This window comes from Prionailurus bengalensis, chromosome C2, assembly GCF_016509475.1.
Source record: "Prionailurus bengalensis isolate Pbe53 chromosome C2, Fcat_Pben_1.1_paternal_pri, whole genome shotgun sequence".
Taxonomy (NCBI): Eukaryota; Metazoa; Chordata; class Mammalia; order Carnivora; family Felidae; genus Prionailurus; species Prionailurus bengalensis.
In genome coordinates, this window is record NC_057350.1 from 154,752,832 (window position 1) to 154,895,519 (window position 142,688).

At 48.8% G+C, this 142,688-nt stretch overlaps 1 protein-coding gene across 2 annotated transcripts; it reads left to right on the forward strand.

The window, feature by feature from the left end:
* The first annotated feature begins 891 nt into the window (after positions 1 to 891).
* On the forward strand, positions 892 to 84,498 carry TRANK1 (tetratricopeptide repeat and ankyrin repeat containing 1). 2 transcript variants are annotated; one of them, XM_043595803.1, is made up of 24 exons: positions 892 to 1,170; positions 4,486 to 4,612; positions 7,162 to 7,312; positions 10,136 to 10,254; positions 13,167 to 13,250; positions 13,498 to 13,636; positions 16,118 to 16,252; positions 27,602 to 27,772; positions 36,791 to 36,952; positions 39,063 to 39,317; positions 41,243 to 41,419; positions 42,318 to 45,251; positions 48,934 to 49,133; positions 49,449 to 49,586; positions 54,207 to 54,353; positions 56,277 to 56,433; positions 59,617 to 59,705; positions 63,662 to 63,765; positions 63,877 to 64,009; positions 69,147 to 69,292; positions 72,514 to 74,919; positions 82,700 to 82,707; positions 84,258 to 84,260; positions 84,486 to 84,498. In XM_043595803.1, coding segments are annotated over exons 1-24 (8,211 nt in total). In that variant the 5' UTR covers positions 892 to 946; the 3' UTR covers positions 84,488 to 84,498. The 2 variants fall into 2 exon arrangements, with proteins under 2 accessions (XP_043451738.1, XP_043451737.1); XM_043595802.1 differs by lacking the exons at positions 82,700 to 82,707; positions 84,258 to 84,260; positions 84,486 to 84,498 and adding exons at positions 76,632 to 76,730; positions 77,801 to 78,799 and having other exon boundaries at positions 895 to 1,170; positions 72,514 to 75,563.
* The last annotated feature ends 58,190 nt before the right edge of the window (positions 84,499 to 142,688 follow it).

Genomic DNA, 142,688 nt, shown 5'->3' on the forward strand with positions numbered 1-142,688 from the left:
GGACGCTTAACTGACTGAGGCACTCGGGTGCCCCGGGGAGTTATTTCTAAAAGAGGCATGTTGGGACACCTGGCTGGCTTAGTCAGTAGAACATGCAACTCTTGATCTTGGGGTTATGGGTTCGAGCTCCTCTCTACTACCTTTGCTCAGCAAACACTCCTGGGGTCCACGGGCAGGTGAGGCTCTGGATGCTTGTCTCCGACTACACATCAGAGAGAATCAGTAACAGGCAACCTTCTGGGTTTGGCATTCCAATCTGTTACACCATGAATATTTAAATGGCCCTCATATGCTAGTCTGTAGGGCGACAAAGACGAGTAAGACAGAAGGTACGACCTGCAAGAAGTAATCTCGGGGACAAATACTCTGGGGATTATATTAGAGTGTTTGAGAAAGGGGAGAGGGCGGAAGAGGCAGTGGCTGTGGCCCTGTGTCCTAACCCCTCGTATATGGAGGCCTCTAGACCTTTCCCCCCTTCCAAGAGGATGGGAGGGCTATCCACTGAGTTTCGCTGCTGCCAATAGTCGATGCGGTGCAGTGGTCAGGAGCAGAAGCTTGGCCATCAGGTCGGAACCGGGGGCAGGTGACTTGAACTTCCAGGAGCCTCAGTTTCCGCCTCTGCACAGCGGGGACGGCGCCTCCTTGCGGGCCGTGGTGGGTGGGTAAACAAGAAGGTAACAACAGTGCCAGTTTCGGGAACAGCCGCCGCTTCTCGGGCACACACGGCCTGCCAGGTGTCAGTCGTCTTGCGGGCAGAAGCAGCCTCGCCACTCAGTGCCCGGCCGGCCATTAGCACAGAATAAATGGAATCCCCCACCCCTCCCCGGCTGCTGCCACTGAGGTCAGAAAAGAACTGGGGAAGAAACGGTCTCCTCAGGAGCCCCGTGTGGTCCCCTGGTGGTGAGGGGTGTTGTCAGGATGTGCTCGGCAGGTGGGTGGGGCCAGAATGAACCGAGTGCCTCTCCACACAGTCAGCAATGCAGACGTGAAGGGAGAGCGGCCGGGCCGCCAGCCTTTCCCCCGTCTCTCTGCTCGCAGGATGGACCCCACCGCTTACGCTGAGCTGTTGAAAGAATCTGGCAACCAAATTCTTAAGAACGGGAACTTCTCTCTGGCCATCAGAAAGTATGATGAGGCCATCCACATTCTCCTGCAGTTATATCCGTGGGGGTAAGTGCTGGGATTTACTCCTCACCTTTCGTTTGCTTGTTTGTTTGTGGGTTTTTTTTTTTTTTGTAGCAAATGGAAGGAAACTCACTCTGCCGCTTATGTGTTCACTTCTTATCACGCCGCCTAGTTTCTGTTTTCTTTCTCGCCCACTTCCTATTTATCCGCTCTGTGCTGTGAGCTCAGAAACTGCACAGAGAATACCAAGTACTGGAGAAATAGAAAGTGAAACATAGGACCCTGTTGGTAAGCATTGCACAATTTCCCCTTCTGTCTGGTTATGGGAATCTGAGTTCCTGGGACGATCCCAGCCCCCAGCCTCTCTCAATGGCCATCTCTCTCACTTTCTTGATCATCTGGGATGTTTACCCCCAGGCTACAGTGTGTACCCCAGGGGGACTCAGGTCCACCCCTTCCTCTGCCCCCTCGGCTTTCAGGAGACCTGTTCCCAAACATTTTTATTATCACAGCACGCTTAACAGCTAAGAGCTGTTGTCTGTGGAGGGTGTAGCTTTCAGTAGAGTCTGTATTTGAATTTAAAACGGAGGTAAGCTTAAAATACGTTTTTAAGCATCTATTGAAAAGATCAGTAATAAGCCCATTATATGTTAACGTAAGTAACACATTCTAATGCAAAATAAGTATGTTTTCCAAAGCTGAAAATTTAGTGAGAAGGGTGGCTGGCCCAGTTTTCATTTTTGCAGACCTCTTTAATGCATTTTTTTTTTTCAACGTTTATTTATTTTTTTGGGACAGAGAGAGACAGAGCATGAACGGGGGAGGGGCAGAGAGAGAGGGAGACACAGAATCGGAAACAGGCTCCAGGCTCCGAGCCATCAGCCCAGAGCCTGACGCGGGGCTCGAACTCACGGACCGCGAGATCGTGACCTGGCTGAAGTCGGACGCTTAACCGACTGCGCCACCCAGGCGCCCCTTTGCAGACCTCTTTAATGTCCGTCCCCACAGAAGGCATCCGACTTCTCGTATCTGCTTCTGCGTTCAATCCACTGATACCACGTGTCGTGTAGCCTCTGGAAGATTCCCCGCACACATGGGAGAGAATGTGTGAAAAAGACACACGCGTGGTCCCCTGTTACCGCTGTGACTAATGACCACAATTTAGCGGCAGAAAACACCGTTTATTATCCTATAGTTCTGGCGGTCAGAAGCTGAGATGAGTCTCCCGAAGCTAAAATCGGGGTGCTGGTGGGGCTGGTCTTTTGCAGAGGAGAACCCATTTCTTGCCTCTTTCGGCTCTGGGTGGCTGCCTGCACGGCTTGGCTTGTGGTCCCTTCCTTCATCCTCAAAGCATCTCTTCCCAGTGTGCCGCCACGTCGTGTCACTCTCTCCTCTGCTACAGCCACGTCTCCCTCTGTCCCTCTCCCATAAGGACTCTTGTGGTTGTATCCTGATCCAGGACAATCTCCCCCCAAGATCTGTAAATTAATCCCATCTGCAAAGTTTCTTTGGCCAACAAGTGGTACCATTATTGGAGGACTATTAATCAGCCTGCTATCGTTGCGAAAATATTTTGACCTTGTGGGCCACCTGAGATGGTTTTGGGGCACACCAGACACTCCCAGACCACACTTGGGGACCGCTGCAGTAGAGGAGGCCGAGATTGGCATTTGTGGGGTGCCTGCGGCCTAAATGTGTACTGGGAAATGCCCCGGGGTGAAATTACTGAATCCCGGCTCCCACCTCCTGCCTTCTGTCACCTTGGTGTCTCCCCAGTAGCTGGATGTGGGTTGAGTGTCATTGATTTGGGCCTGTAATTCCGCCCCTCCCGGCTCAGATCAGAGCGGTGTCAGAGCTGGGCCTCGAGCACAAAGCATTTGACTTTCTTAAACACGCAGTCGGGTGTAGCGGTTATGGCTGTAGACTGACCCCTCACCGTGGGGCCGCTAACGGGACCCCTGCCCGGACCCTCCCCTATTATCTCTCATAACCTTCCTGCCACTCTTCCCCCCTGCCGCTGCCGGCTGACATAGGGATTTAGGTGCCTTTGGTTTGCTGAGCAAGTGCTCTCAGGCGAAGGGGACTGAGGGAAGGAGGATGGGGCAGGGGCAGGGGCTCCGAGCAGGGATGGTGCGGCCTCTGGAGGCAGCTTCAGCCTGATCCCCTGGGGAGCTCTGGCGCATGAGCTGGACTGCAGAGCCCGTCCCACTTTGGGGCCAGGGAGCTGACCTTCTGGTTCCCATGCCAGCCAACCCTCGGTTGTAGGCTGTCTGGCCCCGGGGAGTTGTCCTCAGGAGTGGGGCTTGGGCTGCCAAAACAACATGCCGTTGACCGGGCGGAGTCACAACAGGAACTTACTCCTCACCGTTCTGAGGCTGGTAAGTCTGAGATCAAGGTGCTGGCCAGCTCAGTTCCCGGTGAAAGCCCTCTTCCCCAAATAGCATCACACGGGGGGCCAGGGCTTCGACATATGGACGGAGAGGCACAATTTAGTCCGCAGCAGGGACACAACTTCCCGGGGAGAGGGCAGCTCCCGTTAGGTCGAGGGCGAATCTGGAGAACAGGGCCATGGGAGCCCCTAGTGGCAGCCAGTGCTCACTGCAGCTGTGGATGGCTGCTCGGCCCAGGTTATGTGGGCGGGACACCTGCAGTCAGCCCCTGCTGATCGATCACCCACTGACCGCCCCACTGCCTCTTCTGTGCACCTCTGGGGTCTCATCCCTTCAACTTAAGGGAACAGAAGCCGGAAACAAAGCACTGACGATGGGGCAGTTGTAGAGGTGATGTTTACTTTGCTTTTTATTTGTGCTTATCTGCATCACCTAACTTAAAAAAAAATTTTTTTTTAACATTTATTTTTGAGAGACAGAGAGAGAGAGAGACAGAGCATGATCAGGGGAGGGGCAGAGAGAGAGGGAGACACAGAATCCAAAGCAGGCTCCGAGCTGTCGGCACAGAGCCTGATGTGGGGCTCAAACCCATGACTTGTGAGAGTATAACCTGAGCTGAAGTCGGACACTTAACTGAGCCACCCCAGCGCCCCAGGACCAGTCACCATTTTCACAGAAGCATCACCAACGGTCTCTAAAAAATGAAAAGATGCGTGGAGATCAGTCGGAGGTAGAACCAAGGTGTTGAGAACGTCTGTCATGAAAAGGAGCAGAGGATTTGGGAGTGGTTGCACTTTGCCAATGCCCCGGGGTTTCTGGGGGCTGGAGGGTCAGATGTGATCGGTGTAATTGGGACCTTAGCTGGTGATGGTGGCAGTCAGCCCCAGAATTGTGACCTCGAAGGTGGTTTTCTGCATTTGCAGAAAGATGGCTTGGGCTCTCCTGACCTCCGGTTGGTTCTTTCTGACAGGGTTCCCCCCAGGGAGCTGGCCGTCCTGCTGTGCAACAAATCCAGTGCATTTTACAGCCTCGGGAAATGGAATGAGGCCTTTGTGGCGGCCAAGGAATGTCTCCAGTGGGATCCAACCTACGTGAAGGTACGGGGACAGCTGGGGGGCCCTGCCTCCTTCCTCCCTTCTTTTTAAAACGGAAATGTGAGGAGTGCATCTCATTCAATCCTTTGCACTTTACACAGGTGCCCGTAGGGCGTGTGAGCCTGTCTGGAGAAGACTGGGAACACTGAGGGCCAGGTGTGGCAATGTCCTTGCAGGTGGAGCTCGTTGTGCTCTGATGTAGTTTCACCACTACTCGTAGTCTGAAGAGTACTTTGATGTTTCCGAGTTTCATTTGAGCTAAGCTGTGTTGCAGGTGCAAGCTGGGTGGACCCACATGGCACCGATTACTTCTTCCGATTACTTCTTACTTCGAAATCAGCTCCCTTGGAGGGATGGGGGTGGGGGGAGGTTCGAATGGCCAGCAATCCACCCCCACCCCCAACCCCCCACCAGGGGTTAACAAAGATTGGTAAATGAGTATTTAAATGAGTATTTGATTGTTTTCCGCAGCTAAAATGCTGTCAGAGTTCTTCCTGCCTCAGGGTGAACAAAAGGCCAGGGAGACACCAGCCCAGCTGTTGAGTAACTCTCGGTCAAGTTGGGGAGAGGACAAAAAGCAAAATCGGAGGAGACCGTAAAGGAGTTGCCATTCTGGAGCCATCTGAGGCACAGATGATTAAGTGTCACGTGAGTGATACGGACCATTTATGGCGAGGCTCCAAGGTCAGAAACGCACAGGCCTTTCTCCCCGCTGCTCTGCTGTGCGGCAGACTGGTTTCAGCATGGGAGGAAATGCGTTTCCTTCCTTAAGCCTTCCTTTCCCCGACTGTGTAGGGAGTGGCTGCTTAGGTCTCAGAGTCGCTTCAAGGATTAAGGAGACCTTGGTTCGAGTCATTGGCACTCAGGACATAGGAGTTTGTATGGTCTTCTCAGTGATCTGCATTTCGTGTACGGAACAGTGGGTAGGGGCGAGGGGTTTTGACCTGCATGTTCTCCATCCTCGAGGGAGGGATTTGCCTATTTTACCTTCAGCCTTTCCTTAAAAAAACTTTTTTTAAACATCTGTTCATTTTTGAGACTGAGAGAGACGGAGTGGGAGCGGGGGAGGGGCAGAGAGAGGCAGACACAGAATCCGAAGCAGTCTCCAGGCTCTGAGCTGTCAGCAGAGCCCGATGCGGGGCTCGAACTCATGAAGTGCGAGGTTATGACCTGAGCTGAAATCGGATGCTTAACCGACTGAGCCACCCAGACGCCCCTATACATTTTTAACAGAGTGGTAAAGTGTGGAGGCGGGACAGACAAAGGAGAGGGGTTTAGACTTCGGGGGCTGCAGACTGTGGGAACGCACATGCACACACGTGGGGAAACTCATGCGAGGGGAGATAAGGGCGATCTTAGTAATGTTTAGCAGCGCTGGGCCGGCTCAGTGCCAATGTCCGTCTTCTTCTTCATGGCCATAAAAATTCCCTGGGAGAGAAAATTTATGGCAGCCCTCATTTTGTAGACTTTCTGCTTTTACTCAGATCAGGGGAGCTCCAGGAAGGTTTCCTTCCACATCTTTTGAATCTCAAATGCCTTGGGCTCAAGATAATCCTTAGGCCCAAGTGCCATATTTTGGGCTGGCATATTCTGAACCCCTTTCCTCTCCCCACCAAAATAAAAGATGAAAGAAACTAACATCTGAGGAAGGGAAAGAAGCGGAGAATTCTGTATCCAGCTTACTGGGTTGGGCGAAAAAAAACCCAGACATTCTCCCAACCCTTTTTTTTCTCGTTGTCATCTAATGACGTTTCAAATGAAGGTGAAAACAAATCGATAGTCAGAGATTTGGTGTTGAGTGGAATTTTTAAGTGCTTGCTTTTTGTGTGAACCCGGTTGGTGGACACCTTTCATTGTCTTAGAATGTTGTCATGATAGATCCTGGTGTGGATTCCTTTAGAGAATCAAAGAGGGGGAAGGCACTGCCATTTTGTTCCTACTCAAGGCACACCATTTTATATAGGCCAAAGTCCTCCATTTCCCTCTGACAATCATTGTAACTTTCCTCTCCACAGAAATAAAAAATTTTTGCCTCCGGTATACAATGCCTGTAACGTGGAGCTCGATATACCTCAACGCTTGTCATGACAACTTTTTTTCCAGCTGTGTACCCGTGGAAGTCGTGTTGACTTTGATTGAAAGGAGCAGGGAACAAGTTCTGTGTTTACATGACAATCTCATTCTTTTCTGGAACACTGTCGTCGGAGGATTTTTTTTCATTCTCTTCTTGCCAGGGCTGTGATTTGTTGCGTGAATAAGCCACACATGCACTTGGACGCGGGCCCGCTTCCTTCGCTCTGTCCTACGTTAGATGCAGTAGAAGTCATGCATTTGGAAATGATTGTTTTCTTGGCAGTTAAAAAATGACAGGAAAACTGTGGCACAGAACGTAACGTGGAAATCCTGTAGCCAGTGCTTGTTAGAAATCCGTGTTGACACAGAAGTGAAACCTCTCCAGCTCATTTCCCCATGTCATCAATCTTGCCTTTCCTTTTAGCAGCTGGTTAGAGGGATGATGGGTGAGTTATGGGTTTGCTTTTCTTCTGTCCCAGGGATACTACCGGGCTGGTTACTCCTTGCTGAGGTTGCTTCAGCCTTACGAAGCTGCTCGAATGTTTTTCGAGGGTCTGCGACTTCTCCAGGGCAGCCCGGACCAGATCCAGATTGCTGATTTCCTTGTGGGAGTCTTTACCACTATGGGCAGTAAGTTGGAACCGCGGGAAATCTGCCTTTCTTCCTTCCTTCCCCTCCCTTCCTTCCTTCTTTCCTTCCTTTCTTCCTCCCCTTTTCCCTTCCTTCCTTCCTCCCTCCCTCCCTCCCTTCCTCCCTTCCTTCCTTCCTTCTGTCTTTCTCTCTTTCTTTCTTTCTCTCTCCCCCCTCTCTTTTTCTTTCTTTCTTTCTTTCTTTCTTTCTTTCTTCTTTCTTTCTTTCTTTCTTTCTTTCTTTCTTTCTTTCTTTCTTTCTTTCCATGTCCTTGTTATTTTATTTGAATGGCTCCTGGAAGAGATAATTCCAGGGGGTTTCTTTGTGGCTGATGTATGCAGTTTGAATGAAACTGATTTTCACATTAGAAACCATTTTGGAAGTTGGGGTGGCTCAGGTTCTTGTAAAAACACCGAAATCGTTTTGCAGAAGAAATCACTTAGAGCTCCGCCACTCTTGTTGCAGACTTCAGTTTTCTGTGTTGCTACTGAGAGATCTTTCCCTATTCATACTGCCCTTTTTACGTGAGTTGTGCTCTTTCCTATGATTTTTGCATGGATTTATCCCATACGTGGAGGCAATATTTTTGTTCGCTGTCAGAATAGCCTGGAAGGGCTGATGGAGGGTCCCGCGGAAGCTGCCGCGGTGCCCGGCGTCTCGGCCGCTACGGTCAGTGACGCACGGGGGCTTTCCGCGTCACTGCCTTGAGTTATTACTCTAATGACCTGGCCCGTGAGCCGGCTTTGTCAGTGGCCTGGATTAGACAAAGACAGAAAGCCGTAACACAATGTAATGGACTCCCTGCCAGTGACCACGGAACTCTTTCTGTGTTTATCTTGGCGCAGTCTAAACGTTCTGCCAATGACCAGCCCATTGTTTTCAAATATTGTGTTTGATCACATTTAAGATTGTACCCATTAAGATGTGCCACTGAAACAAATGCTTTGCCACTAAGAGACAAACTCAATCGTCACACGCGTCCCGATTCTAGAGATGTTAGGATGTGAAACATGGCACCTGTTAGAACTGTGGGCAAATGGTCTTTGGCTTTCAGAGGCGGGGAAATAAATTCAACTGTGACAGAGCCACCTGTTCCCACTGGGAGTGTGGGAAGGCAACTTGTGTGGTCTGTGGCCAGCATGCCACAGATTTTGGCAAGTTTGGCACAGATGGGGGGTGAGAGCCGCATCAGGCAGTGAGTGGGGGGTGGTTGGAGGTAGACACAGCCACGTCCCCCCAGCAGAGAAATGGAAGATGCCCAGATGAGTGCTGATGGGTCACAGCTTTCCGGGCACCCTTTCACTGCCGTGACGGAGCCTGTGTCCCATTCCTCTGAACCTGATGGCTTGGCCATTCCCCTTCGATCCCTCGTGTCTTCTGCATCTTTGTGAAGTCACCGTTCGTTCTTGGCGACGGCTCCCCTAAGAAATCTGGACGGTTTCCATTCTGCTCCCATCCTGAGAGCGGCACGTCGTAGGACTCCGTAGGGCAACTCATCCCAGACTTTTATACCAAACGACTCCTGTTTGGAGGGTGAATGGATGCCCACGGCCCGACTTCTAAAATTTGAAAAATATGCTTATGGAAATTTTGTATCGTCTTGTGCAACATCTATTTATTTTGATAGTTCCCTATCTGTGGAAATTGATAATCCCGGAGGAGGTGCCATGCTATTCTGGCACCTGCCTCGTCCCCTTGGATGATCTCACCCATGGGTTTGAGAAATGTGGCTTTTGGAGGATCATGAGATGCATTGGGCCACTAGGTTAGAAGAATGTGTGTTGCATAAGAGAGTTGGTGGATCTGGGTTCCCATCTCTGTGTTTGTCGTTAACTGGTTGCGTGATATGCCATGAAGACTGGCCTCGTTTGTCTCCGTTTCTCATTGGTTGGGTGAGGATAATATTTGTCACATCTTTCTTTCTTCTTCTTCTTTTTTTTTTATAATTTCTTTATTTGTTTTAATTTACATCCAAGTTAGTTAGCATCTAGTCAACAATGATTTCGGGAGTATATTCCTTAACGCCCCTGACGCATTGAGCCCATTCCCCCTCCCACCACCCCTCCAGCAACCCTCTGTTTGTTCTCCATATTGAAGAGTCGCTTATGTTTTGTCCCCCTCCCTGTTATATTAGTTTTGCTTCCCTTCCCTTATGTTCATCTGTTTTGTATCTTAACATGCCTCATATGATGTCACATCTTAAGGGAAGTGAGGTTTTTTTTTTTTTAACTTTTTTGAGCTTCTATTTCTTCCTCTCTAAGTGGAGATAATAGGCAGTGCCTTGTCGGTATGTTTGAGGGATTAAATATTAGCACATATCACTGGGCTTCACATATAGAAGAGCTAAGTGAGTATTAGCTCACATTATACCGCTTAACCCTTGGGGCATTGAGTTTATAGGTGAACTTAAAATGACTGCTGCTTCAGTCAATTATATAGGACTTTTACTTTGAAAGTGGCTCTCTTTCTTTTTTCTTTTTTAAAAAGTTTATTTATTTTGAAAGTGTGTGTGTGTGTGTGTGTGTGTGTGTGTGTGTATGTGTGAGCAGGGGAGGGGCAGAGAGAGAGGGGAGAGAGAATCCCAGGTAGGCTCTTCACTGTCAGAGTGGGGCTCTAACCCACAAACCATGAGCTCATGACTTGAGCCTAAGTCCAGAGTCAGAGGCTCAACTGACCAAGCCACCCTGGTGCCCGAGAATGCCTCTCGTTCTGATATCTTTAATTTGCCATTTGTTTATGTGTGGTCCTAAATGGAGGACCTTTTCCCAAATGTTCTAGACTCTGCCTGGGTTAAAATTTCTAAACTATGGAACTTTCTTTCAGGCGACCCCATTGTTTTGCAAAGTTTCTTGCCCTGTTTCGATCATATTTTTACTACTGGATTCTCAACCGAAGTGTGGCAATCTGTAATAGAAAAGTTGGCAAAGAAAGGATTATGGCACGTAAGTAAAAGCAGATGACTCTCTTGTGGGAAAAGCACATTCTCGATCAAACAGAGTCTTTCTGCTGGCACTGGGGAGGGGGGTTGTAATTTATTATTTGTTTATCTTTTTTTTTTTTTTTAAATTTTTTTTTTCAACGTTTATTTATTTTTGGGACAGAGAGAGACAGAGCATGAACAGGGGAGGGTCAGAGAGAGAGGGAGACAAGAATCGGAACAGGAAACAGGCTCCAGGCTCTGAGCCATCAGCCCAGAGCCCGACGCGGGGCTCGAACTCACGGACCGCGAGATCGCGACCTGGCTGAAGTCGGACGCTTAACCGACTGCGCCACCCAGGCGCCCCATTATTTGTTTATCTTGATGCCAAAATAACTTTTTAACGGACACATCATTAAAAATGGAAAGTCACTGAGGTATATCAATTAGCCAGTTTTTTTTAAAGGTAGGAAACGTATTCAGAACACCTATAATAATATTAGCTAACGTGTATCACCCTCTCTCCTTGCCCTATGTCTCCATGGTCATCCCAGAAGTGTAAAGTCCAGATGCCAATGGTAATATGGAATGAGGAAAATAAATTTTGGAATGTTCATCTTCATATAATCTTTTTTTAATGTTTACTTATTCATTTTGAGAGAGAGAGAGAGAGGGAGAGCACGCGAGCAGGGGAAGGGCAGCAAAGGAGGGAGAGAGAGAATCGCACACAGACTGCACGCTATGACTCCCTCCTGATGTGGGGCTCGAACTCGCAAACCGTGAGCTCATGACCTGGGCCAGAATCAAGCATCGGACACTTAAGCAACCGAGCCACCCAGGCGCCCTCATGCAATCTCTTCTATATTGCATTTGCTAGTGTGGGCTCAGGAGACCTGCCTGTGCTGCCCCCAGCGCTTCCGTGTAGGCTTAAGGGACCGCTGCCCGCAGGTAGCAGTGAGGTTGTAGGAGCCGGCCCGAGGCGGGGAATCCGTGGAAGGGATTCCCGGTGCCCAGTGCACCGCAGCCTGGGCTTTGGTGTGACACAGATGCCTCCTCGCATCATCATCTTCCACTTTCTGTTTTGGACCAATTATTTCCCCTCTGGGTCTCATTTCCGCATTTGTAAGTTTCAGGCTATAAACTTACTCTCTCGGGGCTTTGGTGAAGTTTAGAAATACTGGAGCAAGAACGCCTAATAATAATATTAGCTAATGCTTGTCAGGGGCTTACGATGTGCCAGGCATTGAGCTAATGGAGCTTCATGGTAGCTGGCTGTGCTACGTGCCCAGTGCATAGTTGTCATCGATGGTGGCCTCTCCGTGCTCGTGAAAAGAGCCGGCCGAGGATGGGAGTTAGGTCAGGAAGGGCCTGCTGGGCTTTCTAAAGCCTGGCAGTCCAGAAAAGTCACTAAAAGCCAGGGCAAGCCGTAAGGACTCTAGAGCCAGGCAGGGCGAATGACTTTAGAAGACAGAATTCTTCAATTTTTAGAAAGCTCATGGATTCCACTGGAAATCCAATGAAATCTATGGGGTTCTCTTTGTATACATAGTTTCAGGGGGTTCATGGGACATCCCCTAAAATCCAGCCACGATTTCCCTGAAACTCAGTCCCATATTCCAAGGTCTTGAGAAAGCAGGTAGGTAGGGAAGGGAAGGCCCAAGAAGGCAGCCCAGGGGGCAGGTGCACATGGTCCAATACTCCAGCAGTGGGGCCCAGGTCATTTTCACATATTGGAAACAGAGACCAAAAAAAAAAAAAAAAAAAGCCGGGCCAGCAATCAGGATTGTTAGAACCCTGAGTATGTCATCTGAGATTGGGGCCTGTGTGTTCACGGTGAGCAGTAAAGAGAGGGCAGCAGGCTGAAGGAATCTGCAAACAAGATGTGGCCATAGGCTCAGTCGCTGTGGTCCCCATGTCCACTGGGCATACACGAGGGAGACTGATGCGGAGCCCGGGCCCCAGTCACGGCCACACCAGAACCTGGAGCCCTCAGACCTGTTGGCACACCTGGATGATCTCAGGAGGGACCTCTCTGTGTGTGACCTAGGACAAATTGCTTAACCTTTCTGAGGGATTCAGTTTCTTCATTGACTCTAGTTTGGGTCAGTGGTTCAACAACTGGCTCTCTGCGAGAAAAAGGCCTGATTTGTAGTGTTTGCCAATCTTTGTAGCATCAGTACTCCAGCCATGGCCAACCTGAAGCCACGAACAGGGCTACCGGGTGTGGAATTGGGGAGAGATGGGCAGCCAGCTATCACTCGCTGATAAGGACCTTTCCAGCACACTCTGCTGGCCGGGCTTATGAAACACCCGTGTGCTACAGAATTAATTGGGATGAGATGCTTGTAAAGGATGGGATTCCTCTGCTTGCTCGGCTTTAAGAATTTTGCAGAGAATCACTTTTTTACCCACTCTGCCCTCGGCAATGCTGCTTAACGTCAGCTGCTCCCGTCTGCAGCGGGCTTCGAGGAAATGCGGAGAGAGCTTAGCTGTCAGCAGGAGCAGGACATCGGCCGGACGGAAGGACTTCGATTATCATGGCTCAGGCTGTAAAGCTTGGCACGTAACTTAAAAAGAGCGATGGGGTTGGGGCGCCTGGGTGGCTCAGCTGGTTAAGCATCTGACTTCAGCTCAGGTCATGATCTCACAGTTCGTGAGTTCGAGCCTCGCATCAGGCTGTCTGCTGTCATCACAGAGCGCGCTTCATATCCTCTGTCCCCATCTCTCTCTGCCCCTCCCCCGGCTTGTGCTCGCTCTGTCTCTCTCTCAAAAACAAATAAACATTTAAAAAAAAGAGAGAGAGAGAGAGATAGGGCTGGAGGGTATTTTGTTTTGGTTTTTGCTTGTTTGTTTTCACCCCGAAGGTAACGTTTGTTCCAATAACCTACGTGGAGAGCATTATTATTCCAGGTTTTTCTCTTTCTCCCTTCTCACCAGTCATTCCTACTTCTGTCAGCAAGAAAGGACCGGCTACCCCGAAATATCCATGTCCCAGAGTTATCACTGAAGAGTCTCTTTGAGGTGAGGTGGCTTCTTGAAACATACGGTTTTAAGTCAGGCCACTTGGGGCTTGTATTTGGGACCTCTGCTTGCATAAGGGGACTTCAGCTGCCTCACTGCATATCGGTCGTTTATAATGATCTCAGGCGTGGGCCACAGCGAATCTAGGTTTTGCTGATCCCAAATTTTATGAGTGAAGGGGTTTGACGTTTAATATTGATGCGGTGACTTCCATGATTCTTCCTTTGTGTTTTTCTTCCCCCCCCAGAAATATGTCTTCATTGGGCTTTACGAGAATATGGAACAGGTGCCCAAGCTAGTGCAGTGGCTCGTCTCCATTGGTGCGAGTATTGAGACAATAGGACCATACCCTCTTCACGCCCTCATGCGGCTCTGTATCCAAGCAAGTGAGTGTTCTTCTGGTTCACCCCGCCCAAGCCGCCCTCCCGGCTCTGAGCTCCGAGCTCTGCTGAATTTGGCCACCAGAATTTAGCCACTTGAAGGTGGAATGTTCAAACCATTTGAATACTCAAATGGTTTGATTATTCAGATGAATAAAGGCAGCAGGGAGATAGCATTGTTTGGTTTTGGTTTTGGTTTTAAAACGTTTTATTTTTTTATTTTACAGAGAGAGAGGGTGCGAGCGGGGGGAGAGGGGCAGAGGGAGAGACAGAGAGAGGGAGAGAGAGAATGCCAAGCAAGCTCTAGGCTGTGAGTGCAGAGTCCGATGCAGGGGCCGAACTCACAAGCCGTGAGATCATGACCTGAGTCAAAGTCAAACGCTCAACTGACTGAGCCACCCGGGCTCCCCAGACAGCCTTGTTTTTATTTCGCCCGGGACCTAGTAGCTACAGGGGCCCAAGCTGAAAAGATTCTGTGTTCCTAGACAGATCCTGGCAGCACAGGGGCACTGAGACCCGAGGAGGGACCTTGGGACAGACAGCCTTTGCTGGGCGGAGCTCCCCGAGCCGCGGAAGGCGCGTGTGGTCTTTCCCCTTTTTCGGGTTCATTTTCTCTCTAGCCGGAGAGTCGACTGCTTCAACACTCTTCAACACTGGCTGTTGTTGATAGTGCCTGCTGTGGTTCCTTTAAAGGACTCCGATTTTCATAGAATTCTTTTTTTTTTTTTAAGTCTTCACCACTTGGCTATAGGAGTTCAATTCAAAAATATTTAAATTTTATCATTCATACACACACGCACACACGCACGCACACACAAGATAAAAGCTTGTTTTTCTTTTCCAAGCATGTATGGCACCAGAGTTAGACATTTACCCGTACTGTTTTAGAGCCAGAAGAGGCAAGAGAATTGTCCAGACAGTCTTCCTCTTCCTCTGTCCAGACAGAAGGCTGGATTGCCTTCCTGGGAATGAAGGAGTGAGGGGGGTGGGCAGGGCCTTCAAGACCTGGGCCCCCACTTTCCTTTAACCAGATTTCCATTTCATGTACTGTGGAGCCCATGAAATGTTTTATTCTTGCGGAGGGACTGGTGGATCAAACATTTAAAAGTAAAGTCTGACTAAAAGCAATTTGGTCCAATCCTCCCAGTTTTTTTAATTTTTAGTTTTGATTTTTGAAGGGCAGAGCAGGAGAGAGAGAGAATCTTGAGCAGGTTCCACGCTCCGTGTGGAGTACAGTTCTGGGCTCGATCCCACGACCGTGGGATCACGACCTGAGCTGAAATCAAGCGTCGGACGCTTGACCGACGGAGCCAACCGGGCGCCCCCAATCCTCCCAGTTTTAAACTAGGAATCTGGAACCCAGAGAAGTGTGCCTCTGGTTGTGAAAGTCATGATTCCCCGCTGTGTCTGCTCTTTACGTTAGCTCCCATGGGTACAGGCACGTGTCAATACCATCAAGCGTTCAAGGTTATCCCTGATTTGTTTCTCAGAGGAAAACTCTGACATGGTGACAGACCGTGTTCAAAGAGTTGGCGGAAGTGTGTGGCTTTCCTTGATCCCAGGAGCTCCAAGGAAGGAACGTGGGAAAATAACTTTTAACTATATGTCCTATCGGGGCTCCTGGGTGGCTCAGTCAGTTGAGCGTCCGACTCTTGACTTCAGCTCAGGTTATGATCTCACAGTCATGGGATCAAGCCCCGCACCGGGCGCCCAGCTGAGCGCGGAGCCTGCTTGAGATTCTCTCCCTCTCTTTCTGCCCCTCCCCTGCTTGCGTGTGTGCTCACGCACATGCGCTCTCTCTCGAAATAAATAAACATTAAAAAATATTACCAGTCTTGATTAACAGTCTTATTAACAGTATTGAATAGGGTAACCTTTTCGGATACTGACCTGCTTTCTGACACGGGCACTGTTGCCCTGCCTGGAGCCTCTTTACGACTAGTGCCCCCATCCCCACCTGCTGTTCCACAGCTGCCTCCTTGGCCAGAGAGCTGCTCTTGGCCAATCAGCCCCCCATTCTCTGGAGGCGCTCCCCCCCCACCACACCCCCTCCCTAGAGGTGCTCTGGAGCTCTTGACTGACACAAAGGTTAGCCCCTGCCTCCTCGTGGGTCAACACCGTGGTGCAGCTGACGCTGCAGAGCTCCCTGTGGGGTCAGGCTGAGGCCGACTCAGGGGAGACCACATCTCTGCTTGCCTCCTTCCCCTGCCCCGCCCTGCGTCCCTCACGCTGTTTCTCCTGAGCTCCCCGTCAACAACTCACACGAACAAGAACCCCGGTCTCGGGCTCTGCTGCTCGGAAATCTGGCTGAAGTTAGAGCTCATCCTTTTAGTCTACACGCTCTGTGTCTCCCATTCTCGTGGTGAGTGGCACACATGTGTCGGAGTCCCCATTCGGCTCCCTCAGGACGGGACGTGTTGCTGTGCTTTCAGATTGATTTTCTGTGTGTGGAAAATAACATCAGGAACTCATTTTAATTCCCTTCAGAGGAAAACCATCTTTTCAGGTGGTTGATGGACCACAAGCCCGAGTGGAAAGGCCGCATCAACCAGAAGGACGAGGGTGGTTGCACCCTTCTCCACATCGTTGCCGCGGCTCGCTACCCAGGATACCTCATCAAACGTAAGTGGCGACACCAGGCTGGAGGGGGTGCTGTGGGCTGGGTGACCTCAGGCATTAGAGAGCCTGACCGCACGTTTTAACCCTTTTCCTCCTGGGCCGGGCTCCAGAGGGCTAAACCTTATGTCGACCTAAGCATGACCGGGAGGGCAGGCTATATGCAGGAAAGATGCGGGTCGAGGGAAGGAAGATTGGCTGGGGTCCCCATGCTCTTTCGGCTTCGATGGCTTCTGTGGGGTTGAATGTCTCCGGGATATGGGCTTCTGGCTGCCCTGCTCCTTCCCTCATCACACAGTTACTATAAGCGCTTTATTTTATGCCAAATCTACGCTAACGAGCCAGACCACAGAAGTGGTCCTGCTTCCTGGCCACTCAGAATCGAACGCGGGGATCGCATCCTCCATACCTGCCAAGGCCGGACAGGCCACGAGGAAGAGTGAGGCTGGTTCTTTTTTTTTTTTCATGTACTTTTTTAATGTTTATTTATTTTTGAGACAGAGAGAGACAGAGCACGGGCGAGGGAGGGCGGGGCAGAGAGAGACACACACACAGAATCCGAAACAGGCTCCAGGCTCTGAGCTGTCAGCACAGAGCCCAATGCGGGGCTCGAACCCATGAACAGTGAGATCATGACCTGAGCCGAAGTCGGACGCTCAACCGACGGAGCCACCCAGGTGCCCCCTGGAAAGATGGATTTTTAAAAAATAAGACGCCTCAAGATTATAAAATGTCCGCTCAAAATTAAACATGCCTGTGGACTAGACGCAGCCTGGAGGGCTCTGGTTGGGGACGTCCCGGGCACTTGTAGTCTTTTTTCCTCAACGTGTCCCAGGGAAGCCCAGCGAGGATTGTTTCTCTAATGTCATCCCCACGGAACTGCGTCCCAGGAACCCACATCTGGGGAAATGGAGAAAGGGTGTGCTACAGATACTGTTTGGAGCTTTATCGAAATATAATTCAGATGCCATATTCACCTGTTTCAAGAGTCCGATTCCCTGTTTTTAGCACATTCACGGTGTTATGCAACCATCACCACGATCAGTTATAAAACATTCTCATCGTCTCCAGAAGAAACCACGGATCCATCAGCAATCATTTCCCATTTCTCCCTACCTCTCCAGCCCTAAGCAACCACTAACCTACTTTCTGTGCCCGTGGACTTCCCTCTTCTGGACATCTCATACAAATGGAATCATACGGTCTCGTGACTGGCTTCTGTCACTGAGCATGCTCTCGACGTTCACCTTGTAGCATGTATCAGGACCTCATTCCTTATTATTGCCAAATAATATCCCGTTGTGTAGGTAAACCACATCTTATTTACCCATTCATCAGTGGATGGGCCCGTGTCTTGTCTCCACCCTTCGGCTATTACGAATAATGCTGCTCTGAACGTTTGTGTATGTGTTTTTGTGTTGGGATATATTTCCATTTTTCTTAGGTAGATACCTAGGAGTGGTATTGCCAGATCATACGGTAACCACATGGAATCCCTTCAGGAACTGCCAGACTGGTTTCCAAAGTGGCTACACCATTTTATACTTCCCACCAGTGACGCACAAAAGTTCTCATTTTTCTGAATCCTTTGCCGGCACTTGTTACTGTCTTTTTTGGTGTCCTGTGTATTTTACTACCTTCTTCTCTTGTCCAGATACAGTCCTACGCTTCCCCAGCCTCCCTTTCTCTTCTCTTTGTCTCTCTGCAGAAGGGGATCCCTCCCCTCTGTTCCTCTGCCGCCCATCGTATCTCTCCCAGTTTGCAGTCACGCACCTACGGCCCACCAGTTTGTCCTGGTAGGTCCCTGGAGGCATCTCTGTCACGTTGCCGCCCGGGGTCTTGCAGTTCAAAGTCCTCTGGACTCAACACTGCTGTGTTCGAGAGACGAGGGAACTTCGGATCCCCCTACTTCTCCGCCATGTAGGATCGCTTCCTATTTTAGTACCTTCTTAAAGGCAATGGTATCCTGGCAAATGTTTGACAAATGGGCTCTTCAGAAGGAAAAGCCCTGAATTGTGGTGTTTGCCAATTTGCTTGGTGTAAACACACCAAGACTTGGTGCCCCGAGTTTTGTTTTTAATGTAACCTATTTATCGTAAGTTTAAATGGCTATGTTGATCAACCATCTTGTAGCATTTCTAGACATTCGACTACTGGCCCTCGTGGACTAGGGTGATCTGGTTCCAGCTAATGATAATTACCCTGGTCATTTATGGGTAACGTCTGTGTCTCCAATCACTGTGCTCTCCTTACACATCCCTACTCTGAAAATGCCCCCCCCTCAAAAAGTATTTCCAGACAGGACTTTTCAGTTTGCAAAGAAACGCAGCTCCAAGTCTCCTGAAATCCAGGTGGTTTTGCGCGGTGTGGGGTATTTTACATGCATGGAGCGCCTCGGGTGCCAACTCTCTGCATTGATAACTTGGCAAGCATTTCCTTTCCTGGGGCTTATACAAGGACTGTCCAGTACAAGCATAATGAGAGCCACGTATAATTTAAAATTTTCTGGTAGTCATATGAAAAAGTAAAGGCAAAATAAGTGAAACTAATTTTCGTCATGTATGTTATTTAACCCATCCAACCAATGTGCGTTATCCAATAGATGTTATTTAGCCCATCCAATATATGTTTATATATATTTAGCCTATGTATTTAGCCAATATATATAGCCTATATATATATATAAGCCAGAATATTTAGCCTATCCAATAGATGTTATTTAGCCCATCCAATATATGTTTATGTATATTTAGCCTATGTATTTAGCCAATATATATAGCCTATATATATATATAAGCCAGTATATTTAGCCTATCCAATATATGTTATTTAGCCCATCTATCCAGCATATGATCGCTCACATCTCAGTGCAGACTAGCCACATCTCAAGTGCTCAGTAGCCATCTGTGCCTCACGGCTGCCATATGGAACGGCACAACTTTATACTGTTTCTTATAAAGGCAGAAACCTTCCGGACTTTCTGCAACATGGGAGAATAAGCACGTGACGTAAAGAGAGGCTCCTTTCTCCATGCAGGTGTAAACATGGACTGTCCCCCGGGCATTGCCAAATGAGGCTTCACTACTTTTGCAGGATGCTTCTCTTTTTCATCAAAGAAGCTTTTTTTTTTTTTAATCTTCAATTTCAACTAATTTTAGACATACAGAAAAGAGGCAAAAATAGTTCCGGGAGTTTCTGTATACCCTCCCCCAGCTTCCCTTAATCTTAGCATGTTACGTGTCAGAGTTAGATTATCAAAATCAAGAAGTTAATTTTGACAGAATGCTATCAACATACACAGACCTCATGCGAATTTCACCCCTGTTTTCATGAATGACCTTTTTCCGTTCGGAGACCTGTACCTCACTTCCTTGTCGGGGCTCCCCAGTCCTCCAGTCTTTGCAGTTCCTCGGGCTTCTGTTACCTTGACCCTTTTGAGGAGTACTGGTCAGTCGTTTTGTAGATGGTCTATCAGTTTGAGTTTGTTTGATGCTTTCTCATCATTGGAATAAAGTCAGGCATTTTTGGTAAGAATTCTACAGAAATAATTTTGCGTTCTTCTCGGCATTATATCTAGGAGTTCGTGATGGCGATATGTCCTGTGACGTTAGCCTTGATTGGCTGGTTAAGTTGTGATCTGTGGGGACTTCTCCATTGTGAAGTTACCATCTTTCCTTTCATAGTTGTTGAATACCTTGTAGGAGATAATGTGAACTCTCCAAATACCATCTATGCAAATACTGTTGCCCTTTAAACTTTTGCACACTAATTTTAGTATCCATGGGTGGATCTTATCAGCATCAACTATTACTGTGACCTTTGGTTAATGTTGATTTTTAATTTTCTTCTTTTCTTCTACATTTGTTATTTGGGATTGTGTTGTAATGAAGAGCTATCCCTTCGATGTATGTATGTATGTATGTATGTGTATTTTAATATGGACTCATGGATATTTATTCCATGGGATAAAATCTAATACTATCATTATTTATTTTGTTGCCCAAGTTGTTCCAGCTGTGGCCATGAGGCACTCTTTCCTTCGGATTGGCTTCTGTGTTCCTTTGACGAGCCCATCATACCTCTGATTGCAGACCAACACCATGGTCATTTAGCCTTTTAAAATTTGTGACCTCTCTCTTCTACAATATATTTACTTATGTGCTCACTTTTATGAGTTTCAGACCTGCTATCCCATGCCTCTTTGAGAAACACATCCACTAACTAGATTTATGTTTGTTTTATGTTCATTTTATGTTCGTCTGTGTTCAGTTCTTTTTGTCTTCAACTTTACGGCATCCAGTCAAGATAGTAGGTTCTTTTCCTCCCCACCCTATTCACTGTAGGTATGCTGCTCATTTGTAGTACCCCGAGGATTATTTTTTCAGTGTTTGCATTTCATTTTAGGGTTCTTCTCATGTCCTGATTGGTTTTGTTTACGTTTTGGTACGTGAAAGCCACATATGTGAAACATTATTATGGTTCTAGGAGTCTGAACTTTACAAAAAGATATACTCAGAGAAGGGTCATTTCCTCCTCCTCTCAACACCCTCAGTTCCCAATTCCCCCCTTCTTTCTGCCCCTCTCCTATCCGCTCCCTGTAAGCGATCAGTTTCTTTATATCAGGCCTATTTTTTCTGGGTTCCCTTTGCAGTGATGGGCAGATACACGTGTATTTTCTTACGTCTCCTTTTTTACATGGAGGGTCCCCTTCTACAGATACTGTTTGGCACCTGGCTTTTTTTTTTCCATGAACAGCTATGTCCTGCAGGTCACCCCATATCATAAGTGCACATTTAGTTCTGTTAGATATCGTCAGATTTCCATCTGGAAGGACTGTGTCAGTTTGCACAACTACCTGCCATGTATGCGTCTTTCCCCACAGATTCACCAACAGAATTTGTTGTTGGATTTCTAAATTTCTTCTGGTCTGAGAGGTAAAAATCGGTATCTCAAGGTTGTTTACCTTCTAATTATGTATGAGTTTGGATGTTGAAAAATACATTTGAGAACCATTTATACACACACACACACACACACACACACACACATACTTTTTTTTTTTGGTGAGTTATATGTTCATGTTTGTTTCCCCTTTTTCCATAGAATTTTTGGTCTTTTGCCCTCAATTTTTAAGAATTCTTTGTTCATTAGCTCTTTGTCTATGGTATAAGTTATGAATTTTTTCTCCCAGTTTTTCAGTTGTCTTCTGCCTTCTTTTTTGTCATGCAAATTTGATTCTTTTTATGTAGGCAAACTTATTGATCTATTAATTTCTTGCTTCTGTATTTGGCGTCAGAGTTAGAAAATCTTTACCTGCATCAAAGTTAAAGACTTCTGTTTTTTTCTAGTACCTGTATGGTTTCTTTCTTTCTTTTTTTTTTTTTTTAAGTTTTTTTTCTATTTATTTGAGAGAGAGATAGAGCATGAGCAGGGGAAGGTCAGAATGAGAGGGAGAGAGAATCCACACTCTTAGCATGGAGCACAACGCGAGGCTCAGTCCCACGACCATGAAATCGTGACCTGAGCTGAAATCAAGAGTCAGATGCTTAACTGACTGAGCCAGCCAGGTGCCTGGTTTCCTTTTTGACATTTAGATCCTTGGTCCATTGGAGTTTCATGCAAAGATCTAGTTTTACCATTTTCCAGATGTCCACTTATTTGTCTCAGCATTATTTATTTATTTTTCAGCATCATTTATTTTTAAAGTGTGCAAGACCTCAGGGATTTGAGATGCCACTAATTCTGAACTTTCTCTCCTGGTCTACTAGTCTCCTTGCCTGTTCATAGAGGCTTCTTTGAATCACCTTTCAAAAACTGGTTTAAAAATTAAAAGTACACTTCACACCAAGATGGCTGAGATACAAAAAGATGACAGGAACTTATTGACGAGGATGTGGAAAAATTGGGAATAAAAACTGGCGTGCACCTGCTTTGCAAAAAAGTCTGGCAGTACTCACATCACCATATGATCTGGCAATGTTACCCCTAGGTGTATGCCTCATGGAAATGAAAACGTATTCCAACAAAAACTTGCCCGTGAAGGTTTATAGCAGCCTTATGGGATAAGAGCCAAAATAGTGCAGGCAACCAAAATCTCCATCAGTTGCTGAATGGACAAAAAAAGGCAGCACATCCATACAGTGCAATATTATTCAGCCATAAAAAAGAAGGAAATATTGATACATGCTACAACGTGGATGAACCTTGAAACATTATGCTGAGTTCGAGCCCCGCGTCGGGCTCTGGGCTGACAGCTCAGAGCCTGGAGCCTGTTTCAGATGCTGTGTCTCACTCTCTCTCTGCCCCTCCCCCTCTCATGCTCTGTCTCTCTCTGTCTCAGAAATAAACAAACATTAAAAAAAAAAAAAGAAACATTATGCTGAGTAAAAGAAACCAGACACAAAAGACCACATACTGCACGATCGCATTTATATGAAATGTCCGGAATAAGGAAATCCCTAGGGACAGAATCAGATTCCACGTTGCCCCTGGGGGTGGGACAGGGGAACTATGGAGTGACTGCTAATGCATATAAGGTTTCTTTTTGGGGGGATGAAATGTTTTGGAACCGGATAGTGGTGATGGTTACACAGCTTCATAAATACACAGAAACCCACTAAATTGTACACTTTAAAAAGGATGAATTTTATGGTATGTTCAATCAAAAAATATTTTAAGGGGCACATGGGTGGCTCAGTCAGTTAAACGTCCGACTTCGGCTCAGGTCATGATCTCTCGGTTCGTGAGTTCGAGCCCTGCACCGCGCTCTGTGCTGACAGCTCAGAGCCTGGAGTCTGCTTCGGATTCTGTGTCTCTCTGCCTCTCTCCCACTCACACTCTGTCTCTCTTTCAAGAATAAATAAACATTTAAAAAAAATTTTTAAATATTTTAAAAGCAAAAAAGAAAATTGAAAGGCATGCTCTTGGTTAAAAAGAAATCCACACATTTAAAAAAAGATATGTGATCAAAAGTAAATTCTCTTTCACAAAGTCAGCTACCAAGCATTTTTTCGTGAGTCTTGCCGGGATATATACATGTGTGTACCTGTGTGTGCATGTGTGCGTGTGTGTGTGTGTATCCAATTTTTATTTTCCTGCTTTAAATATGAATGTGGGCATACTCTACATTTTATTGAGTAACTTGCTTTTTCCCTGAACAATAATCTTGGCCATTTCCCCCTAATAGTAACTGCATAGCTATTTCATTTTTTTTTTTTAACAGCTCACAGTTTTTTCTGACATGGCTATACGTCACTGATGGGTGTGTAAATGGTTTTCAGTTATTTCGCTACTGAAAATAAAGCCCAGAGAATATCTTCCTACACACGTCTTTGTGCACTGGTGGGAACGTATCTGTAGGATTATCTCCTAGTTGAGGGATTGTTTGTTCAGAGAATTGGACATTTTGTTTATTTGGATGACTCTCATTTTATTTAAATTTTAAATAGATTACATTCACAGCTCAAAAGATACAGAAAGTATTGAGAGTCTTTGTCCTTTAGCCTTAGAGACCCATGTTACCAATATCTTATGATTTTTTCCTACAAATACTCTATGAATGTATAAATAAAAACATATGTGCAACTTTAGGATGTTAGCATATTGGTATGCATCTGGCTTTTGAAAGCTATTGCTAATTTGAACCCCAGAAAGGTTGCCCCAACAGTGTATGAGTTATCTCCACTTTTAATACTTTTTTGACACATGGAGACTCAGGAGCTCTCCAGCGACTTTAACGTGGCCTGAATTCCAAATTCACCATTTAAAATAATTGCAGCCTCATCGAGCCTCTGAAGTCATCAGGTCTGTCGGCATTTTGGTGGGTGGCGGTTGTTACTACGGTCTTCTTGGCTCTGGATCAATGTGGTTTGGGAGGCCCAGGAGTACGGTCTCAGGGAATTACCAGAGCCCGGCAGCAGCAGGACCCAAAGCCTAGAAACGGTCATCTCCTACAACTGACATCAAGCCAGGCCAGGAGTAGTTGCACTGGACTTGGTTATAAGCTGCAGACGCTCCAACTGGCTTTGGCAAGAAAGGGGATTTATTGGCTCATGTGACTCAAGAGTCCAGAGTTGGGTCCAGGTACTCCAAAGGTGTTTTCAAGAATCTTTCTACCTCTCAGCTCTGCTTTCTTCTGTGTTAGGTTCCTTCTTAGGCAGGCTCTCTTTCAGGTGAAGCCGCCTGATATTAAGTTTATCTTATGCCTATTTGTCAATCGCAGGCAGAGAGGATACCTCCACTCAGTATTTCAGCTCAAGTCCTAGGAGGGAGTCTTGGTGACTTGACGTTGGTCACATGCCCTCCATGAACCAATCAGTAGAGCCAGAAGGATGGGATGATCTTACTGGCTAGTTCTTGGTGAGGCATTTTCCCCGGAGCTGGGGCTGGGGCAGAGCTCCGGGATGGAATGATCTGATTGTCCAGATCCCGATCAGGCGTTTGCCCCTGGGTCTGGGGCTGGGGCTGGGGTTGGTTGGGGTCGGAGCTGGGGCCCCGGCCGACGCTGGGGCTGCGGCCGTTGTGGAGGATGTCATGGTGGTGGAATGTGTGTCTGTCTGGTGTTCACTCACATCAAGTCAGGTAGGCTGGAAAAGGTGCTTCTCAAAGGAGAACTGGGCTCTTGTTATCAGGAAAAAGGGTAATGGGTGCTAGTCAAGTAAAAAAAAAAAAAAAGCCTAGTGTGTCTTCAAATTTTGCCTCTTTATCTCCTTCAAGCCTTGAAAACCTGTGCACTTTACATGTTTTCAAGTTGACATCTAGAATTTTTTATCTGTGAGTCAAAAATGTGTAAGAAAAGGTACTTTTCAGAATTGTGTACACAGATATTTTAAAATACACCCATTCTCTCTCTCTTTCATTTGCATATACTAGAATATAAATGCTACAGCAATTTTGATGTCCTCTAACATCTGTGTGAAAAATTATGGACCAGCTCTTTAGTAGCCAAAAATATCAACTTGTTCATTCATTTTTTGGGGGGATCATATCTCTCGTTTACTTTTCAGAGAGAAGTTTACCCTAATATAATTTATGCCTGAAAGTCTCATCAGCTGTCCAGTGATCTTCTGGAACAAAAATACTTATATGGCTTTAGATTAAAAAAAAACAAACTTTTTTTCCTGTGATTTAAAACTCTAGAGTTAGTCTCTTTTCTAGATTTAATTATTACAAAATTGCTACTCCAGATATCATCAAAGCCACAGCACTCTATTAAAATCTTCTGTAACTAATTATTACAGAGAAAAATAATAATTTCGGAGGACAGTAAGAGGGGGTAGACTGTAGTTCCTTCGAAAAGAGTCACCTGGCGGTCACCTGCTTCTCCCTTCTGTTGATACTCTGCGGGCCAGGAATTTTCACCTCCTTGGGGCAGTACATGAATTCGCGGTTAGTTCTCTAGGCTGTGTAGCAAATGCCTGTAAATGTAGTGGCTCAAAACAGCTCAGTTCTGCAGGACAGTTGTCTGATATGACGTGACTGAGTTTTCTACTCGGTGTCCCCTGAGGCTGGTGTCAAGGTACTGATGGGGCTCTGTTCTCATCTGGAATTCCGGGCCCTCTTTCGGGCTCACACGGTGGTGGCAGAAGCCGGTGCCCTGCGGTTGTAGGACTGAGGTTCTCGTTCCCTTGCTGGCTGGCAGCCAGAGGCTGCGTCAGCGTCTACAGGCCCCACACATTCTTTGTCATGTGCCCCCCGCCCCCTTCAAAGCCAGCAGGGGAGAATTTCTTTTGTGCATCACACCCCTCTCGTATTTTAATTCTTTACCCTCTTCCTGACCTGTATACCTTTGACCTGTATGTAGTTCAGGCAGTTAGGTCAGGATAATCTCCATATCTTCAGGTCAAGTGCTTTGGGGCCTTGATTACCTGTGTGAAGTCTCATCACATTTTGACGTTTAAAAATTTTTTAAATGTTTGTTTATTTTCAAGAGAGAGACAGAGACAGAGAGCAAGCAGGGGAGGGGCAGAGAGGGAGACACAGAATCCGAAGCAGGCTCCAGGCTCCGAGCTGTCAGCACAGAGCCTGATGCCGGGCTCGAACTCCCGGACCGTGAGATCATGACCTGAGCTGAAGTCGGATGCTCAACCGACTGAGCCACCCAGGCACCCCTGATGTTTGTTTATTTTTGAGAGAGAGAGAGACAGAGAGCAAGCAGGGGAGGGGCAGAGAGGGAGACACAGAATCCGAAGCAGGCTCCAGGCTCTGAGCTGTCAGTACAGAGCCCGACACGGGGCTCGAACTCCCAGACTGCGAGATCATGACCTGAGCCGAAGTCGGACGCTTAATCCACTGAGTCACCCAGGCGCCCCATTACATTTATTCATTTTTGAGAGAGAGACAGAGCACAAGCGGAGGAGGGGCAGAGAGAGAGGGAGACCCAGAACCCGAAGCAGGCTCCAGGCTCCAAGCTGTCAGCACAGAGCCCGACGCGGGGCTCGAACCCACAAACTGTGTGCTGATCGATTGTGCCAGTGCAGCTGGGCAGTTGGGGGCTATCTTAGAATTCTGCCTGCCCCAGTGAGATCCTTGATGGGTAAGACGTTTGACTTTGTAATTTTGTCTCATTTTTGTCAATGGGAGAAGGGCACTTGTGACTGGGGACATGGGAAAAGGGGGCTCCGTGAACAGGACGATGCCTGGATAGGTGCCTTGTCAAGGCGGTGAATTTTAGGAAAACATGGGCTTGGAAGTTGGGGATCAGGCGTTGATTCGCTTAACTCTCTGTGCCCACATAAGTCTTTGTACCCCCAGGGCTACACCCGTTCCACTCGGAAACCTGTTGCATCTGTGATCACAGAGGCACCTTGGTGCTCGGCAAATAGATATGTCAAAGCAGCGAATGGAGCTGGCAGCCAGAGGGTTGGGACTGGGAGGGTGGAAACAGTGACAACAAAAAGACCCTGATGCGAAAGCAATTGCCACTTTCTTCTATCCCCAGACAGGCTTTTTTTTTTTTTTTTCCTTTTTTTTTCTGGAAGAAGATTCTGTTTCCCCTCTAAGGAATAAAGAAATCTGAAGTCACAGCTTGCTGTTATCCTTACAGCTGTAACTGTTGCCTAGTAACCAGATCCCCCTCTCCTTGCGTGTTGCCAAGGAGAGGGGAGAAAGGTAGAGAGGAGAGCACTTCTGAACCTCTTAAAAGCTATTGTCCTACCCACTCCACACAGGACTTCTCGCTTCTGGGAGTTGGGTGGATTGCCCAAGGCCCGCAGTTAAGATTCTAGAAGCAGAGGGACCTTGGTCTCCTTGCCCCAGGCTGCTTGGGCAGGGAACTGGGAGGAAGAGCCTTCATGGGGACGTCTCCTTATAGAAGGAACCTCGACAATCCCCTGTTGTCGTTTTGGCCTGCTCTAGCACAAACAGAGGACGTACAGATGCTCCTGAGCTTTGGGGCAGACCCCACCTTGCTGGATCGACAGTCCCGGTCTGCCATGGATGTCCTGAAGAGGAATAAGAACTTCAAAGCCATCGAGAAAATCAACAGTCACTTGGCAAAGCTGGCCACATGTTCCAAGGACCTATCAGGTACAGCTTCCGGTGAAATAACTTTTTTTTGGGGGGGGGGGGGGGAGGTGCTAAAACTGGGTCTGTGATAGTAGATGCAAATCACTTTATATTTTCTTAGTATATGATGATGGAGGTGAGACCCCTCAACTTTGGAAAACTTGTTTGCCTGTTTGGAAAGATACAGTAAGACAACTCTTCCTTACAGAGTGTCTGTGACATTCTGGTAACGTTGCTAGGTCCGCCTTTGGGCGGTATAGGTGACTTTTTTTTTCCATGCATGCACACAGTAAAAAAAAAAAAATTCATACAAAACAGGAGATAACAAAAATGAAGCCTACTCCCCAGAAGCAACTACAGCCAACAGTTTAAAATACGTTCGTATCTCTTAAACACATATGGTTTACCAGTATGGGACAGCATCTATTGACTGGCTGCTGTATCCAACGAAATGCAACAAGTTAGCTCTAATTGTTGTATTTTGCCTAGTAATGTTATGTGTGTCGTTTACATTCTGCTCCTTACCTCTGAGTTTTCTGTGCTTCATCCACAGATGAATTCTAGAAATGGAATTCTAGTAAATGGCATTTACATGGTAGTGTGATTATGTAAATGATTATGTAAATTATGTTCTGCAACTGGTAGCCTAGCTGAAGCCATAGAAAAGAATCACCAAATGTCCCGAAAACTTTGCTCTTTAATTGTGATACTATTTAAGCATCCCGGTTTAACAAAACATATACATTATTGTGTGGATGTGTGTATTTTTCCTAGAGGAGAGACATGGACAGTAGACTCATGGAGTTTTTTGAAAATGTCTTTATGTTGTCCTTACATTGGTTGAGTATAGGCAGTGTTTTCTTGAACATGGGTTTTGTGTTTTGTCGATTCTAAATTGCAGTTTCCCCCCACATTTTAACGTCTTTAAAATCGGAGTGTGTTTCACATGTGGCGTGTCGATTTGAGGGCAGCTGTTTCTGGTGTGTCCGTCAGTGCGTGGGGTCTTAGATTGATAGACTATTCTGTAAAACCTTGTTCCTCCCAACTTTGGGGAAACTGTCATTGTCTTCTAGCCTCCATTTGCTACTGATTAGAAATCTGATGTCCGTCTCGTTTACTTTCCCGTCTAGGACTTTCTCTGTCCTTCGAGTTTTGAAATGCCCCTGGGATATTTCTAGGTGTGGGTCCTTTTTCGTTCTTTCCGCTTGGCTCTTGTTGGCCCCTTTCAATCTAGCTTTTTTTAGCACAGGGAAATTTATCTTTTATCATTTTGTTCCCCTCCGATGCCTTTTTGGTGCTACCATTAAATGGCTGTGCTTCCAGAATTTATAACACGTCTCTCTATTTTTCCCAAATGTTTTCTAGGTGCTTTTTCTTCCCAGATCTTTAACTTGGTCTCCAGCGTTTCTTTTATAACTCAGCTAGCTCGCTCTTTGCATGTTTTGATTTGGAAACTCAGTTTTAATTTCTAGCAACTCTTGTTCTCTGATTCTTTCTTATCTATGGCAGCTCGTGCTTGTTCCGCATTCGCGCCTGTTCTTGAATGGCATTTGAGAATATTGCAAATTTCAGGGCGTCTGTGTGGCTCAGTTGGTGAAGCATCTGACTTTGGCTCAGGTTATGATCTTGCAGTTCGTGAGTTCGAGCCTCGTGTCGGGCTCTCTGCTGTCATTGCAGAGCCCGCTTTGGATCCTCTGTCTCTCTCTCTCTCTCTCTCTCTCTCTCTCTCTCTCTCCCCCCCTCCCCACTGCCCCTCTTAAAAGCAAATAAACATTAAAAAAAAAAAGAATATCAAGAATTTCTTTCCTAAAAGAACGTCCTCCTCTCTTCTCTGAATTATTTGTTTCTTTGGCGGTTAGTAGATTCATTTTCTTATTTCTCTTTTGCGCTATTGCTCTTCCTTTTTTTTTTAAATAACAAAAAAATTTTTTAATGTTTATTTTTGAGAGAGAAAGACAGTGTGCAAACAGGGGAGGGGCAGAGAGAGAGGGAGACACAGAATCCAAAGCGGGCTCCAGCCTGTCAGCGCAGAGCCCGACGCGGGGCTCAAACTCACGAACCTCTGAGATTGTGACCTGAGCCGAAGTCGGAAACTCAACCAACCGAGCCCCGCTGCCCCACCCCCGGTGCCCCACCATTGTTCTTCCTTAATTATCTTCTGATCTTTGGATGGTTTTTGTGCATGAATGAAGAACTAGACTGACTAATCCTCAATAGATGGTTAGTGTGTGTTTCCTGAAGTTATCTGGACGTGTTTCCCCTGGAAACAGTGCCCCCCCCTGAAGTGGGTAAGTAGGTGACAAGGTGAAGGAAGCCCATTGGGTATGTGTGTTGGAACCAAAGGCAGTGGGACAGACGAGGTCATCGCAATTGCCAGGGTCCAGAAGGTTTTATTTGGGGGAGAAACTGCTTTTCATTTAATATCCCTGTGCCCCTCATTGCCCTATGTTTTTATTTTCATGTAATTGTTTAAAATATCTTCTGTTGTTTCCATGAGATCGTGGGAATGAGGGGACTGAAGTGTATTTGCAGAGTCCTCTGTTTCTCATAAATGATCTTTTAAAGCTGTGACATATCATGTTTAGTTTTTATTTATTTTTTATTTATTATTATTTTTAAATATAATTTATTGTCAAATTGGCTTACATACAGCACCCCGTGCTCATCCCCACAAGTGCCCTGCTCAATGCCCATCACCCATTTTCCCCTCTCTCCTACCTGCCCCCCCCACCCCCCATCCACCCTCAGTTTGTTCATGTTTGGTTTTTAAATGGTTTTGTGATTTCTTCTGTAAGGTAGTGTAATTAACAAATCATTGTGAATTCTTTCCTGAGAGGTTTATGTCTGTAATCTCAGCTTCGGGATGGTTTCTACTGTTTGAGAAATTGACACTAACCAAACGGATTTCTTTGCCAGTGAATTTCCAGGTTTTAAAATAACAACAAAAAAGGACCACCTGTTGATGGTAGAAAATGGCTGATTTGTTTGCAGATTTTTCACTTATGTTTAATTTTGTGTTTGCGATTAATTCTAACCCTAATTCTTAGAATACTGTATATGTGTGTATGTATGCTATATTTAGGGCTACAGACGTTAGCATTAAGTCATTCATTTTTGTTTAGTTTTGAAAGTTTTGATTTTTTCAAGTTTTTTTTTTTTTTTTTGTAGACTAGAATCTTTGAATATCTGCTAATCCTAAAAGCATCTCAGTTTCTGAGACAGGGTCTTGTTCTCCTTTCCTCTCTCTCCACCTTCACCAACTAAATTTGTGGCCTAGGTTTGGAACTGAGAGAAGAGATTCAGTAGAATAGCAGCCAGTTCCCTTTTTACCTATTAGAATTCAATTATACTCTCATGGGAAGAAAAGCACATTCAAGAGGAATGTGCCTTGTTCCAAGCCTGCCATTTGTCTCACTGAGTAGTTTGTGATGACAGTGGATGCCGTGAAATCTACAGCCTGCGTTGGTAAGCTTATTGGATATTACTTTAAAGTTTTCTGGACCGTCAACCACGAATTTTTTCTTGCCGTGTAGAAGAGAGAAAGACCATAGGGAAACCCTGAGTCAAAAAAGGCAAAAGAAACTGATAGATAGAAATTGGAGAAGAGGAGGATGACAGTTGTCATGACGAGCTAGCGAGTTGGAGTCTTCTGGTAGTGTATTTCCCAAAGACCCCGAGCAGTAGAACCCTTGTAGAAGTCGTTGGAATATGATGTCTGTATTGAACATCATTGAGCATCGATACGGCTGTATAGAGCGGTGTGCGTAAATTTCATTCCTAAGATTTTTGCCAGTTGCACAAACTTTAAAATCTAAGGTGGGGTCCGGGAATCTTTGTAGACGAGTACCATGCAATATAATTTTCTGTAGTGATGTAAATGTTCTATATCTGCTCTGTCTCATGTGATAGCCTCTGGTCACATACGGCTAGTGAGCACTTGAAATGTGTGACCCATGCAACAGAGGAACTGGAAATTTCATTTTATTTAATGCATTTTAATTCTACTTAATTAAGTTAGTGGCCATCGTGGTGGACAGTGTAGTTTTAGACTTCAGCCCCAGCGTGGTCTTTCTCACCAGCGTAGTAGTTGAGAAGACAGGCAGAGGGAGGGCCCAGGGCTATGGGCATAAAGGTAGCTCTCTAGTCATAAAGATTAGGGTTTTATGGACTTTAATCCTTCCCCATCCTCACACATTAAGGAGCTGGATGGAAACACACTATCTTTGGGAAGAGTGCTGCCAGAGGGTTGGGGACCCTTGCTCCTGACCTGAGTCCACGAACTTAATCGTTTGTTTTTGACATCTGGGCTCCCAAGTAAAGCGCCTTCAAGACCCTAGCTTTTCGTACCCGGACGGACAATATTCTAATGTACAGAGTAGGGTAAAAGAAGCTCTCGCCCTCGGCTCATCCTGGGTGTCTCTGCCCCCGTTTTGATGATTATGGTGACAACGTCTTTGGAGAGGATGGCTTTTGCGCCTAGGTGAGAAGTAAAGGGTCTTCCTGAAGACTTCGGCTGTTCTCTAAACCAGAGCTTCTGATGTTAATGGGAGCCATTTGGGACGCTGTTAAAATGCAGATTTTGATTCAGCAGGTTCTGGGCAGGACCTGAGGTTTTGCAGTTCTTGCAAACTACCAGCGGAAGCTAGAGCCCATTTGGAGGAGCAAAGCTTTAGTCCTAGAGTCAGGGTTACATACAGCAGTCCCCCGCCCCATCTGCAGGGGACACGTCCCGAGACTCCCCGTGGACGCCCGCAACCGTGGACGGTACTGAACCCCGGATGTCCTATGTTTTTTCCTATTCATACATCCCTATGATAGAGTTTAATCAGGGCCCAGCAGGAGATTGAAAACAATAACTCCTATTAAATAGAACCGTTATAACAATCTAGACTGTAAGAAGAGCTAGGTGAATGTGGTCTCTCTCAAAGCACTTTATTTGTACTCTTCTGGCCCTTCTTGTGATGATGTGCGACGATAAAATGCCTGCCTGATGAGGCGACGTGAGTCTGAGGTGGGCACTGCGGCAGAGCCTTAGGGTACTACGGACCTTCTGACGGTTTGTGAGCAGGAGCACCGTCTGTTTCTGGACTGCAGTCGACCGTCGACCGTGTAACTGAAACCTTGGCGAGGGACACGCTTAACTGCCTTTCCCTGCCTCTCACGGCCACCACCAGGTGGCGCCAGGCCCCCCGCTCCGGCCGCCGTCGCTCTTCTCTCCTCCGGACCGGAGCGCTCATTTTCCTCATTTTGTACTATCTGGTTCACTCAGAATGAAGACCATTCCAGGCCTCTGAGGCCCTCCCTCCAGGGCTCCAGGGGGAGCCAGCTGCGTCGTGCTGTGCACAGCACTCGGAGGACACGAGAAGCTTCTCTGTGTGCGTGTGGGCTTCCCCCGTAGACGGACCTTGGGGCTCAGAGGCCCTGGTTTGTCATCTTACCAGCCCTCAGCACCGAGATGGTGCCCCATTTTCATACATACAGGAATCGACCTAAAAGATGTTACTGATATGGTTTCCTTATTAAAAAAGCAATGTATTCTTTTTAAAAATTTCACAAAGTATAGAAAAGGAAAACCAGAAAATATTAATTTTCCATAAACTCACCTCCCTCCCCCCCCCCCCCAATTAATATGTTTGTGATTTGGTCATTTCGTCTTATTCCATGCTTTTAAGGTTATGCATTTTTCTTTTCTTTTGTAAAACTGAAACGAGTACATAAATTTAAATTGATAAAATGTGTGTACTAAAATTTAACCAGTTGTGCCTTTTTTAGCTTGAAAGAAGAATTTCAGGCAAAAACGAAATCTCTTTCTGAAATGGTTTGTTTCTGTGTTCTAACACTTCTGAGCACGATTGCAACTCCACAAGATCTCTTTTCGTTCTAAGTTTTGATTTACTTTAATTTTTTCCAGAAATTTTTAAACGTTTATTTATTTTTAAGAGACAGAGAGAAACAGAGCACGAGTGGGGGAAGGACAGAGAGAGAGGGAGACACAGAATCCTAAGTAGGCTCCAGGCTCTGAGCTGTCCTCACAGAGCCCGATGTGGGGCCCGTGAGATCGTGACCTGAGCCGAAGTCGGACGCTTAACCGACCGAGCCACCCAGGCGCCCCCCAACTTTTAATTTAAAAAAAAAAATTTTTTTTTTCAACGTTTATTTATTTTTGGGACAGAGAGAGACAGAGCATGAACGGGGGAGGGGCAGAGAGAGAGGGAGACACAGAATCGGAAACAGGCTCCAGGCTGTGAGCCATCAGCCCAGAGCTCGACACGGGGCTCGAACTCCCGGACCGCGAGATAGTGACCTGGCTGAAGTCGGACGCTTAACCGACTGCGCCACCCAGGCGCCCCCCCCAACTTTTAATTTTATATATGCTTATATATATATCTAGTAAACCTGATCATTGTAGAAAATTTGTAAAAACAGAGTTTTATGTAACAACAGACATTTATTGTAATTATACTTTGGCATATTTTATCCAGTCTTTTTGTTGTTATTCAGCACTTACATAATCATCTTAAAAAAAAAATCTGTGATTATAATGTATAAGCAACTTTATATTCTGATGTTTCTCTTGTCTCTTATTAAGCTTATGGAGAATTTAGAACAAAACAGATTCAGAGTAATAAGCAAGTCGCCTGTGTCTGCCCAGAAATACCATCATCAGTGTGTTAGCATCTTTCCTTTTATGTGTCTTTTTAAACAGTTTTTTAAGTTTACTTATTTAGTTTTGAGAGGGAAAGAGAGAGAGGGAGCACAAGCTGACAGGCAGAGAGAGTCCCAAGCAGGTTCCACACTGTCAGCGCGGAGCCAGATGTGGGGCTCAAACTCACAGACCACGAGATCACGACCTGAGCGAAACCAAGAGTCGGACGCTTAGTCGACTGAACTGCCCAGGCGCCCCCTTTTATGCACCTTTACATTGTTGATGTCATTCTCTGGTTTCTTTCCTGACATGTGGAATTTTCTCTGACCCACTGCTTGACTATTCAGAACCACACAACCATGCGTTTATTATACAACCGCATCTAATTGCCTGTATTGTCAAGCTTAGTATATTTCTGTTCAGTTTCAAGAAGACTTTTATACTAATTTCCCTAGTGGAAGAATGATGTTCTAGAAAAGCTGTTGATGGCGTGAGGTCGGGCACACGAGACTGATGGAAGCTGCTCCTTTTCCAAGGGTCCTGTTGTTCTGTGAATTTCACTGTTGTGAAACACTGTTGTGTTGTTCTATGAATTTTCACTGTTTTCTGTGTGTTCGTTGGCATCTTAGGATGAACTTGGGAGGGCCGATCTGGGGGTGCTAGTCGGTCAGTGTTACACCACATACACGTTTCCTGGGTCTCTGGCTGAGGTGATGTAGCTCTTCCTTTGCCACGTGGTTTCCATTTCTTTTTCTGTGGAGGATGGTGCTAAAATGGGTCTTGCTTCTGTCTGGCACCTGGAGGTCTCTCGAGTAGAGGTCAAAGTGCGTTTGGCCCCGATGTCAGTAAGCATTGCTGTGTGTGTGTATGTGTGTGTGTTTCTGGCGCTCTGACTTGATATGTTGAAAGGGGATCCAGGTGTGTATCAGAAGGCACAGCAGGTAATGTTGGAACGGTGCTTGGATCCTGGGTCCCTTTCACCATTGTTGTGTGCTCCCTGACACGCGGTGCCTTCAGTTTGGGAAGCCAACACCCAAGGCTTGCTCTCAAGGAGACCGGCTTATGGAGCCAGTTTTGCTTGTGTTCCTTCAAACCAGGAGTGCTAGGGAATTTACACGCTCTCAGGGCAGCCTGTAGCCACTGACACACTGAAGTGAGCATTTGAAAGCCCGTCTCCCTGACTTCTCATGGGGACACCTGTTTGGAGTACTCACGTTGGAGCTCCCCTGTGGGTTCAGGCAAGGCCACCTGGCTTCCTCCCTGACCCCTAATCTGCTTCCCGCTGCATTTCTCCGCTGGTCGCCTCCTTCATGAACAGCTTGCACACAAATCCTTGACTCGGGGCCTGCTGCTGGGGAAGCTGATGGAGACAGGATGCTTTCAATCTTTTTCTCATTTTCAACTAGTTCATCTCTTTTAAAGCGTCCCTGCTCTATTAGAACATGACGTTGAATATTCGTTCGTCTCTGCACGATGTGATGGCACTTGACGCCGTGGGCCAGGCCCTTTCCACTGGGTGTGAAAACACACATCCTATGTGCTCAGTAAGATTCCGTTGTAAGCACGAGCGCTTTCTGAGTGTATCACCTGATAGCAAAATAAAACAATTGCCCTTTTCAACATTGTCTCCGCGGAGGTTTTCTAATCATGGCGACTTTCTCAAGTAAATGGAACCAAGGGGGTATTGTCTTCCATTCTCTGGCCAGAGAGGTGGCTCCTTCCTCTTGGCTTTTTCCTGCTTGCCAGTAAGACTCACGGGTGGCTGGGGTATGGTTGGATGTTACTGTGGTGCTAAGCCCTCCTCTTGCTGTCTTAGTTCCCTGAACTGTTGTTATGTCAGTTATCTATAGCCATGTAACACATCGCTCCCCGAATGTAGCCTCTTGACGCAACCAGCATTTATTTCGCTCACGATCCTGCAGGTCAGTAGTTCAGGCTGGGCTGTTCTCGTAGCTTTAACTGAATTCCTCCAAGCATCTGTGGACGTGCCGGTCTTGGCCAGGCCCTTTCACGTCTATGGAGCCTCAGTTTGGACAGCTGGACTGATTCCTCTTTGTTCTATGCTGTCTCTTGTCCCCCCCAAGGACGAGACTGGACCTATTCCCATGGCAGAGGCCTGGGTCTCAAGAGAGCAAATAGAACTCAGCCAGGCCTCTTGAGACCCCGCCTCAGAACGAGCATCAAAATCACACCCACTGCATTCTAGAAGGTCCAGAAGCCAGGCCAGAAGCCAGGGTGGGGAGGAGAAAAGGCTCCACCTCGTGACGGAAGGTGATGCGAAGCCACCTGGCAAAGCACGGGCGTACACGGAGGGGTGGAGAACTGGGGTGGTTTTTGCAACCTGCCACGGCTGTGGTCCCTGTATTCAGAAGCATCGTCTGCTTGTTTTGTAGGACTGACCAACGGTGATGGACCCGCTAGTGAGACCGACACTTTCCGGAAGGCCGCTGAGCAGCTGGTCAAGTACATGAACTCAGGAAACCAGCTGCTGCATAAAAACTTTCTGAAGCAAGAAGTAGTTCAAAGGTTCTTACGCCTCCTTTCTTCTCTGCAAGGTAATTTCGCTCGCAACATTCAGTTGTGCCAAAGATGATTTATGCTCACTAAAACTCTTTTCTAGTATCCTTAAATTTTTTTAAACATTTATTTATTTTTGAGAGACAGAGAGAGACACAGCATAAGCAGGGGAGGGGCCGAGAGAGAAGGAGACACAGAATCTGAACCAGGCTCCAGGCTCTGAGCTGTCAGCACAGAGCCCGACAGGGGGCTCGAACCCACAAACCGAGAGATCGTGACCTGAGCCGAGGTCAGATGCTTAACTGACTGAGCCACCCAGGCTCCCCCTGTTTCCTAATATCTTTAAAAAATTAATTAAAAAAAATAAAAGTGATGAGCTACATGTAAAACATTCCAACAGCACAGAACATTATTCAGGGGAAAGTCTAGATCATGCACCTTGAACTTGAGTCCCTAAATCCCATCCCCAGCATTAGCCTCTGTTTCTGGTTTGTCATGTATCCTGCAACAGTTACTTTTGCATATATGATCGTTTTTTAAATACCACAGATGTTTCTCTTTTCTATAGATAGTGGCTAATGTTGGGATATAAAGTTATTGTAGAATTGAATGTAATTTTTTTTCATTAGGGGGAAATCAGGAAAGTTCTAGAAAAGAACTTCGGAGACACATTCTAGATAACTAGGGAAGATTCTAGAAACCCTAAGTAGGTGACAGTTAGTACTTTGAAAATTGGCAGTCAGTAGGGGCTGTAACACATTCACTTGGACCATCCAAAGGGCTGAGATTTCTTACTTTTCCAGAGAATGCAGGAAGGAGTAGCCAGTGGAAGGAAAACGCTCTTCAGGGTATGCAGCAGATCTTTGTGTTTCAGGCTTGGAGTTTTGCATTTGAATCTTAACCTCTACCACTTACCGGATCTGTGGCCTTGGACCAATTATTTAACCTCAGGACCTTCGGTTTCCTCAACCCTGCGTTAGCTAGGGTCCCTACCTGCTGAGATGATGGGCGTCGAGCACCTCGTCCAGGGTCCTGTTTTTTGCGTTTTCAAATGACTATTTTCAATATTAAAGTGAGTGTTTGTTTTAGAAATCTTCGAGAAAGGTGGGAAGCAAAAACCAGCAATGCACATTAAATTGCTCTTATTTAGGGGACTCCTGATTTCTTCCCTTCTTCTCTTCCTCCCTGCTTTCTTACTGCCAGGATTGCCAAACAGCAGAATGCCAGTTGAATTGTAATTAAAATTTTTTTTTAATGTTTTATTTTATATTAGAGAGAGAGAGAGAGCGCGCACAAGCAGGGGAAGGGCAGAGAGATGGAGACAGTCTGAGCTGTCAGCCCAGAGCCCGACACGGGGCTCGAAACTCACGAACTAACTGTGAGATCATGACCTGAGCAGAAGTTGGACGCTTAACCTACCGAGTCACCCAGGCACCTCGAATTATAATTTTAGATAAACAATGAATATAGCTGAAGTGTGTCCCAAATAGTACGTGAAAGATTTAACTGGCATCCTATGTTTTTATTTGCTGAATCTGGCAATTTACTTATTGAGGACCTCTTTTAGAAGTTTCCCGTCCGTGGGCTATACCAGCGTCATGAACTGGGATAACATTATCTTGTCTCTGATGGAATACATCAGAGATCAGATGGAAACACTTGGCATCTCGTGATGTGAAATTAGGAACTGAGGGTTAAACCATCCTCTCGCTCCCAGCCGGCAACTGTTGATGTTGTAATTATTCTTCAGTGCCTCGTTGCATTTCAGTGTTCCTTAAGCAGAAGACACTCTTAATATTATGCAAGACTTAAGGCAGGCTCTTGCCCTTCTAACCTCTGAAGAGTGGCCTGACTTACGTCTTCTTCTAAGACACAGTCATCTTTCTGCCCTCCTTCGGGGCCAGGCTCTACTCTCCTTCGAGTGTTTCTAACCCTCCCAAGAGGGTCACGTGGCCGGTGCTGCCACTGATGTTTATGAGTGGCTGAGTTGTGTGCTCAAAGGAATGGCTTGTTTCTGTTTTCCCCAGTGCTTACAAACACTGACCGGTAAATTCCTGTTAATTATGCCTAAATGTGTTGAGCGGTATTTGCGTTCAGAAATCATATGCACCTTTTTTGGGGCGTGTGGTGTATTCTTATTTTTCGAAGAAATTCCTCCTGACCTGGTCTGTGACATTAACCGTGACTGCGCCAACACCTTCATCAAGTTTTTGCTGGAGAAGCAGAAGTGGCCTGAAGTGCTTCTGCTGCTGACCCGCAAGGTAAATGGGGAGCCGCCCCTGGGCGACTGCCTCCTCAAGGGCTGCAACTTCTCCGACCTTGACCTCTGCGCCCTCATCCCCCGCCTCAGCGCTTGGGACCCTCGGAGGATGCAGCTCCTGGGCTGCCTCATCGACAGTGGAGGTGAGAAGGCCCGTGATGAGCACTGGAGGCTTGTCCCCTGGGATGTCAGGCCACCACTGGCCGCGGGGCTTTCACTTGGTTTTGGAGATTCCCCTAAATGTTGCCCCATTCTCTTCTTGGGGAGCGTCTCATTTTGCAACAGTGGCCCGGTTAATGCCCTGTCGGTTGGTGCTGGCCTGTAGGAACTCTCTGCGTCTTCGTGAATTCCACTTACCTTTCTTGTCTTGTTCTCTGCCTTGTGTGAGGAACCTCAGGTGCGTGGAGGGGCCCTTGGCCCTGGGTGTGGCCCACGGCAGTCTTTTCCTTCCGATGGCCGGCCGGACTCTTCCCTCCGCTCAGGATGCTGTGTGCATCCCTGTCAAACTCTGGCATTCTTTTCTAGTCAGTGGACTGGGATTTGGTGCTTGTTTTTAAAGAAAGGGCCAAGCAATTGCTGGGTGGAAACATCTGCCGTTGTAATCAGCACAATAACATATGGCTCATCAGTGCATGTCTGGAGTGAGCCGTCGAGTTGGTCTCCCTTCCTTCCTTCCTTCCTTCCTCTCTATTTCTTTCTTCCTTCCAACTTTATTTATTTATTTTTGAGAGAGAGAGAGAGAGAGAGAGAGAGAGAGAGAGAGAGAGACAGAGCATGCGTGCAAGCGGGGGAAGGGCCAGAGAGGGAGGGAGACACAGAATCCGAAGCAGGCCCCAGGCTCCGAGCTGTCAGCACAGAGTCTGATGCGGGGCTCGAACCCATGAACCGCGAGATCATGACCGGAGCCGAAGTCGGACGCTCAACCGACTGAGCCACCCAGGTGGCCCGGATTGGGTTTATTTTAAAACCAATTTGGGAGCACCAGCCTCCTCCCACTTCCCTCCCTTCCCCCCCCCCCCCCCCCCCCCCCCCCCCCCCCCCCCCCCCCCCCCCCCCCCCCCCCCCCCCACCCCGCAACTAATGCCACCACTGATTGTGTGGCTTGGGGCATGCTATTTCTGCCTTCATGTCCTTCTTTATAAAATGAGAATGATAACAGCCCCCCATTCTTAGGTTGTTTTGGATATAAAATGAGTTCACGCATGCAGGTTCTTGGAAGAGCACCGTGGCTGTGTGGTTTTCTGCTTGCTTGGCTGTTTCAGGGGGAAGGCCGTTCATTGGTCCTCAGCTCTCAAAGTGCCACACAAAGCCTGCAGGCGTGGGCTGTACCCACATTTTCCGGGAGGTAGATAGAATGCCTCCCGTAGTTTAATGTCTTTAAACCCTTTCCTCGAGCAGAGCGTTACTGCTACCTTTGCCTGGACCCTGGCCGTCATGGGATTTCTCTTTTGTGCCCGAGTCAGCGAGCACTTAGGAAGCGCCTCCCTGGAATCGGGCTCTGGGGGGGGGGGGGGGGGCAGGGACGGAGTGAACGTGTGGCTGCCGGGGGGCGTGTGCGGAGTGTAGGGGTGGAGGTCGGCAGCCTGCGGTGCAGAGGGGGTGTGGACGGGGCTAGAAGGAAGCCGACGTTGGGGGTGGAGGGGTGTCACGGAAGATGGCATTTGAGGGTAGAAGGGCGTCCTCAAGAAGCAGCTTGGGAGACGCAAAAGACGCGGGCAAGCCGTGCTCGCATCACCTGGTCACCGACGGTGTGTCGGGTAGGGCGGCAGGCAGGCCCCGGATTTGCGTTGTTCACGGGCCCTGTGCCCGCTCCCGGGCAGTGCCGAAGACGTGAGGGGGGGCAGACGAGTGGGGAGCGGCTCGGCCCGCGGGCTTGGGCTTTCACCCGGAGGGCCCTGGGAAGCCTTCGCCTCCCAGAAGGGATGGTGGTAAGAGGGGCTCAGAAGCCGGGTCGGCCTCCGCTCTCGGAGTACGTGGCACAAGGGGGCCCCCCCCTCCTCCGGCGAGCCGGGCCGCGCCCCGTCACAGGGATGCAGCTCACGGGTGTCCTTCTCTTCTGCCTCCTCAGCCTTGCCCGAGGGTCTCCAGGACAGGCAGGAGACGCCGCTTGTGTTGTGCCTGAAACACGAGGACTTTGAGCTGGCTTTTCTTCTCTTGACCAAGGGTGCGGACCCCCGCGGTATCACCCTCACGGAAGGTGACACCCCTCTGCATGCGGCGCTCCACATCTTTTTAGATATCAGAGGTAGGCCTTTCTTTCTTTCTTTTTTTTTAAATTTTTTTTTCAACGTTTTTAATTTATTTTGGGGACAGAGAGAGACAGAGCATGAACGGGGGAGGGGCAGAGAGAGAGGGAGACACAGAATCGGAAACAGGCTCCAGGCTCTGAGCCATCGGCCCAGAGCCCGACGCGGGGCTCGAACTCGCGGACCGCGAGATCGTGACCTGGCTGAAGTCGGACGCTTAACTGACTGCGCCACCCAGGCGCCCCTCGGCCTTTATTTTTTAAGCAGTCTTCTCCTCGGAGGGGCAGCTGGGCATTAGAACTGATGCCGTGCCTTTTTGTCTTTCCTGTGGGGAAAGCCAGCGCTCTGAAAAAGGCCCATTTCTTGGTGAGGCCCACCTGTTGTCTCCCGGCCCCTCGCCCATAGCTTGATGAGAAGGGGCAACCATCACGGTGAATGGTCGGCGCGGGTTGATTCTTCACCTGGCTGTCCGTAGCCGACAAATACTTCCCGGTTATCGACACCATTTTCGGGGGCCCTGACAAAAATCTTATGTCAGGAATGCTATGAAGCTATTTTAGGGTTTCTCAACCTTGACCCTATTGACATCGGGACCAGGCGATTCCTTGCTGTGGGGGCTGTCTCGTGCAATGTAGGATGTCTAGCAGCATCCTGGGCCTCTACCCATTAGATGCCCATCCCGCCTCCCAAAGTGTGACAACCAACGGTGTCTCCAGACGAGGCCAGGTGTCCCTCGGGGAGCAGACCGTCCCTGCTTGTGAACCCCTGGGCTGTCAAGTACTTGGGGGAAGTTTCGTGCTCTGAGATGCCCCTGGCTGGCGTCTCTCCCAATCCCGGGGTCTCCGTGCCCTGGGGAGAGCGACGGAGCACTCACAGGGTTTGGTTTGTGTCTTTCAGCTGACATCGGTTTTAACTTCCTCAGCCACCTGCTGGATCTCTTCTGGTCCAACCCCGCTGAATTTTGCTACCTCAACCCCAACACCCAGGACAGCAACGGCAACACGCTGATGCACATCCTCTTCCAGAAGGGCATGCTGAAGCGCATGAAGAAGCTAATAGACCTGCTGGTGAAGTTTGACATCAACTTCAACCTGAAGAACAAAGAAGGCAAAGACGTGCGGCACCGGATCAAGAAGAACGATGCCCTGCTCTTGGCCTGGAACAAAGCTCTGGCGGAGTCCAGGCACAGGAGCCGGCAGGACTCTGCCGCCCACCCGGGGAGGCTCCCGAGGCCCGCCGCCCCCGGTCACACGTCTCAGCTCAGGTCCCAGGGTTCATCCAAGTCTCTGTCGTGCAGCATCAACGCCAGGACCCTGCCCAAAGGAGCTGTGGTCCCCGACAGCTGGGAGACTCTCCCGGATGCACAGGCAACGAGGCAGGAGCGGGGGGCCGTCAGGCCCTGCTCTCTGAGAGACCGGCTGGTGCGGGACATCACGGGTTTAATTCAGCAGCTTGAACCGAATCCGTCCCTCCCAGAGGACTGTTCTCAGGGCTCTGAGCCTCTGGAGACAGGAGCTGGTAGGGAGGTAAAGAAGGACGAGCTCCAGCGAGCCCTGGGGGCGCGAGGCTCTGACTCCAGTGGGAACAGCCACACCATCCTCGAGGCAGGGGGTGGAGTCGCTCAGGCGGGCCTCGGGGCCTCGCGGCTCGTTCCCGCTGGCCACAGAGGGAGAGAAGGCAGTGACGATCTGGACAGCTGGAGCACGCAGGAGATCGAGGCCTGCCTCCAGGACTTCGAGAACATGACATGGGAGATCGAGTGCACTTCGGAAATGCTGAAGAAGCTGTCCAGTAAGGTAATGACTAAGGTCATGAAGAAGAAAGTCATCCTAGCCATCCAGCAGCTGGGGAACGGCGAGTGGACCCAAGGCCTCCAGAAGCGGCTGAAACATCTGAAAGGAAGCATCCGGCTCTTCGAGGCCAAGCTGGACAAGGGGGCCCGGATGCTCTGGGAGCTGGCCATCGACTTCTCCCCTCGATGCAGCGAGAACCCGGAGAAGGTCATCACCACGGAGCGGACCCTGCACTGCCCGGAGAAGTCGGGTCGGGTCTACACAGAAATCATCCGGATCTGGGACATCGTCTTGGACCACTGCAAGCTGTCGGACTCCATCAGGGCCATCTGCAGCGCCTATAACCGGGGCCAGTCCTGCGTCCTGCGGAAGAAGCTGAAGGGCATCCACCAAGGCCAGGTGTCGGCCAACGTGAAGGTCCTCAAGCGCATACCCCGCTGCTACGTGGAAGACACGGAGGCCGAGAAGAGCCGGGGGCACGCGGACCCCGAGTACTTCCCGCCTGCCAGCGCGGTGGAGACCGAGTACAACATCATGAAGTTCCACAGCTTCAGCACCAGCATGGCCTTCAACATCCTCAACGACACGACGGCCACGGTGGAGTACCCCTTCCGGGTGGGCGAACTCGAGCATGCCGTGATCGGCCTCAACCCCAGGCCGCTGGAGCCCATCATCCTCATCGGCCGCAGCGGCACCGGGAAGACAACTTGCTGCCTGTACCGGCTGTGGAAGAATTTCCACGGTTACTGGGAAAAGGCTGGGCAGGCGGGAAGCCCGCTGCTGACCAGACAGATGTGGCTGAAGAGAAGGCTGGAAGTAGACCCCGGAAAGGAGGGTCCAGGTCCGGAGGAAGAGGAAGAGGAGGAGGAGGAAGGGGAGGAGGAGGAAGAGGAGGAGGAGGAGGAAGCGGAGGGCTCCCGGGAGGTGGAAGCCGTGGACGGCACAGACGAGGAGCAGGACCCTGAAGCCCGTGCGGGGGGGCCCGGCGGGGAGCCGGGGGGGCCTGGCCGGGGGGCCGAAGCGCACACCCCGGAGCATCTCCGCCAGCTGGAGCATTTACATCAGATCTTCGTGACCAAGAACCACGTCCTGTGCCGGGAGGTACAGCGGAATTTCATCGAGCTTTCCAAGTCTACCAAGGCCACCAGTCACTACAGACCCCCGGAACCCAACGTCCACAAACTCCAGGACCTGAGGGACGAGAACTTTCCTCTGTTTGTCACTTCTAAGCAGCTGCTCCTCCTGCTGGATGCCTCTCTGCCCAAACCATTTTTTCTGAGAAACGAAGACGGCAGCTTGAAAAGAAGCATCGTGGGATGGTCCACACAGGAGGAGGTGACCATCCCCAACTGGCAGGAGGAGGAGGAGGAGGCCGAGGCAGACGGCGACAATGGTGAGGAGGAGAGGGCGGCGGAAACGCGTCCGTGCGACAGTGACCCCCGGGTGTATGTGACATTTGAGGTGTTCGCCAATGAAATATGGCCCAAAATGATCAAAGGGAAAACCTCCTACAACCCTGCACTGATTTGGAAAGAGATCAAATCTTTTCTGAAGGGGTCCTTTGAGGCCCTCAGCTGCCCGCAGGGGAGACTCACGGAAGAAGCATATAAGAAATTAGGGAGGAAGCGGTGCCCCAATTTCCAGGAAGACCGGAGCGAGATCTACGGTCTCTTCTGCCTGTACCAGCAGATCAGGTCTCAGAAAGGTTATTTCGACGAAGAAGACGTTCTGTACAACCTGTCCCGGAGGCTGTCGAAGGTCAAGGTGCTCCCGTGGTCCATCCACGAGCTCTATGGAGATGAGATTCAGGACTTCACTCAAGCCGAGCTGGCGCTGCTGATGAAATGCATCAATGACCCCAACGCCATGTTCCTCACGGGGGACACGGCCCAGAGCATCATGAAGGGGGTGGCCTTCCGCTTCAGCGACCTGCGCTCTCTGTTTCACTACGCCAGCAAAAGCACCACGGACAAGCAGTGTGCCGTCCGGAAGCCCAAGAGGCTCCACCAGCTGTACCAGAATTACAGGTCCCATTCGGGTATGTCCGGGCTTCGTGCCTGCGCGCAGGGGAGGTGCCTGGGCGCTGGCCTGGCACTGCTGGGCTTTGGTAGCTGGAGTGAGGGGAATATCTTGGAGTCTGTGAGGAAATGGGCCTGTGAACGAGAGATCCTGTGGTTTCGGCTGCCGCTCATCCTTGGGCTGATAATTCAAGCTGCGACCGAGTGGAAGGTGCATCCTAGGGACCTTGCCATGACGTGAGAACATTCCAGGGGAGCACTGAAAGTGCTTGAGAACGTCTGCTAAAACGCTTGGCAAGCAGGAGCTCGTGCCATATACGGCAATATGCCGATGGCCAGTTACTAATCCCCAAAGCGGCACTTCTCTCCAGGAGAAGCCAAAAGAGAGGGCTAGGAGGCAGTCGGAATAGCACACACTCAGGTGCTTTTTTTTTTATTTTTATTTTTTTTTTCCAACGTTTATTTATTTTTGGGACAGAGAGAGACAGAGCATGAACGGGGGAGGGGCAGAGAGAGAGGGAGACACAGAATCGGAAACAGGCTCCAGGCTCCGAGCCATCAGCCCAGAGCCCGATGTGGGGCTCAAACTCACGGACCGCGAGATCGTGACCTGGCTGAAGTCGGACGCTTAACTGACTGCACCACCCAGGCGCCCCTACGTCTGATGTTTCTTGTAGGATTTGATAGATGCTCTTTTTCTAGATGTATCTCAGATTGGCTTTGGTTTGGTGGAAAGAGAAAATACATACATACCACACATACGCATAGACATGTGCATTGACACACACACACACACACTGTGAAATTAGATTGACATTCTGATTTGTTCAGCCAAGGAGTCAGAAAATGATCGGAGGGCAGGTGGCCTCCCAGAGTGCAGGGGACGCCACAGAACTCAGCCCAGCTTCCCGGGCTCCAGAAGACCTCACAGATGTTGTATTTGAATTGTGGGACCTGGCTGGGCCTGAGCAGTTCAACTTCTTGTTCTTCTGGGGTCTTATCCCTGAGACTTGGGTTGTGTAGGAAGAGCTGGCACAAAGTAGTTTACGCTCTTCGTAGGAAAGAGAGCGCTGACCCTTTTTCATCCGTTCAGGAATCATTTACAGAGCTCCTACCCTGCCTGGCACTGTGTGCGGACTGGCTGACTCCCTCCTTTCGTCCCCAGGGAGTGGCTCCAGTGGCAGGATCTGGCACGAGTAGTTGAATGAGCTCCTCATTCTGGTCGACCCCCTGGTTCGGCGCTGCTGGTCTGGGGCCAACAGCCTTTATGGTTGGCATGGTAGAGCCTGGCAGGGGGAGTTGTTCCTGGGACCAGTTCTGGTTACTCTGGCTAAGTAACCCGTGAGGACAGCGACTACATAGACCCCACCTCCCACCTCCTCTCTTGGGATGGAGGGAAGACTGTGTGTATACGTTTCTGGTTATAGAACCAGGAAAAGCCCAGAAAAGATGTACTAGATATAGAGACTTTGTGAAACACAGAAAATGTTAACAAAAAAATTACAAGCTCCCTGTAGGGCCGCTCACTGCTAATATTTTGTTTCATTTCCTTTGGATCTTTTAAAAATATACATTAGGGGCACCTGGGTGGCTCAGTCGGTTGGGCGTCCGACTTCAGCTCAGGTCACTGCCTCGCGGTCAGTGGGTTCGAGCCCCGCGTCAGGCTCTGTGCTGACAGCTCAGAGCCTGGAGCCTGCTTCCGATTCTGTGTCTCCCTCTCTCTCTGCCCCTCCCCTGTTCATGCTGTGTCTCTCTCTGTCCCAAAAATAAATAAACGTTAAAAAAAATTGAAAATATACATGATATGCATTTATCATGCACATGTATGTATTGATTATGTGGTGAATATACACTGTGTTTAGTGAATATTTTCCCTTATGCTGTACTCTTTTTTAAAATTGAGATTCATGCAGTGCAGCATTCACCTGTTCATTTGTTTTTTTATTAAAAAATTTGTTTAATGTTTACTTATTTTTGAGAGAGAGGGAGAGAGACAGAGTGTGAGAGGGGGAGGGCAGAGAGAGAGGGAGACACAGAATCCGAAGCAGGCTCCAGGGTCTGAGCTGTCAGCACAGAGCCCGACGTGGGGCTCGAACCCACGAACTGTGAGATCACGCCCTGAGCCGGAGTCACATGCTTAACCGACTGAGCCACCCAGGTGCTCCCACATTCACTTGTTAAAAATACGGAAGTTAGTCGTTTTAATATATACACGAGGTTGTGCAACCGTCACCAACATCTAATTCCAGAACATTGTCGCTCATCACCCCAGAAAGAAAGCCTGTACCATTAGCAGTGACTCCCCGTTCCCCTCACCCTCCCTCCTCTGGAAACCACTAATCTATTTTCTATCTCTGGATTTGCCTGTTCTGGACATTTCATGTCATAGGAATCGTCCAGTATGTGGCCTTGGCTACGTGATTAGCATAGCGTTTTCCAGGGTCCTCCGTGTTGGAGGATGTGCCAGAATTTCATTCCTTTTTACGGTGGAACCATCTTTTATTCTTTGGGTGTGCTCGCTTAAGTTTCTCTAGAAGGCATTGAAGTGGGTGCCCATTTATCACTGCAGTGAACACTTCCCTGCCCTTTTCTGCTGCTCACATGAGTATGGATCTCTGGCCTTTGCTAGCTCTTAAGGGGGAGGGAGCCTCAGTAGCGGCTGATTTGCTTTGACTCAGTAGTTTCCACTTGTGGTCTCACCGTATACATCTAGTAATATTACTATTGGATAGTGAAAGTTCTCCTTATTATTTGGTGATGATAGCAATTGGGACACGTATGCCCATTTCGTGGCGTTTTACCAAGGACATAGTATTCTATCTGGTGTTAGGCAAAGGACACGTGGCCCCTGTGAACAGCGGAGAGACCCAAGATGATCTGTGTTCAATTCAGCTTCAAATCCTGTCACTTGGAGGGGTTTGCTAACTTCTTGGACCTGGGAGTCTCTGCTCATAAAGGTGGGATTGTCTGGTCTATCTCACTGGGCAGTCCTGAGGATTAAATGAGATAATTTTATGAAGGTGTTTGTTGTGCGGTAGTGTTCAGCCAGCTGACCGGCTAAGATAGGACAAGACAAGACAGGACAAGACATGACAGGAGCTTAGTGAGAAATGGGTCCCAGGGAGAAAGCTCTTCACAAAACCCTCTCTCCAGCTTAGTCCTATCTCGGCTGGGTATAAATGTGGTGGAAAGGTGATGGAGGCCTTGGCTGCTGCCCCCAGCTAACATCCAGCACTGCAGTTACCATGGCAACATTTCCAGTGCTCCAAGCTCCAAGGGTCAGAATCATTGTTGTTTCCTCACCATCTATATCAGCCCCTTATATTAGCATCCTAACAACACTGATTGTTCAAATTGCATTTCTGCCTCGACATTTCTTTATGAGGTGTTTTTCTCTAATATGAATGTAGGTCGAGGATGAGATCCCACAACACCTTAGCAGCGCGTCTCTGCCTTCATCCCCTGTCCCCAGAGTGATTCCGCACAGGGCCAAAGTGGTAACCTAATGGGAACCGGAAATTGGCTTGCAGTGATCCATACTCTCAGGGCCAATGCTGCTTCTCAGGACAAAACCACACACACACACACACACACACACACACACACACGCACACACACACACACACACACAAAAACAGAAAAAACCCCAGTCATGTTGTTGTGTTGTTCATTATGTGACATGTGTTTTCTCTTTTATGTCAGGAATCCTTAATCTGGCATCTGGAGTGGTGGATTTACTTCAGTTCTATTTCCCAGAATCTTTTGATCGCCTCCCCAGGGACTCTGGCCTCTTTGATGGGCCCAAACCAACTGTCCTGGAGTCTTGCAGTGTAAGCGACTTGGCAATTTTGCTCCGAGGGAACAAAAGGAAAACCCAGCCCATTGAATTTGGGGCCCACCAGGTGAGCTTCTGGGGAATGTGTGTCGTGAAATAAAAAGCAGTGTGCAGTTGAGAAAAGGTTCGGGAGGCCGAATTATTCCACAGTGTAGAATTCAATAGCCCCTCTTCCTGAATGGGTGAGTGTCAGAGATGGGCGAGTGAACGGCTATAAATATTTCAGCTAGCCTGGTTGGCCAATCCCTTGGCGGCCACTTCTTGTTTAAAGACGTTACTTGCCTCCCACAGAAATAGAGTGAGCTTTTACCAGATTTCTCTTTGTAGAATTTGATGGTGTTTTCCTTTCCTACCTTCTTCTTCTCCTCCCCTCCCTCCCCAGGTAATCCTTGTAGCTAATGAAGTGGCAAAGGAGAAAATTCCAGAAGAGCTGGGGTTAGCACTTGTGCTCACCATTTATGAAGCCAAAGGCTTGGAATTTGACGATGTGCTCCTTTACAACTTTTTTACTGATTCTGAGGTATGTCATAGTGAATTCTGTTCACGCTGTGCATGCGTATGTATGAGCTGGGCTTCCGCTCCGGGAGACGCAACTTGGAGCTGAGTAGAAGTGAGTCTGTCACAGGTACTGGTTTCCGTTTTAGAGCATCATCCATTTGGTGGCGGGGGGTGCTTGTTGTGTTTGGATACGGGTTTTGTCAATGGCTGCGGGTGGTTTTCTAGTGTGTCGTCGGCTGGTTCGCCCTGCCCTACTCTCTTGTATTCATCTTCTTCTGAGTGCCTGGTACCCAAGCGCCAGCTTCCAGTTTTCACTAGCTCTGTTATCCTTGACTCCCAAGGATGCTCCAGTTGGAGTGAGCTCTAAGGAGAGCCTTACAAAGGAAGGCAAGGTTAGCAGTGTCCACCCTATGAGGACAGAACTGGGCAAGTTCAGTTCATAGAAAGAGAAAACTCCGGGAAGACAAATGAGGCTTGGTTCCTGCCCACTGCATCAGGTAATGTGGGGGATGAGGACAGCTGCCCCGCCTGGGAGCTCCCTTCTGGCATGGCTTCACCACTGCTTGCGGCCCGTGTAGACGATGGCGGTGAAAGAGTCCCTGGGTTGACCCCCAGTGACCTCCGTGCCAGCCCGCTGCTTTGACTTGGCTCCCGAGTCCTTGGGAGGGTCTTTCTTCCCAAGCTCAGTACACTGTGGGTAGAGTCACCAACTCGAGCCGCTGGTTTCTCCTCCCCACTCTTTTTTGATGGGGGCTCAGACTGGATGCCGACTGTGCTGTGGGGTCTCCTCTGGGGACGTAGCTGGCTGTGTCCTTGTCCCTGGCGCAGACTTCCCACTACACACGTGCATGCTTGAAGGGGCTGTTTTTCGTACTTGATTTAGGAGCACTGTTAGCCTTGACACCTTAAAATCTGTCCCGGAACTGACCGTTCACATGGGGTCCTTCGTGTTTTCTTTCCGGTCTTTTAAAAAATATGATTGCCTTGATGGTACCTAGGACTAATATTGCTATGGGTACTTTACGGCTTATGAAGTACTTTTTGAAGGCCTTGTTTCCCGGTATCCTCCTCCAACCCTCTGAGGTTGTGTGTATTTTCATCACCCTCATTTTACAGGTAGAGCTGAGGGTTGTGGGAAAATAGTCATGATGTAGGTGCCAGAGCTCGGAGACCAACTCAGATGCTTTCAGTTCTGAGTCTCGAGATCTTTCCTCTGTACTCCTTTCCTTTTAAAGCCCCGCATGCAAATGGGCTTCCAGAATCTTCCACGATGAGTATGACATTGCCAGACCTTAAGTGCATTCTTTTTCTATTGACTTTTGCTAAGGCAATCAGATGCACTCTCATTGACCCTGGAACCATTTTTAATCTCTGAGGACTAACTTTTCTTCTCATAATACGTCCATTGGTCATGGTTGGACCGAGGCTCTGCTGAAAGAGGAAGGGGTAAGACTTTGTTGTTCCTGTCCTTTATTAAGTGCCGGCTGTACGCTTGTGCCAGTAAGAAGCCTGAGGAGCTGTGGGCTTACGGATCTGTAACTTGTGGTCGGTTCTACTTGTGAGAGAAAAATCCAGTTATCCTGTCTCACCTTGATCCTGGAAATGACAAAGGCAAAGACATCTTGGCCCTGTGCTCCCACCAGTGGCTCCGTTTGTCGCATGAAATGAAAATAATCCCAAATGGAATCTTTTGGTAACCGCCACTTCATCTGTGCATGCGATAAGATTTCTAAAACGGCTTCCGATGGGGTGCCTCTCCGTTCCCGGGGGATATAACCATGCCTTCCCCGGCACAGAGCACACCCCCTGTCATCACGGACAAACTCAAGCCCAACCAACGTCTCATTTCTAAATGAGAGGAAATGCTTTAATTAAAGCAGAGGAAAGACAGGGATCACTTCAGTCTTCAGTCGCCTGTAGTCTGGCTCCTCATGTGGGGTTTCCTTCGGGGTGACTGGCTGAAGGCTGCTGCCGAGCAATGGTGTTTTGATACGGGCGACCGTGGAGAGTTCCCCTCTCCACCCCTGGCCTCTTCTTCTACCCCCAGTTTGTGTTTCTGGCAGACACTCTCTTTGAGCTTGTGTCTGTGGGGGTGGGGAGTTCTTGTTGCCCTCGTTTGTGAGTCTTCTGTCTGGAGGATTTGTTGTGACCTGTTCAACTGTAGGTGCCAGGGCCGTCTTCTGAGACGGGACAGGGACCAAGAATGGTTACACCAAACCCTTCTCTTCTAGGATCTGGCCTCAACTGGGGGGAGCAGCAGTCATTCTCCAGTCCCCCCCCCACTCTCCCCCTGTGGGGACTTGGGAGGGTGCCTGCCGTTCACTCTGCCCCCGTGGGGACTCCTTTCCTTCACACTGGCCTGTGAAGAGGACGGGAGGGACTTTGGAAACCACAGCTTTTATGGGTTAATCACTTAGAGAACAGGCCCACCTTTGGCCTCCCCAATTCTCAATCCCAGTAGAAGGAGCTGGAAGAGTTAAATCCTGCTTCTTTGATGCTCAGAGGTGCTGGAGGCCTGGATTCTTGCCACAAAGACACGTGCTCACTCCTCAAAGGCCCTGTCTTGAAAGTAAAGTGTGTTTTATTGCTGGAGGCAGGTTAGTCACGTGCCCGATGAGTGGCTTTGCTCCTCATTCAGCGGTTTTAAAATACGCTGGCCGCTTCACAAGCCCTTCTAAGGTCAGCCGGTCTGCTCCTCGCGCTGTCCCCCAGGAGAGCCTCGCAAATGTCAGAACACTTGTGTCTTTTGCCTGCCTTCGTCGGCACACAATTCAGCGACCGTGAGTGGCTCTGTAAGGCCCATAGTCATAAGTACGTCCGGAAGGCTTTTTTTTTTTTTTTTTTTAACTTCCAACCACTCAAATGATTACATGATTCACATCTTGTTCAGAGCGTGGTGATTCATCTCGCAATTGGTTAGTAGCGTGACCATTTTTACGTAGTAGGCAGCGTATAAAGCATTTACCCTAATACTTCTATAGCGTAAGTCCTGGAGTGACTTGAGGGACGTCATGAGCCGTACTCTGCTTCGTGTTTTCATGGTTCTTGAGAAGGTAGCACCATGTTATTTATTTATTTATTTATTTATTTATTTATTTATTTATTGTCAAAGGATGAATTATTATTATTATTATTATTATTTAATATGAAATTTATTGTCAAATTGGTTTCCATACAACACCCAGTGCTCCTCCCAAAAGGTGCCCTCAATACCCATCACCCACCCTCCCCTCGCTCCCACCCCCATCCACCCTCAGTTTATTCTCAGTTTTTCAGAGTCTCTTATGATTTGCCTCCTTCCCTCTCTAACTTTTTTTTTTCCTTCCCCTCCCTCTGGTCTTCTGTTAAGTTTCTCAGGAGCCACATAAGAGTGAAAACCTGTGTTATCTGTCTTTCTCTGTATGACTTATTTCACTTAGCACAACGCTCTCCAGTTCCATCCACATTGGGTAGCACCATTTTATAAATGGAAAAGGTAAAGGCTAGGGACAGTTAACTAGCCACTTTCCCAAGACGCAGTAAAGTCTGAAATCTGAAATTTCATGGGAATTCTGCCCTCTACGTCCGGCATGTATTCTGGGCACTTTAGCTTCGCCACGGTCTGCCAGCCGTGAAGGCCAAATCCAGCCTACTGTCTACTTTTGTACCGCCTGTGGCCTAACAGTGGTTTTTACATTTTTAAATGGTTAGAAAGAAAATCCAAGGAAAATAATATGACATGACACATGGAAATCACATTCAATTCAGTTTTAGTGTTGGAAAACAGTGTTTTATTGGAACACACCATGCCCATACATCTACATAATTGACTCTGGCTGGTTTTGCATCATGAAGGCAGAGTTGAGTAGTGGTGACAGAGGCCACATGGCCCGCAAAACCTAAAATATTTATCACCTGACCGTTTAGAGAAAAAACTTGCCAACTTCTGGTCTACGTAGTCACTTTGTGGTATGAATTTGGATAAAGGCACGTGTGGCTAAAATATCAACTCCTTGTCAAGCATCGTATTATTAGACACTTGACATTGATGATCTCCTTTTATTTCCCCCCAAACTTGGGTAGTTCTATCACCCCCATTTTTCAGAGCAGGAGTAGGAGACCAGCGGAAGCAAATAAACAATTTGTCTGAGGTCACATAGCTGAGAAGAGAAAGAACTGAGATACAAATATGTTCTTTCTGACATCATTCTACTGTGTCCACAGTTCCTGAATGTCGTTCCATCTTTGCTTGAATAGTTTAGTTAGAAATGTTGTCATATATGTCTTAACAGCTGACACTAAGTGGCATCTCTAACACGTTGTGAAAAGGGGTGAAGGACATGGATTCCTCCCTCCGTACTGCTTGCTGAAATTACGGAAACAAGAAACTTCCTGGGTGCTTAGCATTCCTTCTGGAAGTGGGCACGTGTGCCTGGCTTCTCAGCTGTCTTGGCCAAGTGTCCGGGGGAGTTTTCATGGTGGCTTCCCCGTTCCCTGCCTGTGCAACCTGAGGTCCCCCCAACTGAGGCCATAGGATGGCCGCCTCCTCACAGCTGGGGCTGAGGGCCCCAAGCCAGGAAAAGGGGGCTTCATTCACCATGAAGCTGTGTGTACAGTTCAAAAGCATATTCTCTTGGTCTCTTAATTTGTCCTTGTTGTTCAGGCTTACAAGGAATGGAAGATCATTTCCTCATTTACACCTTCATCATCTGACTCCAGACAGGAAAACCGGCCACTGATTGAAGTGCCCCTGGAGAAACCCAGCTCCTCTCAGGGTCGGTCTGTTGTGATGAATCCAGAAATGTACAAGGTGATTTTCTGCCATTTGTCCACACGCCGGTTTGATGGGGAGGCAGTAAACAAGGTTTGGATGAGAAGACGAGGTTGAAAACAGAGTCTGGTACTTGACTGGTTTTTTCGTACGTCAGCAATGGCGAGTGGAGGGTGGGAGTGGGCATGGCAGGGATCTCAGTGTTGGCAAACTCTCTTTTCTCAGCAGAGAGTGGGGCTTGGTGGGTGGGGCACTGTGTTGAACGTGGAAGGGGGAGGCTTGTTCTTTCTATCCATCTCTGGAATTCAGCTCTTTTTGGAAATTTTGATGTTGCCGACAGGGAACTCAGACGTGAAATACAGGGCAATAGTTAATAGAGACTTGTATACCAGCCTTAACTGTTGTTGGGGGAGGAAAAATTTTCCCTACATTTCAGGATTCTTCTATCTTTTAGTTGGTCTAAAAATTAAATCGACATGAGACAGATTAACAGAAGACAACAAAACTTAATTATGTATGTACAGCAAATCGACATAGACCTGAGATTCCAAAAACAAGCAAAATAAGGTGTATACGTCACCCTGAACCAGGGAGAAGGGGGTAGGGCTTTAGGGCTTCAAAGGGAAAGAAAGTAATTCACAAGAAGATGAAAAAGATAAACATTTGGTAAGCAAATGTTTGCTGGGTCATCCAGAAACAATGGGACACAGAAAGGAATTTACACAGTTTGCTATCATTGTTCCTGTTTACCACCCCTAGTTCATATTATACTGTACTTGTCTGTGGTGATGGGCCCCTTCCTGGAGCAGGTCCTCTGTCTACATTCTTTTAGGCAGTCAGGGAGAAGGTCAAAGTTTCTTCCTGAGCCTTTCGTTTCTTAAAAATAATTGGCCCAGGGTGCCTGGATGGCTCAGTCATTAAGCATCTGACTTCAGCTCAGGTCATGATCTCACAGTTTGTGAGTTCGAGTCCAATGTCGGGTGAGCACGAGCCCTGCTTTGGGTGAGTCCTGCTTCTCTCTCTTTCTTTCCCTCCCTCTCTCTCTGCCTCTCGCTCACTATGCCCTCTCTCTTTGTCTCTCTCTCAAAAAGAATAATAATAATCCACATGCCAAAGAGATGGTAATCCACATTTTGGGGTGGCAGATTTTGCACACGTATACTGTTAAGGGACCTGGCTTCCCCTTCCCTACACCCCAGCTACCTCACTGAGAAAGAGGCTAAACCTGAACAGTTCTGCAGAGTTTTTGACTGGGGGAGGTTGATGGGGCCTCAAGAGAGTAAGGGCAACATCACAGAAAATTGAACCAGCAAAACCAAAAATTTTGGGAGAAACTCCTGCCCTAGTTTAACGTCTCATACAAAGTGCAAAACAAACAAACAGAGTAGCAGTCATCAGGCACTGCAGAATTAGAAGTTAGATCACTGCCAAGCTATGCAAACCTCTAGGTAGCCACAAATCGGCTCTTGTCTTGAAATGTGCATTATTTAATTAAGTAGGCCTTCTCCATGCTCAAATCATAATACCCTTATATCTGTAGCCCTCAAGCGTGGCACAGGTCATGAGTAATTTTGTACTAATGATAGTGGTCATAGACGTGTATGAGTGGCTTAATTTTTAAAAGTAAGTTACAGTAATTGTGTAAGATGTAACCATTGGGAAAACTTGAATGAAAGGTGCGTGGGACTTCTCTACACTGTCTTTGGAACTCCCTATGCACCTGTAAATATTTCAAAATATAAAATTACATTAGGTCCAAGGGCAGTCCCGTGCTAGTGTTGTGCTCCCCTGTTAGAGCTCTGCTTACCTGTGCTGTGCCCACAGTTGAGTTCCTCGTGTCCCGCCCATGCCTGGGCTATACTTACGTTGGCTTTTTGTGTTTCACCCGCATGAGTAAGCCCATCGAAGTGCATTGCGTTGAAGGTTTAAACAAGAGGCTGTCTGTCTTTGTCCTCGATTTAGCTCCTCAACGGAGAGCTGAAGCAGCTATATACTGCTATCACACGGGCCCGGGTCAACCTCTGGATCTTTGATGAAAACCCAGAGAAGCGGGCTCCTGCTTTCAAATATTTCATGAGAAGAAATTTTGTCCAGGTTGTGAAGACAGATGAAAATAAAGGTGAGATCTCCTTAAACTGTTCTGGCTGTTGGATACAAAACCGGTTACCCCTGACTTCTTCTTACGATACCTATGAAACCTATACAGCGTATAGGTTTTTGAGAGCGTGCTTTCTTTCCTTTGCACATTCTTCTGAGAAATGAGCGTTCATATTTACCGCTAAGGTATGTGGGAAAGTGTTGTTGTAATGGGATGGGGGGAGGTTAACTCCTTCAGGGAAGATCTTTTATTGGTCCTTTGAAAGTGAAGGGCATGGAGGGCACCTGGCTGGCTCAGTCAGTAGAGCATCTGACTCTGGATCTCAGGGTCGTGAGTTCAAGCCCCATGTTGGGTGTGGAGCCTACTTAAAAAAAAGCAAAAGTGAGGGTCATGGGTGAGGGTGAGAAGAAATAGGCTTTGTTGGGGGAACACAAATTGCTATGGTCTTTGGACAGCTGATCCATCAAAATAAACAATGTGCAGCTTTAAAAGTGACTCAGCAATTCTTGTTCTAGGAGACTATTCTAGAACATTCCTGTATAAAACCTCAAAAATTTATGCACGAGAGTGTTCATCACAGCACCATTTGTAATTATCAGAATCTAAAACAAACTAAGTGTCAAGTGTCCACCAACGAGGAACTGTTTATGGCGGCTCCTCTGGTCCTGTGACACGTGAGTGTGGGTTGTTGAGTAGATATGGATGCCTTTTACTTTTTCCCTTCTGTGCTGTTTGCCGTGTTGAGAAAGCCAAGCCAATATTGTGTGTTGTTGTGATAACTTATAGAGACTAGCTAATTAAAAACCGGAATGGAGGTCTCCTGGTAGGAGAACTAACAGAGGAACAATCAGCCCTTCATAAAGGAGAAAATTGCTGTCTTTCTTGTGGGTTAGCTGTTGAGTTGGCTCCTCTAGGCCACAGTTAATTTCTCCAAGGATGGGGGGAGGCGCAGGGCTTAGCCACGGTGCAGAGGTCTGCTGATTTCCTGAGCATTTCCCAGCCAGTTTTATGGAGACTATTTCTGGTTACAGCCAATGGCTCAGCTGGGGACCAGGGTGAGACGTTCTATTCCTGGGCCCCGGCGGTTAGGTGTAACAGGGGAAGTTGAAGTCTTGGAGTTAAAAAACCCTAGCTTCTCATTAGAACTTTCTACCTATGCGGCCACGTGACCTTGTTCAGGCACACTGCCTCACCCCGGGCTTTCACTTCTTCAACGAAAAGGGAGCGAGTGGGCTGGCCTCCCGTGGTTGTTCTTGGCCTTTGCTGCAGCGCAAACTCCTTTTGGTCTCAAAATAGATTCTGGCACCTGTTATGAGAGATCATCAGGAGAGGCAATTTTCCTTAATTTAAACATTCAGAATGAAACCAGATCACAATTTATTTTCCGTCTTGGTGCATGAAGAATACAAGAAAAGGGCAGTCTTTGCTGTGTCGTAAGTTGCACATGGGAAAGTCTGTGAGAACATCTGTTCCCACTGTGCAGGGGAGCTTGGGCTGAGCGCAGTGACTGTGTTTTTTGGGTTTCTTCATCATGGGCCGGCAGAGTTCATTGCCCTGTGCCGAGCTACTGTGGAGCTCTGCTGTGAGGGTAAAATGTCCCCCAGGTGCTGGCAGAACCCGGGGAGTCAGGACAAGACGCTGCGAAGTTGTCTTTGCACTCACGGCTGCAGGGCATGGCAGAGGGCTGGCGGGAAGGATTTTGCACCTTTTAAACGAAGCTGGCAGGTCCGCCTTGCTGCCCCCCGTTGACATCCACGGGCCCGGGGATCCCGGACCCCTCTAGCCCCAGATTGGCCTCTCGGCCTGGTGCTGGTATTCAGTCTTTCATGTCCTTCTTGCAGCTGTGGCTCAGAACCAGCAGAGAGGGTTGCCCACTGCTGGTGATGCTCCGGGGCTGCAGGAGGGGTGTGATCTAGTCTCCAGCAGGCTAATGTGACAACAGAAAGGCCCGACAGCAGGTGGCTGCGATAGTCTGCATCCACCAATGGGGATGCGACACGCTGCTTACCATGAGGGCAAAGTCTGGGCATTTGAAAACACTGTAAAGCACTCTTACCTTGTTCCTTGCTAAAGCCCCTGTGTGGGAGTTTGCTAAGAGCTACATGGCTTTGGACTTTTAAGGAGGAATAGACTTCGCTTTAAAAAAAGATTTTTTTTTAGTGTTCATTTATTTTTGAGAGAGAGAGAGAGAGAGAGAAACAGAGTGAGAGCAGGGGAGGGGCAGAGAGGGAGGGAGACACAGAATCCGGAACAGGCTCCAGGCTCTGAGCTGTCAGCACGGAGCCTGACACAGGGCTCAAACTCACGAACCACGCAATCATGACCTGAGCTGAATTTGGATGCTTAACCGACTGAGCCACCAGGCGCCCCAGAATTTGCTGCCTTCCAATCTATAGCCATAGGGGAGGAAGGTAGACTGAAGTTCAAAAACTGAGCAACATCCTTTCTCACCCCTACTTCCCCCTTCTAAAACCTGCAGCAACCTGGCTTGGTAAGCTAACATCGATCTTTTTTTTTTTTAATGTTTATTTATTTATTTATTTAGAGAGAGAGAGGGAGCACGAGAGGGGGAGGGGCCGAGAGAGAAAGAGAATCCCAGGCAGACTCTGTGGTGTCAGCGTAGAGCCCAGTGAGGGGCTCGATCCTATGAACCACAAGATCATGACCTGAGCTGAAATCAAGAGTTGGATGATTAACCGATTGAGCCTCCCACGTGCCCCTAAGCTATGTATTAAAACAAATACTAGAAAGACAGCACAGGTGTATTTGTCTGCCAGGGCTGCCATAATAAAATACCACAAACCTGATCATCTGCGTTCTGGAATAGTACAGTATTGGTCTCCAGCACTGGACGTGAGAAGTCCAAGACCACAGTGTCAGCACCTTGATCAGACCTCTTCTGAGGCCTCTCTCCTTGGCTTGTCGATGGTTTTCCCTCCGTGTGAGCCCCTCTTTCTCTGTGTTGATCTCCCTTCTAATAAAGACGTAGATCGGATTAGGGTCCACCCTAACAGCCTCCTGTTAACTTACTAACTTCTTGCAAGGCCCTGCCTCCGAGTATAATCACATTCGGAGGCCCTGGGGGTTAGGGCTGCAACATATACATTTTTGGGGTGAGGGAGGGGGGCACACTTCAGCCCCTAAGAGCACATTTAAGGGAACGAATGCCCAGAGAAGCAAACCCACTTTTCTTTTTCATTTCAGACTTTGATGACAGCATGTTTGTTAAGACCTCAACACCTGAGGAGTGGATCGCACAGGGAGAATATTATGCTAAACACCAGTGCTGGAAGGTAAGTGCTGGACCAGGAGCCTGGGGGTGAGGTCTTTGTGACTGGGGACCTCATCGGGCCTCACAGGCAGGTTTTCCGCCATCCAGCCTTTCACCAGGATAGGGCAAAGGTTATGGCTGTTGTGCTACTTCTTCTGAGACATCAGGTCGCCCCGCGATGAAGTGAGCTTCCTGTCCTGCTCCTTCCCCAGTGCAAGGGTGACATCCCTTCCCTGTGGCCAAGTGCCAGCGTGTACCGATAGGAAGAGGGAGTGTCATGACTTCTGCCCCACCCACAGACCCTTCTGTTAACTTTCTTTTCCTCCTGTGCTCTTTGTTTCCACTTTTTTTGCTGTCATCCCACCGCGTTTTAAAATAGTAGCAGGGGCGCCTGGGTGGCGCAGTCGGTTAAGCGTCCGACTTCAGCCAGGTCACGAGCTCGCGGTCCGGGAGTTCGAGCCCCGCGTCGGGCTCTGGGCTGATGGCTCAGAGCCTGGAGCCTGTTTCCGATTCTGTGTCTCCCTCTCTCTCTGCCCCTCCCCCGTTCATGCTCTGTCTCTCTGTCCCCCAAAAAATAAATAAACGTTGAAAAAAAAATTAAAAAAAAAACAGTAGCAGATTGGGGGCGCCTGGGTGGCTCAGTAGGTGGAGCGGCCGACTCTTGATTTCAGCTCCGGTCATGATCTCATGAGCCAGTGAGATGGTGAACCACGCTGACGGGGCAGAGCCTGCTTGGGTTTCTCTCTCTGCGCCCCTCTGCGTGTCTCTTTCTCCCAAAGGAAATAGTAAATAAACATTACAGGAAATAAAACAGTAACAGGTTGGCCCATTGTTTCTCGAACTGATCCGACACAGACCTGACTGCCAGTCTGGGGCTAGTGAGCATGGGTTAAGCTTTCTCACCAGACTGAGTTGACCAATTCTGGGCCACGAGCCGTGTTGCCAGCGTGAGCAGCCTTCCTCCGGGCAATGTTATTGCTGCTGGTCCTTTTGAAATACTGAAGCCAGCGTGAGAAGCCCCATCCCTCTCCCACGGTCAGCATCCCTACACCTCACACGGTCTCAGGTGAGGCCCCGGGGCCCGTGTGTTTCCCGTGATGCGGCGGTAACGATGTCTCCACCTACAAGGCACAGACACCTTCGGCCCAACAAGCTCATCTTGGGCCCCATCTCATTCCGTGTCTTCCCTGTGTCATCTGCAGCTTGTCAGCGGACATGATGACTGCAGCAGGTGGCTAAGCAGCCCATCCTCCCCAGCGGCAACCCAAGCAGGGCTGAGGGCAGGCACTTTTCTTCTCAGGGGTCTCTTTCTTTATCAGGAAGTCCCCCGTGGACCTCTTCTGACATCTCACTGCTCGGTGCTAGGTCACGTGCCCACGCCTGGTGCAAGGGAGTCTGGGAGGGCAGTCCCATCCTGCGGTTTCAGCCCTTCATGGAAGGCAGGCTCTGCCGTGACGCACGGGAGGGAGTGGGGAGTGCTGTGGGCAGCTAACCCGCAGCTGAGTTCGGCTGTGGCTCCTGTAAGTCTCAGCCAGGCCACCCACGTCTGAACTCAGCAGCCAGTCGGCAAGCAGGTGGGCTTCTGGGGGTTAGTTGGCATTTGGCTCGGATGATGGGGGTGAATGGGGACACGGGCCCCTCATCCTCCAGCAGATGAGCCTGGGCTGAGCAGCATTCACAGTAGAGAGGGAGGCAAACCATAAGAGACCCTTAAATACAGAGAACAAACTGAGGGTTGATGTGGGGGGGGCGGGGAAGAGGGGAAAACGGGTGATGGGCATTGAGGAGGGCACCTGTGGGGAGGAGCACTGGGTGTTGTGTGTAAGCGATGAATCACGGGAATCTATGTATGTAACACTGTATGTTAGCCAACTTGACAATTACATTAAAAACAGAACGAAACAAAGGGTAGAGAAGCCCATGAGGCCCCCTGAAGCCTGGCCTTGGAGCTGGCCCTGTGTTACTTGGCTGTGTTGTGTTGGCCAGAGTAGGTCACAGCCCAGATCTGAAGGGAGGAGACATAGGCAGCAGTCTTGGGAAAATACTGTGAAGGGGTGTGGACCGCTACCGGGAGCACTGAAGGACTGTCGCCACCTTGCGATCAGTCCCAAGGGGTGAATATGTAGGATTTAGCTGCTAGAAGTGGACAGAGCTCTGAAACTTTACCCACTGCCCATCTTTGTTATAACTTAGATCCTGTTATAAAACCAAGACTCTCTTTGGGGGGAGCAGCAGAGAGGGAAGAGAGGGGAGATATGGGCAGCAGGTATGGATATGAACTTGGAAACCTAGACGGTCTTTCCCTTTACTCCCTTCAGAAGAGTGTTGGTGTAACCTATACGTGTCGCCCATGCATTTCCAAGTCTTTAGCCCTTTTTAAATTATTATTGTTATTATCAATGTTTATTTTATTTTTGAGAGAGAGAGAAAGAGAGCAAGCAGGAGAGGGGCAGAGAGAGAGGGAGACACAGGATCCAAAGCAGGCTCCAGGCTCCGAGCTGTCAGCACAGAGCCCGACGCGGGGCTCGAACTCACGAACCAGGAGATCGTGACCTGAGCCGAAGTCGGAGCTTAACCGACGGAGCCACCCAGGGGCCCCTCCAGTTCTTTAGCCCTTTAAAAAGACCTTTTGAACGTTTGAATCTAAAATCTTTTTATGGGAGCTGGCCCCGATGAGAATGCTATAAAAAGCTTTCTCCTCACCTGATTTTGTTTCGGCTCCGCTAAAGGGCTTCAGGACCCAGGTTGTTTATTGAGTTTTTGGCTGCATGTCAGTGAATGTTCCAGAACCAGCATATAAATGGCAACCACTAGAGGTTCACTCACTCGATAAGTTCCTGTTGAGCTACTGGCCCAACATTGCGTTTAGGTTGCAGGGATACGATGGTGAGCAGGACACACACGGAAGGCCGCACGGCTCCTCCTGCTGCAGGTGTCACAGATGAGAGATGAGCTGCCCTTAGAACCAGCTGTCCTGGACAGGTTGGCCAGGAAGGATGCTCCAAGTGGGAGCCTTGAGCTGAGTCCTATGGGCTGAATGAAGTTAACTGGGCAGAGAAGGAACGGGAGAGCGTTTCAGTTAGAAGGAGCAGCACGCGCAAAGGCCGGGTGGTTGCCAGGAGTGTGGCACAGGTCACTGGAATGCAAGGAGGCCCATGAGGCTGGGGAGGCTGAAGCAAAGAGCCTGAGGGAACAAGATGTTGTCCCATCTACTTAATCCTTCCCTCGCCCATGCTGAGACCTAATCTTTACCTGCTGGACCAAACCTGACTTTGTGCCCTGTAGCCTGTGCGCTGAGACGTGGCGTCAGCACTCCCGTTTTAGAAAAGCAGCTTTCTGCAGGCCGGGATGGGGGTCCAGGCCACTCTCCTGTGATGCTTTTATGCCCACCTTCTAGGTGCTCAACACAGAGGCGCATGACCCAGGGATCTGGCCGGTTATCTTTCAGAAGGTCCCCGTCTCTATCCCCATCCCTACCCCCCCTTTCTGTGTTCGTGGCTCTTCCACCAACACTCCCAGTTAGCTATTGTGGTTCCGGACTAGAAAAAACCTGTGTGGGTGCCTTTGGGCCAACGCTCCGTGTCTCTGACCTGAGGTTGCTCGTGCATGCGACCAGAAGGATGAAGCTTCTCACACGTGGCTTTTGGAAGGTTACGTGAGGGTGTTACTTACGGCGGCCTATAAAACTAGGTCCTGAACCCCTTTTCCGCGGATTCTGGGCACTTCCAAAAGGAACCTTTGAATGGGAAGGGTTCGCCGGTAACGTTACTGGGCTTTGTCCCGTGAGGTCGTTTTCTTTAGCTCATCGGCACGTTCCGGCTCCTCCCCTCAGGCTGGGCCGGGGTGAGACTCACTCCCTTGTCGGTGCGCACACGGGCGTGTGCGTGTGCGTGCGTGCGCGCGCGCGTGCGTTTAACCCTCGTTCCGTACGTCACCTCCAGTTCCTTGTTGGGAATCAAAGTCTTCTGCCCGTTCCAGGTGGCAGCCAAGTGTTACCAAAAAGGAGGTGCGTTTGAGAAGGAGAAGCTGGCCCTGGCCCACAACACAGCCCTGAACATGAAATCCAAGAAAGTCAGCCCCAAGTAAGAGTCCCGGGGGGTCATCTCGGGGCCGCTCTGGGGAGAGCCGCGGGTGAAACCTAGCGGGGGCTCCGTCGCCGGTCCGCGGACACTCCGTTTTGTCTCCTCCTCCAGGGAGAAGCAGGTGGAGTTCTTGGGACTGGCCAAGACCTATCTGGAGTGCAACGAGCCAAAGCTGTCCCTCAAGTGCCTGAGCTGCGCCAAGGAGTTCCAGCTGTCCGCCCAGCTGTGCGAGAGGCTGGGGAAGGTGAGGCCCAGCCCGCGCTGTCGCTGGGAGAACCGGGCCGCCCTGGAGCCCACTCCCTCAGCCCCCGCTTGCGTCAGGGAGGGGCCCCGGGCCTCCAAAGAGGGACACGGCAGCCCCGAGGACTGCAGGGCGGTCGTTCTCTCCACGCGCCCGAGCGTTTCCACGGCTCCAAAGATGTGCGCGCGTGTCCACGTCCGCGTGAAGGTTTGCGATCCGGCGTCAGTCACAGAGGGGCCGAGGGTTCAAATCAAAGGGCCGATGGGCTTTGGCATCGTCCTGCCTTCCTGTCCTCCCTGTCCAGGCCGGAGTCTGCCTGCGGCGATGGCCCGGCACGACATGGCGGTTTTCCCGTGTTCTCGGTCACTGCTCTAGTTGCCAACCAATCTGGCGGGCCGCTAGCCACAGGTGGCTATTTAATTTATAATTCAAGTTAACTAAAATGTCAAAAAATAAGAAATTCAGTTCCTCGGTCCCACTAGCCACGTTTCAAGTGCGCATTGCTACGAGAACACTTCCATCATCGCGGAAAGCTCTGTTGGGCAGAGCTAATGGTCTAGAGCATAGCTACTCACCGCGTGGTCAGCAGGCTGGCGGGCGGGCCACGCAATTTCACGTGTCTGCACCAAGATTAACACCGAAGGTGAATGTGACCAGTGAGAGACTGTTAGGGCAGTTCGGCACTGCCGTGACATCCAAGTGGTGATGATTTTTTTGGCGATTCCTTTTTCTCCTCGAGTCAGAATTGGCGTGGAAAACCGTATCAGTTGTAGATGCACGACGTCATGATTCGATACATGTGCGTGCTGCGAGGCGATGCCCCCAGTAGGTTGAGTTAACATCCATCACCGTACGAAGATTGTTTTCCCTCGCAATGAAACCTTTTAAGATCTGTTCTCGTAGCAGCTTTCAAGGGTGCGGTACGGCATTATCTGTACTCACACGGTTCACGTTCAGTGTATCCCTTGTGAGGGATGGGAGGTGTAGAGCGAGGTGGTTCGAGAAGCTTTGCTCTAGAATGCCCAGCTCGGGCTGCGGTATTCCCCCACGTAAAAGGCTTTCCAGCAGGAAAGTGGGTTTCCACGCCTCTCGTCTCCCCGTGAAACCTAGTAGCTCCTGGATGTGCAGAGCATCCCGGACACTGGGTGGGGCGGGAGCGGCACCTGCTGGGGACTTTGAAGTGTGGCCCCCAAGTCAGTGTAAAGAACATGAGGCCCTCATGGTGCTGCCTGCCCGGCCCCACATTGATTAGGGTGTGCGACCTGTTAGGGTGTGGGAGACGGGGATGGGATAGGGATTCCCCTCTGGGTGGGAGTTTGGGTCCTAAGATTCCGGGAACTGGCGTAGCTTCTAACCTGTCCCCGTTCCTTAGCTACCAAATTCTCAATGCCCTGTGTCGCCACCTTGGACCTACTCGCTGACAACTACAGGGAACCAGCCTCAGCCTTTGCTTCCTGTTTTTGCCCAGCAGTGCCCGCCTTGACTGAGTCAGAGACCTCTTCCTTACGGACTCACTTTGCCCACCGCCCCACCCCCACCCCCAGCCTGGAGAGCCCTTCCTCTGAGAGTCGGGGGCTCAGGGACCAGGAGGTCATAAGTACAGCCTGTGCTCCCTCCTCCGGGACTCCAGCACCTTCAGAGTGTGGAGGCCACCCTGCTCCCCTTCCGCGGGTTTGGCCACCGGTGGCGGCCTCGTCTGCTTCCTCTCACCAGTACATTCCAGCAGCTCCAAGCCCCAGCCAGGGAAGGGTCTGGTCCCAGCCCCCTACCTGGAAGGGTGTGCAGCCCTCAGCCAGCCTCAGACCTCACGTGGTCATCCTGCCACACTAACCAGCACGATTCACGTTGACCAGCTGAGCAGCAGCCTTCGTCAGTATCCTTACACCAAATTGCCCCCCTGTTCCCAGCCCCTAAATGTGTGTCGCCCCTGCCAAGAAGTGTTTTTGAGGGGACACTGGGAATGCAAGACCGTTTTGCAAGGATTCCTCTGCCTCATCTGCTTCTTGCCTTTCCTGAGAGCGACACGGGCTCCCTCGGAAACCTCTCAAGGCCCCTGCTCTGGACGGCGGGTGGGAGCCCTCTGCTCAGGGAGCAGAGCTAGTGGAGGAGGGAGCTGCTGCATAGAACCAGCCCTCTGCTCTCTCTCCGGTTGGGCACACGCTTGGCACCTGGCAGGGCCTGCCTTCACATGGGGGGGGTTTCCTTCCGAGTAATCAGCATTGTCAGGGGAAGAAAGAGGTGGGGTGGTAGGTAATCCGGTTATGGGGTTTTATTCATGTGGCCGAGATGGGTCTAGATGCTCCCGGCTCTGTGAGGTCTCGGGACTTAGAAGAACCTCACACCCGAATCTTTCCTTGTTTTTTTATGTTTAGTTATTTCCTGAGAGAGAGAGAGACAGAGTGCAAGCAGGGGAGGGGCAGAGAGAGAGGGGGAGACACGGAATCGGAGGCAGGCTCCAGGCTCCGAGCTGTCAGCACAGAGCCCGACGCGGGGCTCGAACCCACGAACCACGAGATCATGACCTGAGCCAAGGTTGGATGCTTCACTGACTGAGCCATCCAGACACCCCTCAAACCTGAATCTTCTTTGAATTTTGGCACTTGATGTAGATGGTCTAGATAAATAAAAGCCAACTAAAATTTACTGGAGGGACTGGAATATATTTTGTCTTATTTCATTTTGGTTTTGTTTTCTCTTTGGACCTCAGGAGCAGTAAGTAGAATTCTGAAATGAACTATTCGACAAACAAACAGATGGGCCCGGGCTGTGTGCCGGGCACTGTGGGTGCTCAGTGGCCGGTAGGCGACAATACAGGGGCCTCTGCCTTGACAGAGCTTCCGTTCCTAGTGTGGGAGAGGGACGGCGGACAAGCCAGTAGCATAGAAGATGCCACTGGTGATGAGGCTGGGTGAGGGGAGAGGGGGTGTCAGGTGTTGCTGTTTTGGGCAGGGGGCGGGCAGGGAGCTGTCTTGTGAGCAGAGACGGTGCGAACACCTGGAGGGCATGGTGGGCCAAGCGCCCTTGCAGGCAACAGCCCCCGAGGTGTGAGCGTGTGGGCGAGCTTGAAGAACAGCAAGGAAGCTGGTTGGGCCAGAGCAGAGTGAGTGGGGTAGAAGCGGCAAGATGAGCAAGAGAGGGCGGCGGGAGCAAGTCACGTAGGGCCTCCAAGTCCGTGGTAGGGACGGGATTTTGTTGACGTGTGACAGGGAGCCAGTGGAAGGTTCTGATGGCAGGAGCCGCATGGAGCTCGTTGTTTGGAGGCTCTGCGGGGGGTCTGTAGGCAACAAGAGTAGAGGCAGACAGGCCAGTGGATGTGATTTGCGTTGCCATGATGGTGGTGGGGTGCCGGGAAGGGGAATTGCGGAAACGTCGCGAGAGCCAAGCACAAAGGATTAACCAAAGGGCTGGATGGAAGTGTGGGGGGAAGAGCAGGATATAATCTTCTGTTCTCGCAAACCCACTGTTGGTTTTTGTTTGTTCATCCTCTTCCTCTTCATGGCCAGTCTCCGGTCCCATTCTCTCGTCACTGGCAGCCATTCCTGTGAATTTAACGTGTCATCCCCATATGCATGCCTAATTGAATAACAAATTCTAGTATTTTCTATACATGTATGTTTTGAGCTTTTGTAAATAGCATGTTGTTCTGGTTTTTTAACACCCCCTGCTATAGTGTTGAGGTCCGGCCAGGTTTGTGACCCCTGATGGTATTCCAGAATGGGCATCCACTGTATTTGACTTTTCCATTTCCCTAGCGGTGAACGTCCAAGTTGCCACCAACTCCCGGCTGCCACACACAGTGCTATGTGGCACAGCACGTCTCCTGCCAGTCCTGGGTACTGCTGGAAATGGGCTTGCTGGCCCTAGGGTATGCATATACTTAATTTCACTAAGCGAAAGTGGAAGCCACTTTGCTTTCTAGAACAGCCGTACCACTCTGTGCAGGATGGTTCCATGTGCCCCATGTTCTTGACCACATTCAATGGGCTCTGGTTTTCTAATTTTTGCCAATTTCATGGATGTATCTCACTGTGGTTTTAATTGACGTTTCTCTATCAGTAAGCTGGAGCATCTTCATTGATTTGTTAGTCACTCAAGTTTCCCCCACTGTGACCTGCCCGTCCGTATCCTTTGCCTCGTTTTCTGTTGTGATTTCAGGAAAGTCTTTTTCTTGTGGTCAAAAGAATCCATTTTATGTTCTAGATCTGTCTGGTCAAATATGATAGCCATTAGCCACATGTGGAAATTAAAGTTAAAATGAGTGGAAATGGAATGAAATGAAAAATTCAGTTCCTCAGTTACGCTACCCACATTCCATGTGCTCACTCTTCACACGTGCTTGGTGGCTACCATATTGGCTAGCATAGCTGTAGAATATTTCCATCTTCACTGCAAGGTCTATTTGATGGCGCTGGTCTAGATGTTCATGTTTGCCCTCTCTCTGTTAACTTTATTTCACATACCCTTTATTCAGCAGTTTTGATTCCATCAAAGGAAGTTTATGTGTTTTGGGTTTTATTGAAGACTTTCTTTAACCTCAAGGTCACAAAGATATGGGGCGCCTGGGTGGCGCAGTCGGTTAAGCGTCCGACTTCAGCCAGGTCACGATCTCGCGGTCCGTGAGTTCGAGCCCCGCGTCGGGCTCTGGGCTGATGGCTCAGAGCCTGGAGCCTGTTTCCGATTCTGTGTCTCCCTCTCTCTGCCCCTCCCCCATTCATGCTCTGTCTCTCTCTGTCCCAAAAATAAATAAACGTTGAAAAAAAAAATTAAAAAAAAAACAAAAACAAAAACAAAAAACAAAGATATTCTCCTACGTTTTCATCCAATAGCTTTCACATTTAGGTCTTTATCCTATCTGAAGGTTAATTTTGTATATGGTGTGAGGTTGGGATATAACTTTATTTTTCTCTCTATAAATAATTGTATACAATATATAATATGTATAATACAAGATGTATTGTATTTTATATATAATTTTTATGTAATTTTATATAAGGAAATCGTTTTCCTAATATCGCCTATGTCTTAGCATTTTTCTCTGGGTCCTAACAAATAGCAGACATATTGTTCGTGGTATTGGCTTATTTTTAAGATCAAAAGTTATGCTATGAATACTCTAAGAGTGTATTTTACTCTGTCCTAGATAAAAGATGCGGCCTATTTCTATAAGCGAAGCCAGTGCTACAAAGATGCTTTCAGATGCTTTGAGCAGATCCAGGAATTCGATCTAGCACTCAAAATGTACTGCGAACAGGAGCTTTTTGAAGAAGCTGCTATTGCAGCCGAAAAGTAGGTGGTTTTATTCTCTCCCTTCCCCCACCCCGCTCCCTCCCTCCTGCTGCTCTCTGGGGGCAGCCTGCCTTGGAGGGTGTTATTCTGCTCTTCTGAAGCGGCCTGCCCGTGTCACCCTCCTTCCACTCGAGCGGTGGCCTCGGTGCTGGGTCAAGAGCTCCTTGAAAGCAAGAACCGAGCCTAAAGGATTAACCGAGGAGCTGGGTGGGAAGTGCGGGAGGAAAAAGAGCGGAATATAATCTCCAGTTCCCAGCAGAGTCACCACTGGTTTCAGTTTGTTCATCCTCTTCCTCGTCATGGCCGGTCTCCGTTCCCACTCTCTCATCGGCAGCCATTCCAGTGCCTTTAACATACACGCTCTTAATATATTCACATTTAATGTATTCTACTCTCTTTATAAGCTTTGACACAGTGTCATGAGAAGAGGCAGAAGATGATGAAGGGTTTGTTACAAGCGTGTATATAAGACACATGGCAATTTTGTGCTTAATGATGGTTCTGTCCTCTACCCTTACCTGCTGAGGTAGCAATTTCGCTGAATGGACGGATGAAGGTAAGTGCACTAGTGGGCAGTCAGGCCTTTGCTTCACCGTGACCTATGGGCAGACCCTCAGCCATGCGGTCATACATATGTGTACGAAATGTATGTTCCCATACCCTCATTAAGCTTCACACATGACCCACTGGAGGCCTTCTCGAGCCTTTATCTAGCTCATATTCCGAGGATGATGTCGAGATGGGCAGGGCTAATGGTTGACAAGGAATACAGAAACGGCATGTTACTGGTGCCCCGAAGAGATCTTGGTGGTGGTACGGGGCAGCTGGAATGACAGACCGCTATTCTGTGTTTCTGTTTGAGTGTACTCTCAGCTCCTGGAGAAGCAGGGTGTGGGTCGGTTCTGCATTTTCTTTGCTTTCTACCAAATTCTGCATGTGACAAAATGAACATAACGGACCCAGGTGTTCAAACTTCAGGTTTTTGGGAAGTTAGCTTTTGTTAAAGTATAATATATAGCCAAAAAGGTGCACCTAGTTCTCACAAAATAGATCTGCTTGTGTAACCAGCACCTCGATAAAGGTGCCCAGTACCTCGAGTTTGAGTTTTGGAAATGGAAAAGTTGGTGTTCTGTGCCATGGCTGGGAAAGTGAGCATATTCCTTCGCGAGGGTCTTTGGTACCCTTACGTTTATGATATACGCAACGGGTATGTAGTAGTCCGTTTAGGCAACCAGAACGAAATGCCATGGATTGAGGGGCTTAAATAACAGAAATTTATTTTCTCCTAGTTTTGGAGGCTAGAAGTCCAAGATCAAGGCTCCGGCCGGTTGGGCTATTGATGAGAGCTCTTTCCCTGGCTTACAGATGGCTACCTTCTCACTGTGTCCTCAGGTGGCCTTTCCCTGGCACTTCCACATGGAGAGAGACTGCAAAAGACAGGTCATTCTCTGGTGTCTTCTTATAAGGACACTAATCCTGTTGGATCAGGACTCCACCTTTGTGACCTCATTTAACCGTAGTCTACTTCCTTTAAAGATCCCATCTCGAAATCCAACCACACTGGGGATTGGGCTCGAATGTATGAATTTCAGGGGACAGAAACCATCACTCCATAAAAGGGTGCCAGCTGTGACATTTGTTGGGCACGTAGTTACCAGGGTGCTATGCAGTCATGATATGAGTAATTGACCAGACCAATTCCCTTGTGAAGTCATATGACAAAACTGACCGAGAGGTTGTTGTTTTTTTAAAGTTTTAATTGGTTATTTAAACTTCTGCTCTCAGGTTTTCGGCAGAGCATTGAATCGTCACAGATTTTTCCCAGAAACATATTTTTCTCTCATTATTCTTTTTTTTTTTTAATTTTTTTTTCAATGTTTATTTATTTTTGGGACAGAGAGAGACAGAGCATGAACGGGGGAGGGACAGAGAGAGAGGGAGACACAGCATCGGAAACAGGCTCCAGGCTCCGAGCCATCAGCCCAGAGCCTGACGCGGGGCTCGAACTCACGGACCGCGAGATCGTGACCTGGCTGAAGTCGGACGCTTAACCGACTGCGCCACCCAGGCGCCCCTCTCATTATTCTTTTTAAGCTTGATTGAGGTATACAGCTGAGAGTTCCTATGTGTTGAGTTGAGATCTAAGTGTAATCTGAGTATTAACTGGAAACTCACGTTAGATCTGTCCCAGTGTCCTTTGAGCACCGTGCATATTGAGTGTAGAATTCAGTGGCTAACTGGCATGACCCAAAATACATTGTGGACCTTGAAGATTTGCAAAGGAAATACCCGGGGAGTTCTTTACACTTGCTGAAAGTACTCACTACTCCATTAGCCGAAGCTCACATGTGACGTATACTCCTTTTCTTCATCTTTATTTACAACCCTTCATGGGAGACCTCTCGTAGAAGAGGAAAAGCTAGGAAAGCAGATGTTTGTAGGATAACTCTGAGCCATCATAAGGAGCCTGGACACTTCTCTGGTTGTGAGGAGACGGGTTGTGTCCTATCAGGGTTCAGAAGCACGCATGTTTTATTGGATTGTTCCAGTGCCTTGAAAATTGGTAGTGTGGGAGGTACTGACTTTGACCAGCAGAGTAAAGGGGAGCATTCGGAGCTTCGTTAGTCTCACTCTTATCAACCACGCCCGTACCTGGCAGAAGAGAAAAATCAGAGGTTGGGTGATGAGAGGAAGACTGATGTCGTTAATGTCACGCTGGCGTGTCATGCTCTGTCTTCACCCTTTCTCCTTAGTCCTGTCTCCAACTCAGTGGGGTTGTCGGCCCAAAATGAGGATCGTGCTTTTATGAAAATTTAAGGGTTTCTTTTTTTCTACAGGGATAATTTTGGTTATGCATAATCGTTCCCCTTCAGATTGACTTTCATTTACCTACTTAGTTTTCTTCTCAAAATTTTAGTTACTTTTCTTTCTTTAAATTCTCAGGCTGACTTTCAAACCTAACTTCCATTTGCTTAGGTCGTCACGCCGTGACATTTCATTAATTGAACATACGAAAGCTTCGTTCCTTTGGAGAATGAAGAATTCATTTTACCCCCGCGAAATGAAGCACTCGTAAAGATGCCGGATAAGTTTAGGCCCTGTTTTGTAATTTAGATCTACACGTGGGTGGGACTTGTGTCTGACTTGCTCTGTGCTGTATTTTGGAGGAGATTTTCTCCTGGGTGGTAATGAGCTGACATTTGGGTCGTCTGTCATTGCAGGTACGAAGAAATGCTGAGGGCCAAGACCCTTCCCATATCCAAGCTGTCTTATTCTGCCGGTCAGTTTTACCTGGAAGCCGCAGCAAAGTACCTGAATGCAAACAAGATCAAGGAGATGATGGCGGTCCTCTCGAAGCTGGACATAGAAGACCAGCTGGTGTTCTTGAAGTCTCGCAGACGGCTAGCGGAAGCTGCAGACCTGCTGAACGGGGAGGGTCGGAGAGAAGAGGCCGCCTTGCTGATGAAGCAACATGGCTGCCTGTTGGAGGCTGCCCAGCTGACTGCCGACAAGGACTTCCAGGCCTCGTGTCTGCTGGGGGCTGCCCGCCTCAATGTGGCCAGGGATTCGGACGTGGAACATACCAAGGCCATTCTGAGAGAAGCTCTTGACCTCTGCTATGAAACCAACCAGTTGGCCGGCATTGCTGAGGCCCAGTTCCTTCAGGGGGTAATCCTGAGAGACTTTCAAAAGCTCAAGGACGCCTTCTTCAAGTTTGACACACTCAATCACTCAGCGGGAGTGGTGGAGGCACTCTACGAAGCTGCCAGCCAGTGTGAGGTCGAGCCTGAGAAGGTCCTGGCCCTGGCTCCGGGGGGCTTGGAAGTCCTCCTCAATCTGGTCAGGGCCCTCAAAAGAGTGACCAACAATGCCGAGAAGGAGATGGTCAAGTCTTGCTTCGAGTTTTTTGGGATTTCTCAGGTGGATGCCAAGTATTGCCAGATAGCTCAGAACGACCCCGGACCCATATCAAGAATCATTCTTGACCTGGATGTGAACCTGAGAGAGAAGAAAACAAAAGACTGTTTCTTGGTAATGACCGACCAGGTGAAATTGGCCCTCAACAAACACCTTTTGAGCAGGCTGCGTCAGATCACGCAGAGCCTGCTTGGGAAGACCTACGCAGGCGTCTGCATGAGGTTTATCGTGGGCCTGAAATGTGAGGTCGAAAACTGTAAAGATTTCCACAGGCCCTTGCGGCGCTGTGAGGCCAAGTGTTTGGTGCAGTCAAAGATACACTTGGTGGCAATCAGCGGGTTGCTTTTGGAAGCCAAGAAAGTATTCCCTAAAATCTTAGCGGAGGAACTCGAAGAAATCGATTACGTTTCGTCTGGCCATATGTACGGCCTTTGCAAATCCTTCCTGAACGTCCTCTTCCCTAAGCATTTCCACCAGAGGGTGTTGTCAGAAAACCCCACGGCCTGCAAAGAGATCCTCAAACCGAACTACAAATCCTTTCGGTCGTACAGGGCAGCTCTGAAAGAGTACGTCCGTCTTCTCTTTCAAAACGAGAGGCCACGAAGCCGCCGGGAGTCTACAGACCTGTGGCTGAACGCCATGCAGGCGTTCCTGGTCTCCTCCAACTATCCGGAGGAGTTCGAAAAGCTGCTCCGTCAGGAGGAGGACAACTACAACAGGGAACTCAAAGCTCTAGAGGCTGAAAAGGAGGAAAGGGGCAGGGGGAGGGGCGGCAAGGTGAAGGGAATAGAAGGAAAATTCGGCATGTTGGCGCCCAACAAGGACGATGACGGTGCCGAGAAGACCCACCTGTGCTTCATCCGGCTGCTGGAGAATTGCATCGACCAGTTCTACGTGTACAGGAACCCAGAAGACTACAAGAGGCTCTTTTTCCGTTTCATGAACGTCCTCGTCAAGAGGTGCAAGGAACCGCTCATCCCCAGCATTGGAAACACGGTGGCCCTGTTGGAGCTCCAGTTCGTCCACTGCGGGGTGGTCCTGGCCCGCCTCCGGAAGAACGCCATCCTCCGCCTCCCCAAGAGCTACATCGCGCTCTTGCACCACTGGGAGTTCCTGGTCAGCAAGAAGGACAGGGAGCTCGGGGACGTGTTCTCCATCGTTCAGGAATACAAGCCTAAGGACGTGGCCAGAGCCATTCAGGATTTCCGGTTCCACCTCTCCTACCTCGTCAAGGTGCTCTGTGGCCAAGAGAATGGGAACTTCAACGTCCTGCTCGACGCCTTCGGTGAGATAGACTGTGTGGTGTCCGGGGAGGCAGAGCGGACCCTGGTGCTGTGCTTGGTGATGCTGGTCAATGCCGAGGAGGTTCTACAGCCGTACTGCAAGCCTCTCCTGTGCCGCCACTTCCAGGAGATCCAGACGAGGCTGCAGCTGATGAGTAGGGACTGCCCCGACCGGGTGCCCGAGAGGCTCCTGAAAGCGGCGAAGCGGGTGTTGATGGCGGGCAACGTGAAGTCGGTGGCTGAGGCGCTGCGGGACCTGCTCTTCGAGCGGGACGAAGAGTACCTGATGGACTGCTGCTGGCGGTGGGACAGCGCGCACGCCAAAGGGCCTGTGGTCCGCGGCCTCTACCACGAGGAGGTGAAACTGAGCCGCCTGCCCAGTGTGGAGCCCGCGGACTACTTTGCTGAACCCGAGTGTGAGATCGGTCAGGACGAGACGGACGAGCTGGCGTCAGAAGACCGAGACCCCGTCCTCGCTGCCATTCTTTCCCGGAAGCAGCGGAAGGCTTCCGTCCGGCGCAAGTTGAGGAGGGTGTGCCTGGTCGTGTCCTTGTGCATCAGCTGGAGGAGAAGGGTGAGCACCCAGGCGGAGTGCTTCCGAGAGGAGACCAGGGAGCCGGGGGCCGGGAACTTTAAGAAGGCCGACATCGACAGGACCCAGTGTGACCTGTGTGGGGTGAAGTTCAGCCGAGGTCCTGACAGCTATTTCGGCCCCGGGAAGGCACTTGAAGGAGCGGCCGCGGAGGCCGTGGCCCCTTCCACGGCCGAGCTGGGAGACGAGGAGGGTCCGGAGAAGAACAGCGAGTCTTACGAGCAGCACATCCGCCTGGAAAGCCATCAGAGGCAGCAGGTGGCCTACCAGAGGTACTTCGAATTTTTCCATGAGAAGGTGGACCCGGCCATCGACGAAGGCAAGCTGCTGGTGCAGGACATTGAGCAGAGCGTGTGGATCCGCAGTCACCTGGGCTCCAAAGAGCACAGCCACATGTTGCAGAGGAAGGTCCAGGAGAACATCAAGAAGGTCTCGGATACGGTGGAGGACCTCTACAGGCGGAAGGCCTGGGCTGGCGGTAAGGCGTCCCCAGAGGTCGGGTCAGAACCCAGGCTTTGAGAACACATGTCAGATCAAGTCCTGGGAATGACAGAGCTTGGCGTTGGCAGAAATACAAGTGAGGAGCGGGTGTTCTCAAATCACAGCAAACCCCCATTATTTGAACCACCCACCCCACTGAAAACATGTGGTTATCTTGAGTCGGGATGGTTTCCCTGGCACCACATAGAAGAGAGGGCCTTGCTCACTAGTTCTGTGACGAGGACGTCGGGAGGGCGTTTCAAGTTCTGTGACAAGGACGTGGGGAAGGCGTTTAACGTCCCGAGGAAACTCCTTAAGCTTCCGATCTGTTCTCCAGTGACCATTTCTTGAGCACCTACTCTGTTCTGAACGTTTGACTAGGATCTGGGGCTGCATAGCTGGTCTCTTCCTTTTTAGGAGGGTTCTTAAACCATACCCGGCGTGAGACCTTAACAGTAAGAATTCTTACGTGGCCTTTGAATCAGATTTCCTCTAACTTCCTTGTTCGCTATTTCCTAGCAACACTGAGTGCAAGTCGTGTTACGTACCAAATAAGTGAAATTTCGTATTTAAAACTCATTCTGTCATCCAGACACTCCAGTGTAAGGTTTAAGGACATTTTGATGTTTATTTATTTTGGGGAGGGACAGAGACAGAGACAGAGCATGAGCCGGGAATGGCAGAGAGAGAGGGAGACACAGAATCCAAAGCAGGCTCCAAGCTCTGAGCTGTCAGCGCAGAGCCCCACACAGGGGTCGAACTCGTGAACTGCAGGATCATGGTCTGAGCCGAAGTCCGATGCTCAGCCGACTGTGGATTTAATGACATGCTGAACGAGGTTCCCTGAAAGGTTTGCTGTTGGCAGTCTCTACCTGTCACACAGTGATGGCGTCAGGCTAGCATTTAATTGCGGTTTACGTCTGAGGGGGCAGAAGGTGGCTGTGGGCCCTTATCCCATCGTCCCCCTCAGAGGAAGCACACAGACGGCCCTTGGGAGGTAGGGGCTTTGACTCTGGTTCCTGCGGCAGCCCCTTCACTCAGAGCCCTTGTTCTTTGGTTCCTGTAGCAGAGGAGGTGATGGCTCATTTGGTCAACGTGCTGATCCCGTCCGTCAGGGATGCGCGGGCGTGGCTGATGAAGGCAGAGCTCCACTTAAATGAGGAAGGTAAGGAGCCCTTTATCCCACGGTGATGCTCTGGGTCTCGTGGCTCTTGGTTCCGCTGATTCCCAGGTCACCGCGAAGTGGGGTCACCTATAACGTCCCCTCACTGTCTAGGGTCATTTTCCCCCAGTGAGTCGAGTAACATCTGAGATCCCCCCTCTGACCGAGGGCTCATGTTAGTTGCTTTTTCCCAAATCTCTTGTGCCGCTCATGGGCTCCTATCGATGACACCCAGTCACTACTCATGCTCAATACAGTGACTCCCACGCGTAGACGAAGTATTGAAGAGCTGTCTTTTGGCAAACAGGGTCGCCTCTGTCAACCATTCATGTAAGTCCGCGAATATTTATTGAGGGCCTAGTATGTATCAGCGCTGTTTTGGCCTTGGGGATATAACGCCAACGCATTTGTGAGCAAAACAAAATCACTGGGAGACTTACACGCCCCTTCCTAGAGGGTTAAGGGCTTGTACGGAGTGAGTCAGGTTTCTCTCCTGACAGAACGATCTTGCCAAATTCTGTATCATTCCTCTTGCCCATCCCAACTGCCACCCCCTCTTGGCCAGACCTGATTTTTTCTTATTCCGTATATTTCATGTGCCCCAGGTTGCCCTTCTGTGGGTCCTCCTAATCCAGATGCTACTGGAAAATCTAGACCTCAGAGCTGGGGAAAACTAAAAGGGACTTGGCACAAATATCTGTGTCGGGGAAAAACATCCTTAGAATATATTCCCTGCCAGGACCATGATTTTTGTGATTGTTTCAAAAGGGAGATGACTGGCATACCAACTCAAGTTTGTGGTTGAATTTGGGTTTTTGTTTGATTTCTTTGCCATGTAAAGGGTCTCTGAAATCAGGGCAGAGGCACCAGCCTGTACAAGAACTTAATTCTAGAGAAGGGTGTTTCCTTTGGCCCTGACCCAGGCTTTTTTGCCCTTTAATTTAAAACAATTACAGAGACATTAGGTTTTATTAACACGTTCTGTTTTACAGTGGTGTGAAAAAAAAAAAAAAATCACCGTTCTGTGCTTTGTTCCCAGCGTTGTGTTTGTTTCTTTTTGGCTTTTGAAACAGGTATCGTCCAGGAAGATGATTACGAAAATGAAGCTGAGGACTTTGGTGAACTCCGTCCTCGAAGGCGTTCGCGGAAAGGTGGAAAGCCGAGAAAATACTAATGTCCGCTCAGCTGCTGCCTCCTAAGCCTTCAGAACATTCCGTCCTGACTTAGAATTCCGAGTGCTGGGGCAGATGGGGGGGAGGGGAGAATGTAAATTAGCTTAAAAGGGGGAGTCTAGCCATGCCTTTGATGTTTATTCTTGTCACAAGAGCTGCTTGCGCCCAGGGTCCACGTAGGCCCTCTGCTGGCCACTCCTTACCCCCAGGCCACCCTCTGCTCATCTCCGAACCCGCTTACAGCAAGGGCCCTTCTGTTACGGCCTCTTGTCTCCGTGCGACTTTTCTGCCCTCCTTCTCCCCATTTTTTGTGACCATTTCCAGCTACCTGTGCGAGTGACGGTGAGACTACCTCAGAGTGTAGTCAAGAACTCCCCAGCGTCCTACGGGTGGGAGCCTCAGGACCTTTGCCCTAGAAGGCAAGCCTGGGGGGTGTGGTGGGGGACTCCCAGCCTGCCTCTCCGAGCACTCTGCCTTGGCTATGGTGCAGACGCTCCACAAGTGTTTGTATGGAGCCCTATGTGTCTCACTTTCTTGGTTGAAGGAGGCTCTTGCTTTACCCCCAACTCCCACCGAGCCGGCGGCCATCCGTACGGCCCCATTCTGGAGGCCTTCGTGCCGCTCACGCTTCCTGCCCGCCCTCTGCCTTGCCCTGTGTGAAAGCTCGGCTTACTCGAGCTCGGTCCTTCCCTGATCTGTCCTCGCAGCAGAGCCAACTTCCCCCCCGGTGTTGCTGCTGCTTCTGCTGCTTAGCGTTTTCTCTTTATCGTCTTTCTAAATGACTATTTCCTTGTTTCTAATTTTTATTCCAGGTGGTTTTTATAAATGTCACTTGCCGGAAAACAAAAATCAAATCTTGCCGTATCATCACATTTTTATAAAGTGAAATCATTTCTCTTACGTGGCGCTGTCCGTTGACTTATTTCCGGTCTCCACTCAGTCAGGGGTGGATCCTGGGGCTGGCTCTCTCTGGCCAGCTGGTTGACGCCTTCTGAAATGAAGACATCCGGGGACTCACAGCTAGTTGCGTTGTCTTGAGGGCTTGCCTGTGTCTCCTGAGCGTTTAGGGTGTGGACTGTGGGAGTTTTGTCACTGCTGCCTGTTGGGACTGCCCCCAACAAGAACATTGCCCCGGGAGGCAGGAGACCCGGGGTCAAATCTTCTCCCGACCCCACTGAGCCGTGTAACCTGGGGTGGTCAGATCACTGAGTGCCTAGATGTGGCACTTGAGTCCGTGGGGGCTCGGGGTCTGCTGTGGGACAGAGGCGGTGACGTGGAGAAACAGCAGTGATAGAAATGCATATCATGTGGGTGGCAGCTTCATTTACATAACCCAGTGGGGCCTCAGTTTCCCCTTTAGGGGAGTTGAATGGTCTCAGAGCCCTTTGTGCATGCCCTGGTGCCCAGTGGCTCTGTAGCTTTTGCCATGGGTTCGAGCACCCTCAGGTCTTGGTTCTGGGATCTCAGGATTTGCTTGCGTTGGATGAGCAGGACAGCTGAGTCTCCGGAAACAAAGGGTCCTCTGTCCTCTGATCCTGTGCCTCAAGGTCCAGGAGGCTCATGACTGGGCCAGATGAGCCTGCTACCTTCTGGGTCAACGCTGTCTGATAGAACTCCCTGGAGAGGACCACTCCCGAGAATCTACCTGCTCGACTCATAGGGGTCCTCGACTCATAGGGGTGCAGAGGCTGGGGAGAGAGGAGTGGGATTCGGCAGTATGGTCAGCAATTTCCCCTGATGCCCTCAATCCTCAGGCCCCACCCAGTCCAGGGGCTTTGGTGTCCCAGGCCTTGCCTGGAAGTCCGGGAAGGGGGTAGGTGTAAGGGGTCCCTACGAGCACTCTCATGTTCGGGAACGCTAGCAGGGCTCACGGGACTCAGCCAAAGCTCTACGGAGCACCATCGGTAAAGGGAAAAGGCACATGGGCAGAGTCGAGGGGGATGTCAAGTGCAGGCCTCTGAGGGTCCTCTCCCGGTGAACTCACACAGGATACACTTAATTCCCCCACTGACAAGTGGGACAACACATGTGAATTGTTGCCGATCAAAAATTATTAGCGACTCAGTGCTCAGAGTTTTTAACAGGGGCTGCTCACGTAGGCGTCTTCTGCCTAGCACGTAGCAAAGTCCCAGAGTCTCAGACGGAAAGCAGGTGTTCCGCGTGAACTACGGTGTACAAACAGTGAGCACTGTGAGGTGCGGTTATCGGTTCTGAGGACGGCAGGAACCTTCCAGAAATTCAAGTTCCCAGACGCCAGCCAAGGGGCAGCTTTCCGAGCAGGCCTTTCAAAAGCTAACAGACCTACTGTGTTAACTGTCTTCCGCCTCAGGGGTCCCCCCAGCCTGGAGCTCTGTCATGATCACCCCCACCCCCAGCTTGCTTTGTGGTCCTTCCCCCCCACTGTGTACCTCGCTGCTGGACAGGCGAGGACATAGCTAGTGTCTACCTCCCCAGTCAAGAGGATGGATTCTCAGGGACAGATGACCTTCCAGAAACCCATCACGAACAATCAGCTGTTTTCCTAACTGCCTCAGACATGGATCCCACTTCTTTGCAGTCAGCATTAACCATTTAGGGTGGTGTTTGGGGCCCTTGAGGATTGCTGGGGGAAGGGAAGGGGCTGGATGGCTCCTACCAACATGTACATGCTTTGGCCTGACTGTTCTTAGCCGAGAGCCCTTGTTCGCCTCAAATTCTCTCTGGGGACAAAGGGCTAGTCTTGTAATGACTGGAGGAAGGAAGGACACTGAGGGTCCCTCTTCCTCACAGCCGGCTGCACGTGTATGCCAGTGGGATGGGGTTCAGCTAGGATGGGAAGCACGGGACCAAGGCAGATCTGCGCGGCCTCTCGGGTTTCTAGAAGAGCCTCTTTTCTTACTGGATTATCATCAGCACGGGCCATATGACACTCTGACCGAAACACCTGAGTGGGTGAAGCGCGTTCTTCTCTGACCGTCTATTTGAACAAGTATTCGTCCACTGCATCCCTCCGTCTCGATTTCTAAAAATACCTTTACTGTTTCCTATGATGGCAAATATAATCCAAACTATTTTTAAAAATCCAGCTCTTACGGAGTACTCAGTCACCAGCACCATCAATTTGGAATTAAATTTTTATTTATTTTTCCAAAAGTGGATTGAACCATACGGCCTCCACTTTAGCTTGAGTTTTCACTGAGCCATTGGTGTTTGCCATTTTTCCACGCCAGCACATTTAGCTCTTTTTAAAAAACTGGACCGGGGCGCCTGGGTGGCGCAGTCGGTTAAGCGTCCGACTTCAGCCAGGTCACGATCTTGCGGTCCGTGAGTTCGAGCCCCGCGTCGGGCTCTGGGCTGATGGCTCAGAGCCTGGAGCCTGTTTCCGATTCTGTGTCTCCCTCTCTCTCTGCCCTTCCCCCGTTCATGCTCTGTCTCTCTCTGTCCCCAAAATAAATAAACGTTGAAAAAAAAATTAAAAAAAAAAATAAAAAACTGGACCATATTCATGGTCTCTAGCCATGCCCCCAGCTGAATACGTGAGTTCCTTCCAATTTTACACCGTCCCAGATGCTCCTGGACACTTGCTGTAACGCTTCTCTAATTTAAATCCCTAAAAGTAGGAATGCTGGTAATAAACATACAACTGAATATGATTCGGCCCTAAAAAGGAAGGAAATTCGGACACACGCTATGACGTGGATGAACCTTGAGGACGTCATTCTACGTGAAGTAAGCCAGTTGCAAAAAGACAAATACCACACGAATCCACTTACGTGCATCACCTAGCGTGCTTAAAATCGTGGACAGAGAAAGTGGAATGGTGGTTGTCAGACGCTGGGGGGAGGGGACATAGGGAGGTGTTGTTCAATGGGTCGAGAGTTTCAGTAAGATAAAGTTCTGGAGACCGATTGCACAATGTGAATGTACTTAATGCTGTTGGGTTGCACGCACACAAGTTTAAGGTAGTAAATTGTATATTACGTGCATTTTGCCACAATTAAAATTATAATCTAATAATAATAAATAATTTTTTAAATCCCCCCAAACAAAAAGTGGGAATATCAAGTTCAAAGGTGATTCCAGTTTTAATTTTAATAATGTTGGCGAAGTGCCTCCAGAGGGGCTGTCCCGGTCTTGTTTCCACCGCAGGGTGTGAGAGATCGCTTCTGCCACAGGCTCTCCAACATGGGCATTGCCGATCTGTTCTCCATCGTGATTTGGTCGTGGCAAATGGGGACCGAGAGAGGGCAGAAGCTGACACTTAACTTGAAGTGTAACGAAAGAACGTTCTTCTGTTCAGCCCATCTAGACACTTGAGTGGCCACAAAGTGAATTTGGGTTACAGTGTTCTTCAGGGTAAGTGTAGATCTCTGTGGATGCCTCCGGAAACTCCAGACTTATTCTAGCTCTTCCCCATCCCATCCCACTCCCTAACCTTAAAACCATGACTCCAAATATCACGGACTGGCCTACATAGTTCCCTGAAACAGCTGTCCTGCAGAATCACTAAAACTTGGGTTAAAAATAGCCTCGGTCTCTAAAAGAAGGTTGAGTCCCTGGAAACAAAGCCCTCTTAGAAATGTCCCCACCTCCGTAAAGGGCACACAAAAGCTGCCCCAGCTCTTTCCCCAGAGCTGGTCTCTACTCGTGACTACCCCTCCCTGCGCTGGAAACAGATTGTTGCCTGAAATCTTTTCCCGTTCTTGGTCCATCGATGGAAGAAAAGCAGGGAATAAGGGAGTATAATGCAATTACAAACAAGCTACAAGCTCGCGTCCTTATTTCCATTTTATAAATGCCCAAATGGGCTCAGAGGCCTTAAAGAGCGTGTCTGAATTCCCATAACTAGTATAAGGAGCCAAATTTCAATTTTACATCTCACTTCAAAGACACAGCGGTGACAGAACCCTGCTTCCCAAGGGCAACCCCTCCCCCCAAAAGGTCCTATCAGTCATTCAGGTCGCAGCACCACTGAGGAGGGCCAGATGACGTGTCAGGCAGAGAACAGAGAATTCTGCAGCACCAGGAGACGTTTCTAGACAACAACCCACCTAAAGAACGCCCGGTACCTTGCTGGTGGCTTCTCCCTCCCCCTTAGCAAGTGGGGCGACACATTTTCCCGGATGGTGGGTGGGAGTGAGGATCAGCTATCTCCTGTTGTTGGCAGACCCAGCTTCTCTGCTGTGGGAAGGGACTGAAAGTTTGTCGGGTTAAACGGGGAGGCCTCCCATGAGCTCTTAGCCCCTGTGCTGTTACAGAAGGTGCCAGGTGGGGAGACGGCCTCTGGCCGGCCATCCGACTTTGCGCTCTGCGGTCAGGATCTCCAAAGCATATTTAGAGTGACAAGATCAGGCAAAGCCAGTCTCAGTTGCTTCGGAAAGATATTTGTGGCTGCAGGGAGAGCGGCCACTGTACCTGCTGTGTGGATTTGCCCATCCTTTGGGTCATAAACTTAAGGATGATCCCAGGGACACAGATGTCTGGCAATTGCGTGGTGTTGGTCCAAAAGGACATTCAAGGCATCCCAGACCCTAGATCAGCTTGCTGGAGAAGGCCAGGGATAATTTAGTGAGTGTGTGTGTGTGTGTGTGTCAGAGAGAGAGAGAGAGAGAGAGAGAGAGATGGAATTTAAGATGTTAGGCATTGAGATGGTTATTATGGCAGGAGGATCTATGAATCCTGGAATCCTGTCCTGCAAGGACCCTGAAGGAGACAGATGTGTGAGGAGAAATGACCAGAGAAGTACCACAACGTTGTACTGTTACCTAAACGCTCTGGCCCAAACCTGCAAAAAGAGTACATATCCACATCCCTCTCCAGATTATATTCCAGTAGTTAGGAGCCCCCTGTTCAAATCTTCCTGAGCTTCCTCCCCACCAATGTGCTGGGTCAAGGGGGAGCCACGGGTGGCTCTTTCTCCTGCTCTTAACACTCTTGGCTCTACACCTTCTAATCCCCTGGCAGCAACCTTGACCTTGAGTCTCCCCACTGATGATACCCTCCTGCTACATTCCCTGGCATCTGTCCTGAGCTGTGAAGACACACTCATCTAGCTGCGGGGCTTAAGACAAGGCAAAGAGCTACGGCAATCATAACGGCTGTCACTTAGTGAAAAAGTACTTCAGTACTGGCTCACGTAACTACCACCACAACCATCCCCATCCCACCCAGGGAGACTAAGGCTCTGGGAACTCCAGCCAGCCCTGTCCCTCAGGACTACCCACCTGCTCCAGCCCCAGCGCATGGGGACCACAGAGAAGTTAGTTTGGGTATAGAGACAGAAAGGGTGGAGGTTTTCTTGAGAATCAAAACACTATTCTTCCATCTTTTACTCCACCAACTTCCCCTTCCGTTCAGTTTCCCTTCAAGCAGACGTCAGCGTGTTTCCATTTCTCTGGAGTCCTTTGGCTTTTTCGATTGCCGGCTTGCAGGTGTTAATTTGGCACTGGGGGAAGGAGGGGGCAGCATCTGTTTTTTGTCACAGCTCACAAAGTCCGTTGTCTTGGTGAGAGCTACGATGTTGGGGATTCTTGCCGCCATGTTGGTGGTCTTGTTGGCCTTGAGGGAGGACCCTGGGGACAATACAGGGGGGTCTGGCGCATCCAAGGAAGGGAAAGAGTCCCTCACACGGAAGGCTACCGAGTTCACAAGGGAGGAAACGGAACTACAGATGAGGTGGGTGACTTTTTCAACTTTTTTTTCAAGCTTTTTCAGAGCTTCTGGGGCAGACGTAGGGGAAAAACACTTTAGCCCTTCTGCTAGGGCTCTGAGATGTCAGAAGAGCTGTATGAAAGGCAGCTGGTCATCCCGGACTTTGTGTCCCTGATGACACACACCTGAGCCCTCAGAACCACCCGCAGGATCACTGAGTTTCGTCATCAGCTCTTGTGGCTCATCAAAACCCAGACCTTAAGAACCCAAATTGGGTTAGAGTTCCCAGGGAGATCTAGGTTTGTAACTGAAGTGCTTTCCTGGAAGCACTTTCCTCCTATCAAGGGCTTTCAAATAAAAATTTTAAAGCAGCAGAGATCCTGTTAGAACAAAAGTAGACTCTGGAGATGCCGGGCTGTCAGGCCATCTATGCTGAGGAGGGGGAATGTGGCCTGGGCACCAAGGGCACAGCTTTCGAGTGAGCAGGACTCTTGCCAGGAGTAGAGAATAGCATCTCTGAATGCTTGCCTGCGCGCGCGTGTGTGTGTGTATGGAAGGCTGGGATATAAAGGAAGAAGGTACATGTGGTTGAATTTCTCATTCCGTCTGTTCCTTTGCATTTAATTTAAAGGGAAAAGAGTGCACGGGCTGTCCGGGGGTGTCCAGGTGAAATTAAACCACTGCTGTTTAGTTCAAGAGAACTGCAATCCACAAATATGTCTGAAAAGGAGTCTTTGCCAAAGGACAAACACTGTTTTATCTACTCTTTTTATGGGAGTCAATTAAACAAATAAAGTGGGAGCCTGCCATCTGAAGGGTCTACAGACCCCTGCCTCATCCTGAGGGACGGTAGTGGGCCTATGGGGTCAGGGTGAGGAGGGGGGGTTGAGAGTGGGGGTTGGGGGTGGGGGGACACTGCGCAGTGGGAGGGGGCTGCCTGACAGGAGGGAACTAGAGGCATTTCGACTAAACCTCCCCCCGCCACTGATGACAACCTGGTGAATGAGTTGGCCAGGGCCGCCATAACAGACTGAGGGCTTAAAACGACAGAGATGCATTTCCTCACAGTTCTGGAGGCTGGAAGTCAGAGATCAAGGTGTCAGCAGTTTGGTTTTTCTGGAAGCTTCCTCTCCTATGCTTGGAAATGGCTGTCATTTCTGTGTATCTTTGCATGGTCTCCCCTCTTTGTGTGTCTGTGTCCCAATTTCCTCTTTCCGTAAGGATACCGGTCATATTGGGTTAGAGCCCACCGTAATTCACCTAAAGGGCCCTATCTCTAAATACAATTACATTCTTAGGCAGTGGGGATTAGGACCTCAATCTATGAATTTGGGGGGCCACGGCTCAGCCTGTAGCACCAGGTAAAGGCCTCAGCTTTGCTGAGCAACCCTTGAGGCAGAATGACTTTGGTTGGAGCCCTTAGCCCCAGTGGCCCAAGTGCAGAGGGCGGAGCCTGTGATGGTGACTTTGGGCTGTGGAGAGGGGACTGAGGGTTGATGGCATCCGGTTGACTCTACCGCTGAAAGTGGGGTGTGGACAGCTGGCTGGCTGCGGGGAACCTAGAGGCTGTCCAGGGAGCTTTCTCTTCTGCCTCCCTTTGCGGTCTTCTGATCCTACTGCCTGAACATCTCCCTCATTCCTGCAGCCTCGGTTTCCCTGCTGTGCTCGTGACTTCATAGCGAGTCTTCCCGCCCCAGCACCTCTTCCAAGGACCTGCTGACCTCTTCTGCCTTGAAGTGTCAGTGGCACAGTAAACTCAAGTGCCCCAAATAAGTGCTCTGCCCCTTGGGCCATGTTTTGGTCCTGATTTCTCAATTTCCATCAAGGGCCCTTTTCCCTTCAGTCAGGAGTCTCAGAAGAGGCTGGTTGCATCCCTCAACAAGACTGTGACCTCCCCGAGGGCAGGACTTGGGCTGTTCCATTGTGGCGTCCCCGGTGCCTCTGCGTGCATCCTTCAGTAGGCACCCAGGAGCTATCTGGAGACTGAGGGAATGAATCTCCAATTTGGTTTTATTCCCAAAGCTAATTTGTAGTCAATCACCCAGCCTGAGAGATGGCTCAATGTCATCCACCCTTCCGCAAACATTTATTGGACACCTACTACGTGCTTTGACAGTCGATTTCATGGGCTGAAATGTAGCCGGGTGCTAGGGATGTGGGACAGAGTAGGAGGTGCCAGGAGTGTCCTTGGAAGACAAGTCCACACTCCCCTGCCCCCCAACTGTTTCCTCCGTCCTGACTCAGGTGTTCATTCCCTCTCAGTTGGACTACGGCACCCTGTTGGAGGAGGTCATGGAGAGGATGACCTCCAAGCTGGATCTGGTTCCTCCACCCCTTCCCCGTCCTTGGAATGTTCGTTTCAACCATCTTTCCCATGGTGGGAGCGGCTTTCAAGGACACTGCCTTGGGAGAGCAATGTGTCGTTGAAATCCTCTGGTCACACCGCCCTCAGTATACCGGCGCCGGTTTGTGGACCAGCACCCGCCCCGTCCGGGGCTGCTCAGCTTTGTGGCTTATCTGTGGCTTAGCCACACCGTCTGCTTCCTAAAGCTCACGTTGGCCACGTGGTTCCACTGCTCAGAGGCACCTGGACACCAGCCTGCTGATCAGGCTATCGCTTGTCCAGACTCCTCTGCCCCCAAGGCACTTACTGTCTTTCCTACCCGTTCCGAGGGTTTACTGCACTTTCCAGCGTCTGCACTTTTGCCCATTGCTAGTTTCTGCCTGGAAGTCCCTTTCCCAGCCAGACTCACCTGTCGAAACTTTTTCCTTCCCTTAATCCTCTTTTCCCCCCCTCCAGGCCGCCACCTCCAGGAAGACTTCCCTAACCCCCCACGTGGAAATTCTCCTATTGTTCAGGGGAGGGGGTGCCGCGCTGCTCCCCGGCAGGCGGTCTCCGCACCTCCATTGCGGTGTTTTGGCAGAGGCAGAATAAGGCTTTAGTGCGCCCACTTGTCCCCATCTAGCCTGGACTGCCCAGTAGAGCAGTCGCCAGCCACATATGGGGATTTTAAGTAAAATCAGCTCCGATGAAACATAACTGAAAATTCGGTTCCTTGGTCACACCAGCCACACTTCCAGGGCTCTGTAGCCACACGTGGCTGGGGGTTCTGTGGTCTAAAATGTCGCCATTGCCCCTAAACGTTCTGTTGGACAGCACAGCTCTAGATCCAGAGCTTCTGGAGGCCTGTCCTGGCGGTAAGCATGGGGCTTGACCCACGGCAAAGTGCTCCATAAAGGCTTGTTGAACGAAGTCGGACATGTGCTTTGGAGGAAGTAACAACAAAATCTTTGGTGAACGCTGCGGTCTTCCAGAGTGAACTGGGAGCTGCCCCCGAGGGGCAGAAGGACGGGGGGGAAGGGCAGGGAAGGCCTGGGAGCCGAGCACCTGCTATTTGGCCAGGCATAATGCACAGCCCCCTAAATTTGATGGGGCTGGTGCTGGCGGTGGTGGTGGTGGTGGTGTGTGTGTGTGTGTGTACGTGTGGGTGCAGACAATTGCTATTCTAGACAGATTTTCCCATCTGGATGAGACACATTTTTGGCTCACAGCTTAAAACAGAATCAGGGCCAAGAGCGTGCTCTCGAGCGCTTGCGTCTGGGACTGTCATAATGTTTGAGTGCTGCTTGCTTTGTTCCCTGTCCCCCTGTGCTACCTTGCCCCGCCCTGCCCAGCCAGCCGGGCAGGCTGGCAGAGGAGCCGGGCCCCCCCCCCCCGCCCAAGCCTGGCTTCTGAGAAGGGACATGGAGAGAGTAAATGCACGGAGGCCCCGGTACAGGGGGAAGAGCAAGCCTCCTGGCTTTTTTCCAGCCCGAATCTGGGGCTGTATGTCAGTCTTAGCTTCAAACAGACGCACTTCCCTTGCAGCAACAACGAGCTGGTTTCTCCGGGAAACCCAGGCTGCAAGCCCTCCGGCTGTGAGTGGGAGGCTCTGAGCTCTGTCAGGTGCAAAGCAAGAAGTGGGGCATCTCCCCCGTCAAACTTGGTCGCCTTCCCCCTAAATGCTCCCAGGCATTCGTGTCGCGAGATACTTTCCACGCCTGAGAATCAGTCTGTCCCTGGCCAAGGAATGGACGCTCAGCTCCTTTTCCTTCAAGGATGCCCACGAGCTACCCAAGCACGGCAGTTGTGGCCTCTGTGCGCAGCACCCGGTGCCCGGCGGGCAGCTCAGGGCTGTCGTTGTGCTTAAACTTCCCAGTGACCTTGAGGAGCAGGCAGTGAACGTTCTGCGGATGTAGACACTGAGGTGTGAGGGGGCGAGGCTGTGCGCCGGGGTCTTTCCCTCACCCCCTCTCCGAGCACAGCTCCACACCTCACTGGTAGAAACACAAGGGATGTTACTGGCTCCCCCCTCCATGCCCTTGGCAGCAGTCGGATTGGCCCCTCCTGCCAGCCAGCCTGAGCCATGCACCCCAGCCGGGACCCGATACAGCTTCAGGTACCTCTGGCTCCCTCAACTCCTGTTAAACCATCAACCTCCGCACCCCCCCTCCCTCCCCGCATCAGTAGCACAGATGCCTTTACAGAAGATGACATTGTCGGGCAGGATGTGGGAGCCCTCGGCTGCCTACCACGTCTCCCAGCATTGCTTCCACCACGGACGGGGCACCGACTGCTCGCTTCCTCCCTTGGGCTCTTCGCGGCTGAACTCACTCGTGCCCCTCTGCACGTTCCCGCCTAAGAGGCACCCCCACCTCATCGCTCCCGTGCTCCCCTCCCGTCTTCAACTTTTCTCTCTCCACCCCCTCGTGGCAGATTGTGTTTTCCAAAACTCGGCACAGAAATGTTTCTAGTCCACGTGCTTTACCGGCACTTGGACACCCGTCACCAAGAGATGCTTCATTTTCCCTCCTCTTGCACCAGTGGGACTTTGCTACTACCCTAAGGGACACAACATAGAAGACGGGAACTATTACTTCCAAGGCTAAGTCAGAAAAAGTGATACGGCTTCCTCCCTCTCCTCACGGTTCCTGCTTCTGGCCTCTGCTTGGCACATATCCCACAGGATAAAGTCTGGAAGACCACAGGGGATACGACCCTGTGTATGGCAGTTTTAAAAGACACTCCCCTGACCCAGTTTGGAGGTCCTAACTAGAAGCCGGTTAGTTCTTCTTCCTGATCAGCTAAATCCACCCTCGATCTTATCAGGTTTTTGCACCTGGGCCACCACACACACGGGCTACCGTACGGCTGCCCCAGTTTCCCAGGGCCAGGCACCAAACAGTCAAGGACAGACTCTATGCCCCAGAAATTAGTCACACTGGCCAGTCCTAAACCTGCTTATGCTGCCTGCCCCTTCCTTCCTTCAGAAGCCACAGTGCCCACGGTTCTCCTTTCTCGTTTTGCCTCCTGACCAAACCTGGTGCTTCCCTGAGTGGCCCTGCATGGTGTGCTGTGTTCTCCCAGGGAACGGTAAGTAACAAAGCTGTAAAGGTCTTTCAACTCTCTCTCTCTGGTCTCACCATACATCACCCAGGGTAATATCTCAAACACCTCGACAGCAGCCCAATTGGTTAGAAGTTGTTGGGTAACAAACCACCGTAACAACCATGGAGAACAGCAGTCATTCATTATTAGAGCTCATAGGTCATGAGCCAGGGCTTGGCCGAGCTTAGCGAGGCTTGCTCATGTGTCTGTGGGTCACCAGGGGGCTTTGCTCTGGGCTAAGCATGGCCAAGCAGTCTCATTTGGAATAGATCTGATCCGTCTGGCTTTCATTCCCCTCCTGGGACCAGTGGGTGAGCCTGGGCTTGTCCTTTTCATGAAGAAAGCAGAAGCACAGGGAGCAAACTGAAATTCAGAGTCTCTCGAAGCCCAGGCTTAGAGCTTATCTCCACCCTCAGTCTCATGGTATTGGCCAAAGCCAGCCACATGGATGTCAGGAGTGGGGAAGTATGTCCCACCCATAGTGAGAGACCCCTGAACAAGTTATCTAAGAAAGACAAAGGGCATGGGTACGAGGAGGAACCAAGAACTGGGGTTATTAATGAAAATCTACCATTTCCCCCAAATAGTGCTACATCCAGAGTTAGATTGGTCTTCATAAAACTATCTTTTATTATTGATCATTAAACTGAAAACAGCGATTTTGGAATAATATATTTTGAAATTGGTTATTTTCAACTGGGTTTTTGCCTATAAATGCAACAATTATGCGCACAAGACAAAACATTAAAATTACACGAGAATATACTATGAATATTAAGGTTTCTTTCCTCCTGACTTTTTAGTTTTCATTCCAATACTACTGCCCTTTTTCTTTTTCACTTAATAACATACCTTATATGTATTAATACATAATAACATCCCTCTCTCTCTCTCTCTTTTTTTTTTTTACAATTACAACATACATAGCTTAACAAGTCTCATATTGATGGATGTTTAAATTGTTCCCAATCTCTTACCATCATAAACGATGATGTCGTTCATTCACCTCTGCATACATACGAGAACATGTCTGTAGGATAGATTCTGAGAAATGGATCTGGTGGGTTAAAGTGTGTGTGCATTTGAGATTTTGATAGGTTTTGCTAAATTGCCATGAGCTGATGGTCAATTGAGATGATTAATTTTACAATGTCTGAGAAATGTATTTTCCTATATCTTTACCAAAGTGTTATTACACTTACTAACCTTTGCCGATGGAATAGTTATATCCAGTAATCTGAATTTTAATACTCACTCCTCATATTATTAGTGAGCTTATGAGAACCTTTTCAGACGTTTAAAATCCATTTGTGTTTACTTTTCAGTGACGTGTCTATTCGTAATGTAATAATTTCGTACGATGACATATGGTAACGATAGCTATTGTGGTGAGCGTTGTGTAAGGTATGTAATTGCTAAATCAATATGTTATACACCTGAAACTAATATAACATTGTGTGTCAACTATATTTCGATTAAAAAAAAAGATGGAGTAACAGGGACTTGACTTACCTTTCTGCTTTAACAACAACAAAAGAAGGACAATAGTAAATGACACAGTGGCACTTCAGACTCTGACCATCAGGAAAGTGATCCTTGAGATGTGGGAAACAAATCAGGTGAGCCCTATGATGGCCACAGCTTACTGCCTGGAGGGCCTTCCTAGGACATGATGCATGGAGAGAGAAGCTAGGCAGAGACCAGAAGTCTCCCTAAGCTGGGATGGAGTTGGGAGTCTGGTAAAGCCAAAGTGGCTAGAAGTCTCAGGGCACAGTGCCGGAGACAAGTGAGTTGTTCGAAGAGAGAACTCCAGAGATATGCAGAGGGCGCTGGTCAGGTATTTAGCCTAGTACTGTATGTGAGAAACTACCAGGGGCCAGAGGAAGAGCCATTCAAAAGGATTAGAGGGGGCGATGGTGCACGAAGCTCACCCAGGGCTTGGAATAGTGCCTGTTCTCAAAAACCAGAGTAGAATACCTCAGAATTCATAAGGCGTCCCAAAAGGGCTAAGAAAAGTCTTGCCTCGGAAGTGAGAAAAATTGACCCTACACTACATGACTGTCCGGTCCTACCTAACATTAAAAGGATCAGACTGTTTCCAAGTTCCTCAACTGTGCCCCAAAACAATGTTCGAGAGTATTTGTAAGACTGCGATATATCCAACAAGTTAAATGATGATGTGTAGCATTCAACAAAAAATTATTAAGAAGGCAAAGAAGAAGAAAAACGCAGCCCATATGAGGGGGAAAAAAATCAATCATTCCTGACCCAGGAATGACACGAGTGACAGAAGTAGTAGATGGGGACATCAAACGATGGTCATGACTATACTCCGTGTGTTCAGGAAACTAGAGGAAAGATTGAATAGGTTAAGTAGAGACACAGAAGATCTTAAAAAAATATCTGAATTGAACTTCTAGAGATGAAAACTATATTGTGTGAAATGAAAATGCACTGTCTAGGATTAACAGCTGATCAGACAGCTGATCAGAAGAAAAGATTAGCGAGCCTGAATGTATGACTATCAAAACCATCCAAAATCAAATGCGTAGGGGAAAAAAAGAACACCGAACAAAACAAAACAAAGCAAAAGAACAGAGCATGAGTGAGCCCGCCAGTGGCACAAATTCAAATAGTTAAATGTAACTTTATTTGGAGCCCCTGAAGGAAGGAGGGAGCCAAATATATATAGAGAACTAACAGCTGAAAGATTTTCCAAGTTGATGAGAATGATAAACCCATAGATCCAAGAAGCTCAATGAAACCCAAGTACACACACACACACACCCAAATCAAAGCAAATGAAACCAAAAACTGACTACAGCAACAACAAAACACACACACACACACAAAACCGCACCAAGGCACATTACGATGAAATTTCTTAAAATCAGTGGTAAAGAGAAACTTACAATGTAGCCAGAGAGAATAAAAGGCCCATTGTGAACAGAGGAACAAAGGTGAGAATGACAGCATATTTCTTGTTGGAAACAATGCAAGCTAGAAGACCCATCTCTAATGTACTGAAAGAAAAAAAATATCAAGCTGGAAACTATATGCTGCAAAAATATGTCAAAAAATATGGTGAGGAGGTCACAAAACAATGCAATAAAGCCCTCTAAATTCCATCCTTCTATAAAAGCAGCAAAAAAATGGGCCAAATCTGTGAGAAGCAATGTTTGGAAACTCTGGAAATTAACCAAAGGCTTATAGCAACTCAGAGAATAGTTATTCAAGAAAAATGGCTGATTCTTGGTAACGATAATGAGCTTTGCGGTGTTTTAACTTATCCCAACCCCGTTCTTGACTCCCCATTTCAGTAGCACTTATTCTTAGTACCAGAGGAAACAGAATGAACCTCATTCACAAAGAACTATAATTCATTATTTGTTCTGATTGTATGGTGGTTCCCTGGAAGACTGGCTCAAAAGCTTGTCTTTGTTTCGCCTAACTTGGACCTGGCCCACTGCTACATCTGCTTCCCGAAAGCCATTTGTCGAAAACCTTTACAAACTGGGGCACCGGGGTGCCTCTGCCGGTTAAGCTTCTGACTTCAGCTCAGGTCATGATCTCACAGTTCGGACCTCGTGTCGGGCTCTGCACTGACCGCTCAGAGCTCAGAGCCTGCTTTGGATTCCGTGTCTCCCTCTCTCTCTCTGCTCCTCCCCTGCTTGTGCTCTTTCTCTCTCAAAAATAAATAAATACACATAAAAAAAAAAGAAAACTTTACAAGCTAACAGGCTAACGTCTTAGTTGCTGCTTGAGGTGATAGGTAACGGTTGGAGCCAACAGAAGAGTAACCTCAAAGCTCGGGAGGAAAGGCTGGGTAATGAGATACCTATAAGGACTGTGAAAAGCTATGACGAATTTCGGGAACGATGGAAGTCCACGTGAATACTCAGGCATGTACGCATGCTCTTAGGAACGACTACAAGAGCGTCCTAAGGATTAACCTGCTGCTGACCTTGAGGCTCTGAAGAAGCTGGAAGTGAAGGTTAAGGTAGGGTTCTAAAGCGTGTGGCTGCATGTTAAACAGGTGCCTCACCAAGCGCACAAAACTTCTCCCCAAAGATTAGAAGCTTTGTCGTTCAGGGCATCTAAGGAAACCTCTGTCTCATTAATTGACCACTATGGGAACAGAGAATTCAGACCACCCATGAAAAATGATACAGACTATAAAATTAGTTCCCTAAATAAACAACTATAATAAACAGCAGCAACAGAAAACACCAGGGAAGGGAGAGAATCAGATTTCCAGTGTTGCCAGTTATAACATTAAAAAAGTACAATTTCCACAAAAATTGAAAGAAGCAAGAAAGTCCGGCTCATTCGTAGGAAAAGAGAAATTAATAGAAACTGCCCCCAAAGAAACCCTGACATTGGAATTACCAGGCAAAGAATTTCAATCAACTGTCTTAAGTATGCTCAAGGAGCTCAAAGAAATCACGGGCGAAGATCTGAAGACAACCAGGCGAACAAGCTCTCATGACACAGGGAACATCGATAAAGAGACAGAACTGATAAAAAAAAGGAAATGCATAGAAATTTTGGAGGTGAAAAGTGTAACTGAAAAGGAAATCACACGTAGACATGCCATACTCAAACTGTCAAAGGCCAAAGAGAGAATCTTGAAAGGAGCAACAGGGAAGACACTGGTCACATACCAGGGATCCTCAACAAGGTTTAAGAGCTGATGGATGGTCAGCAGGAAGAGATTCTCTGAGTAGTATGCTTGCACAGTCCTCCGCTGAGGTTGAAGGAATGTACCTAATGCTGGTGATTGGGAGTGTCAGCATGCGGGTGGGAGGGGCATCCTTCCTGCTCAGTGTAGGTGTCCACACCTCGGAGCCCTTTGGCCATCTGGGGACAGCCCCTGCTGCTGACTGCCTCTCCTACTGAGTGCCAGTTTGCCGGACGTATGGTGGGACCAGGGAGTGTAGGGAAGACACAAGGGCCAATCAGCTGAAAGCAGGGGGTGGGGGGAGGTGTAATCAAAAGAGACAGGGGGTGATCTTTCTGACCAAGAATTACCTAGTCCATGGCTAAGCATTGTTGCTGTTGACATTAATCGTTTTTTAAAAAAATGTTTATTTAGTTTTGAGAGGGAGGAGGGGCAGAGACAGAGGGAGACAGAATCGGAAGCAGGCTCCAGGCTCAACTGTCAGCACAGAGCTCGACGTGGGGCTCGAGCTCAAAAACTGAGAGATGATGACCTGAGCCGAAGTCGGCTTAACCGACGGAGCCACGCAGGCACTCCAACGTTTACCGTTTTGAAAAGATGTTTCAATCTTGCCTCTTCCACGGACCAAGGGTTAGGACCTCTGACTCTGCCCCCTCAAAAGTGCTTCTCTTCCTCTCTCTCTTCAAGGACCTGTGGGGCAAGGCCACCCGGGCACAAAGATGCTCTGGAGGAGAGCTTTCTTGCTTAGCAGAAGTTGGCTTCGCTTACCTGGGCTCCGAACTCGTGGCCGAGACTGCCCGTGGCCTGGCTGGGTTGCCTGGCCACAAGGCTCAGATGCCAAAATCTGCTGAAGTGACAGAGGGATCCACCCCCATGCCAGCCCCCGCCCCCAAGGTGGTTCCCTTCTTCCTTGGAGGCTGAGGACTGCAGCCTTTGGTTGCCACCAGCATACTAGTCCAGAAGCCACTGAGAGGTCCACCTTCTCTAGCCCCTCAGCCACTTTCTGTCAAGCTTTCTGCTTAGAGAATTTCTCACAATTAGAAGTTCTCTTGTGTATTTGTTTTCTTCTCTACTGTCTGTCTTCTCCCAACGGAATGGCAATTCCTTGAGAGTTGGAATTATCTCTTTATTCACTTCTACATCTTCAGCACCTAGCAGTGTCCGTCCCTAGGGCCCTCATACATATTTCTTGAACAAGTGAATGATTGGAGGGGCAGGGGTGGGGCGGTGAGTCTCCCGGAGCCTGTCTAAACTTCCCTCCATCCTTTCCCAAGGGTGCAGAGAGGCTGGGTTGTCAACGTTTCGCAATAAGGAAGCTTATAAAAGAAAGGAGGAGGTAGGGCTAGGGAGCGCGCCCTAGATCAGCCCAGGGGTCTGGTCTGGCTGGATGTGAGGACCAAGGGTCACAACTGTGGCAGGTGACGTTCACAGCAAATAGTTCTGTGTCAGCTGCTCTGAGAGCTTACTTTTCGAAAATCCCCAGTTATACTTGGCATAACTTCTTGGTATAAGCCTTACCGTGGGAATAGATCAAGTACGGATCCCCATGGCTCTTCTCTACGTTTTTCCTGAACAAGTTGCCAGAAAGAATTTAGTGTTCATTATTAGCATGCTGGCCCTCCAAGCCCACTGGCCTGGAACCCTCCAGACAAGTCTGAAGGCATTTAAGGTGACAGGCGTATCCCAGCTAACCTGGGTGTGGCCCCACATTTTAGCCCGATTTCTCATGATCTCAAACAGGCACTACCTGGCTTTCCAGCTGCATCACATTTGAAGCGTCTACAAGGCTCTTACTCAACATAGCCTTGTGGGCAGGCAGCCCACTCAGTTCTTCAGTTTTGCGAGAGAAAAAGGAACATCTTTCCTCCAGCCTACAGGGACTCAAGGTTCTTTTACAAGCTCTGCTTCTCTGAGGGGCTAGGGTAGATACTGCTTGACCAGTGCCACCAGTATACTGTGTCCAGTCCCACCAGTATGGATTGCTTCTAGGCCGTCCCCAGTTGGTCCAGCCCAATGCTGCTCCTAACAAGAAAACTCAGATGGCATTGCTGATGTACAAAAAGTGACTCAGTCTTACCTTCTTTCATAGACCAAGAGTTAGGACTCTGTGCCTTCATGCAAAATGGTCAACGTCCTATAACCTGGGCTGCAGGACTGCTCTAGGCATGTTCCAAGCAGAGCATGGCAATTTCAAAAGAAGGCAAGACATCTTAAAGTCTTGAATTTATGCTGATTCATGCACAATGAACTCCCCAGTTTCATTAAGCTTTAATCTGTTACTTTATTACAGATGCGTATCACTTTATATTACTAGTCTCTTTCCCAAATGCCCTGGCTATTCCTTTTTGAGTTCTTTCACATTCCATACGCCAAGTCTCCGTAACACTATCTCAGCACAGGACTCCCCAAATATTCAGTAAAGCACGGCGTCTGTGGGAGCAACCTTTAGGGGAGCACTGAGCAAGTGGGTCAGAGCCAGTTGAGAAGCACACATTAGGTAACTGCCTCGGTTGGTTGTTGTCATAGCAACCGTTTATAAGGCATTGCGGATACATCCCCAGAGCTCCGGGGATGCATTGCTGTGTCACTTTTGGAAGATGGTTTTTGGTCTACCACCCATGCCCACCTCCATGGAATGGGGGAAGGAGGGTGAGTCTGCTTTATGGAGAGCTGAACAATGCCCGGAGAGACATCTCTAAAGGAACATCATTGCTCTGCTCAAATACAGACATAGTGAATATTTATGAATGAATCAGTGTAATTCGAGGAGACAGCCATTTTAGCCAAACCACTGAACACAGAGGTGGCCTCTTAGAGAGACCTTGTTTCTTTTTTACCCATTTTGTAAATCAGCATTCTGGGATTTTTTTCCCCGCTAGCTTTCTTCACCCTGGCTTTATTGTTAGCATTTTTTATTTTGAACAATTTCAAACTTACAGAAAAGGTGTAATTGGGCCCAGGTCAGTCTGCCCCCAAATAGCCAAAGTGGTGTATTGATTATTTTTAATTAAAGTTACTTAAGAAACAGCTGATGTGGGAAGGACACTCAGACCCTCTTTTGTCTCCCTGGAAGCAGGACGATGAATCTCCCATGTGGACGGGACCCTCCCTATACCAGGAGGAAAGGAGACGGCACCCTTATTGCCAGAGATGGGGAATTGGAGGCCAAGAATATGCAAAATGCAACTTGTCGCTTCTTTACTAACGTACTACCCCTACCCCAAACTTCTTTGCCTCGTCAATTCCTCACAAATTTATTGTGTCTTTGTTTAGAAAGTATCAAAGCTACCTACTTTGGTCGCTTCTTCGGGTTGTGCATCTGTGAGACCTCCGCACGAATGGATTAAATTTCTTTTTTCTCCTGTTAATGTGTCTTGGGTCGAGTTAATTAGTAGACCAGCCAAAAGAACCAGGAAAGGTAGGGAGAAGCTTCCCTTCCCCAACAGTTTGGGCACAGTCGGCAGGCTCTGCTCGCTCCTGGGACTGTTGTGGATGAGAGATCCTGGGACCTCTGACACAAAGCCGAAGGAAGTTAAGAATTCCTGCTACGTCAGCCTCCTGAATCTCTGTCTGCGGGGTGTGGTGGCACCCGAGGTGCAAGAGTCTTTGTCCGAGTTTAGATCAGCAGGAGAAAATATTTGTGGAACTAGCCCCTTGGGTATGGTGACTCTGTTAAAGATTTGCTACGCGTACTCTCGCTTTTTATGGATCCTTTTCCTCCCAGGGATGGTTACTATATTTCTTTGTCTCTGTCTGTTGTGTCATTTGTCATAAGGGGAAAAAAAAAAACCCAAAGGGTAGGACACAGGCATAGGATGCATCAGCCTGCTGTTCAAGCTGGTCTAACAGACTGGTGAGTTCAAGGTTCTAATCAGACTGGCGTCTGTTTAGACAAGCTTTGTGGTGGGTCGTCTGCATAAAAACCGGACGGGGTTTTTCCCTTTTGTCTTGTTCGGCGTCCTGAGAACTCAGCTTTGTGACCAGCGAGAATGTTCTCTTTGGCCTCTGCCATTCAGAAGGCATACGTACCAGTGTGCATCGGTGGCCTGTGACATAGACAGGGATTCTGAGACATACAGTTACACACAGCACACAGCCAGCTCTCAGGGGAGTTTGTCGTAAGAGGTCCCAGCGCATAAGGACCCTTGTCATCTCAACCTTTGTGATCTTGTCTATGCTGGAAATTCTCATTCCAGTAGTGTTTGCTCAGTGTCACAGATTAGTGGGTCTGTGACTGAAGACATCTCACGCTCCCACGAGAGACTGGAGACACGGTTTTCCCTGCACAGTTCTTACCGCCTGTGACAATGAAACCCCTTTGCCTTTTTTCTTTTAATGTTTATTTATTTTTGACAGAGAGAGAGAGACCTAGCCTGAACGGGGGAAGGGCAGAGAGAGAGGGAGACACAGAATCTGAAGCAGCTCCAGGCTCCGAGCTGTCAGCACACAGCTCGACACGGGGCTCGAACTCACGACCCGAGCCAAAGTCAGACGCTCAACTGACTGAGCCACCCAGGTGCCCCGAAACCCTTTGCTTTTTTAGGCTTATTCTGCGAGTAAACTTTCTGCATCTTGTAAGGGCTGTATCTTTTGCACTCTCTTTTGGGACAGCTCTCATGTCCGTGGTTCAGCCATAAAAGGGCCTGAAGCACCGTGAAAGTTTGTAAGGTGCAGGAACCCCCTCCTTCTGTGAGAAGGGTGAAGTTACTTAACCAACCGAGCCCCCCAGGTGCCCTAGAAGGGTGAAGTTATTTAAATCAGGTAGCAGTCAGGGACACTGAGTTGAGACCCTTGTTGAGAATAATGAAAATGGAATCCAGTAGGAAAAAGACTGACTGAGGAAGCTGGGAACATCCACAGGGACCATCCCTCTGGAAAAGGCCGAAAGCCCCCTGTATACCGTGCAGGTGTTTTCAACACCACATCGCTGTCTCAAGGCTGTGTGCTCGCATCAGGCTCTGGGTGCAGGAAGGGCAAATACATCCCACATTCCAAGGAAGGGGAAGGGGTGAGGAGTCGCTGAGCACCTGGGTCTAGCTCACGGGTCAACCGGTGGCCACATCTTTTTAATGACCTTCCCCAACATGCTGCTCTGGTACTGCTTCAAGTTTCCAGTACTCTGAGATTGTCCTGACCATTTGGTACAGGAAATCATACGTGTATGTTGTGATGCAGTGGTTTGGTCTGGGTAGGAGCTAGCAATTCAGGATGGCTCACGATGGGCGGACAGAATCCACCCTAATTAGATGGTGAGGTTCTAGAAGCAATGGGACCGGAGGAGTGAGGCTCCCCCCCAGCCACATACAAACTCTCACACAGCTGTGAGATTTCAAGGGGGAGTCGCCAGGAATTCCTAGGGACAGTGGAAGGAGCCAGGAGCTGGTTGTGTTAGCAGACGCCTACGTGTGAGAGACAGGAAGTCCAAGCGTCTTGACTGCCTTCACAGAGGTGAGGGACACTGGTGGGGTGCTGTGCCACTTGGCATCACGTGTGCGATCAATAGCCTGTCAACATAAAATTGGGAATGGTCACTGTAGAAATAAGCAGCAAGCCTGGAAAAGAGCTTTAATGTTTTGGTTTTTTTTAACATTTTTTTTAAAAAGAAGGAGAGAGGGAATCCCAAGCAGGCTCCATGCTCTCAGCGCAGAGCCTGACACAGGGCTTGATCCGATGAGCGTGAGATCGTGACCTGAGCCCAAATCAAGAGCCAGACATTCAACCCAGGGAGCCACCCAGGTGCCCAGAACTGGAAGAGAACTTCAGAGATTCACTCCTCCCCTCCCCCCCCTTCTATCCCTCCCCACTTTGTGGCAGAGGAACTGAGGTCAGGGAAGGAAGAGCTAAGTCGGAGGCAGAGAACTGCACACCAGTTTGGTAAATTGTATCATTCCTGGTTGTTAGCTCTTTCTCTTCCCCGGGTTTCTCGTTTGCCCACTTTGTTGCTCTTGCCCGTGGATGGATGACATTTCCACCAATGACATCAGAGTTGGCCATCTTGGCTTTTTGGCCGGTGGACTGTGCCATTTACCACACGTAAACATAAGCTCTAAAGGCATCGGAGTTTCCGCCGTGGCCTCTCCCTCCGCCGTGAGCGTGTTGTGTCCCAGGGGGAGGCTGGATCCCAGAATGAAGAAGGTATGTGGAGCAGATCCAGAGCTGACATGGCCCACCTGTAATATGGACAAGCAATAGTCCTTTGCTGCCGTAAGCCACGGAGATCTTTAGGTGGCTGTTGGTGGTGTTTTTTCCCAGCATAACGTAACCAGAGTTGATGGTACAGGCACAGTACCTTGTGTATTTAGGGGGTGATCAGATCAAGAGGAATCACCTAGAAACCTGATGTGGAGACTATCCTGAATGAGCCTTTGCTGCATAACAAACTACCCCAAAACTTGACGGCTGACAACAACAATCCTGAATTTAGTTCATGGTTGTTCGGGTCTGTAGTTAGGGCTGTGTTCGGCTGAGTGACTGCATTCAGCTAGTGGGTTGGCCGAGGTTGGCTGGTCTCAGATGGCCTCACTCACCTGTCTGGTGTTTGGCTGGCTGCTAGCTAAGGCAGGGGTAACTGGGTTATTTATCTCACCATCTAGTAAATGAGCCTCGGCTCATTTATATAGTGGTCTCAAGGTTCTAATCGAAGTGCAGCAACAGGGTGAGCCCCATGGTCAAGTTCTCTTGAAGCCTCTGCCTGTGTCACGGTTGCTAACGTCCCATTGGCCAAAGCAAATCCCATGGCCAAGCCCAGATTCAGTGGGTGAAGAGATAAACTTGCCCTTTTATGGGAACATCTGTGGATCTGCAATATCCCTTTGCAAGGCTGAAGACAGGAGGAGGGGCAGGAATTAATGGCTATTTTTATAACCTACAATAATGAGATCCGGGACTTTGAGCCTGGTGCTGCAGTTAAAAAGAATTTCTGGTATATTTGCTTTGGACGAATGATGACTGGATTCTGCTTGTGTAAGGCAAAGAAAGCGAATATTTGTGACCAAGAGGGAAAATGTATTGAATGCATTATCAGTCCTAATTATTGGCTGTCCTTCCTTATGAGAGGACGTTTATCTTTGATGGTTGCCATGTGACTCGCAGTGTCCTCTATGTAGGAAGGAAAGATTCTCTGATCCCAAGGGTATCAGGTTTAACCAAACGACTTACTCTGGCCAAGGAGATGTAAATGGAACCGATGTGTGCTGTTTGCCGTAGAAACTTTGGGAGCCATTGTGCTGTCTTGACCTTGTTCTCTTTTCTCTGCCATGGGAGGGTTTGCTTTTCTAGCCATGGATTCGGTTCCATGAAAACGACAAAGAAAAGTCAAAACTGAGCTGCAGAAGATATGCCAGATGTGATAAATAAACCACTGATATAAGCCACCGGGATATCTGTGGCCACAGTGTATCCTAGTGAAAACTGATCTATTAGGGACCCCCGATCCCCAGCCTAGGTTTCTAATGAATCATTGCTGACGGGAGCCTGGCAGCTCCTTGCATCAACATGCTGGAGAAAGCGGTATAGACAGAACTCCACTCGGGCCCCCTGCAAGGATTCTGACCGAACATCTTCAAGGTTTTAAGCAGAGGAGCACAGCTCGCAAAGAACAGCCTTCTACTAGGGAAGGTTGTCTTCTTTGACCAAGTGTACAACTTTGGGAAGGACACAATGGAGTGGCGAGGAAGGAAGGGGACACTCACCTCACCAGCCAGATCAACCAAATCAACCCTGACAATCAACGGGCTGACAGATGTTGCAGCCAGATTGACTTCACCTCCCCGATGTGGTACCTGGGAAGGGTCATGTCAATTCATATGTAAGCTCTACTCAGATTTGGAGCCAGGTCTCAGAGAGTTGGGGATAAGGAGAATGGAGTTCAAAAGGCTTCATCTAGGAAAGGACAAACCTAGGGAAACAGTACCGAAGGGTCTAAGACAGTGAGTTTGTTGAGCACAGATCATCTTGAGTGTGGTAGTTAACCCATTGGTGTTGGCATATAGGATCAAGTTTAGGTCTGTAGCCACAGGATGCCTCTAGGCTTTCATACTTGTAGCAAAAGACAAAAGACCTGTCTTCAACTGTGGTGACTTTAAGGGTCCGCATTTTCCTTCCTAATAATTCGGGGCTCTCCTTATAATTTTCCCACTGCTGCTACTTACTATTTATTTAGCACTTCCTAAGTGCCAGGGATGGCACTCACCGCTTTATGTATCTAATCTTATTCAATTCTCATAGCTGATAGATGGTTAGTTGTTAAAGGAGCAAAATATTCTTGCTAAAATTGGACAATGCCACGACGAATGCAGAAGTCCAAAAGTCAGGCCTGGTTCAGAGGAGCCTGAGGAGAGTCTGGCCCATGGGAGACCTTTTGTCAGGGTCTCACTGGAAGCGGGAAAGTGGCCTCTGAGAAGTTAACTAATCTGCCACCATTGACAGAGCTATAAGTGGCCTGGCTGAGATTTTGACACAGATAGATTATTCCCAGAGAGTGGTTTTCAAATTTTGTAGTTCCTGAGATTCAGCCTGAGGATTTGTGGAAGAGGAAGATCTTTGGTCCTACCAGCAGAATTTAGATTCAGGAGGTGAATTGTTAACCAGCAACCCTCTCTAGCTGCCAGTGATGCTTAAGCATATGGTTCTAGAGCCATACTTTGGAAGCTACCACTCAGAAGTTCCTGGCTCCCTGTGGGGGGGGCGGGATATCTTGCTGATCTTACTTTCTTACTTCAAGGCTAGCATTCAGTGGGGGGCCCCCACATAACCCCAGCATGTTCAGGCTCCTCTCTGCCTCCTCTCCAGACCCCTCCTTGGTCTTACCCTTGTCCCTGATGAACCAGTTCTTGCAAAGAGAGACCATCAACCATGACTTATCTTAGGGAGTCTTTACGAAATAAGTATCTCTTTTAGGACAATTCTACAAAACCCATCCTCTTAAAACAAACTCATCCTAACTCCTAGTCCTCAGAAGACAGGCTCATTGGATTCCAAACTAAAGTAGTCTTCAGTCAAGTCTGGAACATAGACTTCTTTAGCTCTATTTGGCTAATTGGTTCCTTTAAATTTTTAGAATTCTCCTTCTAAAGAGAACTTTCCATGGAACAGGCTGAAAGCTGGCTCCATCTGGGATCCAGCAGACCCACACCTGAAAGCTCTATGGAGGACTATGGATAGAAGCACTGTCTGCCATTTTTTCACTGAAATGCTCCTATGGCTTGACTAAAACCACCAACACCTCACAGCACTCCCTTCTCCTAGACAACAACTCAGCTCTTAGCAATAAACACCTGCTGCCCACCAGACTCTCGACCTTGGTGGCTTATAGCCACTTCAGTCTTAACACCTCCAAATTCAAGTGTAATTCTGGCCCCGTGTGGCCTTCCCTCATCCTCCAGACCCAGACTTGGTTGCTGGGATCACCATCTGCTCGGGCTGAAAGCTCAGGTCCTATCGTGCCTCTTGTGAGCACCCAGACCACTTTCATCCATATAGCTTAGCAATCAGGACAGAGAACTAGATCACCTGTCCACTCCAGAAAATTCCTGCCTGGGAACGAAGGCTTTGACCCAGCCAACAGCTTCCTCATTTGTGTCAGGGAATTCCCGTAACCGGATTTGTACAGTTGGCAAAGAGCTCGTTTCTCAGGACCATGTATTGTTCCCCAGGGCAAACATTCACTCATCAAGCTTTCATGTTTATTTGTTCATTGAGAGAGAGAGAGAGAGAGAGAGAGGACAGAGAGGACGCACGCCCTAGAGAGAGCACGCACAAGAGTGGGGGATGGGCAGAGAGGAGGGGAGAGAGAATCCCAAGCGGGCTCTGTTCTGTCAGCACAGAGCCCTACACAGGGTTCAACCTCCTGAACTGTGAGATCATGACCTGAGCTGAAATCAAGAGGCAGATGCTTAACTGACTGAGCCACCCAGGCACCCCAGTTTGCTGCCTTTAGAATTCAAAATGCTTTTTCCTGTCTTGCCACTTCTCTGAAAATGTAGGCTTTTTAAAAAAAATGTTTTAATGTTTATTTTTATTTTTGACAGAGAGAGAGAGAGAGAGACAGAGCATGAGCGGGGGGAGGGGCAGAGAGAGAGGGAGACACAGAATCCGAAGCAGGCTCCAGGCTCTGAGCTGTCGGCACAGAGCCCGACGCAGGGCTTGAACTCACACTGTGAGATCATGACCTGAGCTGAAGTCAGGCGCTCAACCGACTGAGCCACCCAGGCGCCCCAATGTAGGCTTTTTTTAAGCCTAAATTCTAACTATTCCTTTGAGCTACTACTCATCCCCGGTATGCTCATCTGTATGAGAGATACATATGTTAATAAACTTCTCTTTACTTTTCTCTGGTAGATCTGTCTTTTGTCAGTTCAATTTATTAGGCCCCAGGGGAGAACCCATGATCCGTAGAGGAGAAAGATTCCCCCCCCTTTCTCCCTTACACCACCAACCCTAAACTAGAAGGTGTTGGGAAAATAGATTAAAAACAAAATCTTCTCTTGACCCGCAAATCCTCTCCACAAGGATAGTAGAGAAAGAAACCAGTTTTATTATCGTGGAAGCAGAATGTGGTTGAATAACCGGAATGTGATGCATGTCACAGGATCTGCCAAGAGACCACAAAGCCAGAAATCACACCCCTCTCTACAGCCAAGCAGGTGTAACCCAACACATACGTGTTTTCAAGATAAATGAGAACGAGTCCTCAGGTAAGGATGCTTGACAGCATATTTTTTTATTTACTTATTTTGGGGCGCCTGGGGGGGCTCAGTCAGCTGAGAGACCGATTTCAGCTCAGGTCATGATCTTGCAGTTCACAAGTTCGAGCCCCGCATCGGACTCTGTGCTGACAGCTCGGAGCCTGGAGCCTGCTTTGGATTTTGTGTCTCCCTCTCTTTGTGCTCCTCCCCTGCTCATGCTCTCTCTCTTTCTCTCAAAAGTAAATAAACGTTAAAAGTTAAAAAAAAAAAAAAAGCTTAGGGGCGCCTGGGTGGCTCAGTCGGTTAAGCATCTGACGTCAGCTCAGGTCATGATCTCACGGTCCATGAGTTCAAGCCCCGCGTCGGGCTCTGTGCTGGCAGCTCAGAGCCTGGAGCCCGCTTAAGATCTGCGTCTCCCTCTCTCTCTGCCCCTTTCCTGCTCACGATCTGTCTCTGTTTCTCTCTCAAAAACAAATAAAAATTTAAAAAAATAAAGTTTATTTATTTTGAGAGAGAGAACAAGAGAGTGGGGGAGGGGCAGAGAGAGAGGGAGAGAGACAGAAAATCTGGAGCAGGCTTCACACTGGCAGTGCAGGGCCCCATGAGGGGCTCCCACTCACCAGCCGGGAGACCATGACCTGAGCTGAAGCCAAGGGTCCGGAGCCTTAACCTACTGAGGCTTAACCCAGGCTCCCCACAGCATCTTAGGTTACACGTGATTGTCCTAAGTAGCATGGTCACTGGGGAGACTCCCCGGGCTGGTTTTATTGCAGGAGAAACAAACTTCTCAAACCTCTTTTTTTAAGTGTTTATTTGTTTTTGAAAGAGAGAAATCGGGGAGGGAGGGGCAGAGCGAGAGGAGGACGCAGGATCCAAGCGGAGAGCCTGACGTAGGGCTCGAACTCATGAACCAAACTTCTCCAATCATTACAGCCGGAGACTGTTTTGCGAATCGGAGCCAGATGCCCATGGAACTTAGGAATTTAGGCACCCCAGGAATTGGAAGTAGGGGTGCTTTCTCTCTTGATGTTTGCCCTCCCAAAAGATGGTTCTCACGCCCTGGAGGAAACACGCCTGAGCTGGGAGGCTGGCAAGAAGCTTATGTAGCCATTATGAAGGTATATGTACATTTGAAAAGGACAGAGGGAGACAATCTGAAGGAAAAACAAGGGGAAAGAGAAGTCTCCTTATTTTCAACAAGGCTTAAGAATTAAGCCTTTTTATTTATTTATTTATTTAATTTTTTTTCAACATTTTTTATTTATTTTTGGGACAGAGAGAGACAGAGCATGAACGGGGGAGGGGCAGAGAGAGAGGGAGACGCAGAATCGGAAACAGGCTCCAGGCTCCGAGCCATCAGCCCAGAACCCGACGCGGGGCTCGAACTCACGGACCGCGAGATCGTGACCTGGCTGAAGTCGGACGCTTAACCGACTGCGCCACCCAGGCCCCCCAAATTAAGCCTTTTTAAAAAGAAAATTGTATTTACCCTTACAAATGTCACAAACTCTGCTCGGTCCTGATTAGCTCCCCCCGCCCCTCGAGGTCCTCTCCTAAACCACCGGACCCCAGACCTGAACGCTGGGAATATCTGCCCCGATCTCCTGCCGGCACAAAGTGTGTCCAGTGTCTCCTCCTAGTCCCGAGGTGGTGAGGGAGAGGCGGACCCCGTGCTGTGGAATGTCACAGCTGAGGACAGATAGCATGGCCAGGGAATGATATGTCGGCCTGAGGGCAGTGAAATAAAATCATTGAACCAGGCCAGGAGGAGACGCCGGGAAAAGATCTTGCAGTTTTCTCGGCCTCAACCTTTGCCCCTTCCAGGAGCCGCGTTTTCAGACCGAAGTCTCCTGGTCCACTGTAGTTATCGGTCATTTAATGACACCGGTGCATCCACATTTCCTCATTTCTTGGTCCTCTGCCCTTCCCAGGCCCTGTGTCAGTCTCTTGCATCTGGGCGTGCAGGCCCACTCTGCCCCTGGGCTGCTCAGGCTGAGTCGGCCAGTTACTTCCCTGCCGGTGGAGCTCACCCGCTGCACTCACCCGCTGCACGCACCCGCTGCATGCACCCGCTGCATGCACCTGCTGCATGAGGGAATGACTCTCGGACAGCAGGGCACTGAGTTCTCTCCAAGGGAGAAGCAGAAGGCCCCTTGTGGTCCAGGTGATAAAACAATGCAGGTGATGGAGGAACTGAGTCAAGTTCTTCCGTAAGCCTCCCAGGCTTTAATTTGGAAACTACCGTCTGGGTCTGTGTGGGAGCCCTCTCTGCCTCTCGGGAGGGGTGGGGTGGTGGCATTTGCTTTTACTTTTCTTTCTTTGACTCTGCTCTTTTAGGAGTGGTAAGTGTGGAAAGGTAAATACACGGGGGAAACTAATGGAAAATAATGATTATTCAGTAAGATGTCTTACGTAGATTCAAGTCCCTGCTTTCTCTACTGATAAGAGTTGGTGATTAAGAATCTAAGACTCATCCTCCCTTCCTGGTAAGGGAGGAGACACCTTTACAAAGAGAAATTTATGTTACCTTAACAAAGAGAAATTTATACCCTGCCCTTAGGCAGATGGGGGGGAGGGTAGAGAGCTTCCTTTGTGTCTGTTTCCCCTCAATTGCTTTCACCCCAAACTCATCCTTATGCCAAGGCGGCATACTTTAGGGTGGCATATTCTGATCCCCTTTAATATTATTTTATTTCCTAGAAGATTATCTAATTGGGTTTTGCTTATGTAATGAAATGGGATTATCTCTTTTAAACACACCACACAGAGAAATAAGCACATAAGGGGACCACTCAATGAATTTCCACCAACTGAGCACAGCCGCATAACCAGCGCCCAGATGGAGACTCTGAACGTGACCAGCACCCGCCTGTGCCTCCGTCAAGTCACAACGCCATCTGTGATAACTGCTACTGCCTTGACTTCTAACTTCCTCTGTTCGTTTCGCCTATTTTTATGCCTTGTGTGAAAAGAATCAGACAATGCGTATCTGGCTTCTTTCGCTCAATTTTGTGTCTGTGAGATTCATACATCTTGTTGCTTGTGGTCGTGAATCATTCACTTTCATTGATACAGTCACGTGCAGTATGTGACTATATCACCATCTATTTAGTCCATTCTGTTACCGATGGGCGTCTGGGTGGCTTGTTTCGGGGGCTGTTGTGAACAACAATGCTTACAGACATTTTTAAACATATCTTTCGGTGAACATCTGTACATGTTTCTGTAAAGCATACAGCCAGGAGCTGAGGTGCTCCATCAAAGGGTGGAGCATATGCTCAGTTTTAGTAGATACTACCCCAAAGTGAATTGCTATTGATTGTTTCTTCAATTTTAAAAATTGTGGTAAAATACACATAGCATAAAATTGACCATCTTAACCATTTTAAGCGCACAGTTCAGGGGTATTAAATACCTTCCTACTGTTGTACAACCATCACTCCCTTCCATCTCAGAACTCTCCTCATGTTGTAAAACCGAAACTCTACTCATCAAATAATCATCTCCCTATGCCGTCTCCCTTATAACTGGTTTTTATATACTAGCTGTTTCTGAAAACCACGATGAACTCTGTTATTGATTCTAACGGTTGATTCGTCTATATTTCTGTGCACGAAAGCTTCCTCCTCCCTGAAAATTTTTTAGAGCAGAGCACGGGAACATTTTTGAGCCCCTATATGAGTTGGTGTGTTCATTATCTGATTTGGATGAGAATTCCCTCACTTTTCAGAGTTGCCCACCAGTCTTTTATCTCTTAATGAGTCATACTTTAGATTTGTTTGAGGAGATAAATCACACTAAGGGTAGCTCTGTCTTAACACTCTCAAATGTGGTGTTTCCTTCAAGTTCTCTGCCGCTTTTCAATTTTTCATTTTGCTCTCTGATTTCCATAGTGCTGTTGTTTACTACGTAATTGAGAAAAGAGCTCTTGTGCCCCTTTGTAGCCAATCCTGCCCTTCATTTCCATCCTTTATGCGATTTCTGTTCCTATGGTTTTGCCTTTCCATTTGTCACGGAAATGAAATCACCCACGTGAAGTTTTTGTGTCTGACTTCTTTCGTTTAGCAAATGCATTTGAGGATCACCCATGTGGCATCGCACAGAGCAGTTCGTTCCATTGTACTGGTGGTCGATCACACGGATGTGCTGTAGTTAAGTTCTCTGTCCGCCGGTTGATGGGTGTTTGGGGGGTTTCCGGGTTGGGACGAGGAAAAGTAAAAGCGTAGTAAACAGTCGAGTACAAGCCTTTGTGGTTTTCACTCCTCTTGGATAATAAATACCTAACCGTGGTAGGTGAGCTCATGCAGGATGTGTATGTTTAACTTCATAAAAAATCGTCGAACTCTTTTCCAAACCATTCTGCACTCACCGGCACTGTATGAAAGTTCTAGTTTTTCCTCATCCTTACCAGCATTTGCTATTATCAGGGTTTTTTGTTTCTGTTTTTTTACTTCACGCTCATTGGTGTGTGAGCATTTCTGCTCATATCTCTGTTGCTGCCCCCGTCTGCTAACATTGGTTTCTGGCCCTTCTAGAGTAGCATAGGGGTAGAAAGGTCAGGAAAGAACCAGGGCTTTTGTAAGAGGTCTCTGCAGCTCTGAATGTGGCCGGCATAAGACGCTGCCTCCTTTTCTTGCAGAGTGGTTTCTGGATAAAGCCCCATCTCTGGGTGAACCCGCAATTCTCTTGAACCAGGTAAAGTCTTCTTTACTGCAGCTGGTAACGCTTGGTTTCTCAAGGTCAGCTAAGATGATGTAGGTCACACAGTTAGACCCTCAGGCAGTATCTTCAGCCTCTCCAGAGCTAAATTCCATTTTTCTTTCTAGGTTTCCCTCTTAGACAATACCTAAGGCAATTCTTAGACTGGCTCTTCCTTGGGCAGGCCCCAGACCCGGTCTGTGAGAAATACTCTCGCGTTCTTTACCTGGACACCGTTAGGGAGTGCAGGATAATTCCACTGCAGTCAAAGCTCTCCCCCATCCGCTTCATCCAGCCCATCTCTTGGACCCTTAATTTCCCTCATGGGGATGGGAGAAGGGCCACCGTATCTCCGTAACTGTAGGGCAATCAGCTTTCTGAACTCCTCTTTCTTGTCTCAAGGCAAAGTGAAAAGTGCCACTTGTCTTTACCTCCAGGAATGAAGTGAGTCTCAAAACTACTCTCTTTTAAGATGTACTCTGAAGTCATGTTGTTTACAAATTGACGTGTGAGGAATTCCAAGGATCAGGCTGTCCGTTTTGGGACAGCTGCTTTGAAAGTCCTGCGGGAAGCCCTGTCCTTCAATTCAGTTTGATATCTGATATTGGTAAGCTTGGGATCTCATTCCTAACTTCCCTGTTAACAATCTGTCATATAATACAATTTCCATTCATCGTAGAAGCCAACTTGCAATGAAGGTATTATCATCTCCATTTGAGGAAGAGGCTAGAACATTAAATTACTCTCCAAAGGCTATCCAGCCATTGAGAACCAGCAGTGGGATTCAGGCGTAGGTTTGTCTGACCCCAACTTCTGCGCTCACTCTATAACACCACATAAATAAGTGTTGCACGTTGGGTTCTCCAGAGGGAGATGCCGAGACAGAGTGTGAAGTTCAAGACGTGTACTAAGAGTCAAAATCTGGCAAGGGAAGGGGGTCAAGCAAGATTGGGCAGAGGGAGAGGTCAAACTGCAATGCTGGCCCAACAAGGTCTCGGCCACCCTGGCAGGGTGTCCTGGATTGCCCTGCCAGGTGCCTGAGGTGGCCTGAATTGCCCGGACCGAAATCCCTTACCTCAGTCAGTCACCGATGTGGGCTACCCCAGGAAGGGGGCCTTCTCCAGCCCTTCTCGGCTGAGGGGGTTTTCTGCAGCTGACCCCAAAGGAAATGATGATGTAGGCAACACGTTCTCTCTCAGTGGAGACGCTGGGTGGTTCATTTCTACGTCTGAAGCACAAAGAAGGCCCAGAGCCGCTCCTTGAGGGAACTCTGTCCCCTTCCTAGTGAGGGGCATAACTGGTTCTGGGGTAGGACAGAGGGCAAGATACCATGGGAGGTACTTCTCTGAAGGTCATCAGCGGGGGGTGGTGCCCAGGGGAGGCCCATTCTGAGAAGTCAAGAGGTGGGTTCTCTGTGAGGGACTGTGGTGTCTGAGGAATGGGCAAGCCTCTGCTGAGGGGAAAGTGGAGGCAGGACTCAAGGGTGGGTGTGGGCAAGGTCAAGAAGGGGGCTCAAAATTGGAAGGGGGTGGGACCTCACGGCCCCAACCCCAGTGAGGAGCCGTTGCCGGCATTTGGCTGTGCTAAAGCCAGCGAGGGGGTAGCCTGTCTTATGACAGATCTCTACGCTGACATGTGAGGAAGGAGCAAATGTCGTCTAGATGGAAGGCTGAACAAGAGCATTTGGGGCAGAGGGTACAGGCTGGGCAAGGACCCTGAGGTATAGAAGAACTTGACCGAGTCTTGAAATGAGGCCAAAGTTCAGACCAGATCAAAATGAGCAAGTGTAGGAGAAAAGGCCAGAGAGGGGTACACATGGGCCAAATCACGTGAGGGTATAGGCTGTGAGCAACTGACATTTTACTCTGAGAGCAAGAGAAGCCATTTGAGGACCCGAAGGAGGGGAGAGCCGTAGAAGAAAGGTCCAGGAACATGTAAAATATGGATCTGGGCTTCCTTGAGCAAAGAACATGTGTTGAACTCTGAAAGGTGCCCAGGAGTTAGACAGATGAAGGTAGAACAGGCAAGCGAGAGTGTTTGGAGCCAGGGATTGGCAAGTTTTTCTATAAAGGGGCGGGTGGTAAATGTTTTCAATTTTGTACGTCTTACAATCTCCGTGGCCCTTGTCCTACCAGACAACTGTAGACAACATATAAATGAATGGGCACGTTAGCTGCCTTCCAATAAAGCTTTCTTTACAAAAACAAGGAGGAGGCCGGATTGGCCCGTGGACCAGCTACAGGTTGCCAACCACTATTTCAGGCCAAGGGAGCGGCAGGTGCAAAGCCACTGAGGCGGGAAGTCACGAGGTACCATCAAGGAACTGATTCCGGGTCAGAGTGGCTAGAGTTAGTAAGCCAGGGGTGAGTAGTTCACAAGAAGGCTGGAGGTGTGGGCAGCTGCTAGATGATTTACGGTCCTGTGGCCAGGCTGAGGATTTGGAATTTCTTCTCAATGGCAAGGGATGGAGTCATCTAAATAATTTTTATTTAACCATAAACACGTACGGAAAAGTGCACATAAGCACACAGCTTGCTGAAGTTTTCACAAATGACATATCCATATAATCAGCACCCAGATCAGAAAATAGAACGTTACCAGAAACCAAGAGAGATTCCTCCTGCGCCTGCCTCCAGTCCGTACTCTGCCTTCCCAGAGTAAGCACGATCTGGACTTTCGACGACATACACTGTATTCGTGTGCCTGTTTTTGTCCATTATATAAATGGAATTACAATAGGTAATTGCAATATGTAGTAATAGCTACAATTATGTACTCTGGGTTCTGGCTTCTTTCCCTCAAAATAATATCTCTATGAGATTCATCTGTCATTTTCATAGATGTAGATTGGTCATTGTCATGGCATGAATATACCACACTTGGTTTATCTATTCTTTTTTTTATGTTTATTTATTTATTTTGAGAGAGAGAGAGAGCACAAGCAGGGGAGGGGCAAAGAAAGAAGGAGAGGGACAATCCCACGCAGGCTCTGTGCTGTCAGCGCAGAGCCCAAAGCGGGCTTGAACTCACGAATGGTGAGATTATGACCTGAGCCGAAATCAAGAGTCAGACGTTCAACCGACTGAGCCACTCCTTGGTTTATTCTAATGTGGATGAGCACTGGGGAAGTTTCTAGTTGGTGGCTGTTGTGAACCGTGCTGTGCGGAACATGCGTGAACATAATAGAGAAATGCATGTTAGTGTTGGATATATACACTTAATGGTGTAATTGCAGAGTCACAGCATGGCTATATGTTCAGTTTCGGTAGACGCTATCAAATTGTTTTCCAAAGCGGTGGCATTTTACGTTCTCCTCAGCAAGCACGAGAAGTCCAGCTCTCTCTCTCCACGCTCACCTACACTTGGCATTTTACATCTTTGTTTGTTTTCAGCCCTTCTGGTTGTTTTGTAGTGGTATCTCATTGTGGTTGTTTTCTTTTTTTTTTGAATGTTTATTGAGTTGTTTATTTAGAGCGAGCGAGCGAGTGTGCACGCGTGCACGCACAGGCAGGGGAGGGGCAGAGAGAGGGAGGGAGAGAATCCCAAGCAGGCTCCATGTTCAGTGCAGAGCTCAACCGGGGGCCGGTCTTACAACAGTGAGATCATGACCTGAGCTGCAATCAGGAGTTGGACACTCAGCCCCCTGAGCCACCCGGCACACCTCAGTGTGTTTTTAACGCCCATTTTCCTAATGAGTAAACAAGAGAACATCTTTTCGAATGTTTATTGGCCGCTGGAGACTTTCACGCAGGAACATGACCTGATCATATTTGTGTTCTAAGAAATCTTCAGCTTCTGGTGTGGGATAGGTGGGTGACGAACGAGAATTTAAGCAGGGATAGGAATTAGGAGGTCGTGGAAGTGATTGGGGCAGGTTGTGATGACAGCTTGGAAGACGATGGCGGTATCATCTGAGCGTCTCTTTGGAGGCAAGTTGGCAGGACTTGTGGTGTATTAGATGCAGGGGCTGAGAGAGAGAGGCATAAAAACTGTGGCTGGAAAATTTCTCGTGAACCCGCCATCCCCTTCCTTCTATATTTATGTTGCTTTCATTACATATATTTTCTTTAAGATTGTTTTTTTTTTTTTTTGGTTACTTTCCAAAGACCAAAGAAGAAAGTTTTAATTGGAAAAAAGAAACAATACAGCAATTGAATATGACCTTTTTATTATTCATTTTTTATTTGATGCTTCTCTGCTCTTCTCTGGCGCCTCTGAATTTTAAAGTTTCGGATGACTCACAGACGAAACAATGCAAGGACCTGGATGACTATTATGTTGGTCGTGAGGGAATTCTCAGAAACGCAGAAACCTTTGGGGACTGTGGGTCTGGCTGGTGGGTGAAGTGTTCCGGGAGATTTCCTTATGACCTGTTCTTTCCGTGGCTTGTCGTCACGCAGATTTTGGGAAGGTTGCAAATCCTATGGGAATCCAAAGGTTCGCCCAAGTTCTTAAGTGAACCCGTGCTGAGAAAGCCCTCCTCCCAAGCCGGCAGAGCTGAGGGTGTGAGAAGCAGTAAGGAGAAGGGTGGCGAACTAGGGAGTCCAGGCAGCACCCTGATTCCTGGCCAAAGCTCAAATAGGCTATGGTCACGAGTGGCCATCGCTGTCTTTTGTATTTTGTATTCTTTTCGAAAACCCAAAAATTACTGTTTCTTTCCAAGGTATAAAGCCTGATCTTAACCAGGAGAACAGACCTTATCTCTGACTTTCAACAAGGCAAGGGCGCACCTGAGCGATCTTTGGCTCCCACCCCAAGACCAGCATGGCAGACATCGGCCGTCACTCAGAGTGCTCTTGCCTACAAAGTCCACGTCGGAATGGAGATGTGGCCTGGCAGCCCCATTCCCTTGGGTCCCTTTCTTGGGGGGAGTGCCTTCTTCCCCTGCCCCGACTACCCAGAGCACTCGAGCCTGACGGGCCTCATCAGCCTCATGTTGACTGAGCAGAAAGAAAGGGCTTTGGAAATCTTATTCACTATTCCCTGGAATATTCCTGAGTCACGTTGGATGGTCCGTGATTTAGGTCTCACGGGAATAGCTGATGACTATTAACAGCAGCATTATTTTTATGTCTCCAGAACACATTTTTTTCCCACTGAGTGGATTTCTTGTGGGCAATTCCCAAGACACATTGACATCTGTCTCTATGCACTTGAAGACGGACTTTTCACTGAGAACTGAGAACTTTACGAGGAGCTCCCACAGTTGCCCTCTCGGGTTTCTCCCGGAATTTCCTTTCCATGCAGATGTTTTCCGCTGACAGTTTCCCAAATGGAAATAAAGCAAAATTTCATCTGATGACATGTGTGTGGGAGGTAATCGGTGTCCTCCAGCTGAGGGCTTCAGTTGTGTCTCTTGAAACCTCAAATTCCCACTCAGCTTCTCAGAGCCATTGTGACTCCAGGTAAGAGGGAAGGAAGGTAAGGCGATACCAAGAAGTATGAGGGACGGCCGCTCTTCTGACTACCAGCTCTTGATCATCAAGAAATTTCAAAGACACAGAGTTGGAGTCTTCAGAATGGGATAAAGCTGGACTAGAATGGCTAACTGTGTGATGTGAGTTAAGTTACTTAGACGTTGTATAAGATGGACTCAATAGTATCTATTTTATATCTAACGTGTGGTTTCTTGGGGTCTTGAACCCTTAGCAAAATGTCTCAACAGAGTAGGCATGGGGTAACCATTAGCTTCTTTCACCTTTCTGTACCTAAGATTATTTCTCCAGGACAGAGCCTTAGAAAAGAAATTTCTGAGAGAAAGGATGTAAATATTTTTTTTTTTTTTGCAGACTCTCAAAACTAATTATTACTATTATTTTAAAAAGTTTATTTATTTATTTTGGGAGAGAGAGCACGTGGGATAGGGGCAGAGAGGGAGAGGGGAAGAGAGAATCCTAAGCAGGCTCCATAAGGTCAGCATGGAGCCTGATCCGGGGCTCGAACTCATGGACCGTGAGATCATGACCTGAGCTGACGTCGGACACTTAACCGAGCGAGCCACGCAGGTGCCCCCAGAGCCAATTATTTTTTGGAGATTGTACCAGTATAAAAGCAACACTTTCGAGTGTTCATCTCGCCGCGCGTCGGTCAGCGTTGAGTACTCTGGGCAAAAAGAAGTTCTGTCATTATATTGTTTTTTTCCCAGTGCATTATGTTGCTTTGAGAGCGATTGAAGCTGAACATTTTCCCACAAACTTTTCACACTCCACAGACATCTGGGTCACCTTCCCTTTTGTATCTTGGGACACCTTGCCGTTTGGATGCTGGGCCTTACATAATACCTTATCTTCCAGAAGCTCTTATCTCAAAATTTTGTGTTCTCAAAAATGTCTCCTTGTGTTCATCACTTAATTTTACCATGAGTGTGTTATAAATCTGACTATATAAAATGAATCTTTACCAAGAACATTCTGGTAAAGAGTTTAATTCTATGTAAGATTTCAGTTGAAAAAAGGATTCTGCTTTAAAAGAGAATGTTTGAAAATTGCTGTGATATCTACTCTCATGGTGTGACATTAGAAAATACAACTGTTGGGGCGCCTGGGTGGCGCAGTCAGTTAAGCGTCCGACTTCAGCCAGGTCACGATCTCGTGGTCCGGGAGTTCGAGCCCCGCGTCAGGCTCTGGGCTGATGGCTCGGAGCCTGGAGCCTGTTTCCGATTCTGTGTCTCCCTCTCTCTCTGCCCCTCCCCCGTTCATGCTCTGTCTCTCTCTGTCCCAAAAAATAAATAAACGTTGAAAAAAAAAAAAAAAGTAAATACAACTGTCAATAATTAATAGATTAAATAGTAAAAAAAAATCACTAGAGATATATAAAATTTAAAAACACAGTTAATAAGAATCATCTAGAAGACACATATAGAACATCGCATTCAGAATTGATGGATGCCCGTTCTTTTTAAGGATATGTTGAATATGTAAAAAAGTTGCCTGCAGGTGAGTCCATAAAGCTATCCTCAACAATTTTTAAAAGAATGGCCCTATGCCTATACACAGTTAAGTTAGAAATTGATAATAAAAATATAACTAGAAAAATTATACATTTGGAGATTAAAAATAAAGACTCCCATTTTTAAACAACTTCTGTTCATAAAAAAGATCATGATGGAATTTGGAAAGTGCTTAGAATGGAAAATTGAGAGTGTTTTATGAATTAACTTATGCCAACACATTTAAAAAATTAGATTCATGGGTGAATTCTCAGGCAAACATAACTTATGAAAACCTATTCTTAAAGCAGCAGAGAATCTAGAGAGTCCTATAGTCCTATGATAAATTGAATCAAGCATTTCTTTGTATTTCCTACAAAGAAAATACTAGACCTGGCTGACTTCACATTAACATTTTATAAAACATAGCAATAACATTAACTCTAATTTTATATTTAGTGCTGTAGACAATATAAGAAAATGGAATACTTCTGTTCATTTTTAAGAAGCAGGCTAGTACAACCTCTCTGTCAAACTCTTATAAGGAAAGAATGAAGTAAGGTAATGTATAGATGAATCTCACTCATAAATAGCAATGCACATATCCTAAAGAAAATATTACCAAACCAAATTCAGCAATGTCTGAAAAAAAGTTAATACACTGTTATTTAGTTGAGTTACTCGAAGAATACAAAATTGTCTTTAAAAAAGATTGTCTTAATTCTAGGAAATTAAATAAATTAACATATGGTCAGTTATTCACATATCAAAGAATAGAAACCATAGGATTGTTCTCGTAGATACAGAAAAAATTTACTAAAATTCAACATACCTTTATTATGAAAAGCTCTTAGTAAACTAGGAATGGACAGGAATTTCCTTGACTTAATAAATGCCATCAGTTAAAACTATTAATGATGTAATAGGGAAAGCATTCTTTTTAAGGTCAGGAATAAGCAGGTAATTTTATAACTTGCTGTACAAACAGTACACTTTACTTCTTAATAAAATTATACATTTACTTAGATCTCACCAGTTTTTCCACCAATGCCCTTCTTCTGTTTCAGGATCCAATTCACAAACCCATGTTGCTTTTAGCTGTCATGTTTCCTTGGGTTTGCTCAGCTGATCTGTTAACAGTTCCTCAGTCTTTCCTTATCTTTCATGACCTTGACACTTTTGAAGGGCACTGGTCAGGTATGTTGAGGAACGTTCCTTAATTTAGGTTTCTGCGATGCTTTCTCATGGTGAGAGAAAGGCCGTGGATTTCTGGAAACGAAATCGCAGAGGTGGTACACGATGTGGCTTGGCAACTCCTGTCTTGAAGTGAAGTCTATGTGTCCTCTCTTGAATGTGAGCTGGCATTGTGACTTGCTGTGGGCAATAGAATGTGCTGGAAATGACGTGAGGTGTCTAGGTCTCAAAAAGTCTTACACACTTCCACGTGTCTCTTGGGACACTGAGCAGCTACTACGTGTACAAGCCTGAGCTAACCTGTTGTATAACTAAAGACCTCATGGAGCGGAGATAAGCAATGCCAGTCAAGGCCACCCTGGACCAGATAGCCTCTAGCCAACCCATCAGCTGACTGCAGGTGCAGGAGTGAGCCCAGCCAGCATAAGAGGAACTGCCCATCTGAACCCAGCCTAAACCATTAACTCATAAAATCATGAGCAAAATAAGTGATTGTGATTTGAAGTCGCTAAGTTTTGGGGTTATTTGTTACACAGTGAAAACTAACCAATACACTCATTTCCCAGCCGGCAACAGTGTGGTGTGGTAAGCAAACGTAGACTTTGGTGTCCGGCAGATCTGGGTTCAAATCCCGTTTTTGTTGCTTATTAGCCATGTGATCTTGGAGAGTCACTTTATTGGATTCAGTTTTGAAACAGGAATGACAATTTCCACAAATAGGTTGTTGTAAGGAGTAAATAGGACAATTCATGTAAAACTAGCAAGACAGAACTTAGTATGAAATAGATGCTCTGTAACTGAGGTCCTGCCTAAGAACCAAGGTGAGACCTTCTTAAAGTTCAAGGTGTAGGAGGAGCCATCCTTCTGGGAACCAAGTCTCTGTCACTGATTGTATGTCATTTGCTTTTGTTTTGCAGAGAAAACATTCTTTAAACCGTATCTTGACTATTTTCATTACCATTAATTTCCATTTGCATTTTTCAACTTCTGTTTTCCTAAAGACTGAAATACAGTGGCTGCTCCTGGAAGACATTTCCTTGGTGATAACCTTCGAGATCTGCCCTAGAGATCTCTGGAGATCTGAGGCACGAAGCTCTGTGGACACAAAGGAATAAAACGAATCCCACCCATTCCTTTGAACGAAAGTTACCATGCTGCCAAGTGCTGCAGAATTACATAATTATTAGTTTTGCTTTGTTAGATAATTGTGCTTTTTAAATGCTTTCTTGGAAATAGCTTTAAAAAAATCTACATTTTTCTACCGTCTCTGAAACTTAATTTGAGGGGGTTTTGTCCAATTTTCTTGGTGCTAAATGTTGCAAGAAATGATATTCTTCAAAGCGAACCAAAACAAAGTTAGGGCATTTTTTTTTTTTCATCCTTAGTCTTTTCGGTGACACAGAAAAGGCTGTTTCATTTCCCCGGGTCTCATGTTTTCCACCCACTCTCAGTGCAAGTGGGATGGCCTAAAGATTCATGGAACACTTGGAACATTCTTGAAATTTCAAACCGGGAAGGTTCTATGCAACTGTAAAGACAACTTCAAGGACTACGTGCAAAAGACAATGGATATCCAGACCCAGCAGTAAACTGCCCGGCTTCTATATTGCAAACATAGCTGTGCCACGGGTGGTATTTTTGTTTTTAACATGCTTTTTTGGGAATTTATTCTGTCTTTTAATTTAGACCGCTCTTAGGGATTGGGATCACGCAACTTACCAACTTAAGGTTCAAAAAAATCATCACAATTTTCAAATATTACAAAGCATGACATTAAAAAGTCAGGACATACAGGAAGAGGTTCAGATCATGTAGGAGAAGAGTGTTTTTTGTTTTCTCACAAGAGCATCTTTATCTCCCGGCATGAACGGGAGGTCGGGCTTACTCTCTCTATCTCTGTTTTCTTTCCTAACTCCTTTATTTCTACTAAAACACCATCGTAGGCATTCAGGATACCAGCAGATGTTTGATAGCTCTGTTAGTTGGTTTGGATATTGGAATTGGACTATCACCCAGAAAATTTCTTGCTGAAGATTATACTCAGAGTCTGTTAGGTTGCGAGTGACATTGCACTTTGAGCCCTGGAGGGTCGGTGTCTGAACTTGGGAGAGATTCCCACCGGCACGCCAGTTCTGCTCTTGCTTGACTTCTTGGCCCAGGAAAGATTTTTCTTCATGGACTGGTGCAGTGTTTGAATGTGACCTTTCAACATGTTCAATAATATGACAATGACTTTTCTCTGATGAATGAAGAAAAATAAAGCTTTGGGTAAAAATCCCATTCTGTGATGGACCCATTTGTGCCACAGCTCAACCTCTCTCTGAAATTCTGCTAACTTATCTTCGATATTTCCAATTGCTATATATTCATTAGCTTTGAGGTTGTAAGTTCAGCCTCTCTAAGATGCTGAATGTCACGGACCCTTGCCACTCGGAATCAGAGAAGAGATCTTTTTTATATTATCAATGGCATGAAAAAGCCATTTTTACGATCTTCATCTCTGTAATTTAATGGGAGCACATTTCTTGAGTCACCCTTGAGTGTGGGAAAAACAGAATTGTTCTTGTTGCCGGTTCCTTGTCACAGCATGCTGAGAAAGCAAACGGTAGGTCGCTCTAATTTGATCATGTTCATGACGCTCACTGGCTCCTTCGACATGATACCAGGACCAGTGGGCGGGCTGTTGACCGCTGACAATCCTCTGTTGATCAAGCTGTGTATGGATTGGCCCTGAATATTCTTTTTGGCTTCCCATGTGGCTGGGGCTCCATCAGTCTTGAGTCCAACACTTGTTTTCCAATTCACAGCACAGGTGCCAAAAAAAAAAAATCTCTTCTCCTGGAGCGTGAGGGTCATTGAGAACTTTCCTCTCATATTTTTATCAAGAGCCTGATTCCACCCTTCAGTGCTTTGTCTAAATCTAGGCCAAAAGAACTTCTGTTGTGCACACACACATACAGTGCAGACTGCCCTTTTCTCTTGTATCCTGCTGATTTTATGGGACTCCCTGTATTGTCATTAGCTAAGGGACTTTGGCTACGACCCCTCTCTGCTTTCTCCTCAGGCATAACTCTCTCTTGATCCTTGTGGCTGGTTTTTTAAGACATTCATTCCTGTTTTTGCTGTGAGGAGGACGGCAGGGAGTGACACATCCACAGCCTTTAGTCTTTTTTTCAGCCATTAATTCACAATTTGTCAGTTTCACACTGGGACACATAACATTCTGGGGAGGGTGCGGAGAAACCGGGTAGCCTGTAATTGTGGCTCTCACTGTGCTTCGTCTGAAAATGATGAAAAGTGTCGACAAGTTCCAGTCATCTGTTCAACAGGGGTTCAAGACAGATTGCTTCTGAGCATTGGGGTTTAGTAGATTGATGCTCCAGTGAAGGGAAGCTTTTACATCTTCACCGTTGAACCTCCGACTTGCAGAAACGCCCCCTGTGTGTGTGAAACCACACATCATTCCCTAGCATCCTTCACTTGTCACAGCACAGATTCACACTGGATGCTTCTACTGGAGTTTCACTATTTACATTTTTTTAAAACACAGTTTATTTATTTATTTTGAGAGAGAGAGAGAGAGAGAGAGAGAGAGAGAGAGCATGAGTGGGAGACGGGCAGAGAGAGAGGGAGAAAGAAAGAATCCCAAGCAGGTTCCATGCTGTCAGCACAGAGCCGGACGCGGGGCTCAAACTCACGAAACCATGAGATCGTGACCTGAGCTGAAACCAAGAGTCAGACACCTAAGCGACTGAGCCCCCCAGGTGCCCCACTATTTACATTTAAAACATTATTTAGCGTGGCAACGTTTACGATACTATTTTCTTTAACCACTTTTAGGCTTCTACAAAAGGCTTCATACAGCTATGAAGGGTCCGTCGAAAGAAATAGTATAATTATCTCAAGTAACCAGAGCTGTCACTGGAAATTTAAGATGCTCTACCAAGAGTGTAGAATAAAATTCCAGTTTCTTAAGTTTTAGACAAGAAAGATTGCCTAAGACCATACTGAAAAAATAATGACACCCAAGTTAGAAAACCCAGCATAGTGACTGTGTCTGACTCATCACAGTCTGGTGGGTTCCACGCCAACAGGACGCCAGAATTATGTCTGGTGTGGTGGTTAATATAAATTCAAAGGTAATCTAGATAAAGAAAAACTGAATCGTTGGAGAGATTGTTTCAGATTTCATGAGCCATTCTCTGACATGATGCCGACAGTCCCTACATAATGGATACGATCTGAACACTCAACACTGTATCGTTTAGAAAAATAAAATCATGGAACTATCGTAAGGATGTAGTTACTCTTAATTTGTTTTATTAGACTGTGGATTGAGGGGGCTTCTGAGGTGGGAGGGGTCTCAGCAATCTTACTTGAAATGTATCTTACTGTGGTTAGTGGTCCCTCCTCATTGTTTCTGAGGATCTTTGTGTCCTCACCATGCCTGGCATGACATAGTCACCGAACACAGTAGATACTCCTGAAGGGCCTGCTGATTATTTGCTGGAGGAATACGTGGATAAATCTATCAGGCAGCAAGACACGGTGGAGGGAACATGGGCACTGATGTCAGACAGACCCGGGTTCCAATTTGACCTCTGCCACCGACAAGGCTGCTGTGTGATTTGGGATGAGTTTCTTAACCTTTCCAGTTCTCAGCTTTCCTAAGTGTCTAAAAATACGGGAAAATGGAGACAAACGGTAAGATGACCCTACTATCTCACAGCGTTAGGGGGTTAACAAGAGGTGTCCCTTCATGGAAGCTCCTGATAGATCAGAAATGCTCGTCTCCCCTCTAGCATTGGGCTTCTCTCCTTGGTAGGGATTTTGAGAATGTTCAGAGAGGGGGTAAATCTACTGAGCGGTTGGACACTGAAAGGGTCGGATTAAAGCAGAGTGACTGCCTTGAACCTGAGAATGAGGAGCTTTCACTCCTTTTCCATAAAAGTTTTCAACGTTATTAAGCTTGCAACAAATAAGTACTCTTTGGGGGCTTGCTTTTTTTTTTTTCCCCATTTCATCCAAAGGCAGACCACAGAAACGTGTTGACGATACAAGGGTCCACAAACTTTTTCTGTAAAGAAAAAGATGCAATAGATATGTTTGGTTTTGCAGAATACATAGTCTCTGTCACAACTATTCAAAAGCAGCGTAGACAATCCACAGAAGAACAGATGTGGCTGCATTCCAATAAAACTTTATTTACACCCACTGGCAAAGGGCCAGATTTGGCGGTGAGTTCCATGTAGTGTTATGAGGATCCCTGCCTTAGAGCAACAAGCCTTCGACTAAATGTAAGAATCAGGAACGTTCCGTCCACTTTCTCTCTGTTTATCTTTGAGGATAGCACCCTTACCTGAGGTCTCCTATCCTTCATTTGACATCTAGATAAACCGAAAGGATTTATTTAAGGCCAATGGAGTCATTGATACATTTGTCTTAAAATTTTAGATAGGATCTGGGCCATCAATTTAGCGATTTCATCATAGCTCTGTCAGGGTCAGTGTCCCATACATAGTCATGAACCATGCATATGGATACATTTTGCAAATGTGCATGGGCCTATGTACATTTTTAACTTTGCGTGCCTACATGTCTTATTCTGGAATCTTAGGACTGGATGTCATTTACTTACTGCTTCTTCTTTTTTTTGAAGGCAAGTGTGGTGATTCAATACAGATTACACATAGTGTTGTGCTACAGTCTAGCTTTCTCAGACTGAGGCCCAGTCCAGTTTTCTAGCTACTGTAATCTAATTCGATTACAGTCCACAACCCTGGGTTCATGACCTGAGCCAAAGTCACGAGTCGGACACTCAACTGACAGAGCCACCCAGGCGCCGCACAAATGGGTTTGTTTTTACTGCGAAAATGCAGCACCGAGTGCCATATTCTTGGGCATCCGGAGGGCCTAAAGGGAGATTTTAGCAGACGTTGGAAAGACACTCATTTAAAAGCAGGAGCTTGTATCCGGAAAATGTGTTAACAGTTTGGATCTCTTCCTCCAATCACGTCTACACAGAGCTGACACAAAGCGTGACACAAAGCGGACTAAAGGGTGAAGCGAGATTACAGGCACGAAGGACATCCACAGGCAATCCTGTATTTTGTCTTGGGCAGCAGGTTTGACTTCATTCCCTTTTGAAACCTATCACTAGTGTTGACTCAGGCCAAACCAGATGGAGGCATCTGGAATGGCCAAATTTCTGATTCCAGATAAGAATCACTGGCTGAACGGAAGGTGCCAGTGCCTGGGTCAGTTGTCAGCACGGGTGCGAGATCACAGTGGCCATGCTGCAGTCATTTCTAATACCCTACTTTCTTATTCTTCTGCTGGTAGAGGGGGCCGACGAGTTAGGGCTTGAGTCATGGCTTGGCAGCTTGCTTACTGTGGGGAGGTGACGCTGGAGTAAGGACTGCTCAGGGACAGATGGGGCGGTGTATGGAAAAACATGGCAGCCAAGACAAGGCAAGGAATGTGCACTAGCTGGAGCCCAGAGTGCCCCTGGGGGAATGGCAGGAGATGAGAGTTAATAGGTAGATAGGACCAGAGGTTGAAGAGCCTTGAAGATCATTCTAAAGGGTTGGGAACTTAGTTCTCTGGGCACTCAGAGTCACTGGCAGATTTTTAGTGGCGAAATTACGTAACGTCTAGAGCCACATGGAGAAAGGTTTCCTTGGCTCCAGTAAGGCTGGTGATTTGGGAATAAGGATGGAAACGGCGTGGCAGGGCAAGGGAGGAGGTACTCGGGGTGGTCTGGGGTGGGATATAATGAGAGTGTGACCAAGGCAATGGCGGGGAGGTGGTGGTGAGAGGACAGGGTTTAGTGAATGCATGTGGAGTTGAGAGTCATTCCTGGGCTTATGGCTTGGAACCCTGAATTAAATGAGACCAAGAATCCAGCAGGAAGAACAGATCTGGGGGGACGGAGGAAGAGCTTTGTTTTGGACATGTTGTGAGGGGTGCCAATGAGAGGCCCCTGAGGGGCTGTCCAGGAGGCCACTGAGCTGATCTTGGGGGAGGCAAGGCGAAACTGGCCTGAAGTTAGAACTAAGGCTTGGATCAGATCAAGCCTGGGGTGGGTGAGTCTCCCAAAGCCAAGAGCAAAGCCCCACGCCATAGCAATTTAAGGCCTGAGTGGAGGACGAGAGACCCACGAAGCAGTAAAGATGTTTGCTTTTGGAAGGTGGGGTGGAATGAAAAGCAACTGTCACCATAGAAGCCAGGAGAGGAGAGAGTTTCAAGGCCGGTCGCACGCTGCAGTGCGATGAAACACAGCGAGGACTGTGTGGCGCTCACGGAGCCCGGCAGACAAGGTCGTTAGCGGGGTAGTCAAATCAGCAAGGCAGAAAGAGAGGAAACAAGGCCCACTGCGGCCGGTCTGAGGAGGTGGGGGCGGGGGGAGGTGCCTGGAAACGTCCTATCCATATGATGGGGAGAACGCAGGCTGCAAATGTGCTGGAATAGTGGTCTGTGTTAAGATTCTCCATTTTTCTCCTGTTCCTCCATCTCAATCTGGCGTCAGCCCGGGCAACGCTGGGAAGCGGAACAATTGCTCCTGGAGGCTTCATCACCCCCTTATGTAGGTCTCTTCTGCAAGCTTGTCTGGCAGTGATACCCCACCTGGGCTTGACCTCCCGGAAATGTTCCCAGCTACCTCCTTAGCAAAGCCGACCCGGTGTCCTGGATCTGTCAGTCACCTTCCCTGCCGTTAGCGATTTCCCCTCCAGGCTTAGAATATTCTAGGCACAGCCTCTGAGAGGCCCCCATTCCACACCTTCAGCCTCTCCTTCCTTTCCAGCTGCTTCCCCGAGGATCCGTGGCTGTTGCCACCCAGGGAGGGACACTTACCCCAAAGCAGCCAATCCAACGGTGGGCCAGTGGTTTAAGGAGCCTGGTCAGAATAAATAAGCTGGGCTGAGGATATTCCTTCCTGGACAAACTGGATTCTCAGGGGCAGCAACTGCAGGGGACATTCGGGAGTCAGGTCCCGAGCTGGTAGCCAAACTGCTTTTGGATGTTTGTGAGATTTCCTCGGATCCTGCGCTGCCTGCCGCCTTGAGCCGCTTGACTGACTTTTGATCATTTGCAAATCAAAATAGCTCTGAGGCCTCGTCCAGACCATGGGGACTGTTACTCCCTTCTCTTCAGCTATGCTAAATGAGTTGCTCCTGAAGTAGATCGCCCGTCAGCACGATTCTTTTCTGTGTTCCATTTGACCATTTGACGTAAAAGATGGCAGATGTATGTGATCAGTGTTTCTCTTAATACGAAAGTAAAGTGATTTTCTTTTGGAGCCAATGGATACAAATCATCCCTTAGCAACCAAAACAACAGACTCTGAGAATGGTAACTGAAACGTGCGAGGATCTACTCTCTCTTAAAAGGAAAGGCCAACGTCGAGAGTTGAGGGGTGGTATGGTAGCTCCATGATGTTGTAAGAGACTCAGGCTTCTATTTTTCCGCTCTGCAATTCTGAAGGCATGGCCTCCATTTTCAAGGTGAGCACATGACCCCAGATGGCTGCCAAAGCTCCAGCCATCGTCAACCATCATGTTAGCTAGCTTTTGCTGCAATAATGCTGAGGAACAAAGCAGCCCCGAAGTCCATAGCTTACAGCAATGGGCATTTGTTTGTTCGCTCCTAGGTCTGAATGTCTGATGGGGTGGCTCTGCTTTGGTCTGCAGGTTGGCTGAATATAGCAGCAGGTCCAACTTTAGGTCTGCTGCATGTTTCCGGACATTTTGCTTGGACCAGCTGCCACCTGGGCCCTTGGCAGGAGCATGCGAGGGCAAAGCAAACCACAGGAGTACATTCCATGCTTCTATTCACGTTACGTCTGATAGCACGTCATTGGCCAAAGTCAGGAAAATGCTCAAGTCTAAAATCTGGGTTTGGGAAGTACATTCCATGTACTTGTCTAATTCTGTTAGGGTTGTTTAATTCTATCAAGGGGCGGGGTGAAGAGTTGAAATAATAATCCAACCAACCACAGACATGTGTGAAACACTGGACAAAAGACACAGGTTGAGAGGGACGAAGGACTGTACCTGTTAACCACATCGGAGTCTTTAAAGGAGCCCATTTGAAACTCCCACACAACACATCCTATTCTATTTCATTGGCCAGAAACTTTCCATATGGCCATTCCTGCGTGCAAGGGAGCCCAGGATATATATTCTTTATTCCAGGCTGCAATGTGCTCAGCTAAACTTTGAGGTGTGTTTCTAGGTCAGAGAGAGGGAAGAAGTATTGAGGAGGAAACTGATAATGTCTTGCAAAGTGTTTGACAAAGACGCATCATATTTATCTCTTACTGTTGCAGGGTAATCTGATAACTTCGGTGAAGGTGCTCATTGTATTTGTTTAATGTGTGTATCTAATGCACATGTAGATGATTATCTAGCCAGTACTTAAACACTGCTGGACTGTTGCTTTTGCAAGGAAGAAAATACAAGTCATGTGATCTCTCTTCCACCGGTGAAAGCTTTTTTTTTCTCAAACTCAGTTTAAATTTTACTTATTCTTAAAATATAAATGATAGGGCCAGGAGGAGTGACTGCTCAAGGCTGCTAAAAAGAAAGTATTTAAGTAGCTGAAGGGCACTTACCACCTAGAGAAATTTCCAAATAGGCTCTTGCAAATAGGCTTAAATACCACCTTGTCAGTGAGGCCTTTCCCGACTGCCCAGCTTAAAATAACAACATCCCCTTTCCTTACTTCCTTACTCCCTCTTTCTCCATATCACTCATAATGATACTTGATGATTTCATTATCTGGCTCCCCCCACTAGAACGTAAGTGACTTGAAGGCAGGTCCTTTGTCATTTTGGTCGTTGTTGGTGACCTGGATTACTGAACACGGTCCTCGATGATTGCTTTGCGTTGTCCGGTCATCAAACCAGCCAGAAGCAGAACCTGCTTTTTCACTCAGTGGCTTCCTAAGGCTGCGGCAGCCATTCTGTGACCCCCAGGCAACAGCCTGAGTCTGAGGAGAAGGGGCAGCATGTTGAAGGCGGGCCTGTGGGAGCCTGGAAAGAGATTTGGTGCCGAGGTCATCCCTGAGCAGCAGAACAGTCTTCTTTTAGACTAGGTATGTGTGAGAGAGAAAGACAGATGCTGACATCTGGGACCTGGCCTGGGACGATCCGCTCAGCCTCGGGGTTCTGTGGAACCTGAACCATTTCACAGAACACCAGCATTGGACAAGGCCACTCTGTGACCCGATGGATCAGGGCAAAATCAAGACCACTTCTGTCATCTTGTCAGGGGCCATGTGGACAGGTGCGTGCACGGTGGTCCCCTGTATTCATCATGTCTCGCAGGAGGGGCCGAGCCAGTGCTTGAGGATACGCGTCACCTGGGACAGTGAGGCAGACCTGGGATACGTGCAAAGATGGGGACTGGGCGTTCGGTGCTTGGAAGGGGCATAACAAGGCAAGGGGCATGGAGCAGCCTTCGGATGGTGCCGGGGAGACGTGAGGCTGAGGGCTGTTCGGCAGGCCATGCCTTAGAAGCCAGGGGTGTGGTCAGAGTGTGAGCAGGTGTCCGAATCTGGGGGGGCGGGGGGCCCAGGCTGCAGGCGGCTGCAGGACGTGGGGTCAGGGTGCTAGGGGAGGGGGAGTGGGGGTGGGGTGGGACGGCGGGAGCGCTGCGGGAAGTCTGGACGCCGATCTGCCGGGAGGCGCGAGGGCTTTTGGGGGTCCTGGGGACGTCTTCGGTTTGCCGCCTACAGAGGACGGGGGCGAGCCTCCGGCTCGAAGCAGGATCCCGCCCTGCGGGGAAGGAGCGAGCGCGGAGGGCGCGCGGAGGGGGCTGGACCGGGCGCGGGGGGCGGGGCCGCCCAGGGGCCCCCCGAGGGCCGCCGCCCGGCCCTCGCGGGCGGAGCAGGGGTGTGGGCGCCGGTCGCCCGCCCGCCCCGCCCCGCCTCCAGGGCCCGGCGCGGCGCGCACGCCGGGCCGGCGCGGGGAGCGAGGCTGCGGCGCCGCGCGGTTGCTAAGCCCGGCGCCCCCGGAGACGTTGCCGGTGGCCGTCGCCGGGCGCGGCGCGGCTCGGGGCGGGGGGCGGGAGGGGAGAGGAGAGAGAGAGAGAAAGAGAGAGAGAGAGAGAGAGGGCGCGCGCGCCCCGCCTCCCCGCGCCCGCTCGGCCGTCGAGCCGCGGCCCCGCGCTCCCACCGCCGCCCCCCGGGCGCCCGAGCCCGCCGCCCCGCCATGCCCGCCGCCGCGCCCACCCCGCGCCCGCCGCCGCCCCCGGCCCGGCCCGCGCCGCCCGCCCCGGGTAAGTAAGTGCCGCGCGCCCCGGGCCCCAGCGGGTCGGGGGGCGCCGCGACCCCGGGCCGGTCCAGCGGGGGTGCCCCGAGCGCTGCGTGTGCGTGCACGCGCGCGCGCGCGTGTGTGTCCGTGTGTCTGGGTGTGTGCGCGCGCGCGTCTACACCCACTGGAACTCGCTTGCCGGGGATAGGGGGATAACGCTGTCGGCTGCTGCTTTCCACTCCGTCGCCAGCCAGAGGGGCCTTCCCGGGAAACGCGTGGGCGACCTTCGAGGCGCGGTGGGGCTGCGGAAGAGTGCGGGCGTCCGGCAGGCAGGGGACACGTCGTGAGCGCCTCAGGGCGCCAGGGCTTTGCCTGGAGCTGGCCTCCCGCCCCCCTTCTCACAACCTGTAGGGAAAGTGGAATTATCCTCATTTCTCCCAGGAGAAGCAGCGGTGCCCGAACTCTCGACTTGCCCGAGGTCACTGGGCTGGGTAGCCGTGGAGCTGGGCTTCGAACCCGGGTCTCCAGAGCTCTCGGACCCAGCTAAAAGGAAGGGAACTCCTTAGAACTAGATACAGAGACGCACGGAGGAACTAAAGACCTTCGGGATAAAGGCTACAGGCGAAGCGTCGGGGAGTTCCCAGACGCAAATGAGTTCCCGAAATCCCCCATCACTTAATTTTGAATCTAGGACCTCATTTACACTGCCTTCCACGTCTGGTTCTGGGGGGCGAGGTGTTGGGAGGGGGAGAGGAGACTGCCCCAGGGCCGAGCAGAGGCGGCTGGGGACACCTTTTCAGAGGATCCCTCTGCTGGGAGTGGGGGGTCAGGAGAAGGGGAGGGAACTCAGTATTCACCCCCAAGGTTAGTCGTCCCTCTGCCTCGACCTTCCCCCTGCACTCCATTTCCTTCCTTTTCTCCGTGTGTTGTCCAAGAGGTCAGCGGTCAAATGGAAGCCGGTCCTGCTACCATCACTGTGTTTCTGGAAGCATCTTGGCATGGGGTGGTCCCGTGCCTCCGCGACCGCGTTAGAAGCTGTGAAGTCAGTCTGGGTTGACGTGGTCTGCTGGGCCGGTGTCGAGCTGACAGTCGCCATTGCAACTAAGGAGGCAGCTCCAGCCGTAGTCAAGCATTGTGCTTTTTCTTAAGGGACAAGGCGGCAAATGGCAGGGGCCCCAGGAAGTAAAAAGGTAAAGGGATGCTGGGCGTGCGGGGCAGCCCAACTTCAAAACAGCATTTCAACTTAATATTTGGCTTGCTTTGGGTGGTGCCGTAAAACGCCCCACTGGAGAAAGAGCAGAGAAGCATGAAAGGGTTGTTCAAAGATACTCAGTAACTCTCTTCATTTAGGTTTGAAAGGTCTTTGAGCCATGTTCTTTGATGGTAAGCTGAAAGAATAGGAGAAGGGGGAGAATCCCTGCATGAGAACCCCATAAGGACTCAGACCAACAGAGGAAGTCTTAGTTTAACATGGCCACTCTTTGGGCAAAGCTTGGAGAGAGGGATGCTGGGCTGTCTGGCTTCGGTGCTCGGCTCATTGTATCTGGTACCCATGGTTTCCCGCCCCCCCCTTTTCCTTTGGTGGCCCCCTTTAACCTCTACATTTGGCCCTTCTGGTGGTGAACCAGAGCCCCTTTTGAAGACGTGTCTGTGGGGGACTTCTTTGGAATGGATGTTTCTTCATTGCCTGGTAATGTAGGTCGGAAGGGGGCAATGCAGGGAGAGTAGAAAAGTGGGGAAGGAAGACATTCCTGTTGGGGGTCAGGCCGTTGGGTTCCCTCCTCAGAGGTTTGTGGCTTCCTGGTGACCAGTGACTAAACTTCTCTGGGAACCTCAGTGTCTTCCACTTTCTTTGTTTTTTTTAAATATTTATTTAGGAGAGAGAGAGAGAGAGAGAGAGAGAGAGAGAGAGAGAGAGAGCGCACCCACATGCAGGAGCAGGGGAGGGGCAGAGGGAATCCCAAGCAGGCTCCATGCTGACAGCACAGAGCATGACTCCAGCCGGAATCAAGAGTCAGAAGCTTAACCCACTGAGCCACCCAGGAACCCCTTCAACTTCCTTTACTTAGTAATAACGGTCTAACCTCAGAGGGTTGTTTGATGATCAAAAGGGAAATATTTTCATTGGCTTACCAAACAATTACGGAGCGAGTCCGTAAGATCCTTACCGAGGGAGAACGGACAGCCTCTCTGGGACGGTGGTGTGTGGTGAGGGCATTGTGCTGTAGGTCGTAGGTGATGGTCTGGAGAGAGGCACCGGTTCAGTGGCTGTAGGAAGGGGTACGGAGGTCCGCTGGGGTGCTTGGGCTGGTCTTGAAGGCTAAGCGTTTATAAAACTTTGCAAATGGCAGTGCGTCCTTATGGGGGTTGGAGCTCTTGATCCATCTAGAGCTGTCTCCAAATCCTGGTCCTGATCTTCGAAGCTGTATAGTCCTCAGCAGGGTACCCAGCTACTCTGAGCCTCAGTTTCCTCTTTGGTAAAAAGGGCATGATCAAATTGTTCTGAGGGTCTAGTGACCTAAAGCGCTTAACGGTGATTACTACAAATGGAAAGTATTTTTAAAAAATGTTTTTTAACGTTTTATTTATTTTTTGAGAGACAGAGCACGAGAGGGGGAGGAACAGAGGGAGGGAGAGCGAGACACAGAATCGGAAGCAGGCTCCAGGCTCTGAGCTGTCAGCAAAGAGCCCGACGCGAGGCTCAAACTCGTGAACCACGAGATCATGACCTGAGCCGAGAGGACTGACTGAGCCACCCAGGTGTCCTGAAATGGAAAGTATTATTAAAGTTACCTTTTACTCTGAACAGATGCTATTTGGGTGCCTTCGGCCAGTGCTTCTTAAATATTTTTTGGGCATAGGACTCATCCGGGGATTTTGCTAAAACGTAGATTCTGATCCGGGAGGTCTGGCGTCAGCCTGAGATTCTCCTTTTCTCACCGGCTCCTAAATTCTGTAAGTGTCACTTGTTTGGAGACCACACTGAGTACTAGGCCACAGGCCACTCTTAGGGCTGGGGAGATGATGGGGAGGGTTGGGGCTTCCTAGGCAGGTCTGGTCTGGTGCGGGGTGGGGGGCAGGCAGAGACAGCTGGGACGTGTTCCCTACAGGGGTGATGGGTCTAACTTCCTTCAGGTGCCTTAGGACCAGCCCCCTGGAGGAAGCTCTTTCTGGCCGAACGGTGCCTGCTCCCCCTGCATGCTGGTCTTGAGGGTGTCGAGATGAGTAAGCCACGGATGCTGTTACAGTGTGATTGGGGGTAGGGCGGGGACAGGCATGGAAATGTGTGATTTTTACGTGGTGAGATAAACATTCTATACGGTTCATGGGTGATGGCCATGGGGGTCAGAGGGTTGGAAAAGGGAGGAAGACTTCTTGCTGGTGATGACGCCTGACCTGCGTTTTGAAGGACGAATCACAGCGGGGGTGGGGGGTGCGGGGAGAGCAGAAGCGTATGAGGGATGGCATTCTAGGATTAAGGAACAGCATGTGCACGGTGTCATGAAACAGCTTGGTGTGTCCGGCTCACCGAACCAAGAGCTGTTGGGGGCATATGATGAGAAGGGCTGGGGCAGGGAGGCCGAGCTCCGTCGCTGGGATGTAGTGGTCAGGACGGGCTGGGCTCTCCTGCAGTGACAAATCCTCAAAGCTTAACCCGGTCAAGGTCACTTCTCACTCACACTCGGTGCCCCTCACAGGCCAGAGAGGGCCAAGGAGGCAGAGCTTGTCCCTTTGTGCGGACACGCCGTTTGGAAAATGTGGCCTACGTGGCCGCCAGCGCGGGAGAAGGAGATGGTGGGAGAGTCGCCCTGTGGCTCCTCTGGCTCTGACTCGTTGCTCCGTGTGCCACAGCTCATTGGTCACAACTCACTGCGAGGGGGCTGGGACACGATGGGGGCGGTGTGGACGGAAGTTCAGAGGACATCACCGTCTCCCCCACGTATGGCTTGGAGTGGGCCTTGAGCCTCGCTCTGCAGGCCGGAGTTTCTCAAATGGGAGCAATGTGTGAATTCCTTTAAAGGAAACAAAATGTTGGAGAGTCCTCGTGGTGGCTCGAACTATTTTGATCATAACGACTTCATACACGTAGTCGCCTTAAAAGGGTCTGTACTCTATGCTTAGGGCTCTCGTATGACTATAAAACCAAAACAAATGTCTACGTAAAATATCAACACGGCTGCACGTGGCGAAATTCAGATCAGCTTGATGAATTTAGTGTGATGGATGGTTATTTTAGCTACAACGAAACCACAGTTTCTGATTCTAAAAACAGCTGTTCAGGTCCTGCGAACTTGGTAAGCTATGGGCCGTGCCACATGGGTCGCCTGATGGCTCAGTTCTCCTCGGTGTTCTCCGGGTTAAGTCTGATTTGTTACCTTCTTACTAGCCTGTGACACAACCTTTCTTGTCACCTGCTGTATCGTAAATGCGGGAATACGGGTCGTGAGACAACGTGGGAGCTCTGGGTCATAGCACGGCCGTGCACACGATCCAGAATGTGTTTCTGTTGCTTTTCTGTGGCTCGGCTTCAGAAAGATTTTCGTGGGAATGAAACACAAAGTTACACCCGCTTCGAGAGAACTTGCAGCCGGCCCGGAATGTGTCTGAGGATTCTCCAGAGTCTGAGAAGCAAGTGGAAATGCCCGTGGGGTGTCTAATGGAGGAGGCCGGTGACCAGCTTTGGGGTCCAGAGACCTTGCTTGTTCGGGTGTGGGTGGGTGAGGGGCGGGTGGGGAGGCCAGAGGCAGGTGGTTCAAGCCAGACGTGCGAGGGTGGGCACCGAGGCAGTAGGTAGCAGACGCGATGGAGAGGAGGTGCTACAGTTGAGAGAGATTGGGGGGGGTGGGATCCACGGGGCTGGGAGATTGGCCGCGGGAGGGGAAGGAGGGGAAGAGGACCCAGAGATGGCTCAGTGTCATGGGTTCAGGGGGCCGATGGTGCCGCTGACCAGGGTGAGGACCACGCGTGTCCGTGGAAAGAACAGGATCGCTCTAGGCTAAGGCTCTGCGCCCGTATTTATCAGCCTGCCTTTCCCGCCTGACTTGATCTTTCCTGAACCAGTCTCTCAGGAACTGCAGCATCTTGCAGGATCTATTTTTTCCTCTCCAGGACATTTAATTAGTGCTCATTTGGACGACACGATTGGCTTTGTGAGCCTTTCCATTGTGCCTGCTGCTTCTGACCCGTTGGAGTGGGTTCTGGCAACATTCTTGCCTAATCAGGCGCATACTTTTTGCCTTCTACATATTTGAAGGAGGCGAAAACAATTTGAGAAAACTGTGGATGGTTCTGAGAGAGAAGCTGTCATACCATATAAGGGGAGATGAGTTATGCGCCTTCAGTTTTTAAGAGCACCAACTCTGTTTTTTTGGACACAGACACTCAAAATTCTCCGAGGAGAGAACAGACGTGGTGCGGGTTACATGATCTCTAGGTAATTATGTAACAAGGAATATGGAAACTGTGCCCTTTGGGGAGTCAGAGAGGGGAGAACACGAGGGCACCCGAACAGACAGACAGGTAAAAAGGTCCCAGACTGAAAGCAGATCTCTGTGGTGGCCAGAGTGGAGTCTTGTATTAATGCAGGTTATTGGCACAGAATAGTTTAAAAGGTAGCTTGGCCTCTCCTCTTTGTATGAATTATTAACCTAATATATCCTGGTGGAAACGCCTAGAGCAAGCTGCCAGAAGCGGCTTCCATCCTGCTCGTTCCTCCTCATGACAGACTCCCACGTGTCTCTTGGCCTCGGTACAACCATCACCTTCATGGCACAGCTTCTGAGGTCCTCCAGGGGGCGGATGTGTAGTCCTCCCCCTCTGCTCCCCACTACATCTCTTTGGCACTTGGGACAAATGGTCTGTAAGCAAGTGCTGACCTGTCACCTGTAGAGACCACATGCTACTGGAGGACAGGCGTTGTTGTGTCTCTTCATCTTGGACCCCCCCGCCCCCGTCCCGCCCCACCCCGCTAGACTAGTGAAGCATTTTTCCTGAGAGCTGTCTCCACACCCATGAGCTAGTCCAGGGCACCTTTAAGAGCCATCTTGAGACCTCAGGGCTGGGTTAGAGGAGCAGATGTCCCAGCAACAACAGCTTGGTTTGCGGAACGTCTCTTCTAGGCATGGGTTGGATGAAGCTAGTTGTTCAGTGTGGTTCAGATGCTGTGTTGATTTCACATGCACTGGAACCGGAATCCTCGGGTCTCTACATCTGTGGCAGACTGCTCATGCTCCCCAGATATCCATGTGTCCCCTGCATTAGCAGATGCCATCAGCACCCCCCCTCCTCAGTCCCCATTCTTATGGTTCCCCTGCAACCCACTGCAGCCCTGTTTGATGGGGGCTGTAGGGGGATGGTTCCCCCATTCTTGGAGAGAGCCAGAAGTGCTGGGGAGTTAATGCCCCTGGGAGCCGCCCTCAAGCCCTATTGGAGGGGAATGGGTGGATAAATATCACAGTTACCTTGCCCTTTTGGTGAGACAACCCTCAGCCAGGGTTCTTCCATTCTTCCAGAAGGTTCCTCTCAGAGCTGAGCCCAGGTTGCCCACAGCAGTGACCAGCTCGCCCGTGCCACTGTGCTGCCTCCGTTCTTTACTCTTCTCCAGTGCTTTCCCAAGAGCTCTTCCCAATTCAACCCAAATCCTTATCCCAGGCTTTACTTTGGGGAGAGTCAAACCCAAGACCCTTTTGGGTTGACCGGGGCCCTCAGACTATGGTTGGGAATGCTGTGTGTCACTTCTCAGGCAAAGCGGGTAAGAGCCAGGGCACTCAGGTGTGACCATTCCGCTGCTGCGGCCACCTCGGAGGGTCTGAGAGGGAGCAGGACTGCTTAGTCCACATGGAATTCATATGGGCAAGAACTCTTACGGTAGCTGCTGAGCTTGGCATTTATCGGTTTAGGCCCCTACCTGCCTGCCACGTGGCACCAGCCCTGTCCCTTTGGGGGCCAACACTGAGGCCGGTCCACCCTCCGTTTCCCCATCCTGTACTGAAGCAGGGGAACTTGGGATCTGTTACCTGTGCTTCCAGGCTCCAAACTTGTTCCCTCTTCAGTGGTTTGATAGATACTAGAGTACAACTTATTTATGTCTGTCCATGGCTTTTAAGTCATCTGGAATTTATTTTGGTATATACTGGAGAAATAAAAATCCAGAGGTAGGGGTGCCTGGGTGACTCAGCTTGGTTAAGCGTCCATCTCTTGATTTCTGTTCAGGTCATGATCTCAGGGTTTGTGAGATCGAGCCCCACATCGGGCTCCATGCTGATGGCGGGCTCCATGCTGACTGCACGGGTTCTCTCTTGCCCTCTCCCTGTCCTTCCGCCACGCTCTTTCTCTCTTTCTGTCTCTCAAAATAAAATAAACTTAAAAAAATACAAACTTGGGGCGCCTGGGTGGCGCAGTCGGTTAAGCGTCCGACTTCAGCCAGGTCACGATCTCGCGGTCCGTGAGTTCAAGCCCCGCGTCGGGCTCTGGGCTGATGGCTCAGAGCCTGGAGCCTGTTTCCGATTCTGTGTCTCCCTCTCTCTCTGCCCCTCGCCCGTTCATGCTCTGTCTCTCTCTGTCCCAAAAATAAATAAACGTTGAAAAAAAAATTTTAAAAAAAATACAAACTTATTATTTGTTTATTTATTTATTTTTTTATTTATATTTAATTTTTTTTCAACGTTTATTTATTTTTGGGACAGAGAGAGACAGAGCATGAACGGGCGAGGGGCAGAGAGAGAGGGAGACACAGAATCGGAAACAGGCTCCAGGTTCCGAGCCATCAGCCCAGAGCCCGACGCGGGGCTCGAACTCACGGACCGCGAGATCGTGACCTGGCTGAAGTCGGACGCTTAACCGACTGCGCCACCCAGGTGCCCCTATTTATTTATATTTAGAGAGAGAGAAAGAGAGAGCACACAAGTGGAGGAGGGTAGAGAGAGAGAGAGGGGAAGATACAGAATGTGAAGCAGCCTCCAGGCTCTGAGCTGTCAGTGCAGAACCAGGTGCAGGGCTCGAGCTGATGAACCGTGAGATCATGACTTGAACTGAAGTTGGATGCTCAACTGACCGAGCCACCCGGGTGGCCCCAAGTTTATTTTACTTCCAGTTATTAACCAATTGTTCCAATATTGAATAAAAATGATTCCCACCTTCCTGATGAGTTGGTAATGATCTTGTATTATACATTACATGCTCCTTTCAAGTAGTATCTATTTTGAGGCTGTAATTTTCTTTTTCCTAAAACCCAGCTATTCCTGGGTAAGTACCAAGATCTTATAATTGTAGCCTTGTAATATATTTTGCTGTCTTCATTACTCATTGTCATCTCTCTTCTGTCCTCCCTCAAAAATTGCACCAGTTCTTAAGTGGCATCAAACCTACAAATTATGATTAGAACTGATATGTTTCATTGACTGGGACTTCACATTCTGGAATGGATAGCCAGTTAAATGGATCTTTTATTTCCTCTCTGAGTTTCGTAGTTTACTTACATTGCTTGCTAAGGTTATTCCTAGAAATTCTCTATATGTTGACATTATATATGTTATTACTTATTTTTTTTTAATTTTAGATAGTGCAAGAGGGGGGAGGGGGGCAGAGGGAGAGAGAGAGAGAGGGAATCTTAAGCAGGCTCCACACTGAGCATGGAAGCCAGTGAGGGGCAGGATCCTACCAGGGATCATGATCTGGGATCATGACCTGAGCCAAAATCAAAAGTCGGATGCTCAACCTGCCGAGCCACTCAGGCACTCCTATTGTGTTATGTGTTTTTTTTTTTTTAATTTTTTTTTTCAATGTTTATTTATTTTTGGGACAGAGAGAGACAGAGCATGAACGGGGGAGGGGCAGAGAGAGAGGGAGACACAGAATTGGAAACAGGCTCCAGGCTCCGAGCCGTCGGCCCAGAGCCTGACGTGGGGCTCGAACTCCCGGACCGTGAGATCGTGACCTGGCTGAAGTCGGACGCTTAACTGACTGCGCCACCCAGGCGCCCCATGTGTTATGTTTTAAACTGGTACATTTTCCAACTGGTTATGGCTGTTCTATAGGAAAGCTTAATATAAATATAATATAAATATGTATACTTAGAAAAAATTTCTGGCCTTACAGCTGGCCAGTTTCGAATTATATTTTGAAGTAAAAACGCAAAATCTATTTCATGAGGTTCCATGGGCTCAAATTACCTTTCCAGGTGACTCAGAATAAATAGATGGATTCTTGAGTTGAAAGAAGTTCCGGAAAGAAGTTCAGGAAAGAAGACGGAAAAAGGGGTAGAGAGAAAAGGTATACAAAGGAATTGGGCATGTGGTAGGAATCAGGATCCCTCTGCCCCCCCTGCCCCGTCCACTTGCAGAGTTATATTATAGATGCTGTGAAAACAGTTTGCATTCAGTATGTTTTCTCTTTGAGACCTAATCTCTCGTGAATTTAAAAGTTGCTTGTCAGTGTCTCTGACTGTTACTATGATCGACACTTGTTAGTAACAGCATGTTTATACTGTGAGTCTTGATAAAAAGACAGGCCTAGTTATGAGTCGTTAATGTAAAACAAGATAAAAGGACGCCGCAGCCCTGGTCAGGGTCTCACCTTGTGTTGGAGTTCAGAAAACCAAAATCATTGGACTTAGGAATTTATTTTTTATTTTTTTATTTTTATTTTTGAGAGACAGAGAGAGACAGAGAGAGAGAGAGAGAGAGAGAGAATGAGCAGGGGAGGGGGAGAGAGAGAGGGAGACACAGAATCCAAAGCAGGCTCTAGGCTCTGAGCTGTCAGCACAGAGCCCGACGCGGGGCTCAGACTCATGAACTTCGAGATCAGGAGCTGAGCTGAAGTCAGAGGCTTAACCTGCTGAGCCACCCAGGTGCCCCTGGACTTAGTAATTTAAAAAGAAAAAAAAGAAAGCAGTTGAGTTCATTAGATTGAAGCTCCGTTTTCTTTTGGGAACTTGGAGTCAACCAATGCCCAGTGGTTCCAGACCTCCCCAGGAGGGGAGCTGCTAAGGTGCTGGCTATTTGAACCTTGGAGTGCTTTCTCTTTAATGCCATTAGGAGTAATTTAGAATTCAAAGGAGTTGATCTTTCCTACAAGGACAGCATAACTGAAGATGTTTTACTGGTTTTGAAGATGGTATTTTCCAAAGATGTCCTGCAGTGTGAAAGGGAACCAGGAGTCCACACTCACATTAAGGAGAAATAGAGAATGAATGAAAAACTCTGAGAACCAATTGAAAAACCCCCGGGGTTCCCACCTTCCCAGGAACATTCCGTTATTTATTTGCTTTCCCCCCACTCGCTTTGTCTACATTACAAAGCAAAGACAGCAGTGGTTGCCGGGGGTTCTCTTTCTTAGTTTGCTTTCTTCATCATGAGCACAAAGCAGGTGTCTTCTTAAGATGTTTTCTTAGAGAGGAAAGTGCAGTGTCGGTGTAGAGGTGGAGGGGGGATGGGTAAGGAGAAAGACTTATCTGCCCCTCCCCCTTCCTCCCCCCCCCTCCACCGCATGTTTGCGTGGCCAAAAACACGTTGTGTGGGCTTTTAAGTAGTCTTAATTGAGGATGTTAACAAAGGAAAAACCTACATGAGGGGGGTTTTATTCTACTGGGAGGGGGGAGTGGAGTTTTAAATACCTGCCCATCCCAGGAAAAAAAAAAGGAAAGTTTTATAAAAATGTATAAAAAAAAAAAAGAGGAAAGTCCTTGCTGCCTTGAATAACCGTTAGAAATTCTCAGCAGTTTCTGGCTGGCCGGCTGCCTCCATCCGGAGGCTGGCATTGTGTTTTCTTAACCTACAACTGACTATCACCGTCTCAAAATTGAACCAGTAACAGTCATATCCTTTCGTGGCTTTTTAAGGAACTTTTCCTCAAAGGTTCTTACAGTTGTTTTCCTAACCTTGACAATAATCCGTTTTTAGCGTAAAGGTTACCCACTTAGACGTTGAGAAATCACTGATGGTCACCACAAACTAGTTTTTCATTCACTCACATTTAGTTGCTGAGTATCTCCTATGCCACCTGCCACAGGCACAGTAATCTTTGTTTAAATTGAAAGTGCAAATAGCCCTTTGTTGCTGGAGGCTGTTGTATTTGTCCATAAAGAGCTGGAGCGATGGAGGTCAGAGCATTAAGTGGGTATTGTAACATCCGTCGTGGTAAGCTGGGAAGGGAGGAGGGAGCAGGAGGGTTGGTGAGTGAGGGGGATGGAACGGGTTGAGGGTCTTCACGGAGGGCCTCTTGGAGAAAGGATATTAAATGATCGATTGCAGACCTGAACAAAGGTAGGAAGTGCGAGAAACGTGTGTGCGAGAAATAGTTTGGTGAACACTCTAGGCATCTCTGGGTAATTAACTGCCTTTGGTTTTTAAGGAAACACGAACGATGGAATGCCTTCTACGTGTGAATTCGAAAAAAACATGCCACGAAACCCTCAGTGCTCATTCTTGTTTTGAGATTTAAAGGACTTTCATAATTCTTTAGGCGACAGTGTGGGTCCGTGTTCCCTAGAAGCAGAACCTGAGATCGGGATCCCTGTGCGTGTGATTTCGAGGGGAGAGCTGCCACGGGACGGGAGGCAGGGTAGCAAGGGCAGCGGGGGACGTGGCCAGGCAAGGATGTGGTCTCAGCTGGAGACCGCCTCAGCCTGAGCCCACGGGAGTTCTGGAGCCTGCACCGCTCACAGACCTGGTCCCCCCTGGGTCACCGCTTGGTCTTCGGTACCCTTCCCTGTCCCCATCAGTCATTGATCATGGGCTGCACTTGAGGAGGTGGAGTTGAGTGTAGAACCTCCTGGGTGAGGGACTCCAGTCAACAGAGGGTAATTCCAGAAACTAGAGCAGCGGTGGCCCTTGAACAGCCAACGCTCATAAGAGTTGGTGGGTGGGGACCACCGCCTGGTAGGGGGATAGCGTTGGGCACCTGCCGCATCCATGACTGTGCTGGTCCTAGAGAATGCGGACGACTGGGTATCTTTAGTTAGATTTGGGGGCAGAAACAGATGGAAAGCGCAGGATTGCTTTGGTCACCCAGGACAACCTGATGATTGTGGACCCAGCCAAGCAAGGTCCATTTTATTTACTAGACACTGTCCTTGCCAATGCTATATTTTTGGCAAATGCCAGGAGAGAGCTTCGCAAGGGATCCCGAAGAAGCTTAACCGCAGAAGCTGCCAAAGTTGACTCATACCAAGGCTCTGAAGGCAACAGCCTTCCCCGAAACATTTATAAATGATGCTCTCAAAAGACCTGGATGCGGCATTTGGGCTCTTTGAGGGAACCGTACGCATTTCTGCCCTCTGAGGTTGGCTTCTTAGCAGAGGAGCTGGCTTGCCTTGCTGCTGCTGTCACCAGTGTGGTTTAAGCACGATGTACCGAGTGCTTTCCATAGGCAGGTGACCTTACACCTGTCATCTCGTTGCAGTCTTTACCGCCATCGTGGGAGGCTGGCCGGTGGTGGCCATGCAGGTTCCCATGGTGATGAGGACCACCAGGCACTCTGCCAGCAGGGCTGAAGATGAGGTCCCTCTTGGTTCTAGCACTCGGGGTGGGTGCCGGGGCCCCCGTTATGGTGCCTGTTGGATGCCCATTGCAGTCAGGGTCTTGGCACGGTGACTTTGCTGCTTTTAGATTAGAGGATAACCAAACCCAGGTTGAATTCCCTAACGGCAGAAAAGCGTGTACCTTGATCTGCTTCCCTCTTCTTTGTTTGGAATCCTAACACACTTTAGGGAGTTGTGTTTTCAGATCAGCCTGTCTACGGGGATGTCAGGGAACAGCTCTCTTGTTTATTGCCTGCTGCGGGAACACCGTGTGACTTTATTTTGCCCAGTTGGGATGCCGGCTGCGTCAACAGGGCACAGCTAAACCGAGGCTGCTTTGCTTAGGGACCGACGCGTGTTGATGAGTTGGTGTCCTGCTCTGTTTCCTCTGGTTGGTCCCGTGAGCTTTGTTTTATTCCATGGTTACGAATGGCAACCTGATTTTGTCTGAAGCCATCGATTGTTCTAGTTCTTACTCTCAGGCTGTGTGGCCTTGGACCCACTGCTTACCCCTTCTTGTCTACACTTACATCTAAAAATTGAGGCTCCTGGCCTTTCAGTTCTAACATACAAAGATTCTCACTCACATAGCCTTTGCTGCCACACATCCTTAGGATCCCCTTTGCATCCTTCTGAGAAGGAATCCAAGGCCAAAGGCATCCAAAGGATGCATTTTTCAACAGAAGCAATTTCTGAGGAGTTTTACCAGTAAGCCCAATCAATCACGTAATGGCCATGTCCTGAATATTTATGGCAAGTTATTCCTCTGGGTGG

Excerpts from the sequence above, each read along its gene's own strand:
- TRANK1 (XM_043595802.1), top strand. The coding sequence starts at position 947 with ATGAACCGAGTGCCTCTCCACACAGTCAGCAATGCAGACGTGAAGGGA. Across the intron at positions 1,171-4,485 it reads CTGCAGTTATATCCGTGGGG|GGTTCCCCCCAGGGAGCTGG; the intron begins GTAAGTGCTGGG and ends TCTTTCTGACAG. Across the intron at positions 16,253-27,601 it reads CCCAGGATACCTCATCAAAC|CACAAACAGAGGACGTACAG; the intron begins GTAAGTGGCGAC and ends GGCCTGCTCTAG.